At 41.8% G+C, this 144,179-nt stretch overlaps 3 protein-coding genes across 3 annotated transcripts; 1 reads left to right on the top strand and 2 right to left on the bottom strand.

Annotated features, from left to right (window-relative positions):
- Positions 1–75,150: 75,150 nt before the first annotated feature.
- On the bottom strand, positions 75,151–81,685 carry MRPL46 (mitochondrial ribosomal protein L46). The gene is made up of 4 exons (XM_063314465.1): positions 81,464–81,685; positions 79,595–79,775; positions 77,354–77,527; positions 75,151–75,573 (listed from the first exon to the last, which is right to left on the bottom strand). Exons 1-4 carry the CDS (start codon positions 81,656–81,658, stop codon positions 75,323–75,325), a joined length of 801 nt encoding a protein of 266 aa, XP_063170535.1. The 5' UTR covers positions 81,659–81,685; the 3' UTR covers positions 75,151–75,322.
- Positions 81,686–82,395: 710 nt separating this feature from the next.
- MRPS11 (mitochondrial ribosomal protein S11) lies at positions 82,396–93,548 on the top strand. The gene is made up of 6 exons (XM_063314466.1): positions 82,396–82,594; positions 85,723–85,842; positions 87,152–87,250; positions 88,424–88,553; positions 91,906–91,971; positions 93,249–93,548. The coding sequence occupies exons 1-6, from the start codon at positions 82,404–82,406 to the stop codon at positions 93,354–93,356; spliced, it is 714 nt and encodes a 237-aa protein (XP_063170536.1). The 5' UTR covers positions 82,396–82,403; the 3' UTR covers positions 93,357–93,548.
- A 16,032-nt stretch (positions 93,549–109,580) lies between these two features.
- Positions 109,581–122,246, bottom strand: DET1 (DET1 partner of COP1 E3 ubiquitin ligase). Its single transcript, XM_063314237.1, has 4 exons — positions 121,049–122,246; positions 117,107–117,297; positions 113,954–114,145; positions 109,581–110,064 (listed from the first exon to the last, which is right to left on the bottom strand). Exons 1-4 carry the CDS (start codon positions 122,129–122,131, stop codon positions 109,875–109,877), a joined length of 1,656 nt encoding a protein of 551 aa, XP_063170307.1. The 5' UTR covers positions 122,132–122,246; the 3' UTR covers positions 109,581–109,874.
- Positions 122,247–144,179: the final 21,933 nt, after the last annotated feature.

Below are 144,179 nucleotides of genomic sequence, written 5' to 3'. Positions count from 1 at the left end.
ACTTGGATAGAGGGAGCATGGCCATCATTGTATTAACGGACCTCAGAGCAGCTTTCGATATTGTCAATAACAGCATCCTTCCAGACTGCCTGTGAGGATTGGGAGTGGGGGGCACCGTGCTGTGGTTCTTCTGTTGTCTTCTAAATGGGCAGGTCCATTCAGTGGTTGGGATGTAGGGAGGTTAAGCCCTCAGGTGCTCCACATCTCAATCTTCTCCATCCTGTTCAACATCTCTATGAAGCTGCTGTAGCTGATCATCTATTGTGCCAGGGTGAGTTATAAGCAATATGTTTGTGATACCCAGCTATACATCTCTACGACAAGCTGAATGGGAATTCCTGCCTAGAGGTTGTCGGGGCCTGGATGGGGAGAAGCAGGTTCAGATTCAGCCTAAGCAAAATAGGATGTTAATTCAACAGCCCTACCCATACTTGGGTGATTCCAATGTGGTTCTTTATGAAGCTGTGCTGCTCCTTCCAAAGACAGCGGGCCCATAACCTGGAGGTCCTCCTGGATTCACAGCTCCTGCTGGAAGAGCAGATGAAAGCTGTGGGCAGGAGGAATTTTGCCCAGCATCAGCTGTGGCCTTTCATAGAACAGAACAAACTGAGAATGGTCACTCATGCCCTGTCATCTCTTGGCTGGACTACTGTAACTCACTCTATATGTAAGTACTTCATGGTATACAGGGTCAAGAACAGTCACAACAGGCATTCCAGAAACATTACTTTATCGCTGTAGGGCATAGTAACAGAATCCTAAAAAAACCATCCAAAACCTTCACTGCTTCTTTTTAAGGACAACGCAGTCAAGGTGGGACTTTCAGAGTCTCTTTCTCACACTTCCTTTTTTCTCAGGGCTGAAGAACCTTTTTCTCTCTCCCTTCTCCTTCTCAAGATAAATTTCTCTATACTGCCCTTGAAGACCACTTGAAAACTTCATCTGGTAGCAGAGGTGTCTGCTTATTGTTCAGTCTAATACTGCCCAGTGGCTTTACTGCTATAGGAGCTTCATTGGCTACCAGTTTGTTTGCAAGTAAAATTCAGCATACTGGTTATGAACTCACAAGCTCTATATGGCTTGAGGCTTAGGTATGTTAAAGCTAGTTTGCCTCAGGTAAATTCTGTCCATCCAAGCCAGGCAAACTGAGAATGTTTGCTGAAGGCACCCAACTATAATGAAGTGTGATGGGAGGGGGCACAGAGATGGGCATTCTCTTTGGAGGCTCCTCTGCTAAAATATTTTCTCCTATCTGGAATGCTTCTCTAGTTAAAAATATTTTATTTTATTTATTTTATTTACTTTTTATTAACTTGGAGATGGTGGGAGAAGAGATTGGCTGTCATATGAGTTCTCAGTTTTATCAGTTGTGCTCATATACCACTGCCTTGAAATAAATGTATACCTTTTTTAATATAAAGTATTAAGATAAATTATTACCATCCATCATATGTTTTTTCCTGATTCTTCTTCTTCTACAATGCATGGGAAAGATAGGAAGCTACACAGGAAGTCAACTGCAACCCACCAACTGATGGAAATCTTATCACGCCACCAGTGTGGTTCCTGGGATTGGCAAGAAATTTGCAAGTGTGAGAACTAAGAATGCATTTTTTTATCTGTGTGCTAAATTGCAGCATGTGGTCCTCCCCAGTCCAAAGCCTTGATTAGGGGAAAGTCATCGAGGAAAGAGAATTGTGATAAGAAAAAAGACTGCTGCTTTTCCTGAATGTTCACTGTAACAATGGGACGTTGGGCATTAGGAGAGGGCTTTTCAAGGTTGGGAGGAAGTAAGAGAAGGCAACCATTGAAAGCTGAGTGTCTGCTCTTTCTTGCATTAGCAACCTGTTGTGGCTTTTTAGGTTGCTCTTTAGGCCATTTACCCAGCATTCCCAGGCTCTGTGGCTTGCAGTGTGGTGAGCCCAAGTCCACAGGGGATCACAGACAAGCAGCAAATGTACTCTGCCCTCCTCCGCTCTTTATAGAATGTTTGTTAAAAGGTGGATGGGAGGGGGTCAGACAGAGGCCAACTGAAAAGAAGCCAAAGGGAGGGGAAGAAAAAAACATGTTTAAACATTAACTTATCTGCTTGTTCTCAAAGAGATAACAGCAGGATCTCACGCAATTCAGATAAGATACTTGTTTCTCTAGTGGATGGAGGAAACCCTATTATGTAGAGATCTGTATTTATAGATGAATGTGTCATGTACAGTATGCAATAGAGCCACTGTCTGATCTGCTCTGCATTAGCAAATCTCTAATCTCCATTAGCAAATGTCTTGGACATAGGTTCCTCCTAATCCATCTTTGGCAGGATTCTCCAAGTTTCCTACTGCTCTGTAAAAAAACAACCCTCTGTTTGAAGGAATCCTCTATGTCAGTAAGGGAAACCTGCAACTCTTCAATTGTCACTGAAGCAGAGCTCCTGGCATCCCCTGCCAGCATGGCCAATAGTGGAGTTGTTGGAAGTTGGGAATTTACAACTTCTGGAGGGTTCCCTTTTTTGGTCTATGTGAAGGGATTCCAAGCCTGGAAACTTACAAGAAACTGAGAGAGCAGGCACCTTGGAGATGCCATGTAATAGAAAAGAAACCTACCATGGATTTCAATTTGAGCGCAATAGTATAATCTATCCACATGCCACAGATGACAGTTATATATGGCATTCAGTAATGTCTGATATTCCTGGTTTACAGATTTTGCACAAGTGTGTGTATGGAAATATGCCTATAAAATATATAAGCATTTATTTTGGAAATACAATAATAAAAAGCATAAACCTGGGGAAGTCATGCACCAAGAAAAGGTAAGCTGAAAACAAAAGTCCAAATATTAGGAAGTCGTACATTAAAAATAGTAAATACCAGAGAAAGTTGCAGGAAACAACTATTGCATACAAGATCTATATTTCTGAACCAAATCAGGATTGTTTTGTATTTTAAAAAGAAGCATAATTCCTTTGTGCATATGGGAAGTAATACATAAATGCATATAGCACTGGCATAGACCGTATTTAGATTTATTTGCTCATCTCTAAAATGGGCCATCAACAGTGAGCGCCAGAGTAACAAGTGGACTACAGCCACCTCCTTCCTTGCTAGAGTGAGATGGACCTATCCAAAAGACACCTCTAAATGTGCTTCTATATCCAATGTACACAAAGTCTTCAGCAGATCCCTAAAACCCTCCAAACAATGTAAGATTGCAACTATTAATGCAGCAGGAATATGAAATGATTAAATACATGAGGAGAAATGGTAATAACTATGTTTGATTTAATTTAATGTTGGTTACAGATGTGGCTGCACCCAGCTGACCAATTTATTCATTCATTAGATGTTCATCCCACCTTTAGTTTTTCATCAGCTCAAGGCAGCATACATACTTAGTACTCCTGCCTCCTATTTCCCCCACAACAACAACAAACCTATGAGCGGTTGGGTTGAGAGAGAGAGAGAGAGAGAGAGAGAGAGAGAGAGAGAGAGAGAGAGAGAGAGAGAGAGAGAGAGAGACTGGCCCAAAGTCATCCTTGCCTGCCTAAGAGAGGACTAGAACTCACAGTCTCCTGGTTTCTAACCCAGTGCCTTTAACCACTACACCAACTAGATCTCAGTTGAACTAAAAAAAAAAACAGCTAAACAGAGTCAGACCTCTTTAACACTTGAATGGGAAATCATCAGGAAACCTCAGTTGCATCGACTAAATTGGAAAGACAAGATTACTTGAAAGAAGGAAGTGTTAAACCACTTCCATCTTGTTGCCAAGAAAACTGCATGGATCTTTGATTCAAGAGAATGAGAGACCTTGCCTTTATACTTAATGTACATTTCAATTACATTAAAACCAATTTCATTTTTGCCATGGAACCACTCACTACCTATCTGGCCTCACCTTGTGGAATGGAACACTTAAACCTGCCACTGAACAATCAAATGTGGTCCATGCGCAGTCTCCATTCATGGGTAGCAGCTCTGGAGAATTTCAGATAGGATTCTTTCCTAGCCTTTCCTGAAGATGCCAGGAATTAAACGCACATGCAGAACATGTGCCCTGCCACTGGATTATGGCTTTTTCCTTATATTGCCCTTCAACTTGTTTCTCCTTAATGTTTTTTCCAAATCAGGAACTTTCACAATATCACATCAAACCTAACAGTGCCTGCAGAAGGACTTTAAGGAAGAATAGAATGATCCAGGTTTTATTGCCTATTAGTTGTCAGATAAACTGTACATAGTAATACAGTATTTTTATCTGCTTTTTCATTAGAGTGAAGGATAATTATATATTTCATGTTCATGTTTTCATATTCCCTTTCCCATGTTGTAAATAAAGTTTATTATTTGTACTTGGTTACAGGTATTCTGAATACATCTGAGAATAGTTACCTGGGAGGGTTGCTTGAAAAGCAAAATCCAACTTCACCTACACTTGGCTGCCAGTTTAGAAGGCATGTTTTAATCCATATCATTCATTCATTCATTCATAGAATGATTCGACAGTTAGGAAGATTGGTTTTAGTTTAGGTCTAAATATAACAGATCAGTACATTTGGAGGGTGGAGTTGTAAGTCCATTCTTTCATAGTAATGAGGATAAACTGCATCCCCACAGCCCAAATTAAAACTGGGTATGCGTTCCACACTGATATACCCAAAATTATCTTTAAGAATATTTGGGAGGACACAATCACCATCTTCAGAAAAAACCTTAATCCATTAGAAAAGTCCTACTGGTTCAGACTAAAAGTCTTTCCCATCCAGCATTCTGGTTCCATGTGGTCAACTAGATGCTTCTTCAAAGTCCAAACCAAGCCATGAGCCATTTGCATTCTCCTGTTTGTGCTCCACAGCAATGGCTATCTAGAAGCATGCTGCCTCTGAGCCAAGAGTTGCAACATAACTTCATTTCCAAACCATTTTGATAAACTTTCCCTCTAGGAATTGTCTAGTTGTGACTATCATCTCTGCATAAACAACAAAGCATGAGTTATGATTCTCGGCATGTGACCTTTGAGAGAAAGTAATTCTTCTGAGGTTCTGTATTGGGAGTCACTCAGCAACCCAATCCACATCACTGAATCCAGTCCCATCCCGTAGAAGAATCAACCACCTTTAGACATGGTGTGGAAAGGATAAGCTTGGAGTGAGAGATGCTACACAGACATTATCTCTAGTTTTGAAAGAGAGTAGACAAAAGGAGATGGAATATGAATTATCTCAAATTCAGAGGACAGAACAGAGATATTTGACCCAATTGTTTTCTCTTGTAAATGTACAGTATTAAACTAATTGCAGAATCTTCATAATTTTTTTTTAAAAAATCCTAATGACTACCTTTAAGAAGCATTTGGGTCCCAACCTTCTTTTCATTGGTTCATCCTGTAGGTTGTGTGAACCTGTTTTTAAAAGAATTAAGAGGAGAGGAGAGTTCAATAGCCAAATATTTGGCTGAGAAATCCAATCCCCGTCATCTTCAACTGTAAAGATTTTTAAATAGAATACCCATGAAAATCCTCTGACCTAACATGCCCGTGGATGGAATAACCAAAGAACTGATTACTTATAGCTGGGTGGCCCAGCTGTGGTCCTCAGCCTCATTGCATTCAATTAGACTAATTTCAAAAACCCTCTCTGAGGAATTCTTCCAACAAAAGCAATTTTTCCTGCCTGTTGCATAGGAAGGGTGGAAAGGGAGAGAGAATGAACAACTCCCCTTTCCCTGGAGTCTTAAGTCCCACTCACACTGACATGCGCCCCTTTCAGATGATCCCCAAGCCAATGCAGCTCTCAGCAGAAAATAAGTCTGCCTATCTGTGCCCAAGAGAAATGCACAAGACTTTTTTTCTTAGAAGCATTTGAGGAAGAGGATTTGGGGAAATTAAACCCTTCTTCACCCAATACCATATTTGTCAATTCTCCCCTCTTCTCCCCATTTTAATTTTTTTTTTAAAGGAAATCCTATTACAAATCTTACGCTATCACAGTTAAAGTGACAGTGAAGAACCATCTCCAGCTGTGAGGGATTAGACAGCACAGGAGCATCTAGGAACATTGGCGGTTGCCTTCTTCTAGGACACATTATGGTTTGGTTCACATCACGCTATGTCAAAATGAGATTTGTTTGCTTTAGGCTTAGTGCGATGTGTGAAGCCACTCAGTTAAGGCTAGCTTTTATGTGTAAATCGAGCCACTTTGGCTTCTTTGACATTTCATAGGTTAGTAAATCCTGGCTTAATATTAAATGAAGACCAAACTTTTTTTGTGCTTTAGTCATTAATATTCACTCTGACTGATAGGAAACCTCCAGAGTCACAGGTAGCATTTTCCCCTTTACTTTCTACCTGATTTTTTTTCCAACTGGAGGTGCTAAGAATTGAACAAAAAACCTTCTTGTGCGTCACGTGCATGTTCTGACATGCTGCCAGGATCTCGTTTGAAAGGAAGAGCCTCAAATCTGTGCCATAGAAGCTAAGAAAACTCTGTCTGGCCCTGAGAAGAAAAATTCTCTCACCCCACTGCTTCTGAATTAAAGCAGCCAACCTCAAAGAAGTTCCCACCCACCCCCCAACCCCCCCTAACCCCCCCACCCCAAATTGCTTTCACAAACTTTGTGAACTCTGCCTCCGTGGGTGTGAATTTTCCTTTTAAGTATTTTACAAAAATGTCACACAGCTTCACCTGTCAGCATGCCAGAATCCAAATGCCGGTTTTAATTATACTGAATATTTCATTTTCTTATGCAGAGGCATAATCAATTATCTTATTTAAAGGCATTACGATAATGTGTGTGTTTAAAATGGATCCCTTCCCTGTGTTGCATTAGATTCAACTAATTATAGGAGCATGTAGTAGAGTTAAAATGTCAGCCTTGTCATCTGGGCTGGGGAGTAATTCATGAGTTGCATTCACAGGAGTATATGTGATGTCGATAAGGCCTGGGTTGGCTTCTGGCCCAGTTGGCCCATTGTAGCCTGTTGGGAGAAGTCACACATCTCCAAGGCTTTCTGGAATAAATAGAGAGAATGGAGAGCCAATAGAAATGCATGAATCAGAATAAATCTAGCCCATCTTATTGTCAGTATGGGAAAATGGGAAATGATCAACTACATGGTGAATAATCACATCAACTACATATAACGTGTGTACATTTAATGAAATAAGATTAAATTTAGTTAAGCTCCTGGTCTCACCCACTGAGGAGTGGGGTGTCCTTAACTCAGAAAAATATGCCTTGCACCTTCCTCTTCTATAGTTACTATTTTCTTCATTTACCTTTTACTGTTTTAGTTGCATACTCTGACAGTTTCATATTCCCATCTCCTCCTCTTGCTCTTCCTGCTCCTTCTCACCTGGCTGGAGAAGAGAAAAGGTGAAGCATGAGTGAACTTCTTCTTCTTCTTCTTGTTCATCATCATCATCATCAACAACATAATTACAAGTAACATTTTAATGAAAAAAAAATAGATAACTGTGGCCCTTTGTCTCCAAGAAGAGTTATCCATTCCAGACCAAGTCTGCTATCGTTATCTGGAATAACAGGAATTACTACATCCCCCTTAGCTCAGCACTACCAATGCCTATCTTTCTTCTTCCCACTGCCATTAAGTTTGCTAGCTTGCTCTGAGAGCTACTGTTTTATTTGCCCAGAACTCCTTTGTAATTACATTGAGTGTTATGGGAAATTGAAAGAGTTGCTCCTAATGGATTTTGGAGTAAATCTAAGGGGACAATGATATACAAGCAGTCAGAAGCAGTAATTTTTCTCAGAAAACTCCTCAAAGGTTGACCAGCTCTTGCTTCAGAGTGGGAATGTTCAGTTGCAAATTGGGGCTCTGCATCTGCATTCATCCCTTGAGTCCCTTCTTTGTTTTGTGGTCCTGTGAACCCACTCTAAACAGATCGCCAAATTAAGCAGTATGGTTTGCATGCATTGCTGTAGAAGACTAGGAAAGGAACTATGATTAGAGTTAAAACTTTGCCAGTCAATTATTTGTTTATTTTTCAAGGTTTTTAAGCTGGCTTTGCCCGTTTGTCATCATTATTCCACCTACTTTGTATAATTGTCCTGTGGCTACAAGAAAGAGAGAGAGAATGAATCCTAGACCACCCAAATATTGCCATCCCTGAGCTCAGGTTTTATCTAAAAAAGCCAAAAAGCAGTTCCACCTTCTTCCTCCCTCCCATCCACTTGTTTGCACTGGGGGCACACCTAAGCTTGCACACACATAACTTATTAAACAAAGCCAATTTTACCCTGTTCCCTCTCCCTCCACACTCCCAAACATAGAAGACCATCTAAAGGATTTATTCCTTCCCTCCCCACTCCATCCCCACCTTGCCTGAATATGCCTTTGCAACCTAATAAAAATGCAATTATGCCAGGCAGCATGATGTACTGGCCTCCCATTGCAAGGTGTTGCCTTGCTATGAGAAGTAAAAGAGGTGCAGTACAGTGGTTAGTCTATCTGGAGCGGGCATGCAGGCTCAATACCAAGACCCAGCATGATACTCTTCAGGCAGAAGCCCAGAAAGAGCATTAAAAATAATAATAATAACAACCCATTAAGCAGATACACAATGTGGGGAATGTTCATGTATCTTTAAGAACTTGTCGGACTTTCAACTGGTGCTATTAATCTCAGCCCCCATCCCTATTGACTAGGTGTTCCCCATATATTTTCTCTTACACACAGTTACCAGAGATATAAAAGTATTGTCTCTGACTGACTCTTCTACACACCTTTATGTACAGCTTGTGAAAAGGAGGGGAAAATACTGGGTCCCTTAAGTACATATTTTTAAAAGAGAAAATGGTTGAAAAATATGGCTTTTTATAAACCTAGCCACTCACACTCCAATCTCACAGTTAATCAGATTTAGGAGACTCTGGAAGGAACCATCTTCAAACACCGACCATGCAGCATTATATATCTTTTTCAGTAGCTGCAATCATTGGTGAGTTTTATTACTTGCCTAGCTTCTACTAGGACCTGAACTCTTTGAAGGCCATTTGGAGACAAACCAAAGATGACAAATTGACCCCTGACTACCTTTTTGCCCAGACTGAAACTGCTTGTCAATATGCAAGGTAGCTCCAAGGGATGTTTTTGTTCATTGGTTTAATTTATATGCCGCCTCAATCATCCAAGTGACTCTAGGCGACGGGCAACATATTAAAACAATAAAACAAGTAGAAAATAGCCATAAACCACACAAAACAATATATATTACTATATGAGGAGAAGAAACACCAAGAACCAAGGAATAAAATCCCACTATGGCTATGGGATCACAAATCACCCTGCCTTGGGGCCTGATGAAAGAGCCTCCCTTTTAAGGGCTTTCCTAAATGACAACAGGGCTGGGGCTGCACTTGTTTGTTTGTTTATTTATTTACAATCTGAGACCAATAAAACACAAATGCAATATTTAAAGCTATAAGAAAATCAAACCTGAAACAATTAGCAATGGACAAGAGGCACCAACGGACTCATGCAAGCTATAGCACTTTCTCAGAACTTGGCAAGCTTTCTGGTGGTTTTCCATGTTTGATCTTGTAGAAGGAGGTTGGTAACCTCTTGATCAGAAAGACAACTAAGATTTCTGACAATTTTGTTGATGAGTGCCAGACAGTATAAGTTATACAATGGATGGTTTAGCAATACGTGAGTTACTGACTCAATCTCTGCATCTGAACTTGTAGTATGAAAATACCTATGGCCTCCATAATGGGTAGTGCACCAGTTCAAGCCTAAGTGAAAAATCTCCTATGAGGGATACATAAGATATCATAAAAATATCTATGGATCTTCCAAAAGGAACCTGCTGTGGAACATCGCACAAGGAAGGGAAGCCACAAAAAAGGCATGTCTCTGAGGTCCCACAAGATGACACAATTTTAACATTGGGATGTGGAATATGCCTGCTGTACTACTCTAAGATAACAGTCAGATAAATGATAAATAATAATAATTTATTAAATGTATATGCCGCCCAACTCCCAGCAACTCTAGGTAGTTTATAATTGTTAAAAACATTTTAAAACAAAGAACTATACAAAAACAGCACAAGACAAAAGAACAATGATGGCAAAGAAAACAAACCTGGGGAAGAACAAAAAGGGGGAAAGGGGCATCAGTCATCCTTGCCAAAGGCCTGGGCGAAGAGCCAGGTCTTTAGGGCCCTTCAAAATATACCAGTAGGTTGGGAGCCATTTGAATTTCAGGGGGAACCTCATTCTAGAGAGCAGGCTACAGAGAAGGCACACTTCTGGGGTCCCAATAGATGGCATTGGTTAATCGATGGAACCCGGAGTGTGCCAACCATGCCAAATTGAACCAGCTGGGCAGATACTATGGGAGACAGGCAGTCCCTCAAGTAACCAGGTAGAACTGGAAAGAGGTGGTGCCACACATGATTAGGACATGGGCCACAAAGCAGATCCCTAAAGCGCTTGTTGTCTTGTTACATTATGCAATTATCATGTAAGTCCACAAAATAGATTTAATTCTCCCTCCCCCAAAATAAAATAATTTAAAAATTCACATACACACCAGATGTGGATTTTGGCTTTGTATCCTATAGTCTGTGCCTTCCCCCAAATGTTAACTGTAGTCTTCCCTCATTAAAATATTTCCACTTCTGCTATATGAAGGTTTCCTGGCAGGACCGAACTCAGACACAAGCATTTGTTTGCCACCTGAAATTTAAAGTCTGAAAACATATTCCAGAAGGTTTTTTCAGAAGCCAAGAAAGATCCTTCAGAGACTCAAGCCCTTAGAAGCCCCCAAAGTCAGTCCAATCCCTCAGAAAGTAAAGTTCCCTCAGAATATTCCTTCAAAAAAAAATTTTTTTTAAGTCCCTGGGAAAGTTTCTTCAGAAGTTTAAGAAGTTTTCTCACCCTCAGAAATATTTCCCTTTGATAGTCTGAATGGGGGTGTCATGCTCCCAAGTCCAGCATTCTCAGAACATCTGAATTGCCTCACATGCATGTTCCAGTGTACACGTGTAATCCTTGCTGGCTGAACACGGTGGGGGGCACATGGCTGGAGTGAGAAATCATCTTGTTTGGGTTATCTACGACTCCCGATTCCCAAGGTTGAAGAGCCATTGAAGACAGCTGTAGAAACCTACTGTACCTGGCGCAAGAGGGAGTGTGCATACCTGAGAGGGGGAGTGGGGGGGAATCTGAAATCACTGCAGATATTTAATGGAGAAAAGTGCAGGCTTTTTCATTCGCAACTTTTTCTCTGTACTGAACGCTTCACATCATTAAATGGCTTCTAAGTAATCACTTATGTCCTAACAAGCAGGAACCATGCTGAGACGAGGAATAAGTCTCTAGTGTTTTATTACTGCTACATTAGACAGAAAATCCTAACAAACTGAAGAAGCGTGAGAAAACCCATACAGATAAACCCCAAAGGTCAAGGTGGGTCTGTTCTGTGTCTCTTTGAATGACTGCTCAATTCCTCGCTACTACGCATGCGTTTTCCCCCCTGGATAGTGCCCCCCTCCTGCTCACCATCAGTGCTCATGACAACTTATGAGTCATGATTAATGAGGGTTTGAGTATTGCAGTCATCGCATAAAGTTGCGAATCTACTCTATACTTAGACTCTACCTGGAGAAGTGTGTACCCAGTTGAGAGTCCAAAAAAAATTCATACACGATGTCAACAATGGCATCAGAAGAATCATCGCAGTCAGGGGAAGCTGAAGAGACTACGACTTCCATAAGGGCTGCCAAGGTGGCAACAGACGTGTTGGTTGAGTCAGAAGGAGATTTGGAACCCGAAGGAGCGGGGGGAATCTCCATGCCTTTACAGGATTATACTACTGAAATTGACACTGAATTAATTACTCTGGATGTAGGAATCCAGAACGACACCAACTTTCCAGCAGCAGAATCACCCCCATTTTTGAGAGGTGGAGTGGATGCCACATGGAGATTGAGAGCACGGCGACGGAAGATGGGCTGCTGGAGTCGAGGGAGAAACCAGAGTGGGTTCCCACCAGTCGGTGGATGTTCGACCAAAAAGCAGGAGAACAAGCTCTCAAGAGACGGAGGAAGGGAGAGGAAGTACACCAGAACGACTGAGGGTTTTGGAAGACCAAATGCATTCCATGGAAATGGTTAGAGAGGCTGCTGAACATATATGAAGGGGGAGGCAGCATCTACTTCAAGAGGTCTATGCCAGAGCCAGCAGGGGGATCAAGACCGACTTCCCCACACTCAGACGGCAGATGGGGAGGCAGGACAACTGTGACCTGGGGTGAGCTGCTAACCGGGCATGTAAGTCTCTCTCCCCCCAGAGATGGCCCCAGAGATTTCCAAGTAAAGTTTAATGGGGATCTGCAGCAGCTGTCATTTTTCACAAAAAACGTGGCTGCTTACATGCAAGAATTTGGGGATACATTCCTCACAGAATATTCTAAGGTGAATCTGGTGGGATCCAAACTGAGGGGTCCGGCAGCTGACTGGCTAGTCCAATTGCACGATGCCATGGCACCCGAGCTCCATAATCGGGATGATTTCATGAGGGCAGTAAGGGAGAGGTTTGAGGACCCTCTAGCCAAACTAAGGGCCAAAACGGCTTTACAGCAACTCAGACAAGGGTCTAAAACTGTATCCGAGTATGCCATAGAATTCAAGGCTTTGGCTAGAAAAATAGCTGACTGGTCTGAATCTACTAAAGTTGACTACTTCAAAGGGGGTCTACAACCAGATGTATTATGATGGGCGTTAGGGAGAGGAGACCCCACTATGGTAAGAAAGTGGATATGTTTGGCGGGAGAAGCCGAAAACACACAGTTCCAGATCAGGCAATGAGTGCAGGCATAGGCACTGGGGAGGAATACTGGATCCCCAGGTCAAGCATCAGCAATCCCAAGGAAACCGAGCAGAGCCTGGGATGAAGACCGGGACCAGAAAGTAAAGAAAGCAGCCTGCTTCAAGTGTGGGAAAGAGGGCCACCAGGCATCAGAATGCCCGAAGGGAGGATCGACGGGCCCTGCAAAATCTGGAGGAAAACCTACCAAATCCCCACCTGTGAAACATAAAGCGTCGGCTGCAACTGCGACTGCCCGGAAGGAGGAAAATATGTTCCTATCAGAGGATTCAGAGGATGAAGTCACCAAGCTGGCGGGAAACAAGGTGCACCTGCTTTGAAGAGCACCAACAGGCAGGTGGGGAACCATGGGCACAAGTCTGGCCTCCGAAGAAGAAGATGACAAGGACCCACTGGTAAGTGAGGATTGTTCAACATTATTAGTGGGGGTCCAGCTGAAGAACTTAAGGACTAAACATAAAGCAAACTTTACTGCCATGCTAGATTCAGGCTGCACCAAATGTCTAATTCATCCAAATTTAATGAACACTCTTAGTTTGAAAATGAAGAGACTTAGACAACCCATAGAGTTCACTCAGATGGATGGAACTGAAGCTCATGGGGGGCCAGTAGAGTTCCACACAGAGACTGTAACTATGCACATAGGCAGCCACGAAGAGACTTCATAGTGGCTCCTGTAGCAAACCATTCAATAATTCTGGGACTACTGTGGGTATTGCAGTCATCACAGGGGGTGCAGTCTTCAAAATGAGCCCAAGTTTGCAAGAGTTGCCATGTAGCGGATCTAATTCTGCTCAAAACTGGTCTGTATTTCTTCAGAGGTGAAGGATGCCATAAGACTTGGCCCTAAAGACAAAAATGTGCCTGACCCAAAAATAAAAGCCAAAAAAAGAAAAAGAAACCCCAGGAAAAAAAATGTATGCAACATTCACACAATCTGTCAAAATTATGGAATTGGAAGAAAATCTTTTAAGCACTACTTTGACAGGTCACACATGAATATGTCTATAAAATACCTAAAATCTGACAAATGTAATATGCCAAAGAAGGAATTTGAATCAAAATCACTGATACAAACACAATTGTAAATATTTGTAGGGTAATTTGTCAAACATATTTTGACCTTTCCTGGTTTTCTTCAGTGGCATGTGCTTACTGTTATTTTCTGAACCAAACTGCTTGCTGAAAACATTAAAATACAAAGGTTAATTCAAGCCTATTAAGAAACATACAAATTTAAAAAACCCTCATAATCATGTAACTAAGAGTTGTGACCTTTCCAGAATATTATAATTTCAGTGGGTGTGCATCATCTTTCTTTCTTTTTTCTTTTTTGCAAAAAAAGAGCATAAATTTTGTTTCCATTTTCTGCTGCAAAGCCCCAAGATTTCTGTTTCTCTGCCTCTGTTATTCCTGGGCACTCTTGGGGCCAAAATGGGAAAAGCAGCAAATACCTAGGCTGGGCACAGGTGTCCCAGGCCCTACCTGGACTGAGTCTAGTTGCCATGGCAACTTTTATAAAAACCTAGTCAGGAGTAGTTGCCTGGGAGGCATGTACTTACAGTTGCCCTTCGTAGTATTTTTCAATATATGCAACAAAATGGCACTTATTCCCAATGGCCATCTGTGTGGGACGGGGTTCTCACGCTGCATTAATCCATAACCTTAGCATCTGTCTCTCTTACTTTGCTATCAAGAGAAATAAAAACACCTGCAGCCTATTTGTGTTGGCATTCTTTTACCCATGTGCCACACTGAGGCGGATGCTGCACTGGCTTTTTGTTCGCAAGGGAAAGACAGGGTTGGTAAGAAAGCTCTGGAGTAGAAGGAGAACATAAGAAGCACATTAAACAGCTTTTGCATTTGAACCTATTTGTTGTTCTTTTTCAAGTCAGCTCCGGTGACCAAGGTGGTCTGTTCCATAGGAAGCTAGGTGGAGACCTTGAACTGAAATTTATCAAGAACCACCTCTGGGACAACAGTGCGAAGTTAGAGCATTTGCTGTAAATTGAGTTGCTAAGCAAAATACATCCTTAATCCAAACAGGACAGATGGTGTCCAATCTTTGAGATAGGCTAGGTCAATAAACAGACCTGCAGGGAGTCCAGGAATGCTGCTTTATTGCTGTAGGGTATAACAACAAAATCTTGAAAGCTCCTCCTCCTCCTCCTCCTCCATTCAATTGTATCTGATTCTCAGAGACTGCCTGGACAAGTCCCTGCAGTTTTCTTGGCAAGGTTTTTCAGAAGTGGTTTGTCACTGCCTCCTTCCCTCTCTCTCAGTCCTAGGAAGTTGGCCATGGCAAACCTCTTCTGAAAAACCTTGCCAAGAAAAGTGCAGGGACTTGTCCAGGCAGTCTCTGAGAATAACAACAACAACAACAACAACAACAGATCTTGAAAGCCTTTTCAAATTTCTCTCTCTTCTAACTTATACTAAACAAAACCAAGGTGGGGTTATCTTGAGTTTCTTTCTCACGCTCCCTTCTATCTCTGGCTATGTAATGTCTCATCCAAGTCCCTCTTTGACAGCTTTTCATACCTTCCCCGAAATCAGTGGTAAATCTCTTTACAGATGGCTTTTTTTTTTCATGTGTGTTATTGCTGAACTGAGAAATATGTTAAAGGGACTCCTCCCTCTTTGTTCACAATCACCTGGCAAGGTAGGTTAAAGTAAAGGGTTTTTAGAGACCAGCTTGGTGAAGCTATGAAACAACGGTTAAAGAGTGATTTGCAGAAAAGATTGCACTGGGCAAAAGTTGACTCAAATGTGAGAAAGAAACTTGGACAGGCTTTCAAGATTCTGTTAAAGTACTCTACTACGATAGAGTAGCATTCCTGGAATCCCTGCAATGTCTGTTTCTTGACCTAGCCTACCTCAAAGGGCTGAGAGTCAAAGAGAAGCAGTAAAGCCAACAGTGATGTCCATGGGAGAAGAGGCACATAAAAAGGGGAGAAGCTTGCACTGTTGCGATTTTTTTTTTTTACCCTGCCTGCCCACAAACAGAGAGAGGCCTCTGGAAGCCAAGGCTGCCTCCCTTTTCAACAGCCCATTCTTTTGGGGTCTACACTTGGAATGTGCTGCACCATTCCAGTTGCCTTGCCTTATAAATAAATACATGAACAGCCAAATTAGGAAATATCACAAAAAAGACAATGCAACTGGTTAGAGGACAGGAGCATCTTCTCTAACAGGAAAAACTACTGTGATATTGGGGTCTGTGTTTAAGCTGGGGAAGCAATTTATGATTTAATCAATTATATTTTAGAACTCATAGACAAACCCTTTAAAACTCTTCCTGAACACTGCTACTGAAAGTTGGCAGCAGGGGTTCCCATCATTTTAAGAGAAACAAACCAACGAACTGTAGTTAAAAAACATAAAACTAAATTTCCAGCTCCATCCACTTTGTATCAACCTTCAACCATTGTCACCCTCAGCTTCCAGGGAGTTGGGGGAGAGAAACAGCCATGTGTGGCCCCTGGCTACCAAAAGGGTGCCTGCTGCTGGTTTAAATAAATAAAGAAATCAATAAATAAACAATTCTCTCTCCTCTCTCTCCACGTAGTTAAGAAGCTGATTTGCAGGGTAATTGGTGCAGATACAAGGAAATGCTTCTTGACAGAGTGGCTAATTTATTTAGGGATTTGCTGTTGCTCAGTGTAGCAGTAGCCACAAACTTAATTAATTTTACAAAGTGATTAGAGGAGGATTCATAAAAGATACGTCAGTCTATGGCTACTAGTCCTGATGTCTATATTATGCACTCTCTAAATTTCAGAGCAGTGGGCCACTGAATACCAAAAGTGGGATAAAGGTATGGTTTTCTGTCCTGCAAAAAAGCCATATCAAGACATCTCATTGGATGAATACATACAATTCACTCAACCAATTTCAGTTCATTTTCAACCAAGTATGATTCCATCCAACGTGCTTTATAAAACATTTTTTTCTAGTTCAGTGTGTTGTGTGAACCCAGCCATGGAGGTTTATTTAGCAAACTATGGTTAGATAAACTGTGGCTTAGAGTGTTGTGTGCACTCAGCAATTGTGTTTGTAAGCACCTTAAGGAAGGGAACCCAGTGGGAAAGAAAACTCCTTTGTCCTTTTCAGCACACAAACGCCTCCAGTTCAACACTTCTTTTGAGCATTAACTAAAAACTGCTTCCAAGTTCAAGTCTCCTTCTATTCTACCAAAGTACTTCCTGTTGGACCTCTTGAAGTCTATGGCCTTTTCCAAATATGTGTATCAGCAAGAATGTTGGTGGGTACAATAACTTTGAATTGCTACTACAGCCTGATGTTATTCCATTCCAGGGAATTGGCAGAATTTAAAATAGTGAACAGTTCACAGCTGCTAGGTAGAATCCAAGACAAGAAGTACCAAAGGCCAAATTCAGAGATTGTTGCCATTCATATGGATCACCTAGAAAATATTTCTTTCTGTAGAGGTTAAGCTGTTACACTTGAACCTGGAAAAATCAGGTTCAAGTTCACCTTCAGCCTTGGAAACTTGCTGAGTGATGTTGGGCAAGTCATCCCTTCTCAGCCTAACCCTCCCTCTCAGGGTCACCAGGAAGATCCCCCTGTAAGCTACCCTGAACTGTTAAAGGAAAAGCAGGATATAAATGTTGTATGAACATGCAAATTAATATACATCATGGTGCACGTGAAGCTCCTTTGTGTACTTCTGAGTAGACCCCTTAATATTTGCCCCAGATTCTTAGCCTAAAGTCACCACTGCCTAGACCTTCTGCTGCTTCTGTACTAAGGCCTCTATACTGCATCTCTAAAATGATATACATACATGGCAAACAAAGCCAGCTGCCATATGAGATAGAAGTATTCTACTGAACTTTGTCCTAAAGGGAATGCCACAAATTGTGTCTTCTCTCAGAGCTTTGGAAGCTGTGGTAAGAGAATGGACAGGAATTATTAAACTTGTTAAGAAGGTTTTGCATTGGTCTAATTGGTGCTGTAAAGTTAAATCCTGCCACTTAAGAGTTCAGTTGGGAGCTGGGCTTTCCATTTACCAGCTCCTTTGCATGCTAAAGGCCACCAGGCTTGGTAATAAGGGTTAAATTGGCCCATCAAATTTTAATAAGCTTTTTAATGGATTGGCATGGGCCCTCTGACACACAGCCTGGGGCCCAAGTCAGTCTGGGAATGCTGAAAGAAGGCAGACACAAAATGAATTTATTCCCCCTTAAATAGGTTCTTCCTGTAGTTGTGGAATTTCCCTAGGTTTTCTCTGAATGTTGTAATATTTGAAAGTAGTCAACAAATATTGCTTGTTTGCGTTTGACATACTACAATACTTGAATTTGATATCCAAGGCTAGAAGGGTAGAAAATTGGCCTTTGCTTTCAAACCAGACTTGGCCACCTAATGCCCTCCAGATTTATTGTGTCACAATCCAATCATTTTATTTATTTTGTTTAAAATATTTATAGCCTGTCCTCTATCCAGAGGATCTTACAAACCACAGCATTGTAAAGCCCAATAAAATAAATAAGCTGCTTATCCAGGTTAGAGTCAGCAAGGTCCAGAAAAGGAATTTTGAAGCTGGTTGCTGGCTCAGTTTCAGGCCCTCGGGACCAGCTCTTGGCAGTAAATCTCAGCCCCCTGACTTGATATGGCTTAGGCTACTAGGTTCAGACTTGGTATAGATGTACAACATGGTGTGACTGGATAAGCATCTTTATTGAGAACTAGAATGAAGCCACTTTGAACAGTTGGTCAATTCCTTCTTATTTTCATGGCAGTTTAAAACCAGTGCTGATTTTCTCACTTTTCCCATGTTATAATGTACTTTTTCCTCAGTGCTTTATACTCTTGAAGCCAAGTGGTTGTTGGCATAACTGACAGCTCTGTCCTGAGAACCTCTGTCTCAGCAGCATCTGCAAGGATGGGTCAAAAAAGTCAAGATCACCATTATGGCATCAACATCACAAAATTGTAAAGCCAAATAAAATAAATAACTGAATTTTAAAAGCAAAGGAATAACTATAATAAAACTGATAGAGAGGCATTTCATGGACCAAAAGCATGGTCAGGTTTTGGATAACATGTCCTAAATGTGAGAGTAAAAAGTTAGGGGATGAAAGGTAGAACATGATGGCATCAGCTTGGCCTCTAGGGAAAGGCCATTCTAGAGTGGGGGGCATAATAGAGCTGGCCTTCTCTGCATCCCTTCTTAGTATCCCTCTCCCAGCTGTAAGATGCTGAGGTGGTGTCACAGCCTGAAAAGTCTTCCTCAGACAGAAAGAGGACCAGGAGGTGGCATTCCAAGAAGCAGATGCAGTCAGTGCTGCCAGGTCCCAGCAATGATGCTGAGTGTGAAATAAGCCAAAGTCAGAACAACAACCTCAGGGTATGGGGGGTCAAAAAGTCAGATAAGAGTCACAACCATGTAATTGAAACCTTTTTGTACATGTGTGCGCTTTTGTGGCTTTGTATAACACACTGCTCCACAGATTAACCACATAGGCTGGATTTGGGCAATACACCAAAATGTAATTGGCCAGATTGTGAATCAGTGTGTGTTATATGAACCCAACAGATGATTCCATGACTCAGACCTTTAATCCTCCACTGGAAGTTTGACATTCACAAACTGCTGACATTATTGTCTTCTTCAGTGTTACACTGAAAGAAAGAATATTGAGCTGAGTGAGGATGTGTGATGCTGATAACTGGCTAAAGAGGCAACAGCTGATTGTTTGTTATGACATAGTCCAATGCTCATTCCCCATCCCTGGTCCAACATTTCTGGCAAGGAAACAAGTCTGGAGAGATAGTTCTTTCTTCTTTAGCCAAGGTGTTTGGTTCAAGACAGTGGGAGTGAAAGATGAGAGGGGCATGCAGTCTGGAGAACTGAAAAGGTTAGTTTATTTTCTGGGCTTTCTCAGCCTCTTTTCCCTAATAAAGGTTTTTTTTTTACATCTCACATCACCCTCTAATTACTTGTCATAACAATGCAAGGATGGTTCCTTGTGGCTGCAACTCTCAAGCTTGTCTGTAAGTTGGAGTGGTCAGTGAAGCGAAGCAAAGTTAAATATAGCAGCTCATTTACAGCATGCACAGTGGTTCAGGCAGGCCCAAACCACAGTCCACCATCCTTTCCTGATTGCCTCTGTGGAACTTGAAAATCAGCTTTCTACTGAATCAAACATTTTGTCTGTATAGCCCAATATTGCCAACCTTAAGGGCATGTAGTCTACAACTCCTTACCAAATGCATCTTTTCCCCGAATTATGTTGCAGCTGTGGAAGATAGTCATGAGATCCCAAGAAACGAGGCATTGGTTTTAAGGGGCTGCTTACAGATGCTGTGTGAGCACTCCTGCAATCTCCAAAGCAATTTTTTCCCCTTAAATCTGAAGTTCTGCACAGCTGTTAGGGTCTCATCCTGCACAGTGATGCTTGGGACTGAATTAGCAACTTTCAAAATCAGAGTTGTACAACCTGAAGCCAAGAATAACAAAAAAGAGGTGTACTTCTGTTTTTAACTGCATCAGTCATTCAAGACTTTGGAAGTCTCTCAAAGCAATGGATACACCAAAGCAACTAATTCTTCTAATTAAAAAAAAAACCCTCTGTAATAATCAGGAAGCCACACTCAGAACAGAATTTGGTGACACTGAATGATTTAATCTCAGTCAGAGATGCATTTGGTTGCCATACCTGTTCCATCTAGACAGTGAATACACTGTATATGCCACAGATCTGGAAAAATTGATGACTGGTGTCAAAATTTGCAGAAGGAATCTCAATAACCTGAAACATGCAGATGACACTACCTTGGTTGCAGCAACTGAAGAAGACCTAAGGAGAGAGAAAAGGCTGGGATTTCTTTGGACATAAAGAAAAAGATTGTGCCTACTGGAAAACTGGAGTAATTTAAAATAAACAGTGAGCTAGAACAGGTTGACAGTTTTGATTGTCTAGGCTGCAGAAAAGATAAAGGTGATGGGTATGCAAAAGAGATTCAGAGAAGAATAAAGATGGACAAAAAGACATGGAGGGATGTGTTATCTAAACTCATGAAAAGTCATGACATTTTAGTTAAGACAGAAGTTAGAATGGCCCACTCATTGGCCATTCTGTTATGATGTATGGATGCAAGAGATGGACTCTGTGCAAGGGAAGAACAAAATTAACTTCACTGAGCTATGGTGGTGGTGGAAGCTGTTTCACATTCCTTGGACAAGCAAGAGGACTAACTGTTCAGTTAGAGCAAATCAAGCCTGAATGCTTATTGAGAGTAAGGATCACACAAAAAAAGCACCCTATTGTATTTTTGTCACCTAATGTGGACTGATGCATCTATGAAAAAGATGCTACTGCTCAGCAATGTGGCTAGATGAAGTACTGGAAGCTACAGGAATGTACTTGCAAAAACTGGGTAATGTGGCAAAAGACACAACAGTTTGCAGAGCTTTTATCTATAGAGTCACCAGGAGCAAGATACGACTCAACAGAATTTAAATGATAACAACATTTAAAATTCATTTAAATTTCAGTTTAAATCACATTTAATATTTTAAGCACTGAGCTACTTCCAAGCATATTGCATGCTACTAGGTCTCTTGCCCAACTACCTGGTTGAAGTTTAGAGTGGAACAGAAATTATGATAGTGAGAATAATTTAAATCTATATCCTGCCTTTCTGCCAAAAGGTGTTCAAATAGCTAGCAACAGTGACACAAATGCAGCAGGATATTAAGTGAGAATGTAAGAGCAAGACAAGACAAGTGTCTATGATATGTTAGTAAAAATCACCAGTTAAAATTAATTGCAATATTCAGGGCTCTTGGAAGTTAGGAACAGATACTCCCTTTACATTGACTTATGCCTTGACCTCTTGCTCTACCACAGAGATAGTTGAATAAAAAATACTGCTGCTGTAGTCACAACTTTCTCTTCCAGAGAAAGAAGAGAGAAATGCATCTTTTAGATATATCAACTAACTTCATCATTAGCCCTTCAATTTTGTGAATATTCTCTTCCCATGCAAAAGGGGATTAATTTTTTCTGTCTCAATCTCAGATTGCTTTATTTCTTTATTTATTTCTCAGTAGAAGAGGGTATCTGTAGCTCAAGGTTGAACTGTGGAGTCCTTGGTGCTCTCTGAGCTGGGTTGTTTGCTTGCAGCCATTTCATTACCCAGCTAGGTAACATCATCAGCATGAGGGAGGGTGGGGTTTGCTGCCTGTTTATACGCAGGAGCTTGTCCTGCCAGATTTGGTGGGGGTGTGGTTTCCTCCTTGGTGGTTCTTGATTAGGGTATTGTTTTCTGCCTGATTGTTTGTCTGGTGATGATCTCTGCTTATCTATATGAAGGATGCTGGGGGGGGGGGGATGTGTTGTAGTCTTTTTGTTTCCTTCCTAGGTTTTCTTACTGTCTCTTTTGAATGGTATGTAAATGTGGTTTATCTCTATGTGTCTACTGATGGCTGATTTGTCTGAATGCCAAGCTTCCAGGAATTCCCTAACTTTTTTGGATTTGGCTTGGTCTAGGATGCTGATAGTTTCCCAGTTGAAAGTGTGGTTGAGTCTGTCCATGTGTTGTGAGATTAAGGAGTTCTCATCATGTCTTCTGACAGCTAGTAGTTGTTGTTGATGCGCTCTGCTAGTCTTCTGCCTGTCTGTCCTACATAGTGGTTGCTATAGTCCTTGCACTGTATATTGTAAATAACTCCTGTTTTTTTCTTCTTGGGCTACTGGGTCTTTTGGGTTACCCAGGATGTTTTGAAGGGTTTTAGTTGGTTTGTGATCTACGGTGATGCCATGTGGTTGTAACTGTCTATTGGTAGTTTCTGAGATGTTTTTGATGTATGAGATATATGGTGTATTATTATTATTATTATTGGTAATTTCTTACAATGGTATTTTTTTTATCTTGCTTTAGCATTACAGGATGACAGAGTGCTAGAACAGTTTGGGTTACAAGGCTCCATTTTTCTGCAGCTCTCTTTCCCAATGGGAAAAAGCTTCTTGCAAGGAGCTTTATCATGCTATCTTCCCTTGAGATTTAATAGAAGTGTGAGAAAGCAGTAGTGATGCAGTAAAAGGCTGGACCACTTTTACACATTACTCAGTCACCTTGTAATTAAAGCAACCCTGCACTCCACCCATGAGGATTTCACCAAAATGTTCTTCTTTGGAAAAATAAAATAACAGAGTTTTAAAAAATGCAGAAGAAATTGTTGGCCCATATTATTATGAACATTCTGCTTGCAGATTTGTTCCCTCCCTCCATTCTTGTTCTCTCATTAATCATAGTTTGGATCCTTGAGTGCAATTTGGAGCTTGGACAGAGAGAGAGAGAGAGAGAGAAGAAAAAGTATAATCCAAATATGATATGTGGCAGGTTTTACGCCTGTGTAGGTGGAGGGTGGGGTATTAATGGGAATGCTGTCTTCTTATGGCCTCACTTTATGGCTGTTCATGCAAGAAGCAAACAAAGCTATCTGCCACAAATTAGATCCTGGCCCACAAGATGCTACTTTAAAAAAATAAATAAATAAAAGAGAAACTAAATAGACTTGCCCAGTCAGTTGTCCATGAAAAAGTATTGAAGTATTGAACTGTAGATGGATATCAGATTCACCACACAAGGCTGTACTACTAAAAGGAAGGAACCAAAAGATAAATGATTAGGTTCTAAAAAGAGTCTTATAAACAAATCCCTAAATTGGCAAGCTCAGGGTCAGCACTTAGCATCCATATCAACTCCTCAGCAAGGCCCAGCCTACTGGTCGAACACTTTTTCCCCACTAGGGAAAAGCACTACATCATAGGCATTGTGAGAAAGAAAACTGCTCCCAGAATTTCTCTAAGTGAAGTGTTAGTCTATCTGCTACCATGACCAGATAAGATGGCATCTTATCCCAAAATACGAGATTTACTTCACCTCTATAGAAGCTTTCTAGTTATGGCCTGCTTTTCAAACAAAGACAAAACACTTCTTTCACAATTTTCTCCCCATCCATTTTTAACAGAATAACTTTATATACAATATTATATAAAGTTATATAATAAAAATTATGTTATGTAATAATTATAATGTTATATAATTATAATAATGTTATGTAATAACAGAATAATTTTTCCCAACTTGCTGCTGTCCAGATGTATCTGTCAGCCTTACCAGGTGGACCAGACAGGAATCACCACCAGGTGAGCCAATTCTACTTTATTGTAAAGCTACATTGACAGAATCTTGCAGGTCTGAAAGTACAGTTCTCCCCGTCTCCTTTATACCCCAAGAAATTAGGGAGGGTCTCTTCTGAGCCTCTTGCCCTGCCCACTATTCAGCCATGGGCTATGTTGTCTCTTACCTGACCATTCCCTTGGTAGCGTCTCTGGGCCCAGTCTCCCAAGGTCATTCCCACATACCATTACAGTATCAGATGTCATTTCCCACAATCTATTAACCAGTATCACTGGTTCCTACAAGGATGAGATTTCCTAACTGGACAGACATGATATGGTTACTAGGAACCTGGAATTCTGCTGCAAATGCAAGGACTTTGAATTTTAGTTCAGGTAATGGTCTTAGAAACCTTGAGCTGGTTGGCAGATCCTCAACCCTAAGTTAGATTTGAATGATGGTTGACTCCCCAGATCCTCACCCCAGTTAAACTGGCAGCCAATTCTTGATCTTCCTTATTCTGAAGTGTGCTTCATTCTATTCCAGCTGTCATCAGGCAGACTTCTAAGATGAAAGCATATCACAATGCATGGTCCCATAGTTCATCTCTTTGTGCCTTTGTTTTTTTAACTGCAGGGACAGCCAAATCAGTAGTGCTGTATTCTCACACATTTCCCTGAACAGTTTAACTGCTACTGATGGCCAGCACAGACTTTTAATGGTTCCTCTTCATTTGTTCAAACAAGCAAAAGTCCTTCGTGACAGCAAAGAAAATTAGTAGCAGGTGGAAAATGGCTTTTAATGAGATCAGTTATGTTTTTAAAAACAAACACAACAAAACAAAATGTGCACACATACATGTGTATGCATGCACACACACACATTTTTCTTTGCAGACTTGTTTCTGAGTATTTCTGAGTCAGGCAGCATGGAATACTCAATTTTAGCTAAGTAGGATCTACTGCTTTACTGAATGCCACACAGTTCTACCCAGGCTTTCTGCTGAAAAGAGATAATATCTCAGGGCAGCTGCCTGTAAGAAACAGCAAATATGAGAAAATGTTTTTAGAGGTACTAAATGTGCTTACATTTTTTTTGGTGATTACTTTTTTAATATACACTCTCAAACTCTTTCTGCCTTATTTACCCCTTCTCCTCCTTCTTCCTTCATTCTCCTTCCCCTTTCTCCTTCCTCCCCTTTCCCCTTCTTTCTCCTTCTTCCTCTTCCTCCTTCTTCCCCTTTTCCCTTCTCCTCCTCCTTTTGAATTGCTAGCATAAAGTCCAAAACTAGCTCTCAGTGAGATAAATAATCCTGCACAGAAGCAATCTCTTGGCCTAGAGATGGACCCTTAACTCTTTCAGATCTAGAGCCATTGGATTTAAAAGACAGTCTTTGCCATGGGGAAAAAAGGAACCATTTTAGGTAATTTTGCCATAGGAGCCCCAGAGTTCCATGGCAGAAGATATGATTTGCATGGAGAACACGTCTGATTTTTATCCTTCATGGGCCCCGTTAAAATATTCAAATGAAGTGAAAACTCTTGCTGGAAACTCTGGCTCAGGCAGGAAAACAACACAGGGCTGGAAAGATGAACAAACAGCAGAGCTGTGCAAAGCCTTCAAAAGCATTGTTTTGTGAAGTACATTAGCACAAATGAAGGACCTCACTCTGAACTGTTAAAGCAGCAACAACTTTTGCAAGGCTCTTTCCCCTGCTTTGAAAGCTACCCCTTGTTGCCTGTCCCTGGATGGAAACACACAGACAACAACTCCACTGGGATCTTGAATCAGGGGAAATGCTGTGTGTATACACATCTCTAGCCAGCAGATGAAAGCCAAAGCATTGGCAGGCAATAATTAAGGAGATTTTAAAGACTGCAGCCTAAAGCTGCTATTTTTTATGCAAATCTGATTCCCCTTTTGATTTGACATTATTTTTCCAGATTTTAGAAGAATACTGATCTAGACAAATCATCTGTCTAGTTATTCAATTACACAAAGCTGGCCTTGCCTTTTTAACAGGTTTTATTACAGTACACCAAAGAAGTAAATGGTAACAGTAATAGAGCCAAAAGAAGATGGAGGTTTGAAAAAAGTGCAAAAAAAAAAGCCTACAGTGAGAATTCAACATAGTCAATAGTTGTAGAATGTTGAATGTCATTTTAAAAAGAAAAAAAAATAGAAAAGTGGAGGAGTGTGGAATGAAAAATCTGAAGAAAGACCAAGTAGGATGGAAATTTGGAAAGAAGGTGTCCTGACAGAAGGTGATACTAAATTGCAACTGAAATAGCTGGAGAGCTATTTTGAAGAAGGGAGAAGATTTGCCACTTTCAAGAGCAGCTGTTTACAAGACCAGGAAAAACACAGTGTACAGAGTTGAGCTTCCCAGTTTTGCTTGATGTTCAGAAACTTACACTGTGTCAAAATCTGCCTTGCAACTGTTTACAAGTTTTCTTCCCTTGCAAAAGAGGCTTCTGTTTTTCACCCATATTCTCAAGGTGCTTGACAATTTCTGTTGACTTTCTCTTGGTGGGTGGAGGTTGAATTTCCTTTCTTGCTGGAGGTCATAAAAAATGCAACTGCTGATGCTGCTTTTTGCTGTGGTATGTTTTTCTACCCCTCTGCTCCCTGGCTGCTCTGACTTCCAAAATCTGAAAGCAAGCCCAATAAGATAATTCCCTTTTTATGTCCTCCTTTGCAATCAAGGACAACCACTACAGGCCTGGAAGACCACTGGAGAGATGATGGCTCAGTGGAAACAGGACATTTATTAAATAAGTGCAAGAACAGCAGCGTCCACCTGAAGATATTCTCCTTTGCAAGAAAACAAATTCTTTCATCAGATTGAATGACAACTGCAAGGGGAAAAAAAGATAGGGGGAATCTTTCTTCATACCACTATTAGAAACCTCTTTCTCCTGGAAAGCATTATTCAAGACTTGTTTTCTCTTTCTTCCAATACGCGGAAAACCAGATCTCTGGAAGGGTGTTTGCTTTTACTGACTCAGTGCTGCAATGAGATTGCCTCGTTCTGTGGCATATAATTGTGTATGCATGTTGTTTCCCCCTTTTCTCCTGATTTCATTTTCTTTCAGAATTATCTAATCTGCCTCCCATACCACAGCTGGCTGGCTGCGGTGCTTCTGGAGTGGACTGTGGAACTCTGACATTTTATTGAAGGCAAATGGTAAACAGCCATGATATCATCTTTGCAAGCCTACTTTCCAACCCTGCCTTTCCTCATCCATCATCTGATTAGCAGAGCACAACCATAAACATCTGAAAAAGCTCCCTTCCCTTCATCCATGAATACCACCATTCACCCAATACTTGAGCAATATAGCAAATACTTATGGACTGGTACAACTGGAGAGACAGGGAGTGGAGAGGGAACAAGCAGATCCAACATGCCTCTATCACAATCTGCAAGCCAGACTGTAGTAGAGACCCATGTAGACAGAGTGATGGGAAGCAGACTAGTGAATAACAGAAAACAAACACTGGACTCTCCAAGATGTAATGAACCTGCTGAAGTTTATTCTTCCCAGCCCCTTGAGCATTCAGGGACATTTAGAACTGAAAACAAAAACTCTTTGGAGCAGTCCAAACCAAGAACTCAAAGTAACAAACAAAATAAAATATCTAATCAAGGAAGTAAATGGATCTGGCGGTGGCAGTTTGAGACTTGTTCTCCTGCTCTCACACCAACCATCTTAAAAAGCCTTCCATCCTCAACTGTAAGCATGTAAGTAACTCCTTACTTGAGTAGTCTCTGGCCTCTTCCTTCCCTCTGAGTAAGGCTTTCCAGAGCAAGGAACCAGCTCTCTTCTCTGCCTGGGAAATGAGGTGAGTCCTAGCCAGGCAGCCTAGAAGAGTGGGGAGTTGGTTTATACACACCTGATAAGAGTAATCCAGCAGGTGCTTTCTTTGTCGGCTTCTCTATCATCTCTTCGCCACATAGATCCTTGATTATTTGAGAAATTCAGGATGAGAAGATGGACAGGGCATGCAGAAGCAGAATATCTCCCTAGTTAGGAAAAATGGTATGTTGTCTGCTGAAGTGATAGTGGCCTTCAGGTGGTACATGGATATGAATTAACAGGATTTTGATGGAACTTCTTAACAGGATTCTTAATGCAAGTCTGCAGCCAAGAGTCTTCTAATGGGGAGGAAAGATAAATAGGAAAGTCTGAGAAGAGCTGTACTTAATGGAAGCTCACAGTTAAGGTGTGATGCCTGTAGAGCTTACCTGTAAAAATCAAGCAAAACTCAATTCAGATTGATTTGATTCAAAAAAATCAATTCGATTAGATTTAACTGTTTCCTCTGAATCAAAAAATCAGACTGATTTGATTAAGATGTTGGAAGTGATTTGGAAAAACACTTCCAACAATGTTTCTGAACATGCATACTGTAGGAGCTTTTGAAATGTATGACTCAAGACTCTAATCCAGAGGCATCTTATTTGATTTGATGATTTGAACTCACTTTTCTAATTCAATTTGGAAAGCTGATTTAATTCTGGTAATTGAATGAATTGCCTTCAGAAGTACTTCTCCAAACTATTTGAAGAACTGTACTGAATACTAGGCCTGGGCAGCAACCTGGATTCAAAAGGGGAAAGGGCAGTGCTACTTGATGCCTGTGCATATTTGGACCACCTTTTCTCCCTTTGAATCTAGATCATTGCATAAGCCTACCAAATACCACAGTCAGCAAATCAGTCTCCTTATCCAAAACTATATCTTAGCTATGTAGCAGGAACAGGTTAGACGGAGTTGGTAAACGATGCATTTTCTCTAACCCAGCTGGATCTGAGTGCTTCAGAAAACAGCTCAGCTTACCAAGCAAGTACTTTATTTGCTACAGCAGCACTCCAAGTCTCTAGCTGTTAAAGATTTATAGGGACATATGAGACATTAGAAATGCACCTAACTTTGTTTTGTTTTGTTTGTTTTTTGTGGCCAACGTCAAAACAATTTTCATTCTGGGAGAGAAATTGAAAAATTAAAATAGGCTTAAACTGGTTGCCAAAAATAAGATGAGGAGGAAGGACAGCATTATTCTGGAAAATTGTGCCATCATAATTCGGAGATTTGCACTGAATTTCACCAGCATGATCTTAGAATGGGCGGGCTTCAAGGGATGTTGGAAAAGGGTGGGGGATACGTACAACATTTAGGATGCTGTTCCACTCCCTGCCTTAAGAATATGCTTGTCAGAGCAGAAAACTGGAGTATAAATCAAATAAATAAGTTGGGCATCATGGAAATCGCAGTTTGGAAAGAGATTTAGACTACCTACACAGATACTAATTATGGACACTTCCTTACCAGAGTTGTGGAGATGTCAATCAAGTACTGAATTACAAATCAAAACTTGTAGTTTTGCTGGGAAAAGCCATCATTTTACAAAGTGGTAGAGAAAGAAAAAACTAATTATAAAAATGGAAGTTTAGCAGGAGTCATGGAAGAGGGAAAGAAGCTTTAACAATAGCATTGCACACAGAGATGGACATTATCTCTGGGGGAAAAGGGTGTAAGCAAAAGAGGTCAATATATCCTGTTCGCAAGCTGGCAAGACACCAATGTGTCATGTTCTATGGCCATTTACAACTTGTGCCAGCTCCCAGGGTCTTGAATGCCAGCCAAGTCTTTCAGAGGTGCAATGCTTTCCATTTCAGGACCCAAGGTCCCTGACAGTCTTGCTGTATACTCCATATACTGTATAAAGGATGAGCATTGGGAAAGGGAATGGATTCCTCGTTATCAGGCACTGCTTGAAAAGAAGTGGGGTTTTAACGTAAAGATTGTTCTCCTTCCTTGCTCATTACAACCACTTCATTTGCTTACCTCCACTGGGCCCCTGTCTGTCAAGGGCTCCCCTTGTAAAACTCCATATGGGCTTCTACTGAAGTGGCTTCGAGGAAGGTACAGATTCAGTGCTCCGTCTCTCTCTGCTGAGATCAAGGATTCTATAAGCTTCCCTGGTATGCTCAGTTTACATACATTAGGAGGACTTCTCTGCCAAGAACCTGGTGACTGATTCATTTCTCTAATTGCTGTAGAATTTCAAAGCTCTTGGTCAGCTGCACATTCTTTTTGTACAAGGGGAAAAAAGAACACCCTCCTCAAAGGATAAGCATCTACCTAAGTTCCCCCACCCATGGCCATGCTTAGGCACCAGAATGGCAGCACCTTCGTATAAGACTGAGTCATTGGCAGACTTTCCTAAAACTGTTTAGGGAAAGATACATGCATGGCTTATTAGAACTGAGCAGAGCATGCTTTGTAGACACAGGCTGCTGGCTGGCTGCCTGCTGATAAGGAAGGGAATGGAAAACCAAGCAGGGGAATGGCATGGAATGATCAGAATCCTTAACAGCAGCATTCTGCACTGCAACGTTTTAGTGCAGATCCAAGTGGTTCTGCATCCATATTCCTTGCTCTGCATCACAGTGCCATCAGAGGCCAGAAACGTGACAAGGTTCTTCTTGAGTGCAGCACAAAGATTATGAAGTGCCATTCTGGGGATGGCTGGTTAACACTCATCTTATTTGCCTTTATAGAATTGGGGAATAACTTCGTTATTTTCCCAACTTTTTCAGCTACCTTAATATTTTTGTCCCTGTGTGTGTTTTCCTTTGCTATACAATTGCTTTCTAACTGCTCCTGAACAAGAGCCAAACTATTCATAATGCAGAAGGAGGTGAGAGATCAATATTGGCAGAACCTGAGACAGCCCAACAGGGGTGATGAATTGGCAGTCCTCCACATGGTGTTGGTCTCCACTTCCCATCATCCTCAGCCAGCATGCCTGATAGGGAAGGATGATCAGAGCTATAGTTCAACAACATCTAGAAGGTCACCAGTTCAACATCCCTGTTGTACAGCTCAAAATGAAGGTGGGCATAATAGTTTTGAACACGTCTCCATATTGGAGGGGGGGAAAAAAGCAAAACTCCTCTTGCATGTAGCACAGTGGTGTTGGAGGAAAATTCTGAGAGTGCCTTGGACTGCAAGAAGATCAAACCAGTCCATCCTCCAGGAAATCAAGCCAGACTGCTCACTTGAGGGAATGATATTAAAGGCAAAACTGAAATACTTTGGCCACATAATGAGAAGACAGGACACCCTGGAGAAGATGCTGATGCTAGGGAGAGTGGAAGGCAAAAGGAAGAGGGGCCGACCAAGGGCAAGATGGATGGATGACATTCTAGAGGTGACGGACTCGTCCCTGGGGGAGCTGGGGGTGTTGACGACCGACAGGAAGCTCTGGCGTGGGCTGGTCCATGAAGTCACGCAGTCGGAAGCGACTGAACGAATAAACAAAAAAATAGCACATCAGGAAAACAGCTATACTAAACCTTTATTCTTACTATTTGTGTTCTTTTCGTTCCTGAGACTAATGGCTGCAAAGAAGTGTGTTCAATGATCTCTTTCTGCCAGCTGGTTTTTCGTTATGTGCAGACCAAAGCCATTCAGTAGCAAGAAGTAGAGAATGCCATCTTTACCCTCCAAAAACATCTTTTGTAGCAGATGCTGCCTACTGCATAGGCAAAGTTGTAAGGCACTATGCAATATTAATAAGGACTCTTCAGTAAACCACCTCTCTTGTAGCAGGGATCTGCAACTGTTTTTGCTAATTGCACAAAATGAAAGCTGGCTCCTAAAAAATGTTAAAGAAGGGGCCTTGAAAAGCTCCCTTCTTTTAAGGCTCCTGAAGGTGAAACACTAAGAATTGTGGGCCACTTTAGCAGGAGACGCTCAAAATCAGCTGATGGAAATCTTATAACCTGTGAGAAGAGGAGGACTTATATGAGGTGGGGGAAAGAGTCACCATTCCTCCCACCATTTTTCCATGTATTCCTTCCCTTGCACGTCTTCTCCAGTTACAGCAGTGCCTACATGCATCTTCAGGCTGGTCAGTGACCTGATAGGCACCACTGTCCAGAAGGACATATTATATGGTAGCCACATAGTTGCCTGTGCAAGAAGATATCACCTTTTGAAAATATATTGCTCTGAGGACTATTCCCACCCCCACACACACACCCTCAGGGGAAAGCAGATTGGGTGACCAGCCATGGCAGCAAGCTACTCAGAGAGCTTGCTTAGATATCTTAGACATAAGGGAGATGGCTCTTCTAGAGTTAGTTGGGGCAGTGGAGAATGATCTGGCCCTCACTGTCCCAGTACCTAGAAATATGGCAAAAATGTAATTCCTTCTCCAAGGTTATAATCACTAAATGATTTTTACTTTCTGCTTTAAACTTCATGTGATTGTTTTCAGTGTTGTAAACCATACCAGATGCTCACATAAATAGAAAGGCAGGGTCTAAATTCACCAAATAAATAAATAAATAAATAGATAGATAAATAGATAAATAGATAAATAAATAAATGTCTGCCCCCCCCAAATATGCAAACATTTTCATTTAAAAAAAAGTCTTAAGCCAATGTAGAAAACAGGACAAATCAAACAAAATATATCTGAAATAAGAAGCTGGAGGTCATCCATTCCAGCAACTGTTTCCCCTTGCTGCCTTCCCTGAACAAAGGAAAAACCTTGTCAACTTCACATTACATTTACATTTAGTTAAATTTAGATGTCACTCTTGTCAATTTCACATCTGTACCATATAAATCATCTGGGTTGGTTTCATAGGATACCGAAATGGTTACGTGACCGCTGCCATGGACCCATGGTCCTCTGCTGCAGCGATGCCCCCTTGGCAGCTCTGATGCCTTTTAAATCATTCTGCCTATTTGTTCACCAAGTAGGGAAGGAAAATGGTAACAGCATTTCACCCAGTACTATAAAAGCACCAGTAGAAAGAAACCAGGGAACCCAGCAGTACTCCCAGTTCCATAAAAAAAGGGGGGGAAATGTTACAGATGATGATGATGATGATGATTTAATTTCAAAAATAGAAGACATTAGTATGGCTACTGAGCTTCAAGTATTACTTGAACAGTGTAACCACACCATTCTGTACCTCCTGCATTTGACATTTTGACCTGCCCTGGTGGACCACTTCATTCACCTCTGTTCTTTTAACAGTCTGCTCTACAGCATGCCCACTATTACACCGAGTTGTACTATCTGACTCTGTTAGATCCTGATATTGATTTCAGTCAGCTTTACAACATTCTGCTAAGGCAGGCCTTAACGATCATCTTCATCTGATCCTGCGATACCAAGTGAATTTATAGTTGTGTTGAACCAGGAACAAAGCTACCCATCCTCTCTGCTGTAGCTCTTGTTCTCAATATGCCTGGCAACATCCCTTTTTGTTCACATTTTTATTTGCCAAATCTGTGTTTCATTTTTGTGATATTTTTTAAAATCTGGGCTGCAGATCCCTGGACAATCACTAGATGGAAGCAATGAGATACAGAAAACTCTGCTGCAATCTGGTGGTTATTTTGGATTTTTGCAACCCAGATCAGGCAGCTTTAATTAATGTACATACTTGTTTTATGTTGTTAAGTGGCATACATGATCCTCCTTCTCCCAGTTGCTTGAGTAAACCAGTGAGCAGATGCAGTAGATGTAGATCAGCTGTGTGGAACTTACAGCTTCTCACCATTTGGAAGTGCTCCAGTGATGAAAGCAACATTGATGCAGCATGTGTTCCTATGACCAGCTGTCTGGTCCTTTGCCTTGTAATTTTGGACAGATTTCTTGGATTTAGTGTTCTTCCTCATGGTTCAGTTAGTGCTCTGTACCAGTCCTTGAGCCAGCTGAAAACTACACCATACTGTCCTGTCCCCATGTATACCATAGGCACAATGTCAGCTATTGGTGGTATCCTTACTTACAATGTACACGATGTGTGAAGGTCAGGAACTGGTAGATTACCCAGCTTTGTCTCCCCCTCCTCCCACAAAACATCACTCTCCTTATCGTGAAATGGGGTTAGAGGTGGCAAGTATTGACAATAGCTAAACTGGCATATTTGGCCATCTGTCAAAATTCTTTCTCATTTGACACAAGGTTTTTACAAAGATGTATTCAAAAGTTCAAGGGCTTAGCAGTCTTCTAAAATAATGTTATACCATAGTAGTGCTAAACCCATCTCCAGAAAAAACTGGTAACTATTAATTGTCTGCTCACCCACCCCTTTGAATGTACCCATGAAACTGATTATGTGCCATCAAGTCATTTTCAACTCCTAGCAACCATATATATAGATTTCCTCCATGACGATCTATCCCTAATCTGTTCCTTCAAGTCTCCCAGTGGTGCACTCATCACCACTGTAACTGAGTCCATCCATTGTGCTGCTGGTGATCTTAATGAAATATATTTACAATAAACCAAAGCTGATTGTTGGGTGTTTTTGGACACAGGCTTAAGGCTATTATGGAAGATCACTAAACCCATACTCAAAACCATAGGGAAAATTGCCACAGAAAGCAAGGTGTCTCCATGTCTCTATGGTGACTTTAAGTTATGTCATGTATGGGGTGGATGAAGAGAAAGTCATGAGGATTTGACAGGAAAAAAAAGGAGGTGCAAGGCCATGGTTAGGTGCACGTGGGGAAGTATTCACAGACTCGGTTAGTACTCAGACTAGTTCTTCTTTTGTACCCTTCGCTGACTGGAACTCTTGCTGCTTAACTTTTGGACTGTTATTAAACCATGTTTTTGCTTAATAGTCTAGTTGTTATAGATTTGTTAAAAGAACGGTTTGACCCAGCAAGCCTCACATCACCTGGTGCCTCTTTACAAGACCCTTGACCTAGTGAAATAGGCTAGATTGAGATACAAGGATGGGTTCACACATTGGGCTAAGCTCAAATCCAGCCAACCATATCATGAATTAACATAAACCAATCAATGATGTTTTATTGGCTAAATTACTCGTGCTTAGCAACGTATGTAAAAGAGTTAACTGATCAGGCCTCCCTGATGCAAATCTTATTCAACACACTCATTGCTTACATTTGCCCAACATGTTCCCTCATGTTAACTTCCCCGTGTTTTATGCAATTAACCCAATTTTCAGGTTTGTATGATACACTGACCCATAAGTTACCCATATGGATTCCACTTGATCAACACACTAAGATATAATATAATTGGGTAGTTTGCAGCTTGGGTTGTCATGCAAATGTAAATGCACCCATTCTCTCATACATCTTATCTTTGTTCTGCTAATTATTCTCCCTCTAGAGTGGATGCTTCACAGTCAGCTCACCTCTTCTCAAAGGCTGGGTTGTTTCGAATAAGGCTAGCCAACCACAATTTAGCCTAGCATGTTGTGCAAAACCAGCCCATGATTTGGGTTTGATGTGATATACAAACTGAATCCAGTAAACCTTGGTGAAGTTAACTAGGGGTATCTATGTTGTCTTAACACAATCAAAGTCCTTGCCAGTTTGACAGACTTTACCAAACCAGATGGGGACTGTAAATTAGCAAGGCTCTTTGGAGTAAACACAGTCCGCATGGTCCGGAGTCTAAATGGACCTGGAACATCAGAGCTGACAGCAAGACACTTGGAAAGGAGATGACAGAGTTGTGGGGAGGGAGTGGGAAAAGATTACAGACAGCTGTCTTCCCAAGGGGGCAGTGTTGTTGTTGTTTATTCGTTTAGTCGCTTCCGACTCTTCGTGACTTCATGGACCAGCCCACGCCAGAGCTTCCTGTCGGTCGTCAACACCCCCAGCTCCCCCAGGGACGAGTCCGTCACCTCTAGAATATCATCCATCCATCTTGCCCTTGGTCGGCCCCTCTTCCTTTTGCCCTCCACTCTCCCTAGCATCAGCATCTTCTCCAGGGTGTCCTGTCTTCTCATTATGTGGCCAAAGTATTTCAGTTTTGCCTTTAATATCATTCCCTCAAGTGAGCAGTCTGGCTTTATTTCCTGGAGGATGGACTGGTTGGATCTTCTTGCAGTCCAAGGCACTCTCAGAATTTTCCTCCAACACCACAGTTCAAAAGCATCGATCTTCCTTCGCTCAGCCTTCCTTATGGTCCAGCTCTCGCAGCCATATGTTACTACAGGGAACACCATTGCTTTAACTATGCGGGCCTTTGTTGTCAGTGTGATGTCTCTGCTCTTAACTATTTTATCGAGATTTGTCATTGCTCTTCTCCCAAGGATTAAGCGTCTTCTGATTTCCTGACTGCAGTCAGCATCTGCAGTAATCTTTGCACCTAGGAATACAAAGTCTTTCACTGCTTCTACATTTTCTCCCTCTATTTGCCAGTTATCAATCAAGCTGGTTGCCATAATCTTGGTTTTTTTGAGGTTTAGCTGCAAGCCAGCTTTTGCACTTTCTTCTTTCACCTTCATCATAAGGCTCCTCAGTTCCTCTTCACTTTCAGCCATCAAAGTGGTATCATCTGCATATCTGAGATTGTTAATGTTTCTTCCAGAGATTTTAACTCCAGCCTTGGATTCCTCAAGGCCAGCTTGTCGCATGATGTATTCTGCATACAAGTTGAATAGGTAGGGTGAGAGTATACAGCCCTGCCGTACTCCTTTCCCAATCTTAAACCAGTCCGTTGTTCCGTGGTCTGTTCTTACTGTTGCTACTTGGTCATTATACAGATTCTTCAGGAGGCAGACAAGATGACTTGGTATCCCCATACCACTAAGAACTTGCCACAATTTGTTATGGTCCACACAGTCAAAGGCTTTAGAATAGTCAATAAAACAGAAATAGATGTTTTTCTGAAACTCCCTGGCTTTTTCCATTATCCAGCGGATATTGGCAATTTGGTCTCTAGTTCCTCTGCCTTTTCTAAACCCAGCTTGTACATCTGGCAATTCTCGCTCCATGAATTGCTGAAGTCTACCTTGCAGGATCTTGAGCATTACCTTACTGGCATGTGAAATGAGTGCCACTGTTCGATAGTTTGAACATTCTTTAGTGTTTCCCTTTTTTGGTATGGGGATATAAGTTGATTTTTTCCAGTCTGATGGCCATTCTTGTGTTTTCCAAATTTGCTGGCATATAGCATGCATTACCTTGACAGCATCATCTTGCAAGATTTTGAACAGTTCAGCTGGGATGCCGTCGTCTCCTGTTGCCTTGTTATTAGCAATGCTTCTTAAGGCCCACTCAACCTCACTCTTCAGGATGTCTGGCTCTAGCTCACCGACCACACCGTCAAAGCTATCCCCGATATTGTTATCCTTCCTATACAGGTCTTCTGTATATTCTTGCCACCTTTTCTTGATCTCTTCTTCTTCTGTTAGGTCCTTGCCATCTTTGTTTTTGATCATACCCATTTTGGCCTGGAATTTACCTCCAATGTTTCTAATTTTCTGGAAGAGGTCTCTTGTCCTTCCTATTCTATTGTCTTCTTCCACTTCCGCGCATTGCTTGTTTAAAAATAATTCCTTATCTCTTCTGGCTAACCTCTGGAATTTTGCATTTAATTGGGCATATCTCCCCCTATCACTGTTGCCTTTTGCTTTCCTTCTTTCTTGGGCTACTTCTAGTGTCTCAGCAGACAGCCATTTTGCCTTCTTGGTTTTCTCTTTCTTTGGGATGTATTTTGTTGCCGCCTCCTGAACAATGCTGCCAACTTCTGTCCAGAGTTCTTCCGGGACCCTATCTACTAAGTCCAGTCCCTTAAATCGATTCTTCACCTCCACTGCATATTCCTTAGGAATATTAGTGAGCTCATATCTAGCTGATCTGTGGGTCTTCCCTAATCTCTTTAGTCTGATCCTAAATTGTGCAAGAAGAAGTTCGTGATCTGAACTACAGTCAGCTCCAGGCCTTGTTTTTACCGACTGCACAGATGTCCGCCACCTTTGGCTGCAAAGGATAGGGGGCAGTGGGACTGAGCCAAAGATTTGATTCTCACCTGACTTTAAAACAACTTTCCACAGATGCAGCCTATTCAGCTAGCAAACCTTACCAACTATGACAGGCTAAATATCCTTTATAGTCACATTAGAGTGAGAAGACTAAGGAAAGCCAGACATAAAATATCATAGTTTGCTATAGCATGGCCTCATTTACTTGCTTGATTTATATCCCATCTTTCACACAAGAGCCCCATGCTATTACTCCAGAATGGGGACTATAGGATTCAAGTTATGTTACACTAAGCCCAGTTTAATTGTAGTTCATTGAATAAAGTACAGCTGACTGGATTCAGGCACCACACTATGTTGGGATCTAATGGCTAACTGCAAACTCTAAACCCAGGTGTTATGGTGTACAAAGCTTCGTTCACAATTTAGTATCTTGTTTGACTATCTGGCTGTAGCTTATTCAACAATCCTTGATGAAGCAAACCGGGGTTTCCTATGTGTGAATACAACCTTGATATCACCTGAAAAGCAACACATCCATAAACACTGAGGTTTCCTGTGGAACAGTACCCTTTTTCCCACCATCCACTAGCAATGAAATCTCCAATGTGAAAGAAATACAACAAAGAACCCCCTAGAGGGTTTGTGATGTCACAATTAAGAAAAAGGTTAAAGGATGAGAGATTGTTTCAGCGTGTGATCTTGAATTACAGGTATATAATGTTTGGGAATTGCAAACAGTAAGGAGAGGGAAATGAAATGCAGAAAGCTTATTTACTATGTTCCCATCACACTTTAAACTATGAAGTAGACAACTCCAATTTAACCTAGCATGTTGAATAAACCATCCTGCACTGATGGTTTATGTCCTAAGAATTCAGTGATCTATGGTTAAATTAACTGGGTTAAGCCTGTTGCCTGAACACAACCTGTATAACAGTGGCTGTTCCCATTGTTTCTGACAAGTATCCTGTTATTGGGAAGCCAGTTAACATATATAGTAGAATCATCATCATCATCATCATCATCATCATCATCATCATCATCCTTTTCATTCAATTCTATCTCCTGTTGCTTGAATTGGAATAAAGATTATTTTAATCAGGCTTGCCCCACTGCCAGGATGTTTGTGTAATCAGCAACAACTGTTAGCATGGTGGAACTGCCACCCAGAGGGTCACAAATCAATTCTCTCCTTACCCTACTTTTAACAGGCAAATATTTAATTTTGGGGCCATCTCTTTTTTAAAGCTAGATATTATTTCATCATTCTTGTTTTAAAGCAATCATAGTGTCAAACGCACCAACTTGCATTCTGGGTTTCAAAGTAAAGTTCAACTGCTGCTTTTTATTATACTATATACAGTGGCAGGCAGAAGACACATATAAATAAAAAATAAGTGACATGATATGCCTTTTTAGAGAGCCAGTTTTGTGTAGTGATTAAGGCATCATGCTAGAAACCAGGGGACAGTGAGTTCTAGTCTTGCCTTAGGCACAAAGCCGGCTGGGTGATCTTGGGCCAATCATTCTCTCCCAGTCCTAGGAAGGAGGCCATGGCAAACCACTTCTGAAAAACCTTGCCAAGAAAACTTCAGGGGCTTGTCCAGGCAGTCTCCAAGAATCAGACATGATTGAACAGATTAAAAAAAATGTATTTTGGGGGGGAATGGGCTTGTTAATTCTGGATTTCTCCCAGCTACCACATCTATTAAGCCATTCTATAATGTCAGTTAAAACTTCCACAACAATATATTTGTTAGAGGTAAGGAGTTGCAAGACTATTGGTGTCAAAAGAAATTGCAGGGAACAAGAGGAATTTAAAAACATAAGCAAGCTGAAGGTGATGTTCTTTTGAGCTGTCCTCACTTCTTTTTACTGGTTTTTATATCTTTATCCCTTTTTTTGTCAACTGAAGTGGTCTAGCAACAGGAGTGTCCAGGAAACCCAACACTTAGGATTATTTTTCATTTTTAGTATCTTGCAAGGCCCCATACAGATTAGTATTTATGGCTCAAACCTTTTCCTTGCAGGAGAGTAAAAGATAACACCAAACATTGTTTCAGCATTATGAGTTCCCCAGTTTGCTAGCCCTGTTAACTTCAAATAAAAATGAGGCTCAAGACCTATGTGTTTCCAAAGAATGTATACGTGTCACATGCAAAAAATAATATAGGTAGGAGGGGTTGTGCATGATTGTTTGAAGAGCACATGCTTACTCCATCCACTCCAGACACATGGACCTGAATATACTGATCCAGCATCAGTTCAACTGCCCCTTGTCCCATCACCCAATCCCCTATACACTCATATTCTGTCCAGCTATTCATATGCAGATAGAATAGTTTTGTGGGGTCTATGAATTCACACCTCCATTCTAATTGTAACCATTTTTTTTTTTTTAAAAAACGCTCTGGCTACTGGTGAATATTTCACAGGTGGAAGCACATAGGCGAACTTGGCTGACCTTGAAGAAAAAGCTAAACAGGGTCAAACCTGGTTAGTATTTAGGAGATTAACAGGAAACCCCAGGGCTGCAGACTAAACTGGGAAGCTGAAAAAAAAAATACCTCAGAAGTAGCCAAAGGTGGCCCCTTCTATATTGCTGCCCAAACTATATGGATGGGTCCATGTTGTCGCTAGGAGATGAGCTGAAAGTGAGTCAGTCTTTACATCTACCTCTGCCTGGCTTATGTTCCCTGTCCATCTCAAAGGTCTTCACTCTTCCCGGTTTCTCTCACTTGGATGACTCCATCACCCATTACTATTTTGCACCCTATCCAAGCACTTTCTAAACTACTCCAGACTTGTGGAAGCCCATCTCTCCTCCCCCACCATACACCTCAGAAGACATCTTGTAAATTAAGCCATCTCATGCTAATGGGCACCAATTTGCATACATTCCTGCAATTTGCTCTGATTGCTATATGAGCGGGTGGGTGCATATTACAATCTTTTTCTCTTTTCTTTTTCAAACTCTTCCTACTATATTCCTTGGGTAATACCCTTTTACTCTTACTCCCTAGCATCTAAAGCATTTTCTTCCTACCACACACACTGGGGGGTGTGGGGAGAGAACCAGTCCAACACACAATCAGTCTCCTGGGGCTGCCAGACAATGAATCTTTTCTTTTCTGGCCCTGTTTTTTTTTTAATCTCATTGGGCAGACAGCAGAGAAAAATTCCATCTATAAAGTGGCAGCAATGTTTAAGCTGAGAGCTCTTGAAAAATCTCTCTGACCCATTCTTTGTAAGTGGTCCTTGGCAGACCTCTTCTAATGAATTTTATGAATTCTCTCTTCTGAAAAAGAAAGCTGATGGGAAACTCCCTGACCACAGGGGAGATTGGAGCAACCTGGCCAAAGATAACTAAAGACGCCTGCAAAGATGAAGTATATAAACATCATGTTCATACAACATTGTAAATAAACCATAAACTAGGCAATGACATTGTAGCCTAGTATGTTGTTCAAAGCCAGTTGGTGTAGTTATTTTATGGTTTACTGTGTCATGCAAACCCAGAACTTCAGATTGGTGTCATAATGTAGTTAACCTGAGTAAGAATACCATGGGATCACAGCCAAAGGTCATCACATGACAAAACTGTTCCATGAAAAAACACCCAACACGACCTTTATTAGTACCAAACCAAATGGCACAAAAGTGTCTACAAATTTTTAAGTTCTGCAGAAAACTTCATTAGTAAAGATGGTTCAAAATGCCAGGATAGAGAAGAAACTCCAAAAATATGCCAGGTGTTTCAACCAGGAAGGTCTAAATTTCAAAGTTATTTTTTAGATGAAGATTACAGATTAAAAGATTGGGTAGTGGAAGTATTATTGGTATGTTGGATTTAGCACCTGTCCTAACAGCCAGGAAACACGCTGAGACAAGGAACGGGTCTCTAATGTTTATTGCTAGTACATAACAGGAATCCTAACAAACTGAAGAAGCGTGGGAAAACCCAGACATATAAACCCCAAAGGTTAAGGCGGTCCCGATCTGTCTCTTTTTGAATGGCTGACCAATTCCTCAGTGCTACGCATGCACTTGATAGTCTGGATGGGAGCCCCCTGCTCGCCATCCTTACTCATGACAGCACCCAAAGATATAGAAAATTGTCCCCTACCCCTGAAAACACAAAGGCCATGAAGTTCTTATTCAATCTTGTTCTAAACAAAGTGCACAGCTGCTAGTGGGAAAAAAATTACTTTAAAAAATACAGCAAAGCAATATAGTCTTTTCAGGGGGTACATTAAGAAAAGTCAGCGAAGCCAAATTCCATAACAGTAACTGGCAGTTGGAAAGGATTAAACCCTCATGATGTAAAAAAGTTCTTCAGGATAGAGAAAACCATGTTGTTTTAGAAGTAGTTCATCCAGATGTGGGTTTTAAAAAATCATTGCCCTCAAAGGAGAATTTTTAAAAAAACGCCATGATGGGGGATATGTAAAAAAAGGGGGGATAAAGAAGGATCAAACTTCCCATCAACACACACAGAAGTCCTAAGTCCTGAGCAGGCCACCATATGTTTGCAATTAATTTTATCATAAACTGAAAGAGGACAATACACTGCATTGGTGAGTTTGGCCCAGAAACAGTGGAAAGTTGAGAGTTGAACTCCAACACATCTGGTTGGCATCGCAGCACAGAGCAGCACCTGACTGACCTTGGCTGCTCTTCAAAAGGCTAAGTAGAGTCAGATGTGGTTAATACTTGGATGGTGACCACCAGGAAATCCAGGTTGGTAGGAAGTGGGAAAAAACAGGAAGAAAGCAAGGACAAAGCACTTCCATATTGTTATTAAAACAAAAAAGCCTGCATGGATCTATGAAGTCAGCAGGAGTGATGTTCAACTTGAGGGAGCCTTTATTTCTTCCATCTGAATGGCACCAAATTTGGGGAGGAGATATTAACCCAATGGTATCCACTTAAAAGATCTGTATTGTGTTTTACTGAGGCCAGTCATCTGTCTGAAGGCATCTGTTTGAACAACTGCTCAGTTCCATTTATAGAGAAAGAACTTCAGAAAGGGGACCAACCTACAGTACATTGTATTAGCTGTGCCTAGCAGCTCTCAATTCTCCATTTATGGCTTAGCAAATTATCTGAGTCTAGCCAATTGTAACTTATTACACAAACACCATGGGCAAAAAAAGTCATGATTTAGGGTATCTGAACCCATCCTTTTCTCCTTCTGTCTCCAGTACTACTGAAACTTTTTGTACTTTGTTTTGAACCATTCACCTTCTGAATAGAAAATTCATTTTTTTTCCTCCCAAAGGAAAACAAAGATTTAAGCAAAATGCCATCATATATGCTGAGAGTTCTGACACTGATTTTAATTCCAGGGCGGTTTAGGGATGTGCAGGGATTCTGTTCTTTAATTGTAGAATGAGCTGAACTATCATTTTTCCACCTGATGGTTCAATTAAATCCCAAGGAAAGCTGCACTGAAATTGCTCCTATTGCGTCTTTTAGACCTCAAAATCCAGGCAGTCATGGAGCCTCAGAGTAATGGGAAGATACTTAACATAACAGAAGCAACATCAGGGCCCTTCTCTAGTTCTGAACGAAAGCCAAAAATGAACCTCACCCCCTCAAAAAATTGCAGTTCTAAATCAACCTGAGGATTATTTTCTTCAGAGGATGAAAAACGTTCAGGAATATTTTCAGCACAATGTTGCTTGAAGCATTCTTTAGGCCAAAGCCCAAAGGGGTCTGGTTAAGAAACACATTTGTATCACTGTTATCTCATCCTTATCTCTAAATCTGAAATGGCTGGAATTTTGGATTTCTGCAGACTGGGCTTTCTAACCAATATGTGTTGTAGATTACAAAGTCCAGATCCAACAAATCCAGAGTGATAGCTGTTTCAGTTTTGATGACTCCATAAGCCTCAAATCTTGATTAACAAGTAAGACACAACAGGGGTAATCCACAGGGGTATGTAGTAAGTATTTTGATTTAATGCGTTACACGAATCAAGCTGCCTTATTTCAGTTAGAAGGATGTCACCCTTTCAAGATTCTGATGAACCTCACCCCAAAATACTCAGAGCTTCTCTTCCAGTAGGGAAACCATCTCCTCTTATGCACATTCCCTCACTGAATGACCATTCTGCAGTACTAAGCAGCAACATAGCTAAAGAAATACCGCTGGCTGTCAGCCATTAGCTATATATTTATAAAGAATAAATAAATACATCTGGTTTTATTTTGGCATGAGCTATAGCCAATCTTTGATCTTAATTCTAGATCAATTATGGCTGTAGTACATACCATAATTAGCAATGGAGCAGATGGAAGCTCAGCAATGATTGCATTCTTGCACTGGAAAAAAAAAATCTAAGCCTGCTGGATGTTTGCCTGTTAAAGGCACAGAAACCTTCCTGGCAGAGTGAAAAGTGTCAGTTTTGTACCAGAATGATATAGGGTAATGGGGGGAGACATCAATCATGTGATCAGCTGCCTCATCTAACCAGAAATCCTAGTACATACCAAGGGTTCAACTACATTGTGGTTTGCACAGTTCAATAAGTCAAAGGTAGGATGCCTGCAGCCTCAGGACTGTAGACATCCCTAAGCCCCTTTTTGTGGCCAACAAGGTCACAATTGTTAGGTTCACACAACACCTTAAGCCCAAGTCAGTAATCACCCATTAGGGATGGGTTTGCATGACATACAGTATTTACTCATGGTTAACTATTATTCAACCCAATTTTCTGGAGTCTTACAATACAATGAATCATAAAGGGCTGGATCCATATAATGCACTAGGCTAACAAGTCTAGTTGTCCAGTTTGTGATCTGTGACTGATGGCCATCTATACTCCCAGCTATTGCCTACCTCCTTTCCATTTACCTTCCACAAGGGACTTGGGGGCCACCATTGTCTTAAAACAGCTCTTTCACACTGATGCAATCTGCCAGGGCTTTATCAATAGTAGACCTAACATTCTTTCCAGAAGATCCTAATAACTGGTACCTATTCATAGCAGCAATCATAAGGCTATCAAATGTGTATTTATATCCCATCACCTCCGTTCTGCAGCAAGCAGCCACAGGGGTTCCTCATCAAGAAGTAATTGAAGGAAAAGCACAAAAGTCTTCAGGTTGATGGGCTATCAGTAATGAGAAGGAGGGGGAAATACCATTGACTGTCATTGTCGTTTACAGTTAAGAATGAATTCCATGCACTTTTCTCTTTGCCTTCTTGCTCCCTCTCATTGCCAAAAGTGGAACCGATATTAGAGGAAAAGAATTTGAGAAAAAAGGTCCTGTTTTCTTTTTTTTCCCTTTTCCCGTTTCTTCTGCCTTTGTAGTAGATATATAAGGAAATAAATGAAACTGTGAGATAACTATGCCATTAATTTAGTTATACCAACTTAACTGAGATCAGACCTCATACACTCTTGGGAATATCTAGGCAAGGGCAGACATGCAAAAACATCTTGAGAAGTACTGTATTTTGATGGTTCTGCTGTCCCTGTTTGCTAGAAGCCACTGTCTAACTCTAGACACTGTTCCATTATTTCAAATATCTATAGCTTGCTTTTCTGACACTCAAAACAGCTAACAAATAACATATTAAAAATATGCCACCCTTCAAAACAAAAGTTCTTTCCCAAAAATTACAAATGTAACACTTTCTAAAACTATACTCTTAAAAAAAGATAAACTAAAGCCAACATCTTAAAAATACATAATAGACAAAAAAGCTTTATTGTTATGAAAAACTAAGTTGAACTTAGGCTAAAAATGTAATTGACTGTTTGTATATTGCACCATGTGGTTAGTTTATGGTTCAGTGTATTGCAAGAACCCAGAAAATGATTTGAAAACTTTCAATTCTTATGTAACAATTGTCTTGTGAGCATAGCCATAATGATAATGTCTGGACACCAAAAATTAAATAGGAGCAAGTTAAATTACAAAATACTGAAAAAGCCCTGAAATATCCCAATCAAATGAACTAAACAGACAAAAGCAAAGGAGAAGAACCATGTTTCACTTTTAGAATTTCTAATCTGCAAATATCAGATCTGGAGAATCTTTGATTTTTCCAGGGTTCCACAGAAAGGAGATGTTCTAGCTTTTCTTATGGGGTCAAGCAGATGCAGGTAGATGTAGATCTTTGAAAGGTACTTAAGCTCATTTCCTTTGGGCTTAAGTTGGGCATCAAAGGGCTTATTGGACTTGTTAACAACTTCAGGATTCTTTACAATGAAAAACAGCATTAAAATAGTTTAAGGAAACAAATAAAAGGTACAAAAGAATCTAAGGTGATCAAGACCCACAGGGACTAGAAGGGATAGGATACATCCTTGTTTTATTTTTCACAGTTCTATGCACAAGCAGGCCTCCTTTTGTGAAGCATCCATGACAACATTCATGATCCCCAACCAAAACTGGTGGGGCAGCTCCAGCTTAGGATTTACAGTATAACATCTCTTGTCTGTGTGGACAGTCACTGATATATTATGAATGAATTCCATTCAGCTCAAGCAGATGACTTCAGGTTCAAACACAACTCCATTTGTCCAAGTTACTTAACTGGGTTATTGAATTAACCCATTTTCCTGTGATCGTACAATGCAGTAACCCATACAATAGTCTGGGCCTGTGCAACATACTAAGCCACGAAAGAACTAATCAAAATTAACACTAGCCAAGTTTAGGATGTTATGCAAATACCACCCCAAGATTTGTAACTGCATGTTGTGTGGACACAACTTACAAGGGAGGCCTTTAAGGCCAAACTTTCTTCAATGCTGCAGCATCATTTCAAATGAAGATGGCTAGCAGTGAAGTTATTTTGGTTTCTTTAATTGTCAGTCCACCGGCAGTCAGAAATCCTTGCCAGTCTGCAGCTAATCACTCAATGATCAGTAGATTTAAATCTATTTTCCACCTGAACTAATGGACCGTACTGTTAGGTAAGTGAATGCATCTTTCTTTTTCAGGCTTCTCATTTCTTACCTGTCATTCTAAATCTGCTGGTTGTGTTGTTTTTTTCCCTGTGAACATTCCATTTTCTTAAAAGGTTCACACGCCCATATTCTCAATGAGAGCAGACTGCCAAAGTTCTTTAGCTCCCTTTCAAAACATATACAGCATATGCACATACGTATATTTAAAACCAAGTAATTAATTATATATGTGATTGTATGATGTATTACTTTGTTTTTGCAGTAATAGGCAAGAGTCAGAAATCTTTCTGAACTAGCAGTCTTACCATTCACTTGAGACTAATTCCCAATAAATTCAGCATGGACAACTTGAAGAAGGTAACATGGCTTAACATCAAGGGTTGTCTGACTTGATCTGGGTTCAGAAGCTAAGCAGGGTTGGGCTTGATTGGTCTTGGATGGGAGACCTCCAAGGAATGTCAGGGTGATAGACTAGACTGGAAAGTCCCAGAAGATGGCCATGGCAAACCATTCTGTATTATTGCCATGAAAACTATATAGCTAAGTTTGCAAGGCCACCAAAAGTTGAACTCAACTTAAGGGAGACCTTACCTTTAATAATACACACACACACACACACACTGTACCACTATCATGGTAGTAGACAAGAACAAGACGACAGCGGTGGTGACAGATGTAGTGGTGCCAAGTGACAGCAACATCAGGAAGAAGGAGTATGAGAAGCTAGAGAAATACCAGGGCCAGAAGGAATAACTAGAGAGGATGTAGAAAGTGAAAGCCAAAGTGGTCCCAGTGGTGGCAGGGGCACTTGGGGATGTGACTTCTAAGCTGGGAGAGTGGCTCCAACAGACCCCAGGAGCAACATCAGAGCTTTCTGTACAGAAGAGTGTAGTGCTAAGGACAGCTAAGATCCTGTGCAGAACCCTCAAACTCCCAGGCCTCTGGTAGAAGACCCAAGGTTGGGGAAGATACACACCACCCATATACTGTACATATAGTGATCCTTTTGAATTATGGTAACTGTAATGTAATTAAGTGTAGTTAAAGATAAAATAAATGACATAATTTAGATTTTGTCCTGGCTCCATCCACTTTTTTGGAAAGATGCTCACCAGTACACCACTGAAAGGCTGAAGGTAGACTAGTATGGCATAGTATTCTTAAACCAAAAATAAAGAATGAAATGTACCTCTTTAATGTGAAGTTGCCCAGATTTGAAATATTTTTTTTAAATAAATTGTGATCTCCAAGGAAACCCCTAGGGACCTCTCACAGAATCCTGGTTGAGAAACCCTGGCCTAAACTATCTGGCAGAGTTATTGTGAAGACAAGATGTTAGAAAGGACCAGGTGTTCTACCTTGAAAGCAGTAATAATCGGGTTTTCAGCATTTGCTCATCCCACTTAATTGTGCTTAAGGAACATATTTACACAGGCCAAGGGCAAAGAAGCAGAAAGCTAGGTTAGGATCTCCTCCCCACCACTTTCAATCTGTCTAATACTTTATTTGTTTTTTAGCACCATGTGTTAGTTTTCATAATTCAGCACAAATTGCCAAGCACTTTAAATGAACTTATTAACGACCCTTTAATTTACTTTACCAGGGTTGAATTCATAAAACATTTATGTTCCATTTACACAGAACTTTTCCAGTGACTCCTTAGGGCCAACCATTGACAAGATCAACCAGGATAACAAAAGGGAATATTTCCAGACATCAGCTAATTAACTCTTTTCCCTCCTCTCTCTTCCCAAATTAAAAAGACTTGCAGTAGATGTGAACTCAGCCTCTGTGGCAGGTAATGCATGGTTTATTGCTTCATTAGTTGTATGAACCAGCCAATGGTGGCCTAATCAATAAACTATAGTTAGTAAAACTATGGTTAGCATGTTGGTCATACCTGGACTAACAACAATAACATGCAGTAGGGTAAATTCATCAGTTCTGTTTTTTCCCATATTCATACTTTATAAAATTACAAGTTCTTTCCAACCTTTACCAAATTTTGCAATTTTCTTCATGTTGTTGTTGTTAGTTGCCATCGAGTCGTTTGAGACTCATGGAGACCCTAGGTATAACAGAATGAAATGCCATATGCCTGACTGTTCCAATGTTTGCATCCATTGTTGCGGTAATTGTATCAATTCATTGCATTGAAGGTCTTCCTCTTTTCCGCTGGCCCTCAACTTCATCCATGATGTCCTTTCCAAAGTGATAGATCTTTCCTGACAATGTGCCCCAAGTATGAGACTCTAAGCCTAGTTATCTTTGCCTCTAGGGAACATTCTGGTTGTATTTCTTCTAAAACTGATTTGTTTCTTCTTCTGGCAGTCCATGGTATTTTCAATAATCTTCACCAACACCACAATTCAAATGCATCAATTCTTTTATTTTCCTTTCTTAATGTCCAACTTTCACAGGCATATGTGGCAATTGAGAAGGCCATGGCGTGAGTCAGATGCACCTTTGTTTTTAAACTGACATCTTTACTTCTGAACACTTTAGATAGGTCTTTGATGGCAGATTTTCCCTTCATAAAGATATGCAATTCATCTGAAACAGTTCATAAATTAATTTTTTAAAGAAGCCAACGAAACTCTCACACATGTGCATACAGACAAGTGTAATAAGCTACTGAAAGGGAAGTTTGTGCCTGTGATTCATGTAGTTAAAGATAACGACCTTGTCAAGTAAAAAATAGATATCAACTTTCATTCAGTATTCACAAAGCTGAGAGGGTGGTTATTAACTCATTTCTTTGCTCCATTTTGAAAAAAGCTCAGAATCTCCAAGCAAAAAGCTAGATCAAGGTAATCCAGCTAGAAACTTTCTCCTTGAAGAGCTAGATTTTTATAGAATCCTAAATTTTTAGTTTTAGAAATGACCTTCAGCATTATCCAGACCAGCCCCTCCTGCTCAGTCCAGAATCCAATTAGAAACTCTGCTTAAATAATCCAGGACCAAAGAACCCTTCCTTATGCTGTCTTCACTCTTAAGAAGCCAAACACCACCTTCATGGTTCAGTTCACAAAACATGGTAAGACAATTCAACAGACTATGGCTTTATGCAGTGCAAAACTCCCAGCCACAGAACTGGCCTCTTCAGGAGATGGTAAATGAAGCTCCAGTCCAAAGGGGGAGTATTTTGAATATGTTACTACTGTATTTCAAACTAACAGAAAATATATCTATGCAGTGTCAAGTCACAATTAAAATTAAAGGGGAGAGGGAAAAAGGGGGGGTGGAAAAACACAAACAAAAGTACTCCAAAAGGATTGACCCAATTATTTGAAAGTCCTCTGGTCTGTTTGTCCAGAGGACAAATTCAAATGTTGACAAACATAACCATCTTTTGCTGCAGATCCCCAGCCTCAATGAACAAAATGTCCAGACATCAGAAGGGACAATGTGGTTGACATCAGAATTTGGCATCTCTACATCCAGAGAAAAGTTTGTTGGGATTCACTGGCAGCGCGGGGGGTTCCAGAGAAGTTATGTTCCATGAAAGCTCCAACTGTTGGCTCTGAGCACATGCTTGCTTGAAGAAAGTGCTCACTTTGGAGGATTAAGGAGCAGAAAGTGGCAGACTGGCAGCTGATCTGACAATCAGAACAGCCAGAAAGAGAAGATGGAGGGTATCCTGAGTGAGAACAGAGACTGTTTGGCTGCAGAGAGGCAGCACTTTGCATTTCTTAAGTGCTGCACCAGCAAAAACACAGAGAGATTTATTGGGAATGCCCAGTGCTTTGCTGACACCAGTGTTCTAAGTGAAGGTAAAGCAGGTAAGCCTTTTCCAGAAGCAAAAGAGAAGGTCCAGAAGCATTACTTGCTCAGTCCCAGGATGCCCTGCTGCCTAAAGATAAGAGTGACACCAAGCATTGGATATGGTTACATCAGCAACTAACCTTCAAACACTCTTCAGTCCAAATGTCTTGGTTATGATATCTTCATCTGTCATTTAATCCTAGCCCTCTATTTTGATTCTTCCTCTGGCCTTCAGAAACTAAAAGGTAAAGAGAGAAATTCCTTTTAGAACATTTTAACAGTGCCACTAATTTTCTGAAGAGCAAGATGATTCATGAATATCTAGATTGGGGAAAAACAGGCTGCAAAAAACAGGGTTGATTTTGTTTAAGAAAAAGCATCTTCACTCATGGGACAGCTTCACTCCATAAGCTTGTGACTATTTCATTAGACTTGTTCCAGCTGCTTGAAAACTGGGATACAACTGGTCTGCCAGTATCTGCTACTAGAGATGAAGAAAGCCAAAACAAGTGGGGGAAAAGTTTTAATTTTTCCTAGGCCCACACTAGATATAATTTGATAATCCTCTGTTTTATCCCCACTTAGGTCCCCCCCCCCCCAGGCTAAAGAACTGCAGGTATTAAAGGTAGCACTGGATTCAAATGGCCTTGTAAAATTCTCCAACAAATTTGGGGACAGATAAATCAGGTGGGCAGTTTCCTCACATAGTTTTAGTGGAAGGGAAAATTCTCCATCATGGGTAGGACTCCCCCGATTGTTGACAACAGACCCTTAGCAGAAATTCCCTTCTGATATCTCCCCTAAAGATTTCATCAAAGCATGGGGAGCTAGAAAACCTGCTCAGAGCTGGGGAGAGGATTGAATAATGAAAGACAGTCTACTCACGCACATCACTTGGCCACCTCACCACTAAGTAAATGCAAGAACGCCATAGTCCACCCATGGGAATTTTACCATAACTCTCTTCTGTTTGAAAGAAGTTTCTCAAGCAATTTCTCTTTCATCATGGGAACTTTTAGAAAATAGACAATTCTCCTGCAGGGCACCAGTCCAAGTAGCAATAAGAACAACTCTGCTAGTCAGTGTAGCTTTACTCAGGTAGTCCAAAAGTGAGTTGACCTTGGCATTTACGCTGAGACCAAAGGACTACTGGAGATTCTTAGGGGGTCAGTATGATGCACCCCAGTCATAGACAGAAGACCACAAGGGATGGGTGGCTTGCAAACAGCTCACAGGGAGAACAAATAGACTTTTGGCCTGCTCCATGCGGTTTGGCGTTCATTTCTTCTGGGAGAGCAACTCTTCTAAACATGAATCCAGACTGATTTTTTTTTTCAGCTGCATAGTTAGAAACACATGGGTGTTGTTTATTATATGTACTAAGAGTGGAACCACTGGCAGGGAAAGACGACCAATGTTTTAAATTAAAGAAATATAGTGTGTGTGTCTCCAACCATTTTCCTTTTACAACAAAGTTCTGCTCTGCTCCATGGTAACTAGAATCTGGAGAGCACTTACTTTGGATCCAGAAAATCTCATTAAATCCCCAACATCTGTAGGTTGGGCTAGAAAAACTGTTGCAATTCTGAAGCTCTGCTGCCAGTCTGTGATGAAAATACTGTGTAAGTCAGACCAGCAGTCTGACTCAATGGAAAGTGACGTCCTATCACCCATTGAGGGCTGCACAGACCAGTGTTTCTCAGCAACTTTAAGATGTGTGGACTTCAATGCCCAGAATTCCCCAGCCAGCATGCTTAAAGTTGCTGAGGTTGAAAAACACTAGAGCAGAGTAGCCTCCCTTGCTACCTATATTGAATCAACTATTACTATTTGATTGTGTAAACTTTGAGGCATCCCTTTTGTATCCTGCTTTCCATGGTGAGTTATTTAGGCGCTTGGTTCAAAATGATTAAGTGGAGTCCTTGGTGCTCTCTGAGCTTGGTTATTTGCTTGCAAGCATTTATTTATTTATCAATCAAATTTATCACCCCCCATCTCCCAAAAGGGACTCTGGGTGGTTTACAATAAAACATAAAATATAAAACTCTAAAATACTAAATACTAAAATTCTGAGGGTGCCTTGGACTGCAAGAAGATCCAACCAGTCCATCCTCCAGGAAATAAAGCCAGACTGCTCACTTGAGGGAATGATATTAAAGGCAAACCTGAAATACTTTGGCCACATAATGAGAAGACAGGACACCCTGCAGAAGATGCTGATGCTAGGGAGAGTGGAAGGCAAAAGGAAGAGGGACCGACCAAGGGCAAGATGGATGGATGATATTCTAGAGGTGACGGACTCGTCCCTGGGGGAGCTGGGGGTGTTGACGACCGACAGGAAGCTCTGGCGTGGGCTGGTCCATGAAGTCACGAAGAGTCGGAAGCGACTAAACGAATAAACAACACAAAATACTATAATATATAATAAAATAAATATGATAAAAACCCCAATGGCTGAAAGTTCTCCATGGTTCGCGAGCCGAGCAGGGTCCTTCTAAGAGACTAACCATCCCCAAGAATGACTACTCTCTCTCCTGCCCCAGGCATGATGACAGAACCAGGTCTTTAGTTGTTTCCTAAAGTCCAGAAAACATTTCATTACCCGACTAGGTAACTTCATTGGTGCTAGTGAGTGTGGGGTTTGCTCCGTTTGTATATTGACTAAGTCTCAAAACTGATTGCTCAATGGTTTTATGACTCAGGCCAGTTGTGACACAATCTTTTTGGCACTATTTGTGTTGATTTGCCATGGTAACTCACACAGCAGGACTGCCTGAGGGAGAATGGCAATGTTCCTGTTCCAGCGCTGTTGGCTGGTTAAGATCAAATTGTAGTCCAGCACATCTGGAGGACCAAGTTGGGCAAAGTGGCCTTATTAGATCAACTGTTTTCTATGAACACTATTTCTCAGTTTCCAAAAAGGTTTCCCCCCTCCCCAACCGCCTTACAAAAAAGGCTTCTATTTCCCTACTTTATTTGCAGAGTGCTTGAGAATTTCCAGAGTGTTTCTCTTGGCAGTTCTCTGAAGCGCCTTCTTTTGTGAGAGGTGATAAAGTGCTACTGATAGTATTCCTTTTCTGTGACCGCTTTCCATCACTCTCCAGCCTGCCTAGCTACCTATACTCCCCAACTTGAGAAAGCCCATGAAAACAACCCCCTCTTGATGCCTTCTCTGGCTCTGAAAGGAAACCAGGGAAGCTACCAACGGCTGGAGAGAGGATTGTACAATGAAAGACAGGACCTTCACATGCAAACCCAAGTCATCTCATATATTCCAAATCAGCAGCCTGAATATTTCAATAGTTTGGTGAAATTCTTGTCATTAAGAAAATGCCACACACAAATGTCTGCCTTATCACACAGAAGCTGCTCATATGCAGACACCCAAACCAGCCACATGCATGGCAATATACAAAGAGACTCACACAGCAACAGCAAGAAGCATCATGGGGGAATAGGAATCTCTTACAGATTTAATCCTGGCTAGGGAATCAGTCACAACTGGCTGAGTTCACACAAGTGTGCTAACCCATGGATGATGATTTGCATGTCACAATTCATAGAATTCATGGTAAATTTATAACTGAACTTACAACTGCTGTAAAGAAGATTGGAAATTACTTTGCAACTTTTTTCTTTTCTATTTTTTCTTTTACTTTTTTTCCCCCTTTCTTGCACTTTTAGATTTCTTTTTGATTTTTCTTTTCATTTTCATTTCTTACTTTGTATTAGTTTGTATTAGTTTTTATCTTCCTTTAAAACTTAATAAAAATTATATTTAAAAAACAATTCATAGGATTCACTTAATATGCTAAGCCAAAACCAACAAAGCATATTATGGTTTAGAATGTTGGCTGTACCAGGTTACACAACACAATAAACCTTCAACTTGAATGTGTTAATAAACCATCTTTACTGTGTTTATATATGGGATGCTTTGCTGAAAGAAATCAATCATATCAAGGCTTTAGGTAATAGCTGGGTTCCCATGACATCCTGAACCACAAGCACCCAATCTATAGTATGTTAGCCTAGTCTAGCACAGTGTGCAAGCCAAGCCTACTGCTTGGCCATGTCACCTACTGGTTCAGTAAACAGTAATAAGAGAGGGGGGGAAAGTCTTCATTGCCCAGACATCCCTGGGTAGATGGGCAGCTATATAAATGTGTTAATAAAAATAAATTAAATAGGAGACAGTTACAAGAGAACAATATTGGCCTTTCTTGCATTGTGCCAACATTTGCCATGCACTGTCACACAGTTCTTTGAGATTGCTAGCAGGAGTGAAGGAGGTTCTGAAAAGGAAAATGGGGAGGGGTATTCTTGTGGGGGGCACCTAATAAGGTGAAAAGACCATTTATTCAGCTGAGTTCATTAGGACAGTGTGTTAGTTCATCCAGCAAGTTACCTTTCTTTTGCTAGTATTTTTTTTTCCTCTTGTATTGAAGCCAGTCTAGCAGCGATCCAACCATTTTCTGACCAGAATTTGAATGGGCTGGGGGGGGGGGGAGAGAGACACGTGCAGGGAGCAAAGACAGTAATATGGGATTAAGAACATAGAAATTGCTTTGTAAATGCAGATTAAGTTCCGCTTGCTACTAGGACAAATGCTTTCCAATCCAGGCTTATGGTATAATCCAAACATTGCTCTTTCAGCTAAAAGCAAAACCATAATTAACTCTCTACACTTTGTTGGTCTGGCTTTCTCTCTTGCTGCTATCTTTTCTGTGGACATAACTTTTGCAGAACAAAGCCACCTGAGCAGTACCATTTCAGCGCAGGGTTTTATAACATTTTTCAGGATTTTGTTTAAAAAAAACAAAAGCAAAGATAATTGAACCATTTTTAAGGAGGTATAAAATGAACTTTGGTGCCATGTTTTTATGTTTTAGTACCTCTATCCGATTGTGGGCATGTTTTCCCCTCCTCACTCTTCAATCATTAGAAATACATCTGGGTTTCACTGGTCCAAAAATACCTTGCAGCTGGAAACTCCTTCAGGAAGCCAGCATTCAGTTTGCATTTGCAGATTTTAAAAATAAACAAGCAAAGTGGATTGTTGTCATTTCTGGCTCTCTGAGCTTTAAGAAACAGCTTTAAAATGTTGTAGAAAGTGCATGGAGCAGAAAAAGACTTTGAAAATATCAAAGGCCCAGATTTAGAAAGGATACTTCCCATACCTGTATGATAGATGCCATGGCTATTAGCACTGACATCTTAGCATTTTTGCATCAGTTAGAGGTTAGTGATAGTAATTTGTTCACACTGGATTATTTCATAGGTTATCATCAAAAACAGGTTGGATCACATGCAGCACAAAGCTTCAGAAAGATAGCAGGATTCCATCTGTAAGATTCACATAGCAGATAGGCAGGCCAAACAAGAACATATGTGAATTGATCACCCAGATGGCTGATATGTTCTCTAACAGCTCATTAAAAGGAAAACTTTTGCCAGCTGTCCAACAGGCATTGTAACAATGCCAACAATGGACTGAGTTTGGGGTGGCCAGGATCAGAATCAAATCCCCATGTATTCATATAGCAACTGGACAACTTCCTTATTCACAAAACCCTTTAAAGCTGTAGTGCAAGCCAAACCAAGCCAAATAAACAGTGGCTTATTCAATAAACCACTGTTAAATCATAACTTTGAACAATGTGTGAACTTAGTGTATCTCTCTCCCACTAACTTACCTTGCAATATTGCTGTAAAGATAACACTGGGAAACAAGGAGATCCAGTTCCAGGGCTATCAGCTCCTGGAAAAATAAAACAAGATACTCTCAAACATAAAGCAAATACAACATTCCAAGACATTAGGTATTTCCAGTTACTCTTTTGAGTATTGTTGGTTGGTACTTTGCTCACACTAAACGACTAGATTCCTCATTGTTTCACGCTACTGAGAGATCTCGTGTCAGTTGGCATTACACACCAGCAACAATTCAATTTGTCACTTTCATCCCGATCTCCAATTCTCCACGCTGAACCTCAACCACCCTTGACAGTTTCAGATTAATATTTATAAGGAAAAGGCAGGTTTACTTAGGACTCTTGCTCAGCTTTTCGCAACAGGCCCAGACCTGCTGCCCTTCTATAGCCCCAGCAGGCAATCATTTCAAATCTCATTAGTGCCTGAGGAACAGCTGCTGCTTCACACCAGGAACTCAGATGGGTTGGACAAAATAGTTCCCACCTGCAAATGTCCAGCATATACAAATGCTCCCCCAAAAGGCTACATAAATACAGACATCTGGCTTAAATTATATAGAAGTGTACCTTGACAATGTAACAAATGGTAGCCCACTAATCTGCTGTGATTCCTCTTTAGAAGGTCATCCCTGTTACAACTATAGCAGCAATACATAGGTGGGTTCTCTATCCCACTAAGCCATAAAGTGCTCATTAGTTTAGCAGGTTGAAAGAATCAACTAATTGTGGTTGGTAAATCATGGTTTATGCCTTGGAGTTTGGTATGAACTCAAATCATTGTGGCTTTTCCAATGAACTATAATTAAGCACACTATGGCTTAGCATGATGAGGAACCCCCAACTACAAAGAAGCAGTGACTCAATTTTCTAGCATTAAATTGTATGTACAATAGTACTTTTGACGTCTGCAGTTTAGTCCATTTCATTAGATGCATCTCAATCTCTCTGCAAGCTCTTTGTTAATCTCTTTGAACAAGCCCTTGGTCAAAAAACAAAACAAAAAGCTCATAAGGACTAAATCTCCTTGGTAATGATGATAAATTTGATAAAATCTGCCCAAAACGGTGATCTAACCTTAATTCTTTTGGATTTCCATGCCATTGAGACTCCTACTGCATATATACCTGTTTTAAAAAAAAATCAAATTAGCATAATAAAAAATCTATACAATTCTTGGTTCAATTTAATCCAAAGTAGGTATCCAAAAGACATTTTTGTCTAAAATAACAATCTGGTGCTTTCCAGATGTGGCTGAGAATTCTGGAAGTTAATAGTCCCAAAACACCTAGAGCAGACCAGGCTAGGAAAGACTGCTTTAGAGCATGCAGTGTTATAGCTGTGATAATAATCTGGCCCATTATTTACTTACTCATGGCTTGCTGAATCAATACAGTTGGCTGGGTTCCTAAACCATGGTAAACCAGGACTTGCTTAAACATAGCTTGATGACTTAAAAACAATTGGCTGGCTTCACACATATTCAGCATGATTTAGTAAACTGTTCTTTAAGCATCTTTCAGTACAACTCAAGCATTTTCACTGAAAGCCATTCCTCAATTCCTCATCTACTCCTCACAGAGCAACTTGATGAAGATGCCATTGAGGATCCTAAAGCTCTGATACCTGAGCAGCCCTACTAGCAACAGTAACAAAAAGCTGATGTCAGGTAATAGACTTGCCATTCAACAGAAGCCTTGTGCTATTTATCCTCATCTGTCTTCTCCTTGCATATATTTGCAAATAAACACATGTTACCAAATGTCTTCTAGTCCTCAATCCTCTATTCTCCAAAGGAGATCAATATTCATAACGTATTAGAAGACTGGCAATTCCTGTAGCTGTGTGGATGGGGGGAACAGGGGGGAAATGACTGGGAAGGAAAGAGGCTTAAAGCCCCTTTTCTGGTTCATTTTAATTTGCTATTCCTGGTCCTGTTCTCTTCAAAGCCATTTAGATTGGGCAGGTTCAAAATCCCAAATAAACAGACAATTTCAACATGCACCAGCAGCTGGCAAACGTAAGGGGACAAATAAGCAAATCAGAGCAATTTAAAAGATGGGCTCAGAAGTAACGCCACTTCTGTGCTCATGTACCACTGTGGGCCTGGGAATACACCATCTGGTTTAAAAGGCAAAAGAAATGCAAAAAGGAGGCACAGCTTTGGCCCCTAACTGATTCCATTCTTCTTTCAGAGTAAGTTGGAGTAGGCTAGTTTGGACCTGTGGCCAAAAGGCCTTGTGCTGGGAAACTGCTTGCTACCTCACTCCTGCAAGGTGGCTTTAATGTGGCAGGAGGCTGGCTGGCAGCAGACTGCCAGATGGTGGAGATTACAGGAAATTTCATGTTGAAATAATCCATAAACCTGGCTGAGGCCAACATTGTTCCATGTAATCTCACTGAAGAGAACATTTCTGAGCGATGAGAATAATTCCCCCTTCCCCGAAAGACCTCTGACAAGTTCCTGGTAATCCCCTTTTTGTTGGAAAGTACTTACAAGAAATTTGCAAAGGCAAAAGGAGGTTTATGCCAATTCTACAGTGATGGGGCTGCTTTGTGAGTTGATGACTACCACACTCTAGGCAGATGGATTCTCAGGTGCAAAGGGAGATGGGAAGTTTGGAAAATGTCACTTAGGTTGACCAAAACTGGGAGTGGGGCTCAATTTCTGGTTAAATTGTGTTTTAAGAATGATTATTGACAAACCACTATCGGCTGGGTTCACATAGTATTCCAAGCCTTGCACCATGGTTAATTGTTGAATAAGCCCACAATGTCTATGTTGAGCATCACATTTAGCCATAGCTTTCAACTATTGTCTGTTTATTAAATAAGCCACAATTTGCACAGTATGCAAAATCACCATGAACCTTTTTCTTCTCACTCATAAATCCCATGGTCCTTAGCATCAGGTCACTTTAACAAAAAGACTGGGCACCTAGTAGTTTAAAACCTCTAGTCTAGTTCATGATGGGTAGATCCCATTAGGTACTCTGCTGCAGCTATTACCTTCTCATAATGAACCTCTTTCATTGTCTGCTCTACAAGAGAAGGGTTGTATTTAGGTAAAGGTAAAGGTTTCCCTTGACGTAAAGTCCAGTCGTGTCCGACTCTAGGGGGCGGTGCTCATCTCCGTTTCAAAGCCTTGGAGCCGGAGTTGTCCATAGGACACTTCCGGGTCATGTGGCCAGTATGACTCACGGAACGCCGTTACCTTCCCGCCGAAGCGGTACCAATTAATCTACTCACATTTGCATGTTTTCGAACTGCTTGGTGTGCAGAAGCTGGGACGAGCAACGGGAGCTCACCCCGCCGCGCGGTTTCGAACCGCCGACCTTCCGATCGACAGCTCAGCGGTTTAACCCGCAGCGCCACCGCGTCCCGCGTATTTACCTATCAATATATTAATATCCCTACTTTGCTTACTTGGTAGCCATGTATATTTATTTTGTATTTTAATTGTTTTAATTGTAATCGCTTTAACTGTTTTATAGTTTTATTGTTGTAAGCCACCCAGAGTCACTTGCTGAGATGAGCGGCTATAGAAATCGAATCAATAAATAAAATAAAATAATCATATTGATCCTAATCACTGGAATTGTACAATTCTTTGAACCCTCAATTAAACAAACAAGCTGGGGTTCCACACTCCACTAAGCGACAGAAAACTAACCAAGGTCAATACTTAACAAACTGTACAAATGGAACTGTTAGGGTTTTGACCTCACCAGGTTAAACATGGTATATGAATGTTACCTTGTAGTGGTAAGATGGTTCACCCTTGATGGGCAGGTCAATAGATGAGGAATAAAACTAAACACAATCCACAGGAGAAAGAAATGGCAACTCACTCTGGGATTTTGCAAAAACAAACCAACCAAATAGATATTCACACCAGAGAATGTCAAAATGAAATGTTGAGCCCCTTCCCTCAGTCACAAGGTATCTGACAAGCAGAAAGCAAGTATGAATAACACTAATGTTTTATGATGTGGCTAGATTTAAGGTGAAAGGATGTCTAGCTCCTGAAGTTCCCGCCGGCAAAATGAAAATTTGATGTGGCAAAGAAATATATATCATTGGAATGTCATGACCATGAACCAAGGCAAACTTGATATTGTCTAAGCAGAAATCTCAAGATTGAACATAAACTTTCTGGGAATCAGCAAACTAAAATGGACTAGAATGAATCACTTCACTCAAACAAGCATCAGATTTTCTACTGTGGACCAGAAAAACAGAAGAAATGAAGTAGCTATCATTAATAAAAGTATCAAAGTCAATGCTCAGATACAACCCAAAAATAACAATGATCTCAATTCAGGTCCAAGGCAAGCCAATTATTAGTATCACGATGATCCAAGATTATGCTTCAATCCCAGTAGAACAGTTCTACAGTGACTTGCAGCATCTTGTTGACACAATAAAAAAAAAAAAAGATGTCATATTAATTATAGGCAACTGGAATGCTAAAGTTGGAAGTGAAATAGCATCTGGAATAATGGGGAAATTTGCTTATAGTGTACAAAATGAAAGAAGAGACAAACTAATAGAACTCTGCCAAGAACATTCAATGTTTATAGCAAATACCTTCTTCCAACAGCCTAAAAGATGACTGTACATATGGACATTTGGATGAATACTGAAATCAAATTGAGTATATGCTGTGCAAGTAAAGTTGGAGAATTTCTGTTCAGTCAGCACAAACAAGGCCTGATGCTGACTGTGGTTCCCATCACATACTCCTTGCAAAATTACTATTTAATTTTTTTTTACAAATGAAATCATCAGACCAACAAGGTTGGGCCTCAGCTACAGTATATTCCATGGTTATGCAGTAAAGGTAAATAATAGATATACTGGATTCGATCTCAAAACTTGTGGCATTCTTAAAAAGCAGACAAAGGCAACGTGGTTGTCTGCCGACATATTGAAAATAGCTGAAGAAAGGTGAAAAGCAAAGGTTAATTTGCCAATGTAAACAATGTTCAAACGAGAGGCAAGAATATACAAGGCATTATATCTCATTAAGCAATGCAAAGGAATTGAGGGTAACCACTGAATGAAAAGGACAAGAGATTTATTTAAGAAAATTACAGAAAGGGAAACTTTTATTCAAAGATGGGCATAATAAAAAATAAAGAAGGTAAAGATCTACTGGAAAAGGAATGAAGGTGTGTATATATGGAGGAACTGTACAAAAAAGATCCCCAAATAAATGGCACACATAAAGGTTTGATCAATGAATCAGAGCCTGACATCCCGGAAAGTGAAGGGAATGGGCCCAATAAATACTGCTAACAACAAAGCTGCAGGCACTGATGAAGTAAGGTACTGGCAAAACTGTTTATAATCTTACAGGATGATGCTGATGAAGCACTACTTGCAGTTTGTTTTTTTAAAAAATAGTGATTTAATTAAAGATTACAATTGCAAAGATAAAAGCTACAGGTAGTCGTCAACTTACAACCACAATTGGGATTGGAACATTGGTCGCTAAGTGATGTCATTAAGTGAGGTATCACGTGACTGCATCCGATGTTATGACCTTTTTTGCTGCAGTCGTTAAGTGAATCACATGGTCATTAAGCAAACCTAGCTTCCTCCATTGATTTCACTTGTTAGAAGCTAGCTGGGAAGGTTGCAAATGGCAATCACATGACCCCGGGATGCTGCAACCATTGTAAATGCAAGGACTAGTTGCAAGACACTTTTTCAGCACTGTCGTAACTTCAAACAGTCACTAAATGAACGGTTGTAAGTTGAGGACTAATAATACAAAGTAAAAAAAAGAAAAGAATGAAAAGAAAAAAATAGAAGGTGCAGAAAAGAAAAGAAAGAAAAATAGAAAAGAAATATATAAAGAAATTACTTCGCCCTTCAGTCAAAAAATATAAATGATTTTAGTAACTTATCATCTCTTAAAATACAGCAAATGATCTCTTCTTCCCATATCCCATCTGCAGTTTGTAAGCAGGTATGGAAGGCCTAGAAATGGCTAAGGGACTGGAAAAGAGAGGAGGCAGGGACACCCAATAAATACTGAAAAAGGCAAGCAAATTCCAGAAAGAATTTGTGGACCTGGAGACAATTGTTGAGTAGAGGGTGGACTGCAAAAAGAACCGATCATTCAAATGATTTAAATGATGTAAAACCAGTCTGCTTACTAGAAGCACTAATAATGAAGTTAAAACTTAGATATTTTAGACACATCATGTGAAGGCAAAAGTAATTGGGGAAGATTCTCATGCTTGAAAAAAAAATCAAAGGCAATCAAAAAAAGAGACCAAGAGAAGATAAAGTGGCTAGATACTGTCACAAACCTTATCTTAAAAGAACTCAAGAAGCTGTCACTAATAACAATAGACTAATAGACAATCCTGACAAAATGACATTCATTGGGTCACAAAGTGTTAGAAGTGACTAAGCAGCAACAATGAACACAGATAACTCCAGGCAAAACCTTACTCCCCACCTTAATCTACAATACAGAGTTCATGAGATGACTAAAACAAAGATGAAATATTATCTTGCAAGATTCTTTCAGGAAGGACAAGTTGAACAATGGAATTAAAAACCACTGACTCCAGATTTGAGAAGGCTGCCATTTATAGCTTTCAGTGGGTTTCTTCCTAAGTGCTGGGCTCCCCAGCAGACCTACCTGGTGGTGGTGAGCAGTAGTGTTGGTCAGCATCAAGCGGTGATCTGCCATTTTGAATTTTCCACAGTGCAATGGAGATTTAAAATAGAAGATTGATAGAGCCAACCATCTTGTTCTTATCACCTGACCCAAGGCAAGCATCCTCAGATCAGTCTACCAGTCCCAGCAAAGGCCAGGAACAAGGAACAGTGCTTTCCAGATTTTCTCCACTGGAGAGCAAATCTGAGAATTCATGAGCACTCATATAATTCAGCTACTCTCACGGGGGTAGGTGAGGGCTGCTAATGAAATGGTTGTTGCAGTTGCATACTAGATGGCAAACTAGTAAAGTTGCTCCTAATTCAACTGGAAATCCTTTCCCTTTTTTCCTGGACAAAAGAGCAAGCTTCCAAATGCTGGGCTGCAGCCATTCATTTTTTTTAGGAATGCCGTTGGTCCTAGGACAGAATTTGGAAATAAAGTTGATGCCAGAAGCTAGCACTTTGCTTTCACTTCCCAATGAATACATTTTAATTACAAGAACCTTTAAGACTGTAAGAGAAACCAGGCAGGTGAGTAGGTACCACACTGGAGATTCCAATGCCAGAGAGTTAATAACAAGCCTAATTAAAGCTAGGCAGAAAAGAAAGATTTCTTGGCCTGATTGATTCACTGTCCCCTCCTTTCTCAGCTCCCTACTTGCTTGCTTTTTATCTGGGCCACGCATTTCACAGCAGGAGATGGCCCAGAGATTTCCAGCTATTTGTAGCTGAGATGCTGGAGAAGCGCTGAGACCAACTCAATTGTTTTCATTTAAAATCAAACAAAGCAGAAGACAGGGAAAATGAGTATGTCAGTGGGCTCCAACCCATTCTTGCCTCTGTCACACAAGATGCGAGACCTGAATTATTCCTCTGCCAGTATTTTCTCTGAATGCCATGGAAACGACTAGCAAAATCTTGGCTCAGTGAAAGAAGTAAAACATGAAACTGATTTTGCTGTTCCGAACTGGTGGCATATGCGGACTGGACTGCTCATGCAATTAAAGCTTCTTTGCTCTAGAACAGTGGTCTTCAAACCTGGGATTCCTGAGGAAAGCAATTTTTCTCACTGTGAAAAATCAGTGCAGAGCCCATATGTGTTTCATGTAATACATTTTATTGGAACAAAATGTTACAATTAATGTTGCAATAAATTTCATACAATATAAACAGAATATAAACAGAAACTGTCATCTGGAACCCCTGGATGATTCTCATAGAACCCTGGGGTTCTGGGGAACACAGTATGAATATAGCACTTCTAGAATCTAGGAAGTCCTGGGTATCAATAACTTGTGTAAAAAAGGACCACTTTCTGGGTTCAAATGGCAAGTAAAAGGCTTGATTAACATCAAAAGCTTCATAATTGTGGAAGTTGTTTTGCAGTGGAACATGTCACCAGAAAAAGTGGTGAGAAATTAAGCAGAAACTGGATGGTTACCTTTAAGAAATGCTGTCTGGGTCCAGAGAAAATACTAACTCATGCATTGCTTAATCGTAATTTACTCAATATGCAATTAAATTGGTTCATATTAGACTCTGAACCATAAATCATGGTTAGGTGACACGCAGCCATATATAAATAAACCACAATATGGTTTAGTACACTTTGCGATGCCAATCACCATCACACCTGTTTGACACACCATCTGTGATTTAATCCCTGGATAAACACATTCCCTGAAATTACACAGTAATTTGTTTCTTTCTAACTTGGAGTGTTGTAGGATCACAGATATTTCTGGCTTAGTGTGATGTATAAGCCCCACTGCATTGTTGTTTTTCCAATAGACTATGGTCTGAAATGTGAACCAGATCTAAGATTCCATGGATGAATGCATAGCACATGTCATGCCAATCCAGTAATTGCTTGTTTGGAATTAGCTTAGTCTGTTGTATGAACCCAAAACACACTGCTTTATATATAATGGTTTACAGTTTAGTCTATATGAACCCTCAAATACAGCATAGTGAACAAGTCATGTTTTTTTTTAAAAAAAAATCATGGCTTAGTGTGTCTAACATATGAAACCAGCCAGTATTTATAGGCTGACAAAAATTTCCCTTCTGAATTTTTCCTTGGTATAGAATTACCAGAGCTAGATCTTTGTAAATAACACGAAGCACACACAATGTGACACCTCTTTCTGTCCATGTTTTCTCTGGTGTTTGTTTTCCTTCCTTGCAAGTCACTGATGCTCAGAAGCTCACACAAAAGAGCAATTATCCAGAGATGGCTCCACAGCCTCTAGATGCCTCTTTGGTGCCATGTGCTCCTACCCAAACAACAGTAACTTATCAGGGAAAAGTTGCTTTGTAAGCAATGTGGAAAACTATCCATGTGTCAGTGCTGAAATTCATTTTGGAAAGTGTCCATATTAAACCAAAAAAGCAAGGGGAGCAGAATGAGAAACAGGAATAAGATGGAATGTGGAATGCTGGCTTAGGCCTGAGTAAACACACTGGCTGGCCTACAGTCCATTAGCTAAATAACAGCCAGTTGCTATGTGGCTCATGCTGAATGCTTTACATGCTAGCTTTGCTATGCCGTGGTGTTTTCCAAGCTGAGAAACGCAATGATGGCAAACTAGCTTGGGCATGTGCTCTTAATCCAGCAGCCACTGAGAACTGTGACCAAAGCTTGGCTGAGCATTTACAATTGGTAGTAATGGTAGGATTTAAACATTAAGGACTGGATAATGTAGTTTCGCCAGTTGACTCTTGCCACCTAGAGGCATAGACAGAGTTGATGCACATACCTTTGTCATAACCTTCAGCAGAACATTGGGTCAAACTCAGGGGCACTTCTCAGATGAGAGGGAAACGATGATGGGTACAACTAAGTCCATCCAATAATGGCATAAAAATAAATCTTTAAGATCTACAAGCTGTGCTCATGTGCTTAACAAGAATCAGTTAAATTCCTAGCAGCTGCATAACATTCTAATCTTAGTTAGCATTAAGCTTACTTTGCTTTCCGGAAAGTAGATTTATTTATTTACTATCCCACCTTTATTATTTTTATAAATAACTCAAGGCAGCGAACATACCTAATACTCCCTCCTCCTCCTCCTATTTTCCCCACAACAGCAACCCTGTGAGGTGGGTTAGGCTAAGAGAGAGTGACCAGCCCAAGGTCACCCAGCCAGCTTTCATGCCTAAGGCAGAACTAGGACTCACAGCCTCCTGGTTTCTAGCCTTAACCACTAGACCAAACTGGCTTTAGTGCAAACTTGCAACTTTGGTTAGTTTCTGGTTCAGTACATGTGTGAAGTCAGAAAATGGGTTAACTCATGAGCCAATTAAGTGTATGTGATGTGAATTATTTATTTGTATGCCACACCAATAACAACAGTTGTGTGTGTAGAGAGGAAGAAAATAAGCAAAACAATTTTAAAAAGTTAAATAACAATTCATGTCCCTCAACCCGATGTGTTCAACTGTGGTACCATGATCTTCATTTATCTCCAAAAGCCGACCTGAAGATCAGCAGCATCTGTGTGGGGGTGGGGGAATAGGGGTGGGGTCAGAGTGATGCAAGCAGCACCATGATGCAAGCTCCACCCCTTTTCTAGATGCATTGCAAGATTGCACATGTGCCCCAAAGGTTGTGGTGCAATGCCACACCACTGTTTTCATTATTTTAATAGAAGCAGCAACAGCCTGGTAGACATTGCTGCTGAAGAGCCACCTTGTATAGCTGTTTGAAAACATAACAAGGAAGGATTACTCTGGATATCTGGGGGCAGGGTGTTCCATAGCAGGTGATCACCCAGAAGACTCAACTATGGGATCCTTGTAGACAATATTGCTTCCCTTAGCCATTCCACCAGAGGGACAACATCAACCCAGAGCAAACAGTTTTGAAAACATCTAGGGTGAGCCATATAGGAGTTTAACAGTGACAACCCATACCTTGAATTGCACCTGGAGACTAACTGGCAGCCAATGCAGCTCCCATAATAGTGGTGCTACACGGATGAATCCAGAAACACCCATAGCTACACAGGGTGCCACATGCTGAACCAACTGAAACTTCCAAATGGTCTTCAAGTGTAGGCTCCCGCAGGGCCGCAACTAGGGTCTGTGTCACCGGGGCAAATGTGGATTCCGCGCCCATGTTGGTGCCCCCCCAGCACTCATTTTGGTGCCCCCCCCGCACTCATTTAGGCTCCCCACCAGTGCAGCGACCGGGGCACATGCCCCGGTTGCAGCCCTGGGCTCACACAGATTGCAGTGCAGTAGTCCAGACACGAGGTCAAAAGGGCATGAGTGATCATGAGCAAGGCCTCCTGTTCCAGAAATAGCCACAACTGGTGCACACTTTTTAGTGCACAACCTGCATCATGTCCTGGAATAATCAAGAGAACCATTAAAAAAAACAAAAACTGCAATCTTCCTAGGACCTATTTCATATCCTTAAAAGAAACACCAATAGTTGTATCTGAAGCATGTGCTTGATCTGTTCCTCATTGTTTGCTCCTATTCAGGGGCCAGATACAATTCAGCTTAATTTACCTATTATGATCAACCATTTTATATACCTCCTAGCCTAATACAACTTTTTAACCTGCTGTTCTTTGAACTGCACATTTTTCCAACCCTGCAACGACATATTTTGTGTTAGGCTAAGTTACAAAACATCCTTGTTGGCATCCTCCTTTCCTTGTTGGCTTCCCAAAAACCAGGCCAAGGGGATGCTAAAATTTGGAGCTGGCTGTGATTGACAAGATTGACTGCTCCTTTCCTTTTCAGAGTTTTAAATTCTAGAGACCCGGGGAACGAAATCACAACTTGCAAAATAATAGCTCTTGTAACAGATGCACATTTAAAAGGCATCCCCAAGGCAGAAAATAGGAACAAACAAAGAGGAGCAGTGTTTTTCAAGGAACAGATATCTGGAAATTGGAGCTATCCCTGACAGTTGGAACATATGGCCTAGTCTGATAGATTATATTTGTTTAAACTATTTTTACATTGCTGTTCAGATGAAAAATGTTCCCAGGGTGGTTTATAAAGATCAATAATAAGGCTGCCCTTGCTCTCAGGTGTACAATCTAAAAATGTAACATAAAGGAAAAGAGAAGGAAGTAAGCTCAAGCAGGACAAAAGGTCTCAGAACAACTGGTCTGAGTGGAAACCATTCAAAGACGAGCTTTGCTGCTTTCCCAGTACAGCAGACAGAGTGGCTTCTGCTTCCTTCCTGCTCTTCCCACAGATCTCCCTAACCAATTTTTGCAACTTTCCAGTCTTTGCTCCCTAAGAAAACTGCCTCATTCTGCCTAAAGGCTGAGCTGGCCCTGAAGCATAAGATACAACCAGTTAATTGCTCAGGGTCCAGTTTTAAAATAAGGATCTCACTCTGTTTTCTCCCAAGTGCTTCTAACAACCCCAGATGGCTGGTACCACCAGGATTACTAACAAATTGAGCATAAACGGGGGCGGGGAGAGGTTGTATTTACTAACCAATGCGTTGGGGGTTGGGGGTAAAGGATCTGCAGCTGTTTGGATCCAAAGCAAGAAAGATGTTTTCAATCCAACATGGGTGCATTCATTATACCTGACAGTGGTTCCTTAAGAGAAACCTCATCTTTTTTTATACTTGCACAGCAAAGACCTCTTTAACTCAAATGTGTATTTTCCTGAGGCCAATCGGCTACTATATGGGCCCAGAAAAAGATGCTTCTTTAAGGAGCTGTTGGTAAGCACAGTGACTGTGCCTCTGCCAGATCCAAGGCACCTTTCCCATTTCAGACCTACATAGCTGAGTGTTCCTGGTTGGAGGAACCCAACCATGTCTTTAGAGAAGGATGGCATTTGACAGTGCACCTACACTAATTATTCAGAATTCAGAAATCATTAAGTTGGCAGAAGAAGGCTTTCATGAAACACTTTTTAACAAGATAGTTAAGGTTTCAGTGAGGTTGCAAGCTTCAGGACCAGTGCATTTTGGAACATTTTTGCCCAGGAAACCAGAAGTCTGACCCAAGCTTTCTATTTTTTGCAAGGTAGGATCTTGACCCTAGAGCAAGTCAACACACTGTTGCCCACCTTCCACCAACTAGGATGCCCATATAGCATGCTAACATACATTCTGGATGGATACACCAGAGGAAGCCTTCCTGATCATTTCCATTTGACGAGAAGCATAGGAGACTGGCTGCCCAATCTGCCCTATTAAATGAGGATTACACTTAGTTACTTTTCCAGAGATTCTGCTCCTGGCCAGATAAATATGATGTGTCATTACTTTGATAGATGAAAGTGAGAGAGCACACCCAGCAAGCAAGAAGATAAATGAAAGTGAGAAAGCAAATCAGAAGCGTTTCTGATGCTGGGAAGCCCACAAGCACTGACTTCAGAAAGCTAAGATCTCAGCTGGACTCCCACAATTTAATGAAAGGGGGAGTTCAGTGAATCCCTAAGGTGGAGACATAATGAGGAGAATGAGCATATTACGGGCTGGTGTACCACATCTAAATAGCCTGGAACCAGGAAATTTGAGGAACAGCTTCCTTCTTTCTCCATTTGATAAGACCAGGTGTGAAGGCTGGGCCTCACTTTCCTGATGTCCCCTGCAAAGAAGCAGACAGACATAACCTTTGCAGATGATTCCTCAGCATATCTCCAGCTGAGTGTCAACATTTGCCTGTCAATAGACAGCCCAACTCCATGGGTAAATTTTACCAGTCAGGCTTGGGAGACAAGCGTTGTAAGCAGCAGCTCAGCTACCTCCAGAGTCTCTGGACCCAATGCCATCTTGATACAGTTGGGATAAATGGCTGTCGCCACAACCACATCACTGAGAGCTTTTCTTTAGGGTGCTGGCTAGGTATTCTAGCAGCTGCAGTCCCAATGTTAACTGGAGTACACCAGATTGAGGATTCAGGTCCTAAAGAAAAAAACTAGGATCTTCAAACTGGGTTCCAGAGAATCCAAAGATTCCTCAGAAGTTGTACAGCTGATCACAACAAAAAAAGAGTTGAGTCAGATAACATACAGTATATTCCACATATTCACATCTGTTAAATACCTCCTGGGTACATTTGCATGGTATGCTAACCTTGGTTAGTTTTAGCTCATTGTACAAACCCAGTCCGTTTGATTAATTTATGATTTAATCTCTCCTGCACATCCAGCAAATGGGTTAGGGCAGAAACTAAGTTAAACATGGTGTGTGAACTGAGTCACACCCCTTCTCTTTTTATTAAACTGCTCAACAGATCAACCTTTCCCCTACCTCCTCTCCTCCTGAAGTATTATAATTGCAACTCCCAGACCACTCAGATGCTATTGGTGGCCCAAGATGTGGCAGCATGGGCAGCGATGAGCATGCTGAAATATGTTGTTATGTCACCACAGCTTCCCAAGGTGCACTGGTTCTCAGTTGACTTCCAGGTGCAATTCAAGGAGCTGGTTGTTATCTGTAAAGCCCTTCATAGCATGGGGGCCAGTTACTTGAAGGACCACTTATTTCCAATCATCATTTTTGCCCATCCAGTAAGTTCTGGAAGAGTGAGTGAGCTCCAGTTCCCCTCAATTAAATAATGTCATCTATTGGAACCTAAGAAGCATGATACCTCTGTCACAGAAGAGCGTCCCTCCAGAGATCCCTATGGCTCCCACCCTGATAATATTCTGAAAGTCTCTGAAAACCTGGCTATTCTCCCAGACTTCGGGATAGGTGGTTGCTGCCCTGTTGGTTCTTCTTTTGGGTCTTATGTATGGTTTTATTCTGGATATATGTGACTTTTTTCCTCATTTAATTCTCCCTTACCTTTTTAAAGTGTTAGTCTTCCAGAGTCATTTGGAGTCAGGCAGTCTCTGAATTAGACACAGACAGACAATAATCCTGGATGGGGAATTCTAGGAGTTTTATCGTGTCTGGAGGGCACCAAATTTGGGAAAGGATAGACAGGGGTACACCTGATACTCCCATGGATAATTGAGGGTCAAACCACCTGGACTGAACCTTCCCCAAATGGAACGTGACACGCTTCTCACAATCCTTTTCACTATGCAAGGGTTCCTGGCAGCCAACCCAGTATTCCTCATTAGGCATATTTAATCCGGGAAAGAGATGTTTGAAAGCTTTGAAAATCCCTGCCTTGAACGGCTGCGCCATCTGGCCACCATGAATGGAATTCCTTTTTCCAACCTTGGCCCCTTTCTGACCGCAGATGCCAACTCATAGAAATGAAAGAAAACAAGCCCTGATTCTCAGAAATGGCCAGCAAAAAAACATTTCCATCCAAAAGCCTGCAGGCTTCTGATAGGGAAGAATTTACAACATAAATAAACTTTTTTTTAAAAAAAGAGCCTCAGTGTATTTTACATGTGGGGAAGGCTGCCAAGAAAACTAGAAACTCTGTCCCCCACTTTCCTCATTCCAGCAAGAGTGCAGTAAAGCAAACATAACAGATGGGGCTTGATTGAATAAGCCTTCCTTTTCATAAGTAGATAAGGCAAGGAGAGGAAATGCAAGAGATCCAGCTAAAATATGTCTTGGAAAGCCAGGAAAAAGGCTTCCAACTTTGAAATAGAAGATAAACTTTGCATGCAACTGAACATCAAACACATGGGCATTAAATATACATGTTCCTGCATATAGACAGGTAAAAGTCATTCTCAATATATGGTAGATTTCTATACACAGGGAGTATTTTTAAACACAGAGTATGCCATTAGATTTGTGAGCCCATTTGGTGTAGTGGTTAAGGCACTGGACTAGAAACCAGGAGACCGTGAGTTCTAGTTCCATCTTAGGCACAAAGCCAGCTGGGTGACCTTGAACCAATCACTTTCTCTCAGCCCTAGGAAGGAGGTGATGGCAAACCACTTCTGAAAAACCTTGCCAAGCAAACTGCAGAGACTAGTCCAGGCAGTTGCCAGGAATCAACACTGACTCAAAGGCACAAAAAAAAAAAAAAAGTGAGATTTACTCCAATACTACTTGTGTGTCAGAAAGCTTTAATGCCTCAGTTCTGTTATGCAGGATGCATTGACTAAATTTTGAGTTCTACGAGTTTGTGATACTATTTTTCCCCCGTATCCATGGTACCACTGAGTACTCACTGCAGTTGGCTTTGTTCCAACTAGATGCTGAACCATGACTTACTTTGTTTACTGAATGGGCCCAACTGAATTGGCTCTTCACCCAGGCCTTCAGCAAGAGAAAGCGAGACCCTTTGCTTCATCATGCTTGCCAACATTTATCTTTTTTGTTTTATTGATTTTATTGTAATTTCTTAGATGGTTGTGAGTCACTCAGAGTCACTCAGTCAGGCAGCATACAAAATTAATTATTATTATTATTATTATTATTATTATGCCTGTCTTCACAAATATGCAGAACCATATACTTACTACACTGGCTTGGTTCTCACAACACACTAACCTGCTAACCAGCCAAGCGTATTTTGACCTAAGTGTGTTACATGAACACAAGCAATACAACCAAGTTGTTTTAACACACACACACACACACACACACGCCAAATAACCTACCGCTACAATTCAGCAATAAGACTGTGTAAGACATGTAGATCAGCCAGAGCCCAGTCCTCTCCATGGTTCCAAACAAACCAGAACTGAAATTGAAAACAGGAAGGCTCAAACTCCAGTCTGTCCCCATGCAGAGCAACTCTTCCAGGCTTTTCCATGTCTCAAAACACCCCAGTTCTAGTCTAATACATCACAGCCCCTGGACCACCCTGCTTTTGCTTCTCTGGAAGTTGGGATTCCTTGTACCTCAAGGTCAACGGAGAAAAGCTTCTTTCCCACAGAAAGCACACTATTTGTATTTCTTTAAAAATCTTGATCTCCGAGGACCAACAAACAGAATTTTGGGAGATGGAGTTGATTATTATTATTATTTTTTTAAGAATGGAGGATTCAAGTTGCCAACTGAGCATGCTCAATCTGAAGTTTAACCCACAACGTTGCACTTTTTGTGGGCAAAATTAAAGGCGCCAGATTCTGCTGACAGTTGCAGTGCTTTGTAGGGCTTCAGGGGCCACCAGGTGGGGGTTACACTTGCAAGAGCCCTGCCTCTGCAGAAAAGAGGCACAGGTTACTCAGTCCTCCACAGCCATTTTTCATCGCTCTCCAGATCTGGTATCACCCTGGAGGCATCATGCTCTACTGTACATCAGGACTCAACCCAAGCCAGTGGGGAATGTATACAAATTAACATTGTCATGCCCTTCCCTTAGCAATACAGTCTGTGGCTTTCAACCTCCTCCTCACCCACCCATCTTGTGAGACTTTAGTTATACCAGACCTTGAGAAACTAATTTGCAGTTCTTTGGCCCAACTCCATACCTACCTCTTTATTTTTCCCTTCACGGCCTGCAATTGCTCTGCCTGCCCAGGTCTCAGCAGCTGAGCGGAGTCCCTTAGGAGCCTCCCAGGGTGTTTTCAGAACACAGGAAGGTTGGAGGGGGCCGTACGCTGTAGGAATCTATTTTATTTATTGCAAGCCTACAGCTTGGGAACAGCAGCCTGGCTTTTATGAAATAAAAAGCTGACGTGCTGTACTTTAGGAAGCCTGCAGCATTGGAGCAGGATCAGGTTTTTTTCCTTTTCTTTTAAAATTTGGAGCCCCTAGCAAGACAAGCCCCCATGTGGTTGATCCAATGTCTCTGCCAATTACTCTATTAATATTTTTGGAACCCCTGCAATGATACTTAAGTCACTGAAGCATGGATCCTTTTTTTAGGTGCTAGAAACAAAAAGGTCAAAAATGCCTCTGCTGATTACAAAAGTCCCATTTTAAGAGCTCGGAGTTTATTTTATTTTCCTATCACTTAGAAATATGGGATGAAACTGACCCCAGAAGGCAGTTCAGTTGATTTACAGGGGGCCAAAAACTACTGGAGGAAGATAAAGACGTTGTTGCCTGTCTAAAGGAGAGATCCCAAGCTACACCACTATAGTAATTACACCATATATAAACATCCTCCGCTTTGATTCCAGTGTAGGAGACTCATCATGAGCTGTTCTGCACCAGTCCAGAGGAAGCATCAACCCTAGAGTTGCAGTATTATCACAACAGGACTCAAGCCAACACTGAACGCACAAAAATAAAATTGGCCATTGTCTCTCTGGACAGTCCCAGATCACACCCCCTGTAGCCCAAGTCTTCTAACCACACCATTTCAAAAAAACAGGAACAGGCTATTCTCTTTCAGGTTACGAGGATGTTATCGAAATGACCCATTTACTTCTTTGCATGTGTACAATGCTTGGAAATAGCTGACAACCCATCAGAAATTGCCCCTTCCTGGCCAATAAATAAGACCAAAAATGTCTCCAATAATCAGTTCTCATCTGCCAACTAGTAAAGAGCATCTTAGTTTCTATAGAAAACACACCCCACTCCCTCTAAAAGAATTAAAGTCAATTGCAAGCCTGCCTTTTGCTCAACCAAGTGGCATGCCTTATATCTGGACCCTTTACACAGGCATGCGTACTCTCTCCTGGCAAAGTGGGATATTAGGAATTTGGAAACAAGGTGAGACAAGTCTCTTCCAAAGACCACGCAGCCTGGCTTATGGAAGCCCATGTGGTACTCTGCTCCCATTGTGGCAGCAAGACCTTCCTGGTTAAAATCAAGAGTTCCCCATCTGCCAAGAACCTGGCAAGTGCGGGAGGAAGATGCTGGGGCCCAACATAATGGGAAGCACCCTGAGAGGACATCACTTGCTCATGTAGTTTATGATTCAGACTCACTTGCAAACCCAAAGAATTGAGACCGTGGTTCAGCTAAACAGGGTATGTGAATGCAGCAACAGTTTCTTCTATTACCCTTCTATTGAGGGAATGCTGCAAAGGCTACCTTGAGCTCCAGAATGGTGTACAAATCAAATGAATAATACAACTCTCAATTGAAAACAGGTACCCTACCATTAAATCCAGCAATTATGGAGAAAGAGGGCATACTGCCATTCCAGTCTCTCCTTCTGCTTATTTCCAGTCAACCTGCCTCCCCACCAAATCGCATTTCTTGTCCTCTTGACTCACAGCAGCATTTTTTGTGGGCCCTCTTACCTAGTTGTCTTCTTACACCTCTACAAAAGCCTTATGTCCCAGTAAGCAAAGAAGCTGTTTGGCTTAGGTTGTACGCAGCAGCAAGCATCACACAGGTACCCTCACTGGGTTTTTGTTAGCCCAGGATTAGCCTGCAGTCTTACCAACTCTGCTTCCTTGGGCAACTGTTTGCACTGTGGGGAAATGAAGACACCACACAGCTTAGACACAGAATAGATGTTGCTGTTTCTTGGCTTCTTTATTTAGTCTTTATTTTATTATCCTTGTCCTGGACCCAACATAGTTTCTACACATACAAAGCACACTTGGTGTCATCTCCTCCACCAAAGTAAAGTCACTCCCCTTATTTTCCACACTGATGGTGAGAGAAGAGGAAAAACAGCTCTGGTGTTCAGATATCCACTAAGAACCGAGAAACCTGGGAATGGTAGGCAGGTCTCAAGTAGTCTCCCAGCTCTCCTTTGCTGACCCACAAGTAGTCCAATTTCTCCTTGGATGAAAGCTGGGGACTGCCCTCCAAGAAGGCTTTGAAGAAGAACACCTTTCCTCCAGTGTTGCTCTCTGTGCGGATTGCCCTGGGGAATTTGAACTTGTAAAAGCCGCAGGGTGCATTTCCTAGGAACTTGGCCTGCATCTGGATTCCTTGGAGGTTGAGCAGGGAGAAAGAAAAGGAAAAGGAAACAGCAGTATCCCAGTGAGCATAATGAGAGCAAACAAGCATTTCATTGCTGTCCCCCCTTTTTAAAGTGCTTTCCTTTGATTCAGACAGGCTTGTTAATGTTGACCTGGTTTCTATTGTAGTAAGCCACTCTGGACTTAACTATGGTTAAATTGCAACTGGTTGGGACTCACACACCATGTTGTTCCATAAGCCATGGTTCATGAAAGCACAACAGCTAGGTTCGCTCAATATGTTAAACCACAAATAAGCAAACCACAAGCATGAAATTAGCTACCACCTCAAAAAGCAACAATGGATTTAATGCTAATTTGAATGTTTCTGATTTGTTTTCTTTCTTCCTTCTATAAAGAGAAACAGAAAGCAGAATTAAATAATAAGTTATACGGACTGGCTTACAACACAATAATCCAAGAATTCTGGTTTACTCCTTCCATGCAAATACAACCATTACTTGTGATCATCCCTGCTCCTCCAAGTCTTTGGAGAAAAAAGCATAATGTCTCTTCTTTTCTTATGTTCTATATTTTTTCAAACTACGCAGGGACCCTAATGGAGAAGATAAAATTATATTTTTGCAGCATTTCAAAAAAGCACAGGGAGGTAGAAGGTAGGCTGTTTGATTTTATCTTCCAGGTATTTTCACCAAAGTCATCTCAGGTGAAGGAGAATGGCGTACGTGTTTATGAAATTTTATCCACACAAAACACTGGGTAATATTTACAGCAGGGGTATGCAACTTTTTCTTAGCCAAGGGCCACAAATGCCCTTTGCAGCACAGTTGCCACAGTTACACTCCTGAAAGTAGGGGATACACCCAGGACAAAACTAAAGATATTTTCTCTGAATTTAAAGGCAATGTAAATCTTGCATTAAATTATTAATAAATGCAATAATTAAGTCTTCGGGCATGTATTTTTTTCTTCGATCACATTAAAAACTGCAATTCGGTAGCAGCTGCTGGAAGCCCCTCAGAGCCACCACCAAGGCTATCAAGTGCTGCATCCAGCCCTGGATCGATGTTTATACTCCTACATGAGTTCTGCAGGATGCGAATGCTGATGTCTTTATTTCCAGACACTGGACCAAGACTGCAAAGGAACAGTTTGCATTAGGCATAAAATTCGCAGCAGAGGCAAAGTCTGAACCAGAGACATTTTCAGCCATACAGCATATCAGCTGTCATAAGCTAAATATCAGCACAACTCCATATTCCTAGCAGAACTAACTTGTCCTCAGTTGCAGACTGCAAGAAACCTTTACCATTTTCACTAAACAATTGGCAAAGGTTGGAAAATAAATGCATTTATAAAGCCTCTTGGCAGGAGAGTAAATGAGTTTTCAAGAGAAGCAAAAAAATAGAAAGGCAGGCGTATATTTAAAAACATGACCTCAGCATTACGGATCACTGATTTACCAGGGTACAGAGAGACCTTTTTAAAATGCTTTTTCTTCAAACATTGACAAATCTGGCTTTCTTCTCACGCACAAAATACATGTATTCAGTCGGTTAACAAACTTCCACCATTATCCAAAACCATTAAATAAGCAAGGACTACTGCAGAGTAGACACAGCATTATTGTTTAGATAGTCCTATATACAAGATACTTCAGAAAGAAAGGATAGCTTTGTCTCCAAAAGCTTACAGTTGAAACATACATGCAACAGAGGAAACTGAAGGTACAGGAAGAAAGGAAAGGGAAAACAGGAGAAATTTTAAAGCATATAGATATGTCACCGACCTGGGAGGGTAACCAAGACCCGCTCTACTGTGTCTCGCAAAGTCTCTCCATGTTGCCATTCTGTCTGGGGCAACAGCCATATATCTTCATCCTCAAATTTCTGCTTAACCAGCAGCAGCAAATTCTGGTCCAACTTTCTGTTCAAAGAGGTCCTATCATTGTTTTGGTCAGCATCTGCTCAGGAAAAAAAAATGGCAGTAAAAGTACTCAGCTACCAAGAAAAGAACCAACTCAGAACTCTTTGGTCAAAAAAGAAAAAAAGAAAAAGCCACAAGCAATGACCCCAAGGAGCTACGCTAAGAACAAATGGCCAAGACAACTTGCCACCAAGAAGGAAGACGTAATTTGCAAATTGGACTGACTACACAATTCTCTCCTGCTTCGGGTGATAGTAAACAGCATCTACACTCCATTCTTCTTTTAAATTGTGCAAATGTAGATAAATTCAATATCTGATTTCCATTCAGTTACTGGGCTTAGATTTTGCAAGGCTCCCACAAAAACCATCTCAAAGGCACAGCAACATGTAAAATCAGCTGTCTTTAAGCAGCACATAAAAAATAAACTTACAGAAAGTCTCTTGTTCAGTTCACCTCAGCCAAAATACCTAGATTCAGCCAGGCTTAATAATAATAATAATTCCTGACAGCTGAAACAGTAAAAGCAGACTGGTTTTAGCTGGCCTGGAGGCCAAGCACCCAGACGCTTCACTGGAGCTACAGACAGCCACTTAGTGGGTTGCCTATGGTAAGCAGGAAACTTCTCCAGGTGAAAAAGCAGAAAAATTATACAGAAGTTCATTCTTTTAAATCAGAAATGACAGTTAGTACCTGATTGTGTGTGTCAGGGAGAGGGACTTTTCTGAATACATTCAATGTTTAAAAATGTGAAATTTGAATCCGCACATTGCAGTTGGTTGCCACACATACTTTCTTTCATCCTATTACAATTCAGCGCCCCTAATGTTGGCAGCTTGTGACGAACCCACCTACTGTAACCAAGGTCACTTGAAGCTGATCAACTTGGGACTGACTTGATCATGTGCTTTTAATAAAGGAGAAATGAAATGACTTCTTCCAGTGTGAAACCTGAAGCAAGAATGTATGCATCATGACCAGATTGTGGTATTTAGGATTGGTAGAATGAACCATAAATCATATTTATGGGACATATTATGAGGGGGGACAGCTATTCATGGGGATGGTTGGCCCCATGAGGGCGCCAAGGTTAAGACCTTCCCATCTTGAATTTTATATTTTACCTTCTATATTTTAGTTTTTATACTTTGTATTTGTATTTGTATTTTTAATGTATTTATGTTGAATTGTGATTTGTCATTTTTACTATTGTAAGCCGCCCAGAGTCGTCGTACACGAGATGGGCGGCAGAGAAATTTAATTATTTAATTATTTAATTATTTGATTAATATTATTTTCTCATGAGATTTCTGCTTGTGTGTATTTTTTCATCATTCTTTGGAAGTCGTGAGATTTCTCATTTTCCTGTCTATAATCAGTTCTGCCTTGGACTAGATATTGTCTGTCTTCTCCCCCCCACCTCCTACCCCAATTAAGAGTACACTGAAAGCCAATCTCTTTTCCACACATTGCCTGTGTCCTACTTTCACCAGCATCACACAATCAAAGAAACATTGTGGGATGAGGCCTCTGTGCTCAGTGTAGGAATCAAAAGTAAAGCATCCCTGATACTTTCACACACAGAAAAAAAGGAAACCACCACCTGTCTTTATAACTGGTGTGCTCTCAGACTGCTCAAGAACAGAATCTGAATCTACGTAAACCACAATCTGCCCTTCTGTAATTTAAGACTATTATGTGGAATGCTGCATTCTGGAACAATAAAAAACAGATTGTTGTCCTGGCCATTTGACTTGAAAAATCCTGATTTCTCTCTCAATAGTCTTCTCAAGCCTAAAGCACATAGTTGTCCTAACAGCCAGGAACCACGCTGAGACAAGGGATAGGTCTCTAGTGCTTTATTACTGCTACATTAGACAGAAAATCCTAACAAACTGAAGAAGCATGGGAAAAACCCAGACAGATAAACCCCAAAGGTTAAGGCAGGTCTGATCTGTGTCTCTTTGAATGGCTGCTTAACCCCTCAGTACTATGCATGCGTTTCCCCTCCTGGATAGTTCTTCCAATTCATTAGAATTCGTCTGAACTCAGCTATAACCAAACACACTCAACAAAGTTAGTGGGAGAAAGCATGGACTTGAACCTGTTATCCGTGGGGCAGGTCTGAACTTCTGAAATTTCTGTTCCCACATATCTTCAATATCTTGGACCAGGACAATCTTCTCAGCAAAATCATATTTATCTTTATTTCTTTGACGCAGAAGCTCATCCTCTGCCAAACATCTGAGTTCATGGTCTGAATACAAGCTTTTCTCTACCTCTATCTGAAAAGAAAAACAAGACGCCACGTGGTAGAAGCCAGCAAGCTTCTACAACACAGCTTAAAGCTGCATTTTCCAACCCCGGCAAACCCAGCATGGGTCATTCATTTATGATACAGCCTGTCATGCAAACCTAGTTAATAACCTAATAATTCAATTGTGATTTAATCACAGTTAAATGAACTATGGCTTAGCACGATATGTCAATACGGCCATTGGTCCATCTAGTTTGAGGTTCCCCACAGCAGCAGCTTACATCTTTTCACATTTTAAGTCCCACCAGTCACTCAAAGAACCTTAGTGCAAAGATTGTACTAAGCTTGAAAGAAAAAGGCCCTTTCTTCAGAGAAAGACTTATTTATTTATTCATCATATTTATATGGCTGCCCATCTCACACAAAGTGACTCTGGGCAGCATACAACAATGAGATAAAACAGCAAATAGATAAAACAATCATTATAAAATAATAAACAGTAGTTATTAAAACAAAAATATTAGCAAAAAAAGTAAAATATAGTTACGTTAACAGGCATTATTGCACCTTGCAGTTACAGAAAGTTTTAGATCAGTGGTTCTTAAACTTTGCTCTCAGGAACGCTTCTCACTTTTAAAAATTATGGAGGACCCCAAAAGAGCTTCTGTTTATAAGGTATATCAATATCATATTAAAAATTAAAAATTGACACATTCATAGAATACATATTGAATCATGTAAAAATAATATTAAACCCATTAGATATTTACTTATTTTTCATGAAAAAAACCCTTCATTTTTAACAAATAAAAAATAAGAAGAGTGACACTGTTTCAAGTTTTTGCAAATATCTTCAATATCTGACAAATAATTTTGACTTTGTGAATTCTTGGGGGACCCCCAGGCGGTCCTCAGACCACACTTTAAGAAACACTGGTTGAGAGCAACAAATGAAAGCTAACTGGGCCTCAAGCTGCATTGGCCTCTGTGGGATCAGCCTCACCCAATTCCTTCCCCCAAACATCACAGGTAAATAGGGATGAAACAATTAACTTGATCTGGACTTTTAAAGCCAAACTTGCTCCAATCCCACATTCCAGGAAACACTCTGATGAGATGCTCAATTCCTTGGCCTCCGTTTTGAGGATTCTACACGCCTGGGCTTTTTCCAGATGGGGGAGTCCTGCCCACAAAGGTGATTTTGGGGTATCACCAGGGGTACTGAACCCTTGAAAGGTCTGGTGCCTTCACCAGTGCAGTGGTGAAGGCACCACACTAGACACCGGGAGACCGTGAGTTCTAGTCCCGCCTTGGGCACAAAGCCGGCTGGGTGACTTTGGGCCAGTCGCTTTCTCTCAGCCCTAGGAAGGAGGCGATGGCAAGCCACTTCTGGAAAACCTTGTCAAGAAAACTGCAGGGGCTCGTCCAGGCCGTCGCCAGGAGTGAACACTGACTCGAAGGCACCAAAACTGAACGCTTGCTTGGGCTGAAAGATCTGGCGGTGGTCCCGGTCATCCAGATGCCCGCAGCCAGACCCGAAGCCCCAAAGCTGAGCTCCACCACGGCCTTCCTGGGGGGCGGTCCCAGACCCTCCGCAGCTCCAGGAAGGGCTGGGACTCCCAGGCAGAGCAGGTCTGCCGCCCGAAGGCCTCGGCTCGGAGGCAGCCCCGCAGCCACCCGGGCAGCGCGCAATCTCCGGCCCCTGCGGCGCCCCACCTGCTGCGTCAGCTCGGCCATTTCTTCCTCCTCCGGGCTCGGGAGCTGCGCGAGGACCGGGCGCCGCTGCAGGCAAAGCGCCCCGTACAGCTTCCACCCCGATGCGGCGGCCGGGCTGGCGGAGAGCGCCCGCCGGCCGGCGCGAAAGCGGCCCCAAGAACGGACGGGGAGCAGCGCCCGGCTGAGGGGCGCCATCTTACCACCAGCAGCCCAGAATGCAGCGCGGCTGCTCCCCCCCTCCCCGCCGGGAATGCCACTGGCGCTTCCGGGGCGGCGGGTCCACGGGACGTAGTTGTGGCCTGGCTCAAAACATCGTTTTACTTTCATGAAAAATCCGGGAGTTACACTTCGGATAGGTTGAGTCAAACTTCCTGGGTTCAGCCAACACGTGGAGCCCACAGCTCCGTTGGGGGGAAAAAATCCCTATTAACGGCCCTGCTGGTCGACGCAACGTATTGAGACCATGGCTGGGTTCAGGCAGCCACCCCCCCGAGCCGCCAGACCAGCCTATAAGCCTCGTTGAGAACACTGGTGCTCTCAGCCCCAAGAAACGGCGTCTGATCATGATTCTGGCCGCGTTCCCACGACGCTTTTACCCCGCTGGACTGAACCGTGGTTTGCTCAACTCGAGTTCCTTGGATTCCCGCAGGGTCCTGAGCCTGACGCTAATCCCCGCGGAGTGACACAGTAAAACGGGGTTGACTGCTGTATTCAATCGATAAATACGTTTCATTCGTGCGTGCGCAACTCTAAAAACGCCCCACGCCAGAAACGGCTTCTCGGTAGCTCTAAGTCTACCGCTCTAGCCGGCGACACCACTGTGATAACTTCCCCTCCGTTCCACCTCTATTGTAAGACACGCGAAGGGGACAGGCCATGGGCGTCCGCATGGATCCTCCGAAACGAGGGCGCGGCCATCTTGAATGGCAGCGTTGGGCTCATGTATTTCTCCCACAGGGCGCCGCCATTTTCCCTCTCAGCAACGCACGCGATATTTGAACGGCAGAGACTCCGCCCTTTTCCCCTTGGAAGCTTTGGGGAGCCCAAGGAGGGGCCCGGACGGTGGCAGAGAGGGACCATGATTCCTGCGTTGGCGGTCGCCCGGCGAGGGCTGTTGGGGGGCGGCTCGGGGTAAGGTGGGAAGAAGCGGGGTGGTCGGTACGTGTTCTAGGGCTTTATTCGGCTTTGCTGAGTGGCGGCTGCTGCTAGAAGTGCCGGGTTCCCGCTTTTCAGGGATACACTCTGCGGAGGAAGGCGGAAATCCAACAGGTTCAGCCTTCCCCTCTCTTGCCTCCGTGCACCGAGGATCATACAGATAGATTTATTCACAGATTAATTCACCGATTATGATCTGCGCAAGCATTGAGCTGTGCCATGTCTTGCAGATGAGTTGGAGGACTGCAGTTTCCATCATCCTGGGCCCCCATGGCAAATGATCTTAGTCCCATCCCTTTCTCGAGGGGACGTGGACCGCTTTGGGGAAGGCTTCACCCAGCCTTTCCCAGGCAGGTGTCTACTAGTCTGACTACAATTCCCATGCTATCTGGGAATCATGGATTCTGTAATCCCACACCGTTGCAAGGCTGCAGGAGCATGGCTGATGAGGATGGAGAGCCAGCTTTGAATCCCCATTTGCTGCCTCGAAAGAAAGGGGTTGTATAAGTATAATACTTAGAAATTACACTAGCCACGAGCAAAAAAAAAAAGGGCAGGCTTTTTCCCTGAAAAGCCTTAAGCATTAGAGAAGGTAATAATTGACAAGATACCAGTATATTTGCCTGTTTGTTATTCCTTTTCCTGTGGTTTGTGTTATTGGATTGGTTGACGATACTTTGTTGAGTTACTGTAATTAGGCTTAGACTGAATTAAATATTTTAAGTTTCATGTCTTTACTGTGGAGGCCTTAATTATATGGCACCAAGAATGTTTAAATTAACATTTGTAAACTGCTATGAATCATTGTCACATTCAGTAGTGTATATACACAAGCACAGAGGTAGTCCTCGTTTAGCAATCACAATTGGGACAGGCAACTCAGACATTCAGCGAAGTGGTCGGTAAGTGAAACTGACTGAGCTTATGATGCTTCTTCAGCTTCCCTTTGCTTTAAAAGGTAAAGGTAAAGGTTTCCCTCGACGTAAAGTCCAGTCGTGTCCGACTCTAGGGGGCGGTGCTCATCTCCGTTTCTAAGCCTTAGAGCCGGCGTTGTCATAGACACTTCCGGGTCATGTGGCCAGCATGACTCACGGAACGCCGTTACCTTCCCGCCGAAGCGGTACCAATTAATCTACTCACATTTGCATGTTTTCGAACTGCTAGGTGAGCAGGAGCTGGGACGAGCAACGGGAGCTCACCCCGCCGCGCGGTTTCGAACCGCCGACCTTCTGATCAGCAGCTCAGCGGTTTAACCCGCAGCGCCACCGCGTCCCTCCCTTTGCTTTGCAGACACACAAAGGTCATCAACGTGAGGGTTGGTTGCAAAGTTACTTTTTCATCACCGTCATAACTGTGAACAGTCACTAAAAGAGGCAGTCCCTAAATGAGGACTACCTGTAGTGCCTTTGAGTCAGTGTTGACTCCTGGCCACTGCCTGGACAAGTCCCTGCAGTTTTCTTGGCAAGATTTTGGGAGTGGTTTGCCATTGCCCCCTTCTCTCTAGGGCTGAGAGGGAGTGACTGTCGCAAAGTCACCCAGCTGGCTTCGTGTCTGTGGTGATCTCATCCCAGTTTCTAGTCTGATCCCTTCATGCCTACAAGCCATGTTGGAAAGAGGCAGATCATTCAACTTGCATAGCCTGGCACAGAGTTTCAGAGTTGACAGCAAAGGCCAAGATCAATATCCTTGCTTGGGTGTATGTATACCTTTAGGTTTGGCCAAAGAACGGCTATTGATTACAGGATGTGGATTTTTTCTGGGAAGAAGAGGAATGAAATGGAATCTCCCCACGAAAGACAAGGATGCAGCTTTTTACTTTTGCCTTTTAAAAGCAGTATCCTTTCTAACAGTTACTGTGATTTTCCAGAAATGCATTGGATTTCTAGACTGCCACAATCATACAGTGTACAGAAGTAGAATTATAAGCAAAAAAGGTGCACAGTGCAATAACAGCAAATATAACATAAATATTCAACATAGCAGCCTAAACATAGAAATAAACATAAATTATCTCAAATTTTAAAAAGGTCTGTAGAAGAGGTCCATTTTTGCTTGCTTCCAGAAAGCCAACAATGCCAGGGCTAATCTAACAGCCTCACCCGATTTTGGGGTAATAGGAAACCATAACCAGTTTTTCCAAATGGGTTCCTATCAGGCTGGGCAGTTCTAGCTGCAAGAGGAAGTCCTGGAGGTACGCAGCCCAAACCGTGGAGGGCTTCGTAAGTTAAAAGCAGCACTTTAAATTGTACCTGGAAACCTGCTGGCAGCCAGTAGAGCATCCACAGCAGAGGTGTAATGTGCTCAGAGCATCTGTGCCAGTGAACCTGTGGGCCACCAGGCTGGGAACCAATTGCAGTGGAGTCCTTGGGGCTCTCTGAGCTTGGGTGTTGGCTTGCAGACGTTTCATTGCCCGACTAGGTAACATCATCAGTGCGGTTTGCTTTCTGTTTATATACGGTGGCTTGCCCCGCCAGTGTTGGTGAGGGTGTGGCTTTCTCCTTGGTAGTTCCTTGATTAGGGCATTGTTTTCTGCCTGATTGTTTGTCTGGTGTTATAACCTGCTTATCTGGGTGTTGCCTGCTGGAGAGGGTGTGTTCTGGTCTTTTTGTTTCCTTCTTAGCTTTTTTTATTGTCTCTTTTGAATGGTGTGTCAATGTGGTTTATCTCTATGTGCCTATTGATGACTGATTTCTCTGAGTGCCAAGCTTCCAGGAATTCCCTAGCATTTTTGGATTTAGCTTTGTCTAGGAGGCTCACAATTTCCAGTTGAGACTATGGTTGACTCTGTCCATGTGCTATGAGGTTGAGGATTTTTTACTGTGTCTTCTGACTGCTAGTTGGTGTTCATGGATGTGTTCTGCTTCTTCTATTGGTACCAGTTCCAGTTTCTGAATGCTCTTTAACTCCCAGCATCCATCCCCACTACCCAGGTAGTCTGGGTCTGCTGGAGTTCAGCAACATCTGGAAGGTGAAATGTTGTGAAAATGTATCCTCTCAGCAACTGGAAGCAATGGGCCAGCCCCAGCAGTTCATACGAATTCTGCTCTCATTCCTCAATGTGCTGTTCTTGAAATATGCTCTCTTGCTTCTCCTTCCTTATGCAGCTTCAGCATTGCCTTTTCTCAGAGTATGAAAACAGGTGTCCAGAGATTTCAAAGGTTACTGGAGAATTCAGACTCAGCGACAGACAAAGAGCTAGATACTACACTGCCAAAGGGCTTCAGGTGAGTTAATGCTGCACTTTCCAGGGTACAGGTAGCTACTTATTTTTAGGAAAAATTACGGTGTGCATAATTGCAATAGCAATTCGGCGTTTTGTGAATAGGGCATTCCTCATAATTTCAGGTGTGGCCGGGAAGAGCCAAATTTTGAAATGTGACGTTTCAAACCAGCACGCAAAACTGTTTCTCAGAAGCTGTATTCTAAGGAGACCTTTAACAAGATATGAATTCATCTCACTGTTTCCATGCATGTTTGCAAGATTTTTCTATTATTATTTTTTTAGCCATCAGGCAAAAAGCATCCAGGAAAGAAATGAGCAGGAGAAAAAATAGTCTGAATCATGTCTGCATCAGGTTATATCAAGCGTTGGAGAGTTTGTGAACATGTACAGAAGGAGGGTTAGGTGGCTTCAAGGAACTTTGCCAATGTCAGATGCAAAGATGGAATTCATAATGTTTGGTTTTTCCAGTTTTGGAAACATTTAATTTTTCAGAAGTCCACTTGTGATCCTTGCCGTTTTAGAATTATAATTTTTGTCCCTAGTGATCTTGGTTTATTTATTTTCAGAGCTTATCGGCTGCTCTAATGCACTGAGCAATATATAACTCCCAACCTTTAAGTGGGACTAAAACCCTACAAGGTATTTAAAAACAGCAACCAAAAGGAGTTCCCGTGGACCCAAAAATCACAAATAAAAGGATGAACAATACTGATTAAAAGACCCAATCTCATGACCTGAGAGAGGCAGTCAAAATGATCCAACCCACCAGCTTAATGGAACAGCCAGGTTTTCACCATTTTTCTAAAAGCCCCAATACTTGTAGTAATTTGAGTTCAGATGAAAGCTGCGTCAAAAGTTCTCAATCAAATTTCAGGAGAGGGAAGGGGAGCTCCAATTTGAACATTTTTTAAAAAAAAATCACTCTCTTCCTCCTGGACATTATATACACTTTATGTGTATAATCTGCCAGAATGAGAGCCTTGTTCTAGTCAGCTTTAGATGCCATTACATTAACTAAGTATACATTGCACTAAACACAATGCTGCTTGTTTGATTTTGTCTTACCATACTGTATGAAACTAACTGGTTTTGGGTTTATGAGGAATGGTTTATGGCTTAGTGTATTCCAATGGTGAATGATCAGATGAAGTGCATATCCTGGAGTGGGATATTGAATTTTGGTACAGAGATAGCCATTGATAATCTAATAAAATAACCCTTAGACTTCTTGAATATTGGGGAGCTGCATGAGCTGTTGAAATGCATTGCAAAGTGGCTGATGTGGCTGTGTTCTCTCTCATTGTTTTCAGCTATCTCCCTCCAGTGCCAGGAGAAGAAAGCCCCTTGCGGTGGGATGGAAAGAAGTTTGAAGAGATTCCAATAGTTCATATCAAAGCTACCTACAATAAGTAAGAGAGGGGAGATCCTTCACGCAGAGCAGTCAGTCAACTGATGCTAGACGTTTTGTGGGTAGTGATTCAAGGCACAGCTCTTTAATAACCTAGGTTTCTTGCAAGAGCTAGGAAAGCCATCCAAGAAGAAATCCAGCAACTGCCAAGTGCAAAATGCAAGCCCTATTTATAGTGATGCACATTTCCAATCTCTCTCCCTCTCTCTCCTGCCCATGCTGCATAATGGGCTGAGAACATCTTGCAGGTGACACCTGCTCATTGCCCTTCGAACGGAGCACTCTGGTCTCCAGTTCCTCACTTCTGTCCTTGCCTGATCTAGCCCTCACTCTACTCCCAGCGCATACGAGTGACTCTGTGTAAATGATGAGAATAAGAGTCAGTTTATTCTCGTATTAGGTTGGCTAAAGACAACCCAAATATTAAGAAACTTACTAAAGATGGGAAACTTCAGGTGACCACGCTTACAATTAATTTGTTTTGGGAGTCTGAAGGTCACAGTGGGCAGAGCAAGGATGCAGAGTAGATGGGGCTGGATTTTTATTTGTTTCTTGGATGGGCCTGTTTTGCAACCTTGGTTAACACTCTTGTAGAACTTATGCTATACAGTAGTCTTCATGTAAAACGGTGAGCACTAATTTGATTAATTTTCCACAATAATTGTCAGAGGAACTTCTGGGGGTGACAGAGAAGAGGCTCAGTGGCTACAGGTTCGCCTCCCCCCATCCCTTTGAGGATTGATTCCAAATTATTTAATGTCTAAGGCAGCCTGTTCCAACCTGGTGCCTGCCAAGGACATTGGTACTGGAACTCCCTGAATGCTCAGCAAACTTACTGGCTGGAAATGCCAAGAGCTGCAGTCTGAGCACATCTGGAGGGCAGCTGGTTGGGAAAAATTATCCTGTTTTTTTAATGCATATTGAGATAACCAGTGTCTCAAACTGGCAGTGCTTTTTTTTTTTTTCCTTCATGTTTTGCCCTTGTAGCAAATGAAATCTTTGGTGTCCTAGTTCACCCATTTGCTGTCCGTGGCATACCTTTTGTTCCTCATGGGAAGAGCTGGGTTAAAATGTTAGATGTTGGTTTTCAGACAGTTTGCAGGAGAGTCCAAAAATAGCACAGCATATGGATTTCTAACAGAATTTTGTTCCTGTCATCCCATGATACCTACAGCACTCACATCCAGGTTTTCACAGCTGAGAAAGTCTCCCTGGTCCTGCTAACCTGTGGCTTCATGGGGTTCAAGAATGCAAAGAAGTCCACAGCTATTGCAGCACAGACAACTGGAATAGCGATAGCAACTGTAAGTCAACATCCTGTTGTTCCAGATCTTGGAACTAATCTTTCCCCAAGTTGAAGTGGGCAAAGACTTGTTAGGCTGCCCAGAGCAGGCTGGAATCAGGATAATTTTCTTAAATCAGCAACTTTGTTTAACTTCCAAGGAATCCCCTATTAGTTGGTTGCTATTTGGGGCATCCATCTGAATCCTTTTTTGTGGGATTCTGGAATCCATTCAGCCATGCATAGATAAGACCAGGATCAGAGAACAATCACAAATGAATGATCATAAATAAATCAGGGCCAGGATCAGGGAACTGTTTGGTGTTATGTGTTAACTCTAGAATCTAAAGTATTTGTATAGTTGTTGGTTTTCTATAGTAAAAGGGCAAAGCTTTCAGTCTCATTAATCCTAGATTTGTTGCATCTTTTAATTTTTCCTGCACCAAGTGGTGGAAATCTATTTGCAAGGAAGCCAGTGACCAACACCAATTTGCTCCAAACCAACCAATTGCTCCTTCCTATGGAATATCTATTGCTGACTTTCTGGTCCTTCCTCAAAAGGAAGGAGGAGATGAAGAAAGGGCTAAAGCTGTACTTTTAGGGAACAAGTCAGATATTCTGGCCTATCTCATCCATAGTGCTAAGCCACAATGGCTCGGTTCACATATGCCCCTAAGCCAGACCCCCTCCCACTAAATACACTTCTACATAGAAACCACTGAATGTGGCTTACCTGTGAGTTTATCCCCTGTATGAAGTTACTGTAGCCTGATTCGCAGATCACACTGAACCATAAATATTTATTTATAAACCGCTATAGCTGACTTAGCCCAAACCAAAGCAGACCCTCTTTTTTAGGCTTAGCATGATGCCCAAAGCTGACCTTGCAGAGCTGAAACTTAACAAGGAGACTTTTCTGCAGCTACAGCCCTCAGCTTGTTCACTGGGGAGATACTGTCACTGGACTATTGGAAAGTCTTCTACATTTTCTTTCTTTGTTAAATTGTAAACCAACTGATGGATGCCAGAGGTATAGATAGGTTGTTTATACAGGTAGTCCTTGCTTAGCAACCACAATTGGACCTGCAACTCCATTGCTAAGCAAAGCAGTCACTAAGTGGGAAATCACATGACTGTGATTGTGCTTTCTGGCTAGAAAGTGACAAGACTAATCATTTTCACACCTTCGGCTTTTGTTTGCCTCCTAACCACACCCCCGCCCTTTGGAATGCTCATCCTGGCACTGGGATAATTAGCAAGAAGGGAATTAATGTTTGCATTTATATTCATTGGAGGGGAAGGGATTACATGAGAGTAAGCAGGCACACTTGATTGATAACTGGCAAATAGAGGGAGAAAATGTAGAAGCAGTGAAAGACTTTGTATTCCTAGGTGCAAAGATTACTGCAGATGCTGACTGCAGTCAGGAAATCAGAAGACGCTTAATCCTTGGAAGAAGAGCAATGACAAATCTCGATAAAATAGTTAAGAGCAGAGATATCACACTGACAACAAAGGCCCGCATAGTTAAAGCAATGGTGTTCCCTGCAGTAACATATGGCTGCGAGAGCTGGACCATAAGGAAGGCTGAGCGAAGGAAGATCGATGCTTTTGAACTGTGGTGTTGGAGGAAAATTCTGAGAGTGCCTTGGACTGCAAGAAGATCCAACCAGTCCATCCTCCAGGAAATAAAGCCAGACTGCTCACTTGAGGGAATGATATTAAAGGCCAAACTGAAATACTTTGGCCACATCATGAGAAGACAGGACACCCTGGAGAAGATGCTGATGCTAGGGAGAGTGGAAGGCAAAAGGAAGAGGGGCCGACCAAGGGCAAGATGGATGGATGATATTCTAGAGGTGACGGACTCGTCCCTGGGGGAGCTGGGGGTGTTGACGACCGACAGGAAGCTCTGGCGTGGGCTGGTCCATGAAGTCACGAAGAGTCGGAAGCGACTAAACAACAACAAAGCAGGCACACTGGGGAACGCACATCAAAAGCAATGTGCTGGTGCCAACAGCGCACTATGCAAACAGCCCAGTGGATTCCCCATTGTGTGCCTGCTTACTCTTGTGTAATCCCTTCCTCTCCAATCTCTCTGCTCTGCAAAGGGGTAAAAAGGAAAAACAGCAGGTCAGGCACAGGACAACGTGTAACTGACTGGCCTGAGGGACACTGCCACTGTCATAACTTTGAACGATCACTGAACTTGCCATTCGGTAAGCAAGGATGACCTCTACAGTCAGACTAATGCAAAACAGAACTGTATTTATAAAATACAATCCTGTATTTTATAACGTGTCAGGGAAAAGGAGATGCAGTAAATCAAGGACTTCTTGGGCCCAGATGGTCTTTAAATAGCCACTAGATGGCAGTCGTAGCTCAACAGACTTATAGTATCCATTGTCATGCTCCTCTGAAAGTTCTCATTAATAACTTTGGATGTAGGAAACATTTAACAGAGCTCCGGGCATAGAGAAATGGAGGGTTTCCAGCTGAGCATTTTAATTTTCCTGTTCTAAATGTAGCAAGGTTCTTGTGTGCTAAAAGCAAGCCATTCTTGTCCATGGTGGGTTGAATGTAAATGACCTTTATAAGTACTCTTAACATGTGTGATTTCAGGTCTGGGAAATAATTGCAAAGAGCAGCCTTCACCAAGCCTCTAGAGCAGTGTTTCTCAGCCGTGGCAGCTTGAAGATGGGTGACTTCAACTCTCAGAATTCCCCAGCCATCCTGAAAGTTGAAGCCCACACATCTTCAAGCTGCCAAGGCTGAGAAACACTGCTCTAGACATGCAGGACTTCAGCTCCCAGCATTCCAGCCAAGATAGCCAGTGGGCGCTTTGGCTGGAAGTCTGGAAGTGAATGTCTAAGCCATCTGGAAGGTGCTGGTTGAGCAAGGCTGGTGTATTAAAGTGATTTTGCTCAGCCACAAGCCAGAAAAAGATTCCAGCTTTGTATTCCATATTTCTATAGGACAAAGATCCTAGATTTCTGCAGAGCACCCTGCACCACCGTTCCCTCTCCCCCATGCTCCTGTTCCACAAGTTCTTCAACTGGGAAAAATGAGCAGCTCTAGGCTGCTGTTTAGATTGGCATGTGGGGGCTTGAACCTAGGATGATGATGATGATAATAATAATTTATTAAACTTGGATGCCACCTGACTCTCGAGGACTCTGGGCAGCTCACAACAATCAAATTGCAATAAAATCAATGATGTCTTTTGTTCAAACAAAAATAGCCCTGTTTGTCCCATTGAGCAGAAGCCCCTATTCAGATGAAAGGACAATAGGATCTGGGTTGAATGTTGGAGTAACGGTCATTAGACACTATGGTTTATTGCATAAAATGTTTCTTTTTCTCTCCCTGTCCAGAAAGCATCTAAAAAGGGTGTACACCACGTACGAGTTGTTGTGAAAGGCCTGGGACCTGGGCGGTTGGTAAGCACTTCCAGTTTCTTTGTCTTCATTCTTTTACAGATGGGGGACCTTTAGTGACTGACTCCTGCATTTATCAAGGGTCACTGTAGTGGAGTGGTGTCACGTAAGTGGGAATTACCCTGCCATGCAAGTAAGCTGAGAAAAACAGCAATTGAAAGCCCTGGACAGTTGTTCTCAATTTCGAGCAGGCTTCTCCCTCTGCTGTCCTCCAGCTATGTTTGACCAGAAGCCCAATACTTTCTTAGCAATTTGGCATTCCTCATGCTGGCAGGGAGAATGGAAATCAAAATCCAACACATCTGGAGGACAACAGCTTGCTGGGGATAATCAGGCTTGGCAGCACTTTGGCTGCAAAGGTGAAAAACTAATTCAAGGGGCTGCTAATATAGCACCTCTCCGCAACTTCTTAAAGCAGCTGCATCTTTTTCCCAGCATTGCATGGCAGCTCTCTGCAGTTGCAGCATAATCCTGGGAAAAGCTACCTTTAATTCGAGACAAATTTGGTTCAGGAGCTGCAGATCAGTATAGCATGTATAGCCCCCAAAGCAGCTTTTTGAATTTGAAGCACCAGTGGATAACGCTAAATTAGATTTTTTTTTAAAAAAAAAATTAGATTTTTTTTATCCCTTTATTGTTTTTAAATAACTCAAGGTGGGGAACATACCTAATACTCCTTCCTCCTCCCATTTTCCCCACCACAACCCTGCGAGGTGAGCTGGGCTGAGGGGGAGGGACTGGCCCAAGGGCACCCAGCCAGCTTTCATGCCTAAGGTTGGACTAGAACTCTCAGTCTCCTGGTTTCCAGCCCAGCACCTTAACCACTAGACCAGACTGGCTTATTAACCAACTTTTGCCTAAATATAGGGCAGCCACTTTTGATTTCCAAATTGTCATGTCGGGAAAAATAGAGATCTGTAACTCTGTTGCATGCAGAAGGTAAGATGCTGAAATCCAGGCATCATCAAGCAGGGTAGATGCTAAAACTCTGTGGAGCCCCTAATGGTTCACAAAGACAACAGAAAATTCTAAAAAGCTCCTTCTTTCATTCGGAAAGCTCGAGTTGTCTTCCCACATTTCACAAAGCTATCATGGGCTTTCCTTTGGTGTCAGCATGCAGTTGATGCAAACCAGGCTAATTGCAACTGGCAAAGCAAGGTTCAGGGCTTTGCAGGTTATCCAAAGCTAAGCAGTGGTGGTTTACCCTAGAAACTGTGCTTCAGCAAGCCATGGCTTAGCATTCCATGAGTGCAGGGTTGATATCTCTGTTTCCCTTTCAGGCAGCCATCCAAGGATTAACCCTAGGTGGGTTGGAGGTGATCTCCATCACAGACAACACCCCCGTACCTCACAATGGCTGCCGCCCTCGGAAAGCACGAAGGCTGTGAGAGCAATGGAGCAGGAGAGAGAAAGAAGAGGCGTGCCTGGGTCTCAAATAGCTTGCATGGCCATCTTGAGGCAGCAGCGCATCCCTCTGCAACTTTCAGAACAAAGACAGGCGTGGGTTTTGCCCACAGGAAGGCAAACCAGAGAGTGTGTTTATAAAGTCTGTATATTAAACTGTTGCCTCCATCTCAAAAGGGCCCTTTGAACTGCATTTTTGCTCGGTACAGCTTTCCGCTTCTAATCTGATGTACAGAATTGCTTTTTATTAATATCTATAACCAGATCCAGGCTGCTTCAACCACTCCTTTCTTGCAAATAGAATAGATCGAGGCTGACTTGCAGTGAACAGGTCTTTTCCCAGTTGCAAAGGGCCACCCAACTCCTTCCCACCATCTGCAGAATTCCCCACTGTGCCATTTGGGATCCTACTCAGTGTCTCTTATGAGGGGCCCACGGATCCACTTGCTGGGGATGGGGGATATTTATGGCTCACCCGCGAGTACAGAGATCTCATCTCTGCTGCAGTTTCCAGTCAGGTAGGAAATAGCAAGGACTCTGGTCAGAGCAGTAAAAGATTAGGAAGTATGAAAAATGGTTGTCAGCAAGCCAACATTAGCAAATATCTTGCATTCTGGACCTTCTAACCAATTGATTCCAGCAATTTCTTACAGTCACAAGAAGGCTACTTTCATGGTCTCTGTGGTGTGTTGCAAGACAGTTTTTACCATTAGTGGCAAAACCGTAGATGGCTGATGACTTGATGCAAATACATCGGGAATTATCCTGGGGAAGCAGCTATGGGGTGACTTGAAAGAAAGCAGGATTCTTCTATTTTGCTAGGTTCACACGAGATAAGCCTGGCATCCCCAGTGCCGCAATGGAAAGCTGGAGAGCTGGCAAGAGTCAGCCTCATGATCGCCAAGAACATCTCTTGCCTCCAAAGCTGCCATTTTAGAAAAGAAAACCCAATAGCTAGGCTCACACAACACACACAGTCATAAACTGGCTTACATACCACAAGGAGGCTTATCCTGTTTTGGCTCAATGCAGAGAGCATGAGCCCAACCAACTGTAGCTTATTCAATAAGCCACAATTTAAACAAGCCATATCCAAGTGAGGCACATGGGCTGCGTACCTCTTGGGACCTGATCCAAGATAGTAAGTCTGCTGCTTCAGAAGGGTGCTAGCTGTTGGCTTTTCTTCTGCATACCCAGCAAGGGGCATTGGAACCTCCCAAGTGTCTGCTGCAAATTAGCAGCCAGCCAATCATTAGCGGCCTGGAACGTTACCTCTTCCTGATAAAACTCCCGGCTGCCAGGGCCCACAACGATGTGGCATGCGGCAGCTGGGAAGGTTGGCAGATGAGGCCAGCCATCCTGGAAGAAGCCTTTGGAGCAGAGAGTGAGATGCTTGAAGTTAGCAAGCATGCTTTGTTCTTAGTCATGAGCACTAAGGGGGCATACGTTGTTCCCTTTGGTCCAGCTGTCAGAACTAAAAGAAAATGTTATGTCTGCCTCCCTCCCGTTTGATTCTATTATCCCGCCCCCCCAGCTCTTTTGGGAGCGATGGGGGCTCCTCTGGTTTCTAATGTTGTAATCAACTCTGCTCTTCTTTAAAAGAAAAGGGCACCATGGCAACCAGACAGCTTTCTTTTTTAACTCCTTCCTGGCTTTGTTATGTAATAAAGCAGGATCCTTTTTTCTTCTTCTCTCTTTCTCCCCACCTCCCCCCCCCGCAAGAAATCTTCCCCTTTTTTGCTTCTAGTACTTTAGAATTTGAACCAATCTGCCAAGCAAGATCTGGATAAATATTTTTCTCCCCAAGCGAAGGGAGCAGAATCAGGGCCAGGATGGCACAAGGGAATGTAGTCTATAAAGGCTCATTATGAAACCTGCAGTGGGAGATGTCCAGCCAGAGGCGAGAACACACACTTGCACGTACACACACAATTACGATGATTATTCCTCTAACAATTTGAAATGCACAGTGTGTGGGAAGGCTGGCTAGAGTTCCATTTACGTCTTACAATAAGGAAACGGGATAATTTTGCAGTGGAGTTAAATTGTCGCAGGTTATCGTACACTTCAGTTTTTAATTTGCAGGGTATTTTTTTAAGAAAAAGTGTGTGAGATTAATCACCTTGATTGGATGTAGGCTTTTTTTTTTCTTTTTCTTCCTGCTGCAAAGTCTTTGCTGTATTTTGCTAAGCACCACTACTGGAAGGGATGGCAGCTTGTCCCTTTACTCTGTCTGTGGAAGAACCGCCGTTTGTCTGGTTGCCTAGGGCGAAGAAGACTCACTTTATGGAAGGAGACGTGTGGAATATAGAAGATAAACAATGCTTTGCTTTCCAGGTTGTCGGCACATCTCACTCAAAGTAGTGAAACACGCTTGGAGTTTAGGAGCTGATGCCTTATAGTAGGTGCATTAATTTGACCCTTGGGGCATCTGTGTGAATAATGTCCATGTAGGTTAAAGCAACCATTCTGAGCTCCTGATGTCACTGGAAAGACTCAAGGAATTAGTCCTAGCTATGTGGCTAAGGAATTCACACTACCCAGCCTATACTGTGGCTTGCTAGGTATTCATATTCAGAATTATGGGGGATTTATTTAGACATTCGTGTTCATAATTCTTTCGTCCTTTAACACACCTACGGGTAGAGCTGAATCACGGACCATTAAACAACTATGCATCATAGACTGTAAGAGCATTGCTGGATTAAGTTCTAAGGTCCGCTAGTCTGTGTCACTTTGCCCAGCCGGATGCATTTGGGAAGGTCATAAGCCTGGACTGGAAGATGCAAGCCACTTTCTACAGCTGCTTCTGAGCCACAAGTATCTACACTCGGCTGCCTCAAGTTCAGGAGGTAGTAAATAGCTACAGGTAATCTTCACTTAACAACCACAATAGGGACAGGAAAAATTATTGTTAAGTGGTGTGGTCATTAAGTGAGTCACCATGTGACCAGACCCAATTTTACGACAGTTGTTAAATGAATCAAGCTTCCCCAATGGAAATTGTGATCATGTGACCGCAGGACACTGCAACTGGTCGTAAATGCGAGCTGGCTGCCAAGTGCCCAAAATGTGATCACGTGACTGCAGGGGTGGTGCGATGTTTTGCAATGCCGTAAGTGTGAGTACAGGTCATAAAGCACTTTTTCCAAGGCTGTTGTAACTTTGGACTGTTGTTAAATGAATGGTCGTTAAACGAGGACTACCTGTATCAAGTAGCCATTGATAGTTTCATCCTACACAGATCTGTCCAATGTGGATTGGTTGGCATATACATTTAAGATATGAAGAAAACCACCCAGATTGGTTGCTAGTTCCACAGTTTAATATATGGCTTGGGGTGGGGGGCAGGGGAGAACTGTTTATGTTAGTCCTGAATTTCTCTGCATAGCAATAAAATGAGTAATGATGTTGTCAGGGGTAGACTTGGAGCAGTTGGCCATGGCCCAAAACACTAAGGAAGGTTTGCCAATTTTGAAATAATTAAAGTCCCATTCATCCAACATAATAGTTAAAATGTGGTTTTAGGGTTTGGGTTGAGCACGGTATGTGAACTTCAGCCAGTCTGGTTAAGCCAAGATCAGAAGCCACAAATTAGTGACTGCAGCCTAGAATCTAGCATTACTTAATTCCACTAATGGGATTCATAATTCTCTCTGCAGGAAGGTGGGATTTCAAACTTTCAAGAGGTGCTTGCCCTGGAGATGGCATGCCTGGGCCTCCTCTTTAAAATCCACAGCATTATAATGAAATCCACACAGCTGTAAAATCAGTCTGGAAAACCTGACTTGCTGTGACAAGGAGCATGATTCCCCTTCTCTTCCCCTGCCATCAGCCTGGCACAATCTGGTCCCTGCATTTCTCTGGATATATGTTTGTTTTGCGCTTGAAATCCACCTCGCTTGGAAGCAGGGGCTTTTACCTTGCCAGTGGCCCATTAGGTCAGGGAAAGGGAACATCTTGACATGTTTGCTTCTTTGCTCCATCCTGCAGCTCAGTATAACCTTTAGAAGGATTTGCAAACAAACTCCATCAGCCTAAACAACACACACAAACACACACACACCCCACAGCAGAATAAATGCCGGACAAGTGGCTAATAAAGGACAAAGGAGAGATCCAACAACCTTTCTTTAAAATTTGTGCAAGCCGAAGGCTGATATATGCTGTCTGAATTCTCATATTGCTCTAAGTCATAATGTGGTTGATAAGCCATGGTTATGGTTATGGTTGAGTAACCTGTGAGAATCCAGCGGTGGTGGTTTCTTCAATAAACTATGGATGAACAAATCATGGCTTAGCACAAGAATGAAAGACTTTTGGGGTTGGAGGAGGGATCTCAGGACTTGGGGAAATAATGCAAAATGTGTGGACCAGGATTTTCAGGGAGGATTCCATTTTGGGCCGGAAGGCAAAGGTTCTTTGTTGCTTAAACCAGCCTAATACAGTGATGGGAAATATCTTGTTGCCATATGTGGTGACTTTCGCAGGGCCTAGGTCCTTAGTGGGTGCAGGACGGCTAGGATTGCTTCATGCAAGTGGGCGAAGCTGTTTTTTATACATTTGTTTAACGGATCACTGCTATTTTAGGCTTACACTACAGGTTGTGTGTTTTCTGCCTCAAACTGATGGGAAACCAAAGTGTGCAATATAATTGTAGGTATTCCAGGAGGCACAGATAGCATCTGGGGATCATAGGTTGCCCACCCCAGACTTAGCAGTGAGTATGGACGTAGCCCTTCTCAGCTGTCAAGCCCTTCGGAATAGGCAAATTCAGGAAACAAGAACCACTCGTATTTCTGAAATGTCCCTTACTGCTAATAGGGTAATTTAACAGAATCTTGAAAGCCTGCCAAAGCAGTTCTCCAGATCAACCTATACCATGATGGTGGAATGACTCTGAGTCTCTTTCTCATGGGAAGCTTTTCTATAATAGCCTACTCCCTCCTCTGCTTTCCCAGGATGTAGAGAGTATAGAGCAGTGTTTCTCAACCTTGGCAACTTTAAGATATGTGGACTTCAACTTCAACTCCCAGGATCTGTTAGACATTCCATCACACCAGAAGAACACAACCATTGGAAGATAAAACTTGGCAGCAATGCTGTCCAGAGAAATCTCCATAGACAAATCTCTATTTCTTTTTTAATAGGTGGAGACCATTCTACAGCCAGTGTGATGCCCTCCCAGGAATAATGGATTGTATAGTAAACTTTAAGTCTGCCACCAACATCCTCCAATGTTTTAAATCCTTTGCAATGTTGCTAAAATTGTGCTTCCCTTCTTCCCCATGCCAACTTCTCTGAACAGCTGCACTTGATTGGACAAGTTAGTTTTGGAAGAAGAAAAGAAAACCTATGCAACAGATCATGAAATAAAACTAGGGAGGAGAAATGAAAAAGGATATAATGTTAATTGTGAGAGTCAGTTTGGTCTAGTGGCAAAGACACCAGGCTAGAAACCAGGAGACGGGGAGTTCTAGTCCTGCCTTAGGCACAAAGCCAGCTGGGTGACCTTGGGCCAGTCACTCTCTCTCAGACCTAGGAAGGAGGCCATGGCAAACCACTTCTGAAAAGCCTTGCCAAGAAAACTGCAGGGACTTGTCCAGGCAGTCTCCAAGAATCAGACATGACTTAACAGATTTTTAAAAAATGTTAATTAGCATAAGCCACATAACTTATAATTAACTACAGTTATCAGGTTAGTTAGCACAAATTTCCATCACCAACCAAACCTCCTGACTTCAAAAGTTACGTAGACTCCAAGCACTGCAAGGCAACTCACATTTACAATTACACATCAAAGTTCAAACTCATCATTAAAGAAGGGGGTTACTTTTCCAACAGAGACCAAAAAAAATTGCTAATATGGAAGTATAGTCAAGTAGAGAAACAATTTAAGTAAAAATAGAATTTATAATTCAAATAGAATTTCCTTGCCTTGCTAAGTCATGCAGAAAGCTTATTTGCCTTTAGCAGCAGGTGGCTGGGCATGTAGAGAAACAGGCTGGAAAGTGAACAGTAACTCCTCCCGCCCCATCCCCAGTTCTACAGTATCCCATCTCTGCATGTGGGGAGGGCTGTGGCTTTGCCCTGATTAGCAACAAGGGAATGGAATTATTCCACCCTTTTCCCTTGGGCAGCCTTCCTGAGATAAATCCTTCTAGAATTGTGGAGTCCTTGGTGCTCTCTGAGCTCGGTTGTTTGAATGCAGATGTTTCGTTACCCGGCTAGCTAACATCTTCAGTGCTAGAAGGGAGTGGGGTTTGCTCTCTGGGCAAACAACTATATATAAACAGAGAGCAAACCCCACTCCCTTCTAGCACTGAAGATGTTAGCTAGCCGGGTAACGAAACATCTGCATTCAAACAACCAAGCTCAGAGAGCACCAAGGACTCCACAGTTCAACCCTGAGCGACAGATATTCTCTTCTGTTGGCTTTCTAGATTATTAGTAGCTCTGCAAGGCCAATATCATGTAATTGGATTATGTGCCATCAAGTGGGTGTCGACTCTTAGCGACCACATAGATTTTCTCCATGATGATCTGTCTCTGACTTGATCTTTCAGGTCTTCCAACAGTGCCCCCATAGCCACCGTAACGGAGTCCCTCCACCTTGTTGCTGGTTGTCCTCTTCTTCTCTTTCCTTCCACCTTTCCTAGCATTAGAGCCTTATCAAGAGAGCTAGGTCTTCATGTCATTAGTGCATGCAGAACATCCTGTTCCAGCCTAGTGTCCTGCCTTCCTCCTGGACCATGCTGATCCCATTCCATTGATGGTCCCAAGTCTTTTCCAAAGTAAACTGTTCAAAACAGGAAGCAATTTGAGTGTTTCAGATGTGGTTTGGCCCATACCTTGACTATTTCTACCCCTTGTGTTGCATTTTAGATTGTAAGCTACTCCTGGCAGAGACCTAATCCTCTCATCATTGTTCTGCCAAGCACTCAGCAGCACTGACAGCATGATATGGATGATGATGATGATAATATCATTCAGCCTCTCAGAGCCCCATTCAATTGTTTTCTTAATCCCCTCTGACCATTTCCCCAAAGCTGGTAGAGCTGTAACCCTTAGCTTCTCCACATTCCTCAAATACAATTTGGCAGGGCAAAGAAAGTCAAGGGCCCACCAGTTGTTGTTTTTGTTCTTTTCCATCCTTCTCTGCTCCTTAAAAGACACCTAGCTTTAATTGGCACTCTTGGGAGCTGCTGGGGGCTTTTGTTATTGAACTGCCTAAAAGCATCCAAGAGGATAAAGATGTTCAGTAATGGACTACCACACTTCTTTCATTCTCAGAAACCTTGAAGGGGGGAGCAACTCCATCCCGCAGGGTAGATTTTGCTAGTGGGCATTGTGCATTCACATGGGCTATAATGTACTGATTGATGCAGCTCTGCCTCAACTTTTCCTTGCCTTTACCCTGGACTTGCTAAATGCCTAAACCTGTATACTGGCAAAAAGCTCCAGCAGAGGAGGGCAGCAACTGTTGGCCTCTTGCCCAAACCTGGCCCCATGAAGGGCAACAACTTATCCCCTGCTGCCCCAAGTTAGTACATGTAATGGTACATAGGAATGACCTTGGAAGACAAAAGGAAGAGCCACAGACTAGACAACAGTCAGACAAGCAGCAGCTGAGTCCGCAGAAGGAATGGCAAACATCTCAGAAGGGACCCTCCCTAGTTTCTTGGGCTGTAAAGGTGAGGGGGGAGAGATGTACTTTCAGACTTGCAAGATTCTGTTAATTATTTTTTTCACCTGTTCAATCATGTCTGATTCTCAGAGACTGCCTGGACAGGTCCCTGCAGTTTTCTTGGCAAGGCTTTTCAGAAGTGGTTTGCCATTGCCTCCCTCCTAGGGCTGAGAGAAAGTAACTGGCCACTCGGCTTTGTGCCTAAGGCAGGACTAGAACTCATGGTCTCCCAGTTTCTAGCCTGGTGCCTTAACCGCTACACCACTACACTGGTTCTCATTCTATTAATGTAACCCTACAGTAAAGTAACAGCTAGCACTTCTGGGTGTGCTTCTTGTCTGGACTACCTCACAAGGCTGACAATAATCTATCTGGCATATATTGGAGCTTAAAGCTTTCCCTATCCACCAAATAAGTGATTTGCTCCCCACCCTGAAAACAAGAACACAAAAAGAACTTGCAGTTAGCCAAAAAATTCAGGGGGGAGGCACCCCACAAGTATAATTAAATGTATCTGGTAGTTTTAAGAATGGTATTGAATTGGGGGAAGGGAGAGAGAGTAAATCTAAGGGTTAAGTTCTGGTTAGCTCACCCACTAGTTCAGATCAAAGGTTGCCTTAAAAAGTTGCATCCTTTTTCTCACTCCATCCAATGCAGATGCCTCCAAGAATTCTACAAATGGAAGATTAAGGCAGTCTCCCTCCCAGTTTCTTTTTCTCACCAGCAACTGATATTCAGCAGGACAGTGTCTCTGTACCCACCCCAAGAATGAAAACAAAACGAAACCAAAAAAAAAAAAAAAAACAGAATTTGGGTCTTAAAGATGCACAACACGCTCTTTGTCACCAGCTTGCAAATGTAACTTCCAGATTCAGTTCCTTCAGTCTCAGGGCTGCTGCTTCTTCCTTCCAGCACATTTAACAGCAGTGTCATTTCCCTGAACTAACTAGCCCCATCGCCATATTCTCACAACGTGCGAGTCTAAAATGGGATCGGCTAGACTCAGGGTGTTCTACAGACCCGAGCAATTGAATTAGTTCAGCAAACCGTAGTTACCATGTCCTGCAAACACAATCAGTCAAGCATTTCACAAAGGATTAAACATATTGCCACCTGCTAAAGTTTGCTGATCAAACCGTAGTTGAAAAACAGGAGAATGGAAAAATACCGTAAAATTTAGCTGCTGAGCCTGTTGCTTGTTACAGACCTTGGCTGAAAGTCTGAGACTTTGCAACTTAAAGGAATCAGCCTTACTTGTGAAGTAGAAACTGGAAAACGCCAGTGTTTTGCTTGCTCAAATGTTTATGGTTTAGCTCTAAGGGTTGTTGTTTTTTAGATTTTTTTATCCTGCCTTTATTATTTTTATAAATAACTCAAGGTGGTGAACATACCAAATACTCCTTTTTCCTCCTGTTTTCCCACAAAACAACCCTGTGAGGTGGGTTGAGCTGAGAGCAAGGGACTGGCCCAAGGTAGCCCAGCCGGCTTGCATGTCTAAGGCAGGACTAGAACTCACGGTCTCCTGGTTTCTAGCCTGGTTCCTTAACCACTTTGCAGGCCCCTGTAGCGGCAGGTCTCTGACTAAAGAGAAGATGACCGCAATTCTTCCTTCCTGCCCAAAAGCAACCAACTTGCCTGAGCAATTGTTGGAAATGGCTGTTTCACCACTCTTTGTAGAACTGGGACTTCCATTTGCTCCAGTGTACTTTTGAGAAGATGCCCATCGACTGACAGGCTTGTCAGCTCTCAGATCCAGGGAAGCAGTTGGTGGGGATCAACGGAAACAAAGATGAACTTGTAAGGTGAACTTCTCAGCCAGGCTGTGTTATTCTTCGCCATTAAACAAATGAAGCCCCTGCCTCATCTCCAGGACATGTATTGCAAAACAGATCACCACTTTGGACAATTTGGAGACCCCATTTGGAATAGGGACAAGAGGCAGGCAGATCTTTGCCATTCCTCTCCAGAGTAGAAATCATTGTGGCCAAGGTAGAGATAAGCCCCTCTTCCATGTTTTTCATTGAAGCACCTGATCTCATTGACCTCCCAAGCCATTCTTCAGACTTTCCTCATTTAAATGTTTTCCAATTAACTTGGATTGCAGCGCGCTTAGAAATTCATACATTTTGCCATCTACATCCTTGATTAGCTTCCTACTGTATTTGCCAAGCGTCATAAGAAGCAAAATCCATCTCTTAAATTTGGCGGTGGGGTGGGGTGGGGGGCTCTATTATGTAACACCTCAGAACCAAGAAATCAATTATTTGGTGATCTAATTGCTCTTGCCTGGAGATCTTGAAGGTTAGTTCATTCAGTGGTGCACAATCTGAAATCCTGAGGGTGGATGCACTCCATTCAAAATAGTGTACAGCTCCAGACCTTGGAACCCCTCCAAAAGTTGCCACTGGGTTGTATTTTTTATGTGATAAAAAGAGGAGAACTACTGGATATGTGGGAAGTAAACGTATTAGCTGCATTAAGTTTAGTTTTATTTAAATATAAATCAATTTGCTCTGGCCTCACCTAGAATTTGGAGAGCAACTCTTGCCTATCATTTAAGAGCTAAATATGGCCGCTTCAAAACAGTTGCACACCTTTGGATTAAATAAAGGAACAGTGAAATTTCTTTTACTTGGGAGTAGATCATGCTTTGTCACAAGCCCGTATCAGGCACACGTTTGCCTTTCAGTAAGAGGTTTTGCAGCACGTTCAGGCATGGTACGGGACTTGAGAATAGCCTTGTTCAAATGAAACCTCTACTCCGATAAACCACTTTTCATTAATTGTAATAAATAATGTAGTTGCATATAATTAGACCTGTATCTGAAAGGCTGGCAGTTGGATATGGCCATAGTTCTTCTGTAAGAGGATTCAAAGAAAGGCTGGAGTGTAGTCTATGCAGTTCTAAGCTTCGCTATGTCCATGTTCACACACCTTGCTTAGCCAAGTCAGGAAGAAGCACCTGGCAGCTATATTCACACATGCTAAGCTTAGTTAATCTTGGTTAGAGTTTTTTATGATGTTTCAATATGTTTGGTAGACCAACCAGTTGGTTGGTTTATAATTGAATATAATGGGCAAACCCAAGAAATGGATTAGATCAACAATTAGGTTAAGCATGTTTTGTGAACACTGTGTTGATATGTACAAGAAACTTGCCTTTTTGCAAACAGGGAGTAGAAAAGTAACCTTTTTTTTTTTGCTTCGCAGTTACCAGCATCACCAACACCTCACTTCTGCTGTCTGGACAGTGAATCTGGCAGGGCTTTCTCTTCCAGTTGCTATGGATACTGCAGTTGTCAAGAGCTCCATGGCAGCATAGGCATGAGCAAAGAAACCACAGCCTTCCTTGATCCTCTCCCAGAGCACTTTCTAAGAGCAACATGGATGCAATCTCTGAGTTGCCATCCTTTAAGTGTTCAGTGAGCATCTAAGAGCCACTGAATGGGCAGCACATCTGTTGTTCAGACAGGCCCCTGCCATGTTTGCCTCTTCTTAATTGATGTTCTGAGTCAATCTGAGGATGGGAATTTCTGCAGGTGCCCAAGCCATCTTGACTCAGTTCCAGGCAGGGGCCATTCTTCATCTTGCGCCAGCTTAATTCGCTTCTGCCGCTGGTGTTTGAAAAATCAACTAGAGATTTAAATGGATGATTGCCAATACAGCCAGCGAGATCATGTCTAAATGTTCCTTGCTACCGAGTGGGAGACCTGCTGTCAGAATTCTCTCCAGGGGTGAGCAGACTTTCATAGCTCTCTAGACAGGACTTGACTAATCTTGGCAGAAGACTCTCAGACACGCCTTGGCTAGATTAGAAACTTTATTGCTGACAAGAATAAAGCCTCCAACACAATGGTTAGTTATCCATAGCAGGGGAAGGAATTCAGAGCTTATATAGTTATGCTTCTCTTGACTTTGTCTTCCTGCCTTTCCAAACTAACAGACACTTAGCCTTGATGGCCTTGGAAGGCAGCTGGAATATGTTTTCATAAAGGGTCTATCTTAGGAATTACTGGTTCCAGACTCCCCAGTTTAAGCCCTTCCACCTATAAAAGTGCTTCATGTAAGCAGGTCCGTTGCTTGGTGACTGCAGACTCAAGAGGCAAATTGCAAATCTGAATGAACTATTCCAAACCCTATCAGCAGCAAGTTTTAGAACCTGTTTACATTACCTATTGTGCTGCTTCTCAATGGGATCATTCCATCTAGGATAATGGTATGTAGTAAACCCACTCTGTTCCCAAGTTGGTGTTCCTCCTCCACATCACTGCCCCTTGCAAATTCAAGATCAATAGACACAGCAGTTAAGCCACAGAATTCACTGTCAACAAATGCAATTATGGCCAATTTTCAATGAGGATATGACAGGCTTATGGAGGAGGAGGGTATCAGTGGCTACCAGACTTCAAGGCTATATGCTGTATCCTTAATCACAGGATGACAGTGGGAGGAGAGTGGGAAAGGGTTGCCCATTCATCTCCAAGGTTGTAAGCCTTCTGAATGCACTCAGCTGACCATAGTGAACAATTTGTTAGACCAGGCTAAAACGGATTTGGGTAGTTTGTGGCTCAGCACCTTGTAGGAATCCAGACATTATCTTATATGCTGTGTGAATCAGGCCATCATGTTAAACTACAAAATGATTTGTTTGGTCTTCATGTTATGGGAACACAACAAATGCATTTTGTTAACCAAGGATTATTATTGTGTTGTGCAAACACAGCCAGTGTGTTACAAGACGCCAGCCTAGATGAACCCTTGGACTCATCCAGCCATATTCTTGTTTAGTTAGCACTCTTTATTCAACTCTGAAAGCCATTGTTTCACTGAACAGAAAGGCAAAATTCTTCAACTAGATAATGCTTTACACGGCAGTGATTACAGGAAATGGTAACAAATGGGAAGGACTTAGAAGTCTTAAATGTATTACAAATGGCTATCATGAAACTAGTAATTAAGAGCTAAATCTGAAGTACTTTATTTGTTGGAGGAGAATCCCGTTTCTTTCATCCCATATTCCTTTTGCATACAAAAAGATTAGATGCAGGAGTATGGAAACTTGGCTATCCCCATCTTAGTTCAGCCACTAATATGCTGATTGCTCACAAAGGTGAAAGTGAAGAGACAGATAAAGTGATTAAAAAAATAGAGTTATGATTTATTTTTCTTATCACAAATGGATATCACATTTATACTGTATTCTGGAGGGAGGAAAAAGTGAAGTGTTAATATTTGCCTTTCTGCCAAGTCCTCTTTTCATTTTTCTAAAAACAAAGAGGATATTAAGATGAGGAGGGAAAATAAAGAACGCAAATGCTGCAAAGAATACCGTTTGGAGGCTTTATCATGCAACCCTTATCAATAATCGCCCAATGCACTTAGTACTTGCATTTACATCGCTGTTTAAATCTCAAGGTCAGCAGGCACTATGAGCTGCCATCTTCAGAACTCTTCATCATTTGATTCTAGTGGGACAGCAGTAGAACAAATCCAAAACTTCACTTCCTGTTGTTGCCTACAAAACTAACAAAGCCCCTCTCTAAAAAAAAAAACCCCAAGAGGCCTCAAAAGACAGCCTTCCCTGAGTTTTTATGACAAGCATGTGGGGTGCTGGAAGGTCTGAATGAATATTTGGCGGCAGTTTTGATCAGGAAACCAGCATGTGGAGGGAAGATATAAACAACTCCTTCTTAGCAATACCACTCTAAAATTGAAGCCAATTCAAGGATGTTTTAAAGAGAAATCTCCCAGAAAATTGATTTGTTTAGGGCACCATAAGCACCAGTCTTGAAGAGCTGATTTTGCTCACCCAGAACCTTTTCCAAAAGGAAGTCAGGTGAAGCACTGAAAAGCAGTATGATGTTCCCAGTAGGGGTACCTTAATTTACTGGTCCCTAAGGAACCATCTTTGCTCACTCTGTATCTTCTCAAAGAGAATGTACATGGTCAGGAAAAGTCCTCCTTTGTGCTTTCTGGTGAGAAAGGGATGAGGCTTTAGGAAAAAGGATGGGGCCTCCTTTTGAGGCTCCCAAGCCAGATGATGCAACTAGAAAACTGGAACTGGTCCATGGACCAGAGATTCCACATCCTAATTTAGAACTTTTATGGTAGGACTTTAATGCAACTAGGGAAGAAGGGGCAGACTTGATCACTTGCACATGGTTCTCAGGGATCAGTATTTTATCTATTAAATTTAGGGGGTTAAACAGCTTTATCTTGAAATACACACACACACACACACCAACTTAGTTTGGAACTGACAATACATTTGGGAAAGTATGTTTCAAGAAAAATATTCAGATCAGGAAACAAGTGCTATTGCCTGCCTACTGCAACTCCAAACACTGGTCACTGGTCACTATTGTCAACATTCTCAGGTCTCTGTCATGGGGAATGGATCGCTCTGAAAGCATTGCCTGTATTCAGGCTTCCTACCTTCACGCTTATTCATAATGTCTGAAATTAACTTGTGTATCTATTCAGCCACCTCAAATCCAACAGTGCTAAAGGCAGAGAGAAAAGCAAAACTGAGAAGTTCACAGCCATAATTCATGGTGATGGTCATCTGATTAGACAGCTTCAAAAAGGAATTATGTTTATGGAAGATAAGTGTATAATTAACTACTAATCATGGTCTCCCTATAGTATCCCCAGCATCAGAGAAAGCATGGCCCAGATATCAGTTGCTGGGAGACACAAACTATGTTGTCTTTTTATCTTGCTGGTGAACTTCCCAGAAGTATTTGGTTGGCCACTGTGGGAACAGAATGCCAAGCAAGATAAACTTTCAAACTCATTCAAGAAGGCTCTTCTATAAGTCAACTTCTTAGAATCATCGCATTCCTCCTAACTGCTTTAATGTCTTTTGGACTCAGATTGACAGCAAAAAAATAAATTAATTGCATTGAGTGAACCAATGAAGGATAAACACATTGATCTAAGCTATCATTTGTCTTGTTAGATTTTGGTTTACATCTTATATGAACTCAGTCATTGTCTTTTGTAAAACTGTGATTTATGGGTTGGTATACCGCTGGCTGAGATTTGGCCATTATTCAGCAAACCATAGTCTAGTCCAATTTGTAAACCCAATGTATTTATATGGATTCCCTTTTAGCACTTTTTTTTTACTGCTGCCTTTTGTGTCAAATTAAATAAAGGCAATTATGTCTTATTTAACAAAACATGAACCTCAGAAGGTGGCACCTCACCAACCATGACTGATTTTGAAAAAGCCAATCAGGATCAAAAACTGATTAGGACTTAGAGATCACCAGGAAATTCCAGGGCTGTTGTCTGAACTTGGAATTGAAAAAAAAAAAAATCCTGGGAGAAGATAATAGCAAATTACTTTTCTACCATTGCTAAGAAAATAACGCAAGCATATTCATGTAGTCCCTAGGAATCAAGCTGAAGTCAAAGGAGTCTTTATCTTTATAAGAACCTATGGATAAGTGTAGCATAAATGTCCAAATGCATCCAACCAAACATCTGTTTTGACTTGCCTAACCCAGTGACTCAGCTCACAAGGAAATTTCAAATCTGGGAGCTTAATATTTGTGAACAAATGTTGGGGTGGGTGCTCTCCCGATGATCTCATGGGAACTCTTCTAGTCCTCATAAGAGCCAAAAGCTACTGTAGTCCTCTCTGCATGCTCATACAGCTTTGCTGTTTCCCTTCAAACACAGCAAGAGAAAGGAAGGGCACCCAAACAGTAAGCACACTCTACCTTCTTGTTACTTTTATTTCCCTGAACTTCTGGGTCACATACAAAAGTCTATAATTTGGAGCACATGAAAATGGCTCACAGATGTAATTTTTGAAAATCTTGCTTCCTGCTGAGAACTGCCAAAGGAGTAGGATTGGCACCAAATTTAAGGAAAGATTAAGGTTAGATGAATATCTAAAACATGCCCATCCTTCAACCTGGTTGCAAGTTGATTGAAGACAGGGAGGAGGGCTGTGGTAACCAAGGAGTTCCAAGGCTAGGCTACATCTGTGCTGTAGTCTCCAGTGGCCACCACAAGTTAACGATTTCCTCATTTAAAGCATGTATGAGTCAAGCAGGCACATAATGCAACTGTTCCATGTTGCGGGACACTTATTGGAATGATCAGTTATCAGCCAAACAAAACCCTGCTGCTTCACATAGGCCATCCTGGACCCCTGCCACCTGGATGATGGGCAGACTAAGTTGGCAGTTTTCTAGAACATAAATTCTTTCACAGGTTCTCTGTCCCTCTAAGAGAGAGATGAGGGGATTAAAGGCTAAGATTCCTCCAAACTGTCTAGATAAGAGCATTTTGTCCAATTATTTCCCCTGCCCTATAGAAAAAGCAAGCACTGATATATCTGTCTCCGACTAAGGAACCAACCAACCTTCTTGAAATGGTGATTGGAGAACTTTAATCCCTCTATTACAAGATAGAGAAACATAATAAATGCCTTGCTACAAATGGGTTTCCTGTTGCTTATTCAGCTGAAGCCCCCCCCCTCCCTCCCCCCCCCACTAAATAGCAGTAGTAGTAATAGTAGTAGTAGACGTAGTAAGTCAAGTATCAGAGCAGAGAACTTTACAAAATAATCTGTTTGGTTTGTGCTGAATGACAGAATGGCTGACACCTGAGAAAAAGAAATTGGAGATGTCTGAGTTACGGATTCATCAGCACCAGCATTCCTGTGAGAGTCAAACATCACAGGACTAAATCAGCATGCCTCCAAAGAGGCTTAGTGTTTTGGTTTCTTTCAGCCTGACTTTGGCTTTGGGGTATCCATGACAAAATGTCTCCATTCAGTGCCTACAGCAGAGCAAAACTACGTGCAGCTATGCCTCATGTGGAAGTTTACAACATATTCAGCGTTAGTCCGTTGCACAGAGATAGCAAAGGGTTCAAAAGGGTGAAAGGTAAATGCCACTAGGCGCCGGACAGTGTGATTGATGGGCCGACCCAGAAGTCCTGCTTGGATTTCAAACTTCAGCAGTCCAGAATCTCGGGCATAAAATCTGTGAGTGGGGGAAGAGAGAGAGAGGAAAAAAAGATGCTGGATGGCCAGTCTTCAGGCACACAGGACTACATAAGCACCAATCTCTTGTAATTCAGTAAGCAGAGAAAGACACCCTGCTATTTTGACCAAGGTAAAGACAAAACAGGGAAGGAGGCAAGACCATCAGAACACTTTTATTAAAAAAAACGTTTCAATAAAAGGAAAGCTTGCCTTTCAGCAAATGAATGGTGAAGGGATTTAAGTACATTATTATTCATTATTGTTAAGATCCTGCCTTTCCTACAGCAGCTAAAGTCAGCATACTTAAAACTCCCTCGTCCAATCTTAGGCTGGACTGTGAGGGATGTTGGGCTAAGAAGCAAATTAAAGTCAAGTGAAGCAGAGAACTTGAGTGCCAAAGAAACTGTCCACTGCCTAGCTCAGCCCTGCACAAACCAAGTCTGCACTTGGAAGCTGTCAATTTTTTTGGGAATGCCTTGGATTCCAACAGCAGATATTCAGCTAGTCCCTATTTTGACCAAGGTAGAGATAAAACAGGGAAGGAGGCAAGACCATCAGAACGCTTCTCTTAAAAAAAGTTTCAATAAAAGGAAAGCTTGTGGTGGGAGGGGTTGCTTCTCCCTTCTTTTTTGCAGGTTAATATTATCACAGCTTCCTGCTCTCTGCTCAAACCTTATCATGCAGATTCCACATCTCCCCTTCCCTCAAAATATACACACAATTCAGCTACAGAATGGGAAAGAGGATGCTCTTAGGATAAGTAGATGCCCTCCAGGTTTCATAATGTAGCCTGTTGAATTCTTCACGTTCTTTCTAAACAGTAATTATTTATATTCTCCTCCTAAAAGCCCTGGCTAGCCTGATAATTAACAGACAAAAGCCAGGGAGAAGAGCAACAGTCTGGGTAGCCTGACTGTCTAAACGGCTTCCTTCTCTCCAGGAAGAGGAGCTGGTAGGCGAATGGGGAAATGGGAAGGGAAGCAAACTTCGTTCTCTGAGTTTGCGCCTCACATTCTAATTCAGGGCAATTTGCCATACTTAAGAAAAGTGCCCTGTAATCTCCAAGATAGGCTCTGTCTCGTATTTTCAAACTATTTTTTGAAAAGTGCTCTGCAATCAGAGGCCATTTTCACTGCCTTGCATGCCGCAGAGAAATTAAGACACTGAAATGCAAGATATGTGCCAATAAGAACAGTAATGGAGAGCACTTCTCTCCAGGGGCCAATTGTTATAAAAATGGAAAGCTTACCTGCCACACTGTTTGGCTTCTAAAATGCTCCTCCCAAAAGGTTTCCTATGACATTTTTCAGTCTGCCTAAGTCTTGGCCCTTCAACTATCAACAGCAGGCATTCTTGCTCATCCTAATGGTCCAGTCTAGAGGGCAGCTGAGAAGTCTCCTGGCAGTGGGTCAAGGTGGGTGAGGAGGGGGTGACAAAAGACCTGCCATCTTCCATCTAACCCAGCATGAACTCTGGTGTTTTCGCAGCTGGTGTGTGGTGTAAGAGGGAGGAAGTAAACCAAGCGTGGCACAAAGGAGGCAGCTCACTATTCGCGGGGGTGAAGAACTATGCTGGAACTCAGGCGTACCAATAAGGAAAAGCCCAAAACAGCCAACCAACTCATCACAATAGTTGGGTGCCCCAAGGGAGCCCACTTGAGGTTGATGTTTGTCATTTGACCAGCTATAAGGAGCAGACAGGAACTGGGAACTAGAAGATGGGTAAACAACAGCTGCTGCTGTTAAAAGCAGATCAGAAGTAAAGACTTTCTGTCCCTCTAGATGCTACTGAGCAACAAAGCCCAGCACCTGTAGCCAGAACAGCAGTGGGGAGAGGTGTTAAGGACTGCAGTTCAGCAACAGGAGTTCCTCACTGAGGAATTAGGCCATCTGGGCCAGAGAGGTCCATGACCTCACATCCCCCCCCCACAAAAATCTTTGTTGCTCAATGGTAGAGCACACACTTCACAGCTCCAATAACTATCTTCTCCAGCAGCTGCAGACCTGTCCCAATCTGCATCCACTGTTTCAGGCTAAATGGACCAGAGATCCATCCCCATGAAAGGAAGACCATGTATTCATAATACATGTAGAAAGGGAGAAAAATCCTCAGATCAATAGTCCTAACTCAGCTGTATCAACCCAATCCAGAAGTTTCCTTACAGATTTCAAAGATGTGAACATGATGTTGAATTATATTCCAAAAACCTATCGAAGCACAAAGATCTTTGGTGTTATATTCTATGGGCAGCAGCTAAGAAGTCTGTTTTAGTCCAATGGAAAGATTCTAGTGTAGTGTTTCTCAACCTTGGCAGCTTTAAGCTGTGTGGACTTCAACTCCCAGAATTCCTCAGCAAGCATGCGGGGAAGGTAATCCTGGGAGTTCATCTCCATACATCTTAAAGTTGCCACGGTTGGGAAACACTGCTCTAGCGTATCTGACTAAAAATCCTGCATGGAAGACATGTACAACCTACTTATATATGAACTGATTTTCTGCCAGTGCTATGGGAAACCTAATCAATGGGATTCTGTGTAGTCAAGGTTTAATTTGTTGTTTAAGGCTTGAGTGTTGTCTTATAATTAATTGTTAATCAATTGTTAATAAGTATTAACTTTATTTTTTTTAAAAATATCAATGTATTTTAATTTTCTTTTTTCCGTTTTCCTATCTTTCAGTTATTTTTCTGTTTTCTGTTTTATTATTATTGTTTGTTACTGTGCTTGGTTATTGAATTTCTTTTTTCCTCAGCTATAGTTGAAAAGCAATAAGGTATTTAACAAATAGCATAGGTGGGAAGCTGTGGCCTTCCAGATGTTGCTGAACTACAACTACCAGCATCCCTCACAATTGACCATGCTATCTGAGATTGCTTGGAATCAGATTTCAGCAAAATCTTGAGGCCCAAAAGTGTCTACTCCTGTAGTATAGGATAACCACAGCTGTTCCAAATTGCTCTGGTCTAGCAAGACTCAAAAGCCTGAGGACTCACCACCCTCAAGTTGAAAATTCTTCTGCTTGCTAAGCAGACACTGGAAATGTAAGCATTCGCATGCTATGATTTCTTTCCAGCCTTTTGAAAATGTAGCAGCAAAGCTGGGCTACTTGCTTTCTTAACTGCAAAATCACATTACTGAGAACATCTACAGAGCTGCTGCCTTTTGTTATAAAGACACATTGTCACCTATAGCTGTCTGTTAGGACCATCAAGGACATCAATGAGGAAAACAAGCAGCAATGTGAAATTAAAAGCTGGGGGTCATTCATACATATTGAGAATATGACTGGAATATGACTGGAAGGCAGCATGGGTGACAATTATCCAGAAGCTCACTGAAAACAGTGAAAACATTGCAGGGAAAGCAATGGTGGCATGGACATAATTTATAGCAGGGAGAATTTTTTTGTACCCATTTTTCAACCTCAAAATAATCTGGATGGCAATCAATGGGGTGATTTTTATATAATTACTAGTCATCATTAGTCTCTACAAAGATGCATTAGAACAGTTGGGGAGTATCAATTCCTGGAAGGAATACACAAACTATTCTAATCCCCATCCTATGCTTTCTTTTTCCTTCTCCTTCCTCGCCTGTTTTCACTGTGTGATTTTTTTTTAAATTAGAAGCCCACAAGGAAGACCTATCTCACTTTTGGCATTTGTAAACCAGTCTGGCAGCCTTTCTTTTGACTAAAGAGCTGAATGAAACCACACTAAATTAAACATCAGAATAGCCAAGGTGGATCAGACTAAGGACTCTATAAATTGCCCAGTTAATGAGTCATAAACCTTATGATCACCTGTATCCTGGCTAACATGGAAGCAAACCATATGCAACAGCTTGTTATTTCTACTGTAATCATGGAAATCAAGGCACTGTGCTTACCTGATTGGGTGGTCGCCACATGTTTTGGGACGTTCCATGACCGAAACCCACTTGTCATCATAGCTGAAGAGAGAGAGGTCAAGGTAAGGACTGCCACTGTATGACTGTGCGCTGATTGGAAGTTGACCCAAAAGCCGCCGCACAGCCTCTGTGTGCCCTCCATACTTTGCGTTGACAATGGTGTCCTTGAAACTGAAGCAGAGAGGAGGAAGGCTATAAAGCTGAAAGAAACAAAATTAAAGAAACACATCTCCTCCCTTCCACCCACCCAGTACTGTATATTAGCTTTGGGAAAATCAGACAAACAAGAATCCTGAGTTCACAAAAGGACTGCAGTTTAGCTGTGACAAATCCTTGGTATTTCGGGGGGAAAAATATGTTAGGAAGAAGGACTGTGAAGAACCTCTGCCTAAGATCTTGAAGAACTGCTGTAGTCATTGAACAGGGTTAGAGGAAATAATGGCATCATTCAGAGAGTCAGATTAGACAGACCAGGTTCAAACCTCACTTAGCCATGGAAATTCAAACTTGCCTACTTCCTGTGCTTGTTTTGAGACTAAAAAGTAAGCAAGAAGAACATGTAGTTAAGCTCCTTGGATAAAAATCAGGATACAAATGAAACAACTATGTTGCTATGAAGGCAGATAACCAGATAAATAGTTCTAAAGTAGTGAATCACTTGTACTTTAAGAGGAATTGAGCAGCATAATGATTTTTAGACTGTATTTCCTCAGAGGATCTAAAAGAGATTCCGCAGAAGCTCATTACAGGCTTCTCTGTAAAAAAAATCAGTGATGACTAAAAAGCTATCCAAGAAAAAAAGCCTACCCACTACCATTAATTATTTTAGTGTAACTTATAGCCATTAAAGATTTTTATGGCACAGCCTTCATTCAGTGGATGATGGGTGGAAGGACAAGGAGAAGGGATTAGATAGATCTGCCAAGGGAACCCTAGCAGAAAAATTAATCAGAAAGAGGTAACCAGATGCTGAGCCATAGCAAACAAAGAGTTAATTAAATCTGTTTGTAACTAAAACTTCAGCTCATTTGAAGTTTGAAATACTTTTTCTTCAAGAAAAGATAAATGAATAATTTAGAGAAACCCAAATCACCCCGCACTGTTAAAAGGTCTTTGTTCATACAATCTCTTGCATTAAAGCAAAATACCAGAATGACAATAGCCTTCCAAAATAAGCAGGAAAAATCTCACATTTCTCTTCAGTTCATAGACACACCTGTTAAACCTAAAACTTCTGGCCCTGCCAAGAATATAGACTCTGTGCCATAAGCCTTTATTCAAAAGGTCAAGCAGGTTTCTGGGAAATTAAGTCCGGAAGTAACTGATATGAATATTCAAAGAAGTGGAGTCTTTAAACTACAAAATATGACAGATATCAGAAAGGGGTGGAGGACAGGGATTAGCAATGCATCCTTTTAATTTATGTTTTCTCTATGAGCTACATGAAAACTAAAAGGTTTATACAGCTATAGATCTTCTGAAATCAAAGGACAAGATGGAAATCCATCCTCTTTAATCCTTATTCCTAATTTATGCAAAGGGGTGGGGGTGGGGGGACAGAATGCAAATGGGAGGACGGAAAGACTTTGAGGGGCAGCTCATCCTTGCTAAGCTGTTGAAAAAAAATAGTCTATAGCAGTGTTTCTCAACCTTGGCAACTTTAAGACCGGTGGACTTCAACACCCAGAATCCTCCAGCCAGCATGGCTGGCTGGGGAATTCTGTGTGTTGAAGTCCACCGATCTTAAAGTTGCCAAGGTTGAGAAACACTGGTCTATAATATATAATGTAAAATAATTGCTTGCTTTGAAGTTAAGTGTTCCATGTTTTCTTCACTAAGGTGAATTTCAGGAAATATTCTGTTTGCTGTTCCCTACTGTTTAGATAACCCTAATCCCTCAATTCCATTATCTACTATATGAGGATATTCATAATGATCTATCTTACAAGGTGAGGAACACTTTAACAGTCTGTATTAGAAGCAGACAACCTGAAGCCTTCCAGATGTCTCGGACTTCATATTCATCAGCTTCAGCCAGCACAAATACTGGCACTGTGGGAGCTATAGTCCAATATATATTTGGAGGCCTTTGGATAGAATTATTATTATTATTATTATTATTATTATTATTATTTGCATCATATAGACCAGATGGGCGCCAGGATCTTGGGCAGCTCCTAAAGTCCCTTCCAACTACAGTTGGCAAAACTAAGAGGCATGGCAAGACAGAAAACCTGTAACGTAAATTGTAAAATAAAAATACCACGGACAGCCAAGAAAACAAACAAATCAATCATCAAACAAATCAATCCAGAATTCTCACTCGAGGCACAAATAACCAGCCTCATATTATCCTACTTTGGATACGTTATGCGAAGACCTAACTCTCTGGAAAAGGCTCTAATGCTGGGAAAGGTGGAAGGAAAGAGAAAAAGAGGATGATCAGCAGAAAGGCAGATGGACTCAGTTACAGTGGCAATGAAAGCACCATTGGAAGACCTGAAGGACCAAGCTGGGACAGAACCTCCTGGAGAAAATCTATTTATGGGGACACTAAGAGTCGACAGCAAATTCATGGCACACAATCAATCAATCCATTTCTATCTGGGCAAGTGATACAATTCCTAGAAAAGTCCAGAACCCTGGGAAACGTGGAAGGAAAGAGAAGAAGAGAATGACCAGCAGCAAGATGGATGGACAAAGGCACAGTGGCGATGAGTGCATTGTTGGAAAACCTGAAAGACCAGGCCAGGGACAGATCGTCATGGAGAAAATTTATCTATGTGGTCACTACGACAATGACAACGGCTTGATGGTACATAATCAATCAATCCAAAAAAAAGTTTTTTAAAAAAGCCAGATTCCTGCCTCTCCCCATCTACAACAATGCAGCATGGCACAATCCCACCTACACTGCATCACTGCCTGACCCACTCCTGCCCTTCCCTTTCCCAGAAGTGTTAAATATAAGCCTTGCCTACCAAAAGGCTGGCCACTCTCTCATATATATTATAGACATGAGAACAAATCCAATTAATTTGGGGAGCTGAAACTGAAGTCCAGTTTTAGCCCCTTCTTCAACTTTACTGGTTTTGTGGATCCAACTGGGTTAACAGAATGCATGAGGCTCACCGGCGCTGGATCTGCCTGGCAAAGTTGTTGCTTGAGGCTGAGCAAGGGAACTGAACAGCCTCGCTGTGGAGGGTGGCGTTGCGGAAGAGGTCACAGAAGTTCTCAAAGAGCTCCAGCAGCTCGTCTGATGTGTTTTCAAAGACGGCAATCACCTCAGTAGTCACCATATTGTACACAACAAAAAATGAAGGCTGGAAGAAGAAAGCAGAAATTGATGCCAGTCAAGTAGAAGAGATAGTGACCAGGTGAGCAAGCAATTCCCACCACTGCCCAGCAACCAAAAGAAATGCTTGTTTTGAGACTGGGCACAGGAAGAATCCTGCATTTTGTTATTCATTGTATTTTCCACCATTTGAAAGGAGAGCAAATTTAACTTAGTTATTAATCACTGTCAAATCATAGACAAAGCTATGTGAATCTCCTCCAATTCTTTCTTTGCTTTGTTTATTTCAAACTGGACACATCTATGTTCCAGTTCTCCTTTCTCTGCCAAACATGATTTTGTTTTTCTTCTCAGAGGAGCAGATTTAATTTTAGTTCCTGCTTGGAAATGGGGCTTTTTCTTTACCTTTTTTTTCCAGTCAGGTGTGAGCTGGCAGCCGATTGTATATGCAGAGAGGTGACGGTTGTAGGACTTATTTGGGAAGGGGTCGAGGGGCAGTCATTTTATTTTGCTGTCTTAAGATTTCTAACATGCCGAGATGAGTCTTTTAAACTGCATCGTGCTCTGTTGCTGCCTGTAAACAGTGTACTGCTTAGGATTTCCTGCTGGTTGGGACAAGAAAGGATGAGTGCCATTAACTATTTCTTTTGAATTACTGTTGTTCTTATCCAAGAATGTTGAAAAGGTATATTTTGATTTTGCAGAATCACCTAAGCAGCGGTAAAGAATTTTTTTCCTTGGGAAATATGTTGGAGATAAATGCAAAATCTTGATCATATTTCTGCATTTCTAGAGACTTGTTGATTAAGGTTTTAGAACATTGGATCTTGATAATCTTTTTTTTTCCTTTTAAAAAAAGCTATAGTTTATATTGTCATGAATGTTATATACTTGTTTATAAATTATAAGAAAAATAAGGCCTTCCTCATGCTCAGCTGACCCCAGCCCCTGCTTCCCTGGCCATGAACCAATTTCTGTATTATATCTCCCCAATCACCTCTGCTACAACCATCTTTGTCAAAGATGTCTGTGGGGCCAAAAAAAGCAGTGAAATCCTAGAAGCATAATCTGGCTGTCATAATGCTCAGAATGGATACGGTCATATATCTGTGGCAGCAGTCATTGCTTGAAACATGGAGAGAACCATATTCCATACAACAGTTCCAATCACAATAGCTGCGCTTAGGCCCTCCACTGAACAGACCCAAGCAACTGAAAAACACTGCATATTGGATACACAACAAAATGATTATCTGGAAAACCTTATGCCACTTTGATTCCCCATCAAGAAAAGACCAATACTTTGAGAAGCATCAGCTCCAAGAATTCTGGGAGGGAGAATTCTGAAGAGCTAAGAAGCAGACCCAAGAAAAACCTGTACAGCTTTTCAATGAAGAGAGCAAGCAGAGATACTGTGTCATACTTTTTTTTAATCTATTCAGTCACGTCCGATTCTTGGAGACTGCCTGGACAAGTCCCCGAAGTTTTCTTGGCAAGGTTTTCCAGAAGTGGTTTGCCATTGCCTCCTTCCTAAGGCTGAGAGAGAGTGGCTGGCCCAAGGTCACCCAGCTGGACTAGAACTCAAGGTCTGCCGGTTTCTAGCCCGGTGCCTTAAGCACTACACCAAACTGGCTCTCACTGTCTCATATAACAACCGTATAAAGGCCCATTTCTCTGAACATTCAACTTTCAACCTGTTCCTTTAAGACCTTCCTTTCTTGTTCTACAAATAATAACCCCCTCATATTCTCTTACATCCTTATCAACATTTGCTATCTCTCAGGGTATGTTCCTCATTCATTTCTTTAATTCTTGGGTTAATTTATCCAGCATCAATCATCTTTTACCCCCATACTATTTGCCTTTCAGGTTCTTTCTGCATTCTTGCAATAATCTTATGAAGCCCTCCAGGAAGTCTGCCTTGTCAACCAGCACAGGTTTTCTTTCTTTAGATGACTGAAATTTATCAGTCGTTTGGGGGAACATTGTTTGCTTTAGTCCCTGCCGCACATATAGGCATGGTAAGAAGATCGCCTGGCAAATTACATCTCTTGCTCCCTGTGGGATGCTTGTCTGTGTGCTTCTAACAGGTATGGAACAACCAAAGCAGAGTTTCAGGAATCCAAACCATATTAGACTCAGGATTGTTTTTCACTCTGAACAACCAACTTTTACATTAATGAGATCTGAGCTGACTGATCAGGAAAAGGATTTTGTAGTCATAGAAGATACTTCAGTGAAAATGCCAACCCTATAAAAAGGCAAAATCGGCGCTAGGAATCATGGGGAAGATAACTGAAAGTAAAACAGCCATTACAGTAGTGTGTATGCAACACCATATTTATAATAATATGTATAGTTCTGATCAACACAGTTTAAAAAGATATGGTAATGCACAAAAGGTGCAAAATAGAACCATGAAAAGGATTAGCAGGCTAAATCAGTTCCCCGTGAGAAAAGATAACAGCACTGGAGGGTTTTTCTTTACACAAAGTAGAGTCTGCTAGGAAGAGAAACACTACGTGTATTCTGTAGATGCAGAAAATGTGGATAGAGAGGTTTTCTTTCTCTCATACTTCAAAATTTGTAGTCATCCATTTAAACTAAATGTGGAGAGGTTCAGGACCAATAATTCAAAACAATTATTTATTCTACACACAAAAACTGTAGAATTTGCTGCCATCCAATGAGGCAATGATGGTTTAAAAGGGTACTGGGTAGAACTGTGGGAGACTGGGCTATCAGTGGCTATTAAGTTTGATAGTTCTTTATTTATTATCACCTCTGCATACTGTTGAATCAGATGGACTCATTACCATTTACAAGCAGACAAAACCAAATAAAACAAAATTACCAAAAAAATACCCATAATCAAATAAAACAGTAATGGATAAAATGTTAACTAAAGGCATCAGCCCCAACGTGATAATTATACCTTAAAGGCAATATGGAAAAATTGCATGCTGGAATGATGACAAGATGGACACCAACCAGGCTTGGAGTGGGGGGAAGAGGGGGGGAATTGCTCCACGAAGTGAAGTCCACTACAGAAAACACTATCATTGAGCTCCTACCGCTCTTATTTCACCAATCTGGGGAATTGTTAACAATTCCACTTAGGACAAAGTGTTCATTAATTTCCAGAATCAAAGGCATCAGCTGCTGAAGAGCAGCAGCTGAAAAAGCTATAGCCCTCCTATCTATAAGTTCCTGAATGCATCTAGTTGGCCCCTATAGGACACCACATGATGGACCATTGATCTAATTCAGTGGTGTTCTTCTTAAGTTTTTATAATATTATGACTTGCCCACTGTAATTGGGACCTCCAGATTCAAAGACCTTCCAAGTGTATGTCAACCAATATGGAACAGCTGCTGGCTTCATTTCTGTTCTTCCTACAGAAAGAATTGTGTAATCTCAGTTGGAAACAGGGTGGATTAGGGGATTCTTTCAATGCAATTCAAGAAATCTCTACTTATTGTTTCATAACACAAACTACCTCACTGCAGTATATTGATGGAAGTATGGATAACAGTAGCTTTGGGACTTTCCAAACTTTTTAGGTTACATATTCCATCAACTGCAAACAGCTTGGCCCACAGTCTGGTGGGAGGAAATGGGTGGTGACAAATTTGATAAACAAACAAACAAACAAGATGCAAGCTAAAACATCTGGAAGGACCAATGTTGCGGAAGGCTTAACAACAAGGTATAGATGACTGGCAGAATAATTCCAACCATCTTTCAGATAAGTCCCTCAGAAAAGCTAGATTCCTACCTGTGAAGGATCTGTCACTCGTAATGTGACTACATCCTCACTTGTGTATTTAATGAAGAGATGATTCTCATCCAACAGTTGCATCTTCCACATGCGAAGCTGCCTCAGCTGGTCAAAATATTGAAAGAACCTCCTTTTAGCCATAGCACTCCCATCTTGTTCTGCCCTTCGCCACAAATAGACTAACAATCTGTGTTTCAGAGAATTGATGAATGGCTCTTTGTATGGGTTTGCCATTCCTGTTTGTGAATCCCGCTGGACCTCTGGGTAGACAGCAGAGAGCATGAGAAGGTCATCCTCATAGCAAAAGCGCCCTATAGTTCGTACATCGATGAAGGTGCCTTCAGCAGTTACCTGAAAGACATGGATAGTTTGCTGCTGCACAGAGAGAATAGCCAAGATATTCTTATATAGGTAGAGTCCTTGGTTATGGGATAAGATTACTTTGTCACACTTGAATGTCCGAGTATCACACAGCCTACCAGTGTGAAGGTCTATAATGTGCAAAGAATAATCTTCCAAAGGAGATCTGGGATTAGGAGTTACTGATTCACTGTTGCGGTAAACCTCAAAAAAGGGAGGATGGGGCTCCTCAGGTAGATAGGCAGCGGAGCCAACAATGACATATCGACAATCATCTGTAAACAAGCTACATTCACGGTTCAAGTGCTCACCATTGGAGGCCACATTGGTAATATGTAGAAGGACAAAGAACCGTTCAAAGAGCCGCCCACGGATGTTAATGGACCTCTGGTCGTTGCCATTAGCCAAGATCTCTCCATCATAACCTTGGAGCAGATCCTCTGCTGCTTGACACCCTTGGTATTCATAGATCTCTAAAGAAGTCTGATCTGAGGAGAAGGCAATGAAGTATCTCCCATCAGGGGAAAACTTTCGTAAAAAGCAGGGTGGTTTCTCAACATTGACCACAGTAAAATTGGGAAAAATGTTTTGATGGAAGATGCGGACCTGGTGCCAATGTGTCCCAATTTTCCCAGAGGTGATCCGTCGACGTTCTAAACGATAAATTACATTCTGGTTCTGGATCCGACGAGGTCTGATGGTTGGGTTCTCATGTTCCATCCTAATTTCTTCAAACAGAGAATGTCCCAGGAATACTGGGATCTGATAGAGCCACAGGGCAGATCATATTGTCAAATAATGGAAAATTTGGGGGCAGTGATAATGAAACTGTAGAGAGAAGGAAGACATCCAAGGAAAGAGACATCAGTTGTAAACCCATCTCCTTTTAAGATGAAACACATTTGTGTTTTTACAAAAGGCAGCCAATTCTAAAACTATATCTGTAATGACAGATAGGGTGAATTCAGCCTCTGGTTTATGCCACAACAAGTATGTTATTTTTAAAGTTGCCACAAGATTCTCCAATATTTTGTACCATGTTCCAGAATTACTATCACATGAACTGAGCTATAATATCACACTTACAATTAAGTAAGCACTCCCTTTTCTTTTCCCAAATGAAACAAGCTAATATTTAATGTAAATTACAAATTGCTCTGAAGGGTTGATGATTAAAAGTTAGGAGAAAACCCATCCCTCCTTTGGGGTTTTCCATGCCATTTGAAGTAGCAATGATGTAATCTAGTAAGTCAGAGTATCAGAAAGAGCAGCTGAAACTACTGACTCAACCTCTTATGAAATACGATCCAACCTGATGCAAATAAGAACGAGGTGGTTCAGATAGCAGCAATGCCTCTGCAATAGGATGGATTTCCATCTTTCTTCTAAGAGTTCTCTTCTTTCTATTGTTTTTTTTTTCTTTGTAACTAAGTGAGGTAAATGGGACTGACAAAAACTTGAGAATCTGAATAGAAGTTTAAATCCAAGCCCAACCATTCTACCTAGTGTTTCCAAATTTGGGGCAGAATGCAGTATGTCTCAGCTGACTTGAAACTGAATATTATTAGTTTGTTCCTTGTTCTTTTCTCCCCCCCCCACCTTCTTTCTTAAACACATGTAAAATGGCCATAATTCGGTGGTAGAATACATATTTTATGTTTAGAACATTTCAAATATCTAGATACAGGTGGGGAAAAAAAACCACTTGCCTGAAAGCCTGCTGTAAGTCAGGATAGACAATACAGAGTTGATCTGGTGTGAGGGAGTTTCTTAGGTAAGTAGAACCAATGAGACAGGGAGATTGAGGTTCAAGTCCACCCTCAGTCATAAAAACTCAGTTGGTAACTTTGGGCCAGTTATTCTTTCTCAGCAGAACTTTACTCACAGGGTAATTGTTGCAGAGAAAATTGCAGGAGGGAGCATTATGCATGCTGCTTTAAACTCCTGGAAGCAAGGCAGAGTATAAGCCTTATAAATAGAGTAAAAGGCATTCTTAAAACATTGCACTCAGAGGTGTTCACTCCGCACCCAACCAGCCAGCACCGCCATTTCTGCAAAAGTCATCCCACCTAAGTGGAAAGAGGGAAATCTACAGGGTTAGCCATCTATCAAGTGGGCAGTTCCACTAACAGGGAAACAATTTCCCCTACTTGAAAGAAATACCCTGTGATGTCAGGGCCACTGGGTCAAAAAAAATAAAGACCACAATGGGAAACTCCCCCGCAAGTCCTTTGGGATCACAGCATCCTTCAGATATTTCAATGATTATGTAGAGATTTCAATGATTTATGGCCCGCGAGATGCCGGGGTTTGGGGATCAGCTTGAATAGACCCTTCGCCGGTTCAGTTACTTAAGGGAGAGCCCAGAGGGGCGACTGAAGCCCCTTTCCGGAGGATAGTTGAAAGAAGCAGGGGCGCCCTGTGCCTGCACCAACAGCGCGTGGCGAACCGTGTTTCCCCCTCCCCACGTGCGGGACCAGAGTTGCCACACGTATCAAGGGAGGATGCGGCAAAGGAAGACCCCACTTCGATGCTTTCCGCCCCAACTCACGCCTGATGGGGAAGACTTCCACCGTTCACTCGACAGAGCTGGCGGCCGCCATCTTTCCGCCAGAGGAGGCGGGCCTAATCCCACCAACGAGTTTCCTGCAGCTGACTGGCCGCACCACCCTGGAAGCAGAAACACCGCCTTCTAAACCCGAAATTCGTCCAGATGCCATAGAATAAGAGACGGGAAGATAGAGTGCCCAAGGCCGCGCTATGTCTTATTACGCTTCCGCCTCCCCTCCGCTGGCAGCGTCCCCTGGCTTCCGGAGGGCGCGGCGCGTGGTCTCCCTCCACCTTGCCTTCCGCGTTGCTGTCATGGCAACCGCATCTTCGTTGAAATTGGCGCCATGGCAACACGCTTCTTAGGAGAGAAGAGCGCTCCTGGCATCTAAGGAGCCGCCCTCTCCTCCAGAAGGCTCCTCAGTGGCTGAAGATGGGCCTCATCATGAGCTTTATGGCAATAGTACCAACAGATGTGGTCCTAGGATAACCACTCTGAGAAAGACCTTCCCCACCCAAACCTTTAAGTATAGGCAGAATAAAGGCAGGCCCCTTGAGGTTGCCATGCCAACCACTCTCATCAGTTGGATGCCTTGCCACCACAGCTGCTGCCTAGCAGGATACCATGACAACCTAATGCATCACAACCACATCTCATACATACATGAACACATGCACACTAGTCTAGTACCCTGCACATCTTACACCTGCCAACCTCTCCAGCAAGTAGTTGCTATGCAGACTAGAAATGTTGGGTGTGCAGAGCATAAGGTTGAAAATGGTGACACTTAAGCAGACTATGATGGAAATGCAGTACCCACGCCACACAAGCCATATTGCCAACCTTATGCCACCACACTTGGACTTTGGAGCTTTCAAGGACTGTGATATATCTTCTCCAACTTGATGACCTAAAGATATGTTCACAGTTTTAGCATCCATGATCTTTTGCCATTGTGACCAATGCAATCTAAGTCTGGTCTTATGTTCCATTTATGTAGGCTGAAGAATTTACTATGACCGTTGTTCAGCTACTGCCACTGTTACCTGGAATTTTAGGCTTCATTATTAGCTTTTTTAATAAAGGTGATATTAGCATTTTAGCATGGCATCCATGCCTTCTTTTCAAGTTCAGGAAATTATGTTTTCCTTTTACCCAAAACCATGTCTTTTTTTTTGCAAAAACTAGCCTTTTCAGCAACTAAACAATAGACAGTGTATTCTGAAACTCCTTGAACACATTTGCAAATTTTAAGATGATACAAACCCGGTTGGGAAAGGGAGTGACGTAACTCATAAATTTGCCACTTGTCGAATGTTATCTGTAATCAATGTTTTCTATCGTTCAATTCTCACATGTAATCAATGTCTTTTACTGTTTGATTAGTTGCTTTCTGACGTATCATGTATACCGAATGTATATATCATTTGTTTCTGTACCCTATAAAAGGACTTGACCCATTTAATAAATGCCTTTTGCTTTGCCTGAATTACTTTGTGGTTTGTATTTTCAGGTAGGTGAAGGGGCCACCTTTGCAAAGGTGGAATTGTTTTCTCTCTCAAATTCAGGGGTAGGTGTTCAGCTCTATGCCACTCAGGTTGCCTGAGTTTTTAAGGCGACACCACTACAATAACCTATGCAGAAAACCTTAAGTTAATGCATCAAGAAAGTATTAAGAAATGAATGGGACTTAGTTGGGATTGCAATTTTAAATCCAGCATAAGTGATTTGATTATCACGTTTTGCTCACAGTGCTATTATCTTTCATATTTTCTTTTTTTGAGATAAGTTTTATGTTACCATATAATATTTTATTTTGTGCAACCCCAAAAAGATCCACCAAACCAGTTTTGGGATCATAACTCAGACTTGTTGAAACCCGACCCTTCCCTTGCACACCCAATGTATTTGTATTGTATTGAGGCCATGAAATCTGATAACATGTGAACAAGAAAGGCAAAAGTCAGAATCTCACTTTGCTCTCTGATCTGGCAATGAAACAGATCAAAATTTTGTTTTGACTTAGTGTTTGGAAAATATGTTTTCATGTGAGGTTAGAAGAATCAATAACCCTGCTGTGTATTGACTGTTAGAATCCAATTGCAAAACACCATGGGTTCTCTTACATTGACCACAAGTAACTTAAATCAAAGTCTTCAGGTTTTTTCGAATATTATGAAACAAAACAACAATTGAACTGGGTTTATATTATGGGTAGCCCAAAGTAGCATTTTTTAGATCCAGCCTGCTCTCTCAGCTTCTGCTTATCCATGTCATTTAATTCCCCCACCCCAAGTGTTTTAAAATGGGTGGCTTATTTGCTCTTGACCTGATATTTTCTACACCTATATGTATCCAAACATTCAAATGGCTCATCATTATGTGCATAACTGCCTATCTTTAACAGAAGGTAAGTGTGGACAGAAGTACAACAAACAGAATAAAGAAGATACTTTCTTGTCTACGGGCACCAACTATATAGAACATTCAAGGGTAATCCTTCTAGGAGCAGAGAAAACATAATCAATTCTCCCAGACTTTAGAAACAATGTACTGTTTGAGTGTATATTTATTCTTAATTCAGTATATTTTATACTTCTGTCAGTTTGGTGAGCTTTGATTCTATCCAAAATAAAAAAATCAAGATGAGGTTAATGCCCAATAAGAAACATCTAACTGCTATTGTTTTACAGTTCTTCAGTTCCATGATCGGCTTTTTTGCCTTGAACTTTTATATTGAATATGTAACAACTGTTAATTTACAGATAGGTTCTTTGTGCATAGAGAAGCAAATAGGACGTTAGAAAAAACTCACAATTTTTTTAAAGAAGCACTTTATCTAAGACTTACCTCTGCCTCTGCTTCTGGGTGTTCCTTCTGGTCATCTAGCTACAAAATCTAGACTTTGCTTCTTTTGGGAGGGGGATGGTATCTTTCAACTTCTGCTTCAGTCCTATTTCAAGGAGCTGTGATATGATGATAGCTGTGATGCAGACATGTGTTGAGGAATTCATTCATTCATTCATTTTAACCATTCAGTCATGTCTGGCTCTTGGCGACTTTATGGACGAGAACTCTCCATGCAGCCCTATCAAGCACGGCTTCTTTTATTATTTATTTCTTTTATTTCTTTTATTTATTATTCAAATTTAATTACTGCCCATCTCCCCCAAGAGAGGAACTCTGGGCGGTTTACAATAAAATCAAACTACGATTGTAAATGTTAAAATCTCATAAAACCAGACACATTACAATTATTATAAAATGCAATAAATAAATATAAAATCCAAGAGGGTATAAAATTCCAAGCTGGTGGGAGGGACTCTAGGGTGTGAGCCACCCCCAAGAATGGTTGCCCACTTTCCCACCCCAGGCGAGACTGCAGAACCAGGTTCTTTTAATTTCTGGATGTTCATCTTAGTATCTGTTTTGATGGTATCGAGCCAGCACATTCTTGGCCTGCCCCTTCTTCTTGTTCTGCTAACAATTCCTAGCATCACTGACTTCTTTAGTGAGCTTTCACATATGACATGGCCAAAGTAAGTCAGCCATAGTCTTACAGTTTTGGCTTCTAATGATATGTCTGGTTTTATACAGTCCAGTACTTATTTGTTGGTTACTCTAGCTGTCCATGGTGAACGTAACACTCTACACAAGCACTACAATTCAGATGCATCAATTCTTCTTCGGTCATCCATTCTTATCGTTCAACTCTCACACCCATACATCATTATGGGAAAGACTATTGTTCTGACTAGTATGCCTTTTGTATCTAGGGTGGTATCTTTGCTCTTCCAGATCTTATTCTGGCTGACGGTTGCAGTGCAGCCTAAAGTTATTCTGAGTTTGATTTCAAGTGTGGATTTGCCATCGTGGACAATTTTTCATCCAAGAAAGATGAAATCCTGGACTGTTTCAATTTCCTCATTATTAATTTTAAACGTCACTTGTCCATCTGCTGCTGTTGTCATTATCTTTGTTTTCCTGATGTTGAGGTTCAATCCCATTTTTTTACTTTCTTCCTTGATTTTCAGAATCATGTTTTCCAGGTCTTCCTTATTTTCAGACAATAATGTTGTTGAGGAATATAAATAGTTAAAAACAAATCTGTCATAAAAGGATACCTAACATGAAAACCATATAAAAGTTTTTGAGAACCTTATATAAAGTGCGTGTGTAAGATTTGCCAGTCAAAGTCATCCATCCGGAAAAGTTTTGAGAGCTATTGATGTGTGTTTCTGATGTGACATTCACTTCTTGCAGTCTTACCGTCAGTTGGGTTAGATAAACAAGCTACTTCCTCAAGAAATTAGAATCGGAACACCTTGAAACGAAGAATGTCAGATACCTCAATTAAACAAACAGATATGGTGCACCATGAAGTTCTTGGAGGGAGAAAAGAGGACAGAATACCAAGAGCAACATGCTTGAGTAGCCAGAGGGCAAGAGGGTAGGGGGAAGGGAGATGAGGGACTATTTATGGGTGCCTGCAGATTTGCTTCATTCCATTCTCTCCTGTTTACTCAAGTGTTGCTCACCCAAGGACACTGGAGTAGTTCTTCAGTATGAGTCCATATACTCACTGTTGACCTCACTTGTTTGCTTCCAACTTGCTCTAAACTACAAGATATACACCCTTAGTTTAAAGCATGCCTCTCATTACCCTGCCAGTGCAGAATGCTTTGATGAGAGTGATGAGAAGGGAGGATGAATTAAAAAAAACTACCCCAGGGCCCTGTTTAGGGAAAAATAGCCCAGCTGCAAATCCAATGTCCCCTTTTGTTTTCCTGATAGGAAAGCCTGGGTTTATCATCTCCCTCACTCTTCCTTATTCAAGAGAGTTTGTTGGGAGTGTGTGTGTGTGTGTGAAAGAGAGAGAAAGAGAGAGAGAGAAAAACAGCTCTCCAACAAATTATGATACCTGAGAGAAATACAAGAGAGGTGGGAATGGAAAGATTTCTTCAAGCAGATTAGGTGGGTGGAGGGCAAGCAGGAAAAGGTCAAGCTTCATAAACTCCTGGCAATTTTTCTCTCTCTTTCCCTTTTCTCAGCATGTGGGGTGCAGGTAGGGAAGGCAAAGCGGCTTCCAGCTGGCTTTCATCATTATCCTTAAGGTTTTTCCAAGATTTTTATTTGGCCACCCCAAATAATAAGTCAAGCCAATATATTATCCTACAAAAGAGACCATGTGAATCAAGAGGACAAAGAGATCCCACCCGATTATTACAAGATTACTGAGCAAGAAGAAAATAAGGCAATGTGAAGATTTGATTCAACATAATTTACGAACAGGCTTGACTTTCTGGGTTGGATCATTGATTTGGATGAAACTGTTGAATCAAATCAGTAGCCTCCAGATGGCTCTGACAATCTGATGTCTTTTGCTTGTGTGAAGAAAGGCTCTCTATCAAATTCAAATAAGATAACTGAATTCAACAATCCAGTTTGGAGATCTGAATCAAATCAATGATAGACCTGAATCAAATCAACTTATCAAATCAGATCTGACTTGATCTTCACACCCTTAATAAAAAGCCAAACGGTGAATATGGAGGAGAAAATGAGAGAGAGAGAAAAAAGGAAACAAATTAGGAAATCCCAGCTGGATTTTATCCAGTCCTTGAGCAGAAGCACCAAGAATGTTGCAATCATTATGCAGAGGTAATCAGCCACTAATCATAGTCGATATAAATGCAAGACCAACCCTACACTGGGCAAATTGAAGCAGTCGCTTCAGGAGGAAGATTTTGGGAGGTGGTACCATGTACAGGAGGAGAGATAGCTGTGAACTTTGTAGTTTGTCATGTGCCCATTGAACTACAGTACTCTTTCAGGGGTTGTGAAGACACTGTCCCAACACAATGGTCAAACAAAGATTGAACTGGTAGACTTGCTGACTTTTATATATGGAAAGTGGAGAGAGGCACTTTCTTGTTCATCTTGGGCAGACTATCTTAGCCTAACCCTTTTTTAGTGCCGCAGAAAGACAATCCATGGATATTGGACTGCTTTATTATTATTACATTTTTATAACCAGGGAAAGGAAGAGGCATTTGTCAGCTTTTCCAGCTTGTTTGCAGATGCTTAACTATGGTTAACTGAGCCATGGTTTACCAAATTCATGGTTATACATAACAGGGTGACTCATAGATTCCCTGTGATGAAGGATCTGTTGGCAGATTGCTGGGAAAGCCTTTGGCCCAGGAGAGATCAGAAAAGTCACACACACCAGGCATTTCTATAAAAATAATTTTATTTACAGAAAGCAAAACGAAAGCAAAAACATATTTAAAGGACTTAGCTCTCGTTGAGAGCTACCTGGCTTGCTACATGCCGGCACAGAAGAGAAAGAGGAACTGAAACAAGTCCGGGCAGGTTCCTCCCCGCAGGTGCAATAATTAACATTCGAAAAGGGGGCAGTTGAATTCAACCTCTGCACCCAGCTAAAATGATTAGATACAATAGCACCTTAATCTGTTAGTAGGAAAACCATTAACACTCTCCTTTTTATACTACAGATTAAGCTGCAAGCCAATTTGCTTTGTCAACTCTTTGTGTCTTGGTACAGGAAGAGGTTTGGTTAAAATATCAGCAATCATGTCTTTTGATTCACAATATTTTAACATTATTTCTCCTTTGCTTATCATATCTTTGATATATTGATATCTAATATCGATATGTTTTGTTCTATTTCTGCAGGCTTCAGATTTTGCCATAGCAATGCAAGCTTGATTATCCTCATAAACAGTTATAGGCTGGTTCACTTCCATGCTTATGTCTTTTAACAAATGTTTAAACCATGTAACGTCATTACAGGTTTGTGTTAGAGAATAAAACTCTGCTTCTGCAGTGGAAAGAGCAACAAGTGTTTGTTTTCTAGAATGCCAGCCTAAGCTAGATCCAGCAAATTGAATTAAAATCCCAGAAGTGGATTTTCTGTCACTGACATCTGCTCCCCAGTCAGAATCGGCAAAAGCCTGCAATTTTTTCGGTTCCAGAGGCATTTAGCTTCAGGCAATAATTCTTTGTTCCTTGCAAATACCTCATTAACCTCTTCAATGCTGCTTTTCCAGTAGATGTAGGCTTCTCTACCTGTCTACTTAAAATGGCCACAGAATTTGAGATATCTGGGCGAGAATGATTTGCAATGTACAGTAAACTTCCAATTGCAGATCTATATTTCTCTGCCTCAGTTATTTGAGTTTCTCCTATATCTTTCTGAAAATCTATTATCATCGGAGTAGAGACTGGTTTACAGTCTTGCATATTAAAATCCTCTAGGAGCTTTTGAATTTTACTACATTGGTTTAACAGAAAGCTACCATTCTTCTCCCTGTGTACTTCCAAACCTAGGTAATTTGTCACAACTCCAAGGCTTTTTAATATGAAATGGCTTTTCATGCAGGCTTCAAAATCAAGCCTTTGTTTTTCTGTTGATGTGAACAGCAGCAACTCATCAACATAAATGCACAGATACATACAGCCTTGTTTGTCCTTCTTCATATATACACATGGATCTGCTTTTCCTTTTTCAAAACCAAAATTCTGCAGTTTTTCATCTACTTTTTGGTTCCAGGATCTAGCAGCTTGTTTTAACCCATAGATTGACTTCTGCAGTTCACAGACTAGATTCTCCCCTTTTTCATAGCCAGGGGGTTGCTGCATGTATAATCAGTGGTCTAAATCACCATAGAGAAATGCAGTTTGAATGTCATAGTGGTTAACTGACATTCCTTTCAGTGCAGCAACTTTTAACAGTAATCTAATTGATTCACCTTTAGTAACTGGTGCAAAAGTCTTGTCAAAGTCTAAATCTTTCCTTTGAGTGAACCCTTTTGCAACCAACCTTGCTTTATATTTTTGGATTTTGCCATCAGCATCCCTTTTCAGTTTGAAAACCCACCTACAACCCAGACAGCGTTCATTGGGAGGTAGATTTACCAGTTTCCATGTTTTATTTTCTTTCAAGGATGCTAATTCCTGTTGCATGGCAGAATGCCAATTTTGTGCAATCTCAGGTGGTAAAGCATTCACTTGTTCTAAAGACTCAGGTTCTGTGAATATGTGAAAAGCCTTTACTGTTTCAGCCTGAAAACGTGATGGAGGAACGCCTTTATTACTTCTCTGAGATCTGCGAGGTAATACAGGGCTTAAATTTTGAGTCCTATCACTTTCCTGAGAAGCATCTGTCTCATCAGATAGATCTTCAGTTTGCTTTTCTGGTTTAATGTCCTCATCAGGCAAAAGACCACCATCAGCAAGTCCTTGCTGTTCTCTTGTGGTGGTCAGATCAACTGGAGAGCTAGAATTTAATCTCCCCCAGTTTTGTTCAGCAAAAGAAGCGCTTTTGCTAATTATTAATTTCTCTCCCATTATGAACCTGTAGCTCCTTTGGCTTTGTTCATAGCCAACAAAGATGGCTTTCTTTGTTGTGGGGCCTCCTTTCCTTCTCTACTGTTTTAGAATGTGAACCCATGCAGTACTACCAAACACTCTAAGATGGTTTACCTTTGGTTTCACACCATAAAACAAATGGAATGGAGTGTCCTGAATCACAGTTATACAATCTGTTTTGTACATAACAAGCAGTCAATATGGCCTCTCCCCAGTACTTAAAAGATAATTGTGAATCTTTAATCATGCATTCCATCGCATTTTGCAAGGTTCTGCCCTTTCTTTCAGCAACACCATTTTGCTGAGGGGTGTAAGGGTTAGAAAGAATTTGTTCTATCCCCTTTTCCACTAGGAACCTTCTGAATTTGTGAGAAAGGTATTCTCCTCCTCTATCACATTGGAGTGCAGATACAGGCCTAGGGAATTTTCTATTTGCCCATGTCACAAAACTTTTAAATTTCTCAAATGCCTCATCTTTATGTTTTAAGATGTAGATAAATGTGTATCTTGAGAAATCATCAATGATGGTCATTGCATACCTTGCTTGTCCAAGACTTGGAGCAAAAGGACCAATAATATCAGAGTATACAATTTCCAAAGGTCTAGTTGTAACTCTGTCACTGTGCTTACTCACAGGAGCTTTTAGTGTTTTGCATTCTTTGCAAACTACACAGTCTAAGTATTTATCATAGGGTTTTATCTTTAGGTCAGCACACAGCTGTGACATTTGTGCTATATACTTGAAATTAGCATGACCAAATCTCCTGTGCATCAGGTGTACACATTGGTCATGATATGGAGTGTTGCCAACTTCAGCCTTGCAGCTTGGCTTCCTTGCATTTTGCACAATGTACAAGGAGTCTTTTAACATACCAGTAGCACACAATTTCCCATTTTTTCGTATCTCACAACCATTTTTCTTAAATGTTATGATATACCCTGTTGCAGCCAATTGTGCCACAGATAAAAGGTTTGATTGTAAATTTGGCACATACAACACACCTTTTACAGTTTCTCCTAAGCAGGATAAATACAAGTCACCTTGTCCCATAATTTTGGTCACAGACCCATCAGCCAAAGATACACTTTGTCTTTCAGTTTTAGACAGTGACACAAAAGAGCTTTTACAATTACACAAATGACAATTGGCCCCAGAATCTAACACCCATACATCAGAATTACCCTTCTCAGCAACCTGTGCAATTTGGGTTGTCTGAAGAGCCTTCTTCTGTGTTGCCCTTGTGTTCTTCTTCTCTGTCTTTCTACTCTTGGGTCTCATGGCACAGTCTCTTTGCAAATGTCCAGCTGAACCACAAGTGAAGCATCGCTGGCTTGCTAGCACTGTGGCCTCAGGTTCCTTTCCCTTCTTTTCCCTCATTTTCTGGTATTGCAGCTTTCCAGAAGAGATGGGGGGGATCTTTCCTCTCTCTTCTCCCATTCAGCGAGTAAGCGCTGTGTAACATACGATGGGGTGAGGTCTGCTTCAGGCATAGCCTCCAGGGTACAAATCAGCGTGTCCCACATTTCATTTAGTGAGGACAGGAGGATATAGGATTTTGTGAGAGGTGTAAATTCCATTCCTCTCTCCTGCAACTCAACAAACAGCTGCTGAATATAATGCAGGTGCTCTGGAAGGCTATCTCCTTCTGCAAGGTAGACTCTGTACAGCTTTTTCATCAGAGTAACTTTACTCCCTGCTGTTGCCTTTACATACAAGTCTCTCAAAGCATCCCAAAGTTGCTTTGCAGACTGCATGCCTCGCACATGGACTAGCTGATTGTCCTCAACTCCCAGGATAATGGTGGCTCTAGCCCGCTCATCCTGTCTCAGCCATTCAGCACTGGGATTTGGGGGGTTTTGCTCACCAATTGGCAGCCAAAGATTCTCTCTGCGAAGATACATCTCCATCTTCAGGGCCCAATTCAAATAGTTGGTCTCTGATAGGCACTCCAGAGGCATCGCTGAGGGCTGGGAGGTAGCCATGGTTTCTTCCTTCTTTTGCAAGTCACCTCAGCTAGCTTCTTTGTCCTGTAGACCGGCAGTTGCTGGAAAATCTCCAGGCGGCTCCAAAGAAAATCTTCACAGGTCTTTGCTACCTGCCTTTAAATTGTGCATGAGGTGTGGAGCTGATCTCTCTTTTCTCTCTGGGTTTTACTGGGCTTACTGGGCTGCTCACTGGGCCCATAACCTGTTGGCAGATTGCTGGGAAAGCCTTTGGCCCAGGAGAGATCAGAAAAGTCACACACACCAGGCATTTCTATAAAAATAATTTTATTTACAGAAAGCAAAACGAAAGCAAAAACATATTTAAAGGACTTAGCTCTCATTGAGAGCTACCTGGCTTGCTACATGCCGGCACAGAAGAGAAAGAGGAACTGAAACAAGTCCGGGCAGGTCCCTCCCCCCAGGTGCAATAATTAACATTTGAAAAAGGGGCAGTTGAATTCAACCTCTGCACCCGGCCAAAATGATTAGATACAATAGCACCTTAATCTGTTAGTAGGAAAACCATTAACAGAATCAGAGGCTTGTGGAATCTTCAAAGTACAGGGAAATCAAAGGTATAAAAATTCCTATCTATGGAGATTCTAATTCAGGGACCATGGTTTAAGAGGTCCCTGACAGAGAAGCTCAGGTTGATCTTGGTTACAAGTTAGCATCCAATACTGCTGGTCATTTGCACACTGCTAAAAAAAAATAAAGGGTGGTGGTGGTGGAATGGACCACCACGTGAATAATTTCTAATTTTCAAAGCTTGGGTAGTTAGCCTAAATCTTTCCTAATTTAGGAAACCTCCCTTTACTTGAACAGGTTAGGTTTCTGATATCAATACATGAATATTGTCCCTCAATAGCTAATACAACAGATTCTTTGTTTGGATACAAGAAAGTGCAGCTGCCTGTTGACGCATTTCATCCCCAGTCGTCTTCACCTCCATCAGTAAATCAAAGCAGGCAATGAATGTCTCCTCTCAAGGACAGAGTTAAGCCCAGAAGACCCAACTTAATTCCATCTCGTCATATTGAACACTGCCTGGTCAAATGGTCTTGGACTTCATGGTGGTGATGGCACAGTGCCCTTCACCAGAGCAGGTAAAAATGTGTCAGATGAATGCACACACAATGTGTTAAGCTTGGCTAGTGTTAACCCTTAATTTTCATTTATATCCATTTTTGTTTCATCTTCAGATATTTTACGCTTAGAATGTTGTGCAGACCTAGCCCATTTCATTAGTTTATGGTTCAATGTATTGTGGGTTAATTCTATTAATCAGATTGTGTTGTTTAAATGCGAACAGAAAGAAAAGATGCTAGACTGGCAGCAAAACTAAATTATGTAGGGCTTGATTACCTTTTTTAAAAGGGGGGTTTCTTTTGCTTCCCTCTTCTAACACAGAAGAGCAGAAACTCTGAGATCAAAACACACACAGGGCATAATTCACAGTACCTATCTTCCTTTCCTTTACGGAATGACATTAAATAGCATTTACTTAGCCTTTGTGCCTAGGTCCTGCATAGATTAGATGGTAATTAAAATGTCCAAGCAATTTCAAATACTGCAATGTACAGACAGTGCAATTCTACTTACCTCTCTATTAAAAGTTCCCTGCCCAATTTTCCTGGCACATATGCCTTTGGGTCAGAAGGTCCAGTAACAAACATCAGCGTTTGAGCCTTATGGGAACCGGACCATTGAATGGCTTCCAATTCATACAATATCAAGCCCCCAAATTGTGTTTGGCTAGTTCATGTCTGTTGGCACACATCCCACAAGTCAATAGCATCGGTGAGGGAATTAGGAAGAGATAAGTGCTGTTGTTAGAACAGGTGCAAAGAACAAATGAGCTGCGGGGCAACGCAAGGGATAAATTTGCCACAGAAGAGTATCAGTGCCAACCCCCATGGCAACCAGATAATACAGCTCCCAAATCTATTGCTTTCCTTGCAGATTTCCTATCTCAGCTGTTTCTAACTTGCATTGCAAGCCCACTGGTTGTTTGCATTGTTCCCAGGTGAACATAATCTGGGGGCTGTTTTTTTATTATTATTGTTGTTGTTGTTGTTGTTGAAGCCCACTTCAATAGTTTCCAAGAACAACACTGGTTTCAGCTCATTGTGTTTGAGTTTAAATGAAGATTATACTTCTCAACTTCAACTCCTCCTTCCAGAAAGGCAATGAGAAGCATTGGCCATGCTATTTGGGAGCTCTCCAAATGTATTGAACTATAATCCCCATTGTCAACAGCTAATACTTCCCCAGTGGGGATGATGAGAGTTGTGGTGCAATGCATCTGCAGGATGCAGGCTAGGGAAGTCTGGTCTAGAAAAATCTTGAAGATAACTTCTCTACTTCATTGCAACTGGTTCCCTCTCCCTTGCAGTGAAACCATTTTAACCCCACATGCCATTAAACAGTGTCGGTAGAAAACATTCCTTTGAATAGTCATACTGACACACTTAGCCACAAATCTGTTACCTATTGATCTTTCTCATTCTCGGTGATCCACAACCATCAAGTAAGACAAAGTCCCTGCTTTTTTCAGCAGGAGTGCTGCTGAAAAAGTCATGACACTGAAGGAAAGAGGGACATGGAGGAAGAAGGAAACAAAAGAAAAGAAAAACCTACCAGTATTCATACCATGACATGCTGTACCATAGCCAAGGTTGGTCTTATCATAACCAGCATGAATAAGTTACTTTTGGTACTGACTCATACGATATTCATCATAAAACACAGTAGCAGATCAGTTGTTGTGTTTCTAGCCAGTTTCCATAAGGAATGCAATAGAGAGTGGGAGAAAAGTTACTTCAGGGATGACTCCAAAGGATGACTTTAGTAGACATTTTCCCAGGGTCCCCGACTCCCCACCACTATCCATAATGAACTTTGCCATGTCCTTGTTCCACCAGATTAGTTTTTGGTGGGCCCTCTCCCCAACTGCTTCCATGCTAAGGTCCAATAAGGGAGCAATCATTTGGAGATGAAAATCAAATGATGGGATACATGTACTACTTACCTTGGTGTCACATTATTCATCAATGTCCTGAATGTCAATTTAGTGATGGGTGGCACATCCAAGGAATATTAAGTTGTAGGAGCTTTGATTATAATTTCTTGAGGGTGAGACCTTTTCAGCTCTAGATCCTCTGTCTACAGATCTTTTCCCTGACCCTACAAGAAACCAGCTCTCCACAGTTCCAGCTTTGGACATGTACCTCTCTTGTGGAATGGCTTTTGACTATAGGTGCTGGGAGAAGCATAATTTAGAGGACAAAGCCAGAATCTGTTTCTAGATTTGAGCTGAATTTGAAGCTAGGATAAAAGTGACATGATCTTTTCATTATGCTTTGTTCCTGGTGACTCCTTGGACTCATCCATGGAGTTTTCTTGGCAATTTGTTTTTCAACTTCTCAGTCTAGCCTACAGCCCTGGACTCTCCAGGCTGTCCCTTATCCAAGTATTATACACCAGGGCTTTTAGCTGTCTCCCCATCCCCTTCTTCCCTTCTGCCTTAACAATGTTGGGGAGGAGTGGCAGTAATAGAGGGGTTGAGAGAAAAAGAAACAGGAGTCAAGAGTGCTGGAGCAAAATGGCTGTCCATCTTTCACTTCAGTTCCTCATCTCCAAACCCTGCCTCTCTCCTTTGAAAAGATAAATATTAGAAGTCTCTTCAGATCCATTTGTTGGCTACTGGCTGGTTCTCTTTTCCCCCAGGCTGAGTGCCTTGTTATGCATTCCCAGCACAAGATATACAGGTACTTGAGGCTACTTCAGAAGTACAGGCAATGTAAGAGATGTGGAGGTGGATGGGAGGAAGAAAGGGAGGGAGATGTGTGCTGAAAAATACTAGGTTTTGATTCCCCACCCCCACCCCTTTTAATTGACTAGTAGAGTAGAACTGGACAGTCTGCTCCATTTAGTAAGAAAAACACGTCACGTAGCACTGTTCCCTGGTTCTCAAAGGGAAAGTAGCCATTCTATCCAAGGTTCTGCCTATCAGTATTAATGGAATCATATCCAAAAAAACCAGACTTCTGAAAATCAGTTGCTAAGCAGGGGAAACAGCAGGAATGAGCTTTCATTTTCCTGTCACCATTTGGGCAGAAAGGAGGCTTTCTGAAGGCATCTAGTTGGTCACTGTGGGAAACAAAATGCTGGAGAAGCATAAGTTTCCATGCCCAGTGCCTTCCAGTTTTGCTGGACTGCCACTCCTATCATTTCTCCCTCAGTATGACTATTGCATTGACTTTTGAAGAAATCCATTAACATTCTTCAGATGATTATTTGCACCTTTAATTCTGCAGAAGGGGGGGGGTAACCTTTGGCCCTGGTTTATAACTATCATACAAAGGATAGGAAAACCTCAGCCCCAGGCACTCTCTTCTGGATTCAGGAGTTCCCCTCAAAGCATCTCCTGATTTAGCGGAAAACAATGGAATGTGAGTGGTGTTCCTTTCTGTTTCCTGGGGGCAAAAAGAAGTAGAAGAAGAAACATATGTATGTTGTATCTCCAATGGGCTTAACGTATCTATTTTGTTTTATTTAAATGAGAACAAAAGGCACTGGCACATGAAAAAAAAGCAAAGGCAATTTAATTTTGTTCATAAATTCTTTAAATACTTACCATAATTAGCAGAATAAGCAAACAAATAAACATAAACACATGGAGAATATAAATGTTATCTTCCCTTCCTGTTCACTCATTAGCTGATTCTAGTTTGTTTTCTGTTTACTAAAAACAAGCAATCCATCTGATATTGGGGGGGAAAAAATAAACAACCTCCTTACAATCCTCAGAGAGTGGGTGGATGAATGGAAACATAAATGAACACAACTCCCAGCACACATGCATATATGCGCACACACCACTCAAATCATCTTCCCCAAATCTAAATATTAAAAATCCCAAGAGGAGGTAGCAACAAAGTCAAGTTTCTAAAACAGGGGGAGGGAATACCAGCTGGAGGCAAAAATGAGGAAGTGCTAGGAAGAATAGTTTTTATTTATTTGATTTATATCCTGCAGCAGCAGCTTCAGAGAATCCTGGAAGAAGTGGATTATCTGGACCCCTTTCAATCAGGATTCAGACCTGGTATGGGACTGAAATGGCATTGATCGCACTTTCAGACGACCTCTGGCAGGAGTGACATGGGAATAGTACATCCATCATTGTTCTTGACTTCTCAGTGGCTTTCAATACCATCAACCATGTTATCCTTCTGGATCAACTCCAGGGGTTGGGAGCGGGTGGACTCTGTTGTGCTAATTTTCTTCCCACCTCCAGGCCAGTTCCAGGGTGTTGATGGGGGTGCGGGAGTGGGGTAAGTCCCACCTTTGGCCTCTGCTTTGCAGGTTTCCACAAGGCTCAGTTCTCTCTCCTCTCCTGTTTTGACATCTACATGAAATCACTGGGTGAGGTCATCCAATGGCATGGGGTAAGGTAGCATTAGTATGCTGCTGATATCCAGCTTTACATCTCCACCCCTGGCCAACTAAATGAGGTCCTGTCTCTGGTGGCTGTGGGGGTTTGGATAGGGAAACAACAGGCTTCAGCTCAACCCTAGCAAGACTAAGTGGCTTTAGGACCCCTGGTTCAGAAGACTTTCCATCCTTTCTTACATTACCTCAGATAGAACCTATGCCCAATTTGGGGGTCCTCCTGGATTCATGGTTCCTGCTCTAGGAACAAGTGGCAGCCATAGCCAGGAGGACCTTTGCACATCTTTGTGCGAAGTTGTACCCATTTCTGGACCAGGAGACCCTGTTCACAGTCACACATGCCTTGGTCACCTCCCAAATGGACTACTGCAATATGCTTTACATGGGGCTGCCCTTGAAGAGCATCTGGAAGCTTCAGTTGGTGCAGAATGTGGCTATCTGGGCATGTGGCTCCTCGATCAGCAGACATTACACCTCTGCTCCACAAGCTAAATTGGCTACCAGTATGCTTCTGGATTCAGTTCAAGGTATTTGTGATGACCTACAGTATAAAGCCCCTCATGGCATGGGACTGGGTTATTTGAGGGACCACCTCTCCCTAGTTATATCTACCTGTCCCATTCAGTCTTCAGGTCCCATTTGTTAGGCAGTGCCATCTGATGGTGCCCAGGAAGAAAGCCTTTTGTGTCATGGCACCCACCCTTTGGAGCATCATCCCTCCAGAGATCAGATTGGCCCTGACCCTGCTGGCCATTCCTAAGGCCTTAAAGACTTGGTTTTGCCATTGGGCATGGGTATCCAGATGTACGGTAGAGTCTGTAGAGTAATTACGCTGATTGTTGTCAGGGGTTCTTGTTATACCTAGGCTACTGATTGCATTGTTGTATGGCTTTTTATATTGTTTTTATCTATTATTCTGGTATTGGTTTTTTGTTTGTTTGTTTGTTTTTGTTTTTATATAGTTTTAATTGCTGTGAGCTGCTCAGGGTCATGCATTTGAAATGGGCGGCTATATAAACTGAAATAAATAAATAAATAAATAAATAAAGCTTTATTTTGTACAACTCAGGGTGGCATACATAATGTTCTCTCCTATTTTTCTTACAACAGCAACCACCCTGTAAGATAGGGTTGGCAGAGACAGAGGGAGGGAGGGAGGGAGGGAGGGAGAGACAGGCCCACGGTCACCCAGTCTGTGCCTGAGAGAGGGCTAGAATTCATGGTCTCCCAGTTCCTAACCCAGCCCCTAACCCACTACACCAATAGACTCTCAGATGTAATTCCCTAGGTCTCATTTCCATTCTAGAAGCGGGTAAGGTAGGTAAGTCTAAAATTTCACTGAGAAAGAGAATGTGTGCAAGGGAGAAGAGAATTTTGCTGACATTTTTAATGGGTAAAGTGTGGGGCTTTGCGCTTTTTAGATTGTAAGGTGATAAAGGTGTGTGGATGATTAACTCATCTTTCATTGTACTATCCTTTCTTCAGTGGCTTCTATATAGCTTCCAAAGGCAGGTATCAGGAGGGATGTTCTCACATTATGTTTTTTTTTCCCATATAAGGAAGAATGGGCTTTACAATGACTTAAAGATATGTTAAAGACGAGAGCCAGTTTGGTGTAGTGATTAAGGCACCAGGCTAGAAACTGGGAGACCCTGAATTCTCGTCCCACCTTAGGCACGAAGCCAGCTGGGTGACCTTGGGCCAGTCACTCTCCCTAAGCCCTAGGAAGGAGGCAATGGCAAACCACTTCTGAAAAACCTTGCCAAGAAAACTGCAGGGACTTGTCTTGGCAGTCTCCAAAAATTGGATATGATTGAACGGATTAAAAAAAAGATATGTAATAATAAGCAACGGTAGCAATGGCTATGTCCTTTACCGCTAAAGGAAGCTCATACATCACAAATAGAAGTTTGGAAGAAACTCTCAAGTACCTTGAAAATCAGGTGGAAAAACTCTTTCACACAGGAAGAAAACTGGCAAAAGAGGTTTCGTTGCACCATGAGATTTGGGCTGGGATTTGTAGCAAGCAAGAGAGGTGACACCCCAAAAATAAAGCAACCTGAGTAAATAGGCAGAAAGGGAGAACAGGCCATTTGAATTACAACCTTTCCAATGTGTGCCTGTGTCTGCCAGGACGGTGTTTCTCTACCTGCGCAAACAAGACAGTGAAAATTTTGAAGCAGAAGATCTCTGGGTTCCTTCTGGATTTGTCACCCAGGTGCCCAAGGCAAACCAATCCAGCTATGAGACGAATGGCATCCAGCAGTTACGGATACATTTGTTGGCATTATGCATCCAATAAAAGGGCAACAACGGAGATAGAGGGAAGAGGCCATCAACCTCTGTGTCTTGCTGAGGCTCCGGGGGAAGCGCTTTTCTTCACACAAGGCCAGCAATGAAATTAGAGGTAATTGTGTGGCCCAAAGATTCAATAAAATCCAGGGAAGATGTCAGGTGAGAGAAAGGGGTTTGCGTAGCCATTTCTGTAAATGGAACAGATGTTCCCTTCTCGTGCCAATAATCAGTTACTGATGACGCCGTTAAACAAACAGCACCGTGCCTGCCTCAGGTGCTCCAGTGCTGATAGAGGACATCTGTTAGCCCCACCTTTGAACTTTTCTGCCTGGTGAGGAAGGGGCACTGCGTCTGCTTCTCTGGCTTGGCTTGGGATTTAATGAGGCCTGGCTCCATTAAATAAAGCTCAACAGTCACTTCCTCTACTGATGCCTAAGGGAAACTGGCAGGAAAGGGTGAGGCAAATGGGGAAGGCAACATACCTTCCTGACAATAATTGGGTGGAAGAAAAGTTCAGGATGACCTCAGCTTGGGACCAGAAATGGTGGGCCTTGCTTTCCTGGTCTCTTTCTGTACTTCCAGGAGAGGAGAGATTGCCCAAATCAAGGAAAATCTTCCACGTGATGAGACAAAACAGGATGCTTAAATGGAAGTGAGGTGCAGTAATAAGGACTATGAGAGCAGATGAGAAGAATTGAGAGCCAACATGGTACAGAAGTTAAGGTGTTGTTCCCAGGGTCAAGTCCACCTTCCACCATGAAACTCACTGGGATGACCTTGTGTTGGTCACACTCTTTCAGTCCAGCCTACTTTTTAGGATTGCTGTTGTAGGGTTAAAATGACAGGAAAGCCCCATAGAAGTTATCTGGATCTCTTGGAGGAATGGCAGGTATAAATATATTTTAGATGTAAACCACCTGGAGTCTTGGGATTTGGGTAGCTATAAATCATAAACAAACAAGCAATAAATAAAATGTATATATAGCAGTGGAAGACTCTAGGGCTGGATGAGGCCCTTGGCATAACTTCATGCAACCCTAGCTTAATTTCTGAAGCATTCTGTGAGTAGACATTTCAGTCCCCCGAGAAGAATCATATAGCCTCATTGACTGTGTGAGAAGAAGAGGGAGGCATGAAAAAGAGGATGGAGAACATTACTGTAGAAGGTGAAAAAAAGAACAAAGCAGAATATGCAACCCACCCATTATGGCTCTAACCCTTGCACTGGTCACTTAAGCCCCAACCCATTAATATGTGGCCAGTATAATTTAATTCCAAAGGAGAGAGAGAGAAAATGGTCTCCTCCTATACCTAGCTCCCCTGTGGGAATTATTAATATAAAGCACGGATGATGGACAAGATGTTATTTGGATTGTGCTGAGCTGTTAATGCCTCTTCACCATGTCGGGGCCCTCTCAATCAGCAACAGACAAACAGTAGCCTGGAGCTGCCACAAAAGGGCTGCAATGAGACCTGTGAGATAATAAAAATGCCATTTGAGCTCTAAAGTAGCATTCACACAACTGTAGGCCCCAGGTTCCCTCCCTCCCTTGGGTTGAACTCAGCAGAAAGTCAAAAACAAAACATGGTTTCCTTTCTTAACACTCTTCTACATCTCCTTCATGGAGGCCATGGTTAAATGCGGGTGGCAGCGTTCAGATTTGGAATATGTGGATAGCTATACAGGTAGTCCTCACTTAATGACCATTCACTTAGTGATGGTTCAGACTTACAACAGCAGTAAAAAACCCAAATTGCTACCAGTCCTCACACTTATGACTGTCGCAGCATCCCTGTGGTCCTGTGATTGCGATTCGGGTGTTTGGCAACTGGTTCACATTTATGACTGTTGCAGCATTCTGCAGTCATGTGACTGCCATTTTCAACCTTCCCAGCTGGCTTCTGGCAAGCAAATGGGGAATTGCATGATTTGCTTAACAACCATGTGATTCACTTAATGACCACCACAAAAATGGTCATAAAATTGGGTCAGATTCACTTAATAACTGCATTGCTTAGCGACCGAAATCCCAGTCCAAACTGTGGTCATTAAGCGAGAACTACCTGTATGTGCATGTGCATGTGTGTGAA

Source organism: Candoia aspera, chromosome 13, assembly GCF_035149785.1.
Source record: "Candoia aspera isolate rCanAsp1 chromosome 13, rCanAsp1.hap2, whole genome shotgun sequence".
Classification (NCBI taxonomy): Eukaryota; Metazoa; Chordata; class Lepidosauria; order Squamata; family Boidae; genus Candoia; species Candoia aspera.
Note: the sequence above shows the minus strand (reverse complement) of the source record. Positions and strands in the feature narration are given on the sequence as shown.

What these genes read in the sequence shown, in the direction of transcription:
- DET1 (XM_063314237.1), bottom strand. Translation starts at nt 122,131, where the DNA reads ATGGAACATGAGAACCCAACCATCAGACCTCGTCGGATCCAGAACCAG. An exon ending in GAGTGACAGATCCTTCACAG is followed by an intron (nt 117,298 to 121,048) that starts GTAGGAATCTAG and finishes TTCTTCTTCCAG; the next exon opens with CCTTCATTTTTTGTTGTGTA. An exon ending in TGTGGCGACCACCCAATCAG is followed by an intron (nt 110,065 to 113,953) that starts GTAAGCACAGTG and finishes CCCCACTCACAG; the next exon opens with ATTTTATGCCCGAGATTCTG.
- MRPL46 (XM_063314465.1), bottom strand. Translation starts at nt 81,658, where the DNA reads ATGGCGCCCCTCAGCCGGGCGCTGCTCCCCGTCCGTTCTTGGGGCCGC. An exon ending in TGGCCGAGCTGACGCAGCAG is followed by an intron (nt 79,776 to 81,463) that starts GTGGGGCGCCGC and finishes TTTTCTTTTCAG; the next exon opens with ATAGAGGTAGAGAAAAGCTT. An exon ending in GGTCTTGGTTACCCTCCCAG is followed by an intron (nt 75,574 to 77,353) that starts GTCGGTGACATA and finishes TCAACCTCCAAG; the next exon opens with GAATCCAGATGCAGGCCAAG.
- MRPS11 (XM_063314466.1), top strand. Translation starts at nt 82,404, where the DNA reads ATGTATTTCTCCCACAGGGCGCCGCCATTTTCCCTCTCAGCAACGCAC. An exon ending in CTGTTGGGGGGCGGCTCGGG is followed by an intron (nt 82,595 to 85,722) that starts GTAAGGTGGGAA and finishes TTCCTTATGCAG; the next exon opens with CTTCAGCATTGCCTTTTCTC. An exon ending in CTGGAATAGCGATAGCAACT is followed by an intron (nt 88,554 to 91,905) that starts GTAAGTCAACAT and finishes CTCCCTGTCCAG; the next exon opens with AAAGCATCTAAAAAGGGTGT.